A 114,499-nucleotide genomic window follows, 5' to 3' on the forward strand; every position below is an offset into this window, starting at 1 on the left:
TACTCCTACGACACTTACAAAGATAGTTCGTAAAGTGACATTGAGAATGGAAATGGGGAATGTATCAAAGCGACAGCAACCCGACCGAAGAGTAGACAACAGACGAAGGCAACCAATGGGTCTTGAATGTAGCGAGAAATTCCCACACCCGGAGGCGTCATTCAGCTGGCCCCTAAACACATTTGTATACTAGTTCAGTGAAAAAAGACGAACCCGTATCATGCCAACAACTGGTTTAAGAATAAATGCGTTTAATTCCAATGCAAAGACCCTATTAGTGAGTCAATATCAATGCCAAAATATGCAATCTTTAATGACCTCACAACAGTATCGTTACTATATCCCTTCTTAATAAGTCTGTTTAAAGGTTTTGGTTAACTCTTGGGTGAAAACTTACCTCTTTGTACTTTGTAAAGAATATTACCATAAAAGATTGGAAGTGAAATAACTGAACGTATAAGATGGCTGCATGTTTTTTTTATATTTACAAATTATTTCCTTAAAACGAGGATTATATCTAGTAAATGTTTTGACCAGTTTGTGATATCGAAAACCCTGGCGTAATACATATATTGTTTATAAATTCAAATGTTTAAAATATTGAGAAGCGTTAAAAATAGTTTTCAAAAACAGAAAACGAAAATTCAATTTTAGTACTTAGCTTCTTTATTATTCATAGCATCCCAAATTGTTTTATAAATTCTTGCACAACACAGTTTACATTTATAAAATATAAAGAAGGATGAAATGAATTACATCAGTTTAAAGTTGTCTGATTGGGAGTGAAAAAATGCTTGTATTGTGCTACCTTTATATTATCAACACGTGTAACCATATTGTTCGTTCGTTTGTATGTATGTATGTATGTATTTTTGTATGTATGTATGTATGTATGTATGTATGTATGTATGTATGTATGTATGTACCATTTTATTATGTATGTATGTATATGTGAATGCATGTATGTGTCTTTGTTTGTTGTAGATTCAAGGGATGATGGCACAGGCTCCGTCGCCAAATGCCGAGGATGATGGTAAGTGTAATATTTTAACAAAATTGTAAGAATTCACGAAATTTATCAGTTTATCGTATTTGTGTGAAAAAGTTATCAATGGTACCAGGATTATAACTTAGTACGCCAGACTCGACACTACGAAGGTTTTATGGTCATCATCACAACTTTGCTGACCTATACGCAATTCGGTGTCTCAACTGACTAACGGTATTTTCTTTTGGTTTGCTATCGTTAAATACTAGTTAAGACGTCTGATCAGATTATGGCATTTTAACTTAGTGAAAATTCTCAAAGCGAGTAATGCATGCATAGTTGGAGCTGGTTATCCTGTTCACGCACCCGTGTTTTTTAGTTCATGTAGTTCCTTCAGATTCTAGTTGTTGGTGTTATTGTCTCTTCTAATTGAGTTACGATACATTAGCATTGGTATACTACTACAACCTAGATTTGTAAGATGGTCTTTCAAATAAATCATCAAATATAAAAACAAAGTTTTGATACGACAAAATAAACCAAAATTGTTTTCACCTTTACAAATATTGAACAAATGCAGAGTTTTTGAGTGGTTACATAGTTACTGATGCTAATTAAGTGTGTACTAAAAATGACTTATCTCACATAATTGTTATTTCCATAAGGATTCTATTTGTTAATCAGCTTAGAATAAAAGTACATGATATCAATGAAAACCAAACTGACAATGACACTCGATTACATAGCAGATGATCATACCGTTGAAAATAAATAAAACCTAATAGAACGTTCTTTTGCAAAATTCCACATTACAGATATATAATGTGTCATAACCTTTTCAACACTCACAACAAAATATCGTCAATCAAAACTTCAGCAGTTTCAAGATTTCTGTTCTGGTTTTACAAATCTTATAAAAGGAATGTTAAGTTTTAAATAAAGCAAGTAATTTTAGCCACAATTGAAAAATAATAAATTTAATTACACCTTATTTAAGAATCCTGGGTTTTGATTGATTGATAGCTAGTGTATGTTCCACCAATTCAGTCATCAAACGAATACCGTTCATTTTGAACGCCGCCGGGGTATTTGCCAAAATGATTTGCCTTTTTACCCTCTCTGCCGTGGTATTTGCCAAAAAATACTCTATTTGACTGGACGCTTGTAACGCCACGATCATCAATTCGTTTAAGAACATTAAAATTCGGTGTAATTAATCATATATATTATGTTCTTGAGGGGTATTTGCGAAAAAAAAACAGTCTTTAAAATGATTTTTTCTCGCCTTACGCCTCGAGAAGTTTAACATTCTCTCGACTGGTATTTTTCGCAAATAACCCTCTTTAATATGATATATCTGTTTAAAATTTACTGCATTCAAACAGGAAGCATTATTGAGTGTTTACACTCATTATTTGTTATATTTTAAAATTCAATTAATTAATTTGAAGGAGTAAAAATATAACATTTGAATAAACCTTACTCTTATTAGGTAATACAAAAAATCGATTTAAAAAAAAAATTTGAGGTCGGTTGTTTTCCGACTCAGCCATTTTTCCTTTAATAATGTGTTTCATTTTTTATGAATTATACATTAACAGACACACTGTATCCTATTAATTCATGCCAGTATCGAAACGCTAGTAGTATACATGTTCACCATAAGCGATGCCGAAAGTGAAATCGATAACGATACCGAAATCAAAAATAGTAATGAGGTAAAACTTTTAAATGTTTAATTAACCCAATGTTTTTCTCTCCTTTATATTGAGAGACATTTGAATACAGTAGATGGAGAACAACTTCGATTTAACATCCATCAACAGTACATACTTTTAATGAAGTATGTTTGATACTCATAAGAGCACTAAGCAGAATAAGTCAAAGAAATGAAGAAATGGTACTGTTTTTGATGCGTTTTGTTATTTGATTTTGCCATGTGATTATGGACTTTCCGAATTGATTTTCCTCTAAGTTCAGTATTTTTGTGATTTTACTTTTTATGCATGTTAAGCTGGCAAAATAAACTTTTAACGGTTTTGATTTGTTAACACACATTTGAACAAATGGTTTTGATGTTTGATGTAAGAAATACTTTTGTTCACAAAGCTATCCATTACATTTGGTCAATTATTCATCCAGCTTTTACATCAATAAAATTGCATTCATCTGAGGAATTGAAATCTCGCGTTTTGTATACAAAAGACTCATCAGTGACGCCCGAATTCACAATAATTATAAAGGCCAAATAAAGTACGAAATTTAAGGGCATTGAGGACCGAAATTCCTAAAAGTTTTGCCAAATATAGCTAAGATATTCTATTCCGGAAGTAAAAAAGCCTTATTATTTAAAGAATTCTAAAGTTTTGTAAACAGTTAATTTATCAATATGCCCATATTAATGATATTCATGTCAGCAGAGAAGTTTACATGAGGACATGGAAAATTCCATAAGACGTTTGAAAATTTATGAAAAAAAGGTTCTTTTGATAACATAACTAGACAATATTGCGGCTTTTACACAACTATGTGCAGCTCTTTACCTAAGACGACACCTGCTTTATGATAAATGTAAACGATACATATATTGTTTAAAACATGCATTAGTGTATTTAATATTGTTTGATTAGCATTCAGCTTTTTATAGATTCGTGTGAATTGATGAATTGAAGTAATACTCCTATCTAGTGTATTCAAATTTCAAACAATATTATGGAGTAAATGGGTTGAGTTTATCAACATAACATTAACACTTAATATTTACTTCACTATTATTTTTGGTTGCGGTATCGGTTTCCGTATCGGCTTATGGTGAACATGTGTAATTGGACGAATGATACCTATGAAGACGGATGTTTAACTAGTAGAATTGTAAATGCCTCGCTGTGACACATAGTAGTATGAGATTTGTTTGAAAGAACATTGCAAATTTAACTTTATTGTTGTTGTCTTTAAAACTTTATTTTACAGATACAGTCATTTTAGAAACTCCCGAGCAGAAATGTTTCAAAATTTGCAACGCACATTTTCAAATAGAAGACGATACTTTCAAATGTGAAGAATTTGGGTGCGTATTTGAATAGTGTTACTATTGATAAATATAGTGCTTAAACCCATATTTATTGAAAAGGTCGTAAACGTTAGCTCGAAATTTAAGTTTTTTATCTAGTTCATTTTCGAAAAAAGGCTTTGTATGAGTTGTAGCAAATAAATTTGCAATGAGATTTATGAATTGGCCGTTTATAAATAATACATGATAAGAGACTTTAAATGATGATCTATTGATTACCCAATCTGATATAAGATAAGATTAAATTTATTTTATTATTAAAGTGTCACCATCCATTGCAGAATCTATCCTAGCCACAATTTCCAATAGGCTATATTGATAGAAAACTGTGTCCGATGACATTACCAACCATATCTTTGCATCACACCAAAACACAGGCTTGTATTGCAAAGCCCATATTGCAGAGGGGGATTTGTTTTGATGTGTGTGTAAAAAATTAAAATTCTCATTATTTCTCAATAAATAAATTACACTAACGCATACAAAGTGTACACAACAACATCAATAACAAAAAAGGAACCATAAATGTAATTATTGATAAATATTTCGGTTAGCAGATATCCTTCATCAATATGATTGTGAGGTTAAATGAAGGAATCATATACCAGTCTTGTTAGATTAAACAATTACAATTTTGAAATTATATAATAAAAACATTTAAAACGAACATCAAGTAAGACGTTTGCATAATTCCAAAAAATTGTTAAACACGACATAGGTTATATGCATATGGCTAATTACAAATAAAGTTCAAATATACGCGTTAAATAAAAATGATAATGTGCGATATGAAGTAACACAATTCTCAAACGATAATGGTAACGACAGTTATGATGTTACAAGAACGATTGCGTCAATAAGAATTCCAAATTTGACAACGGTAGAGTAGTGACAACAGAGTCTGCGTATTCAAGCATTGAAAACAAACGGCGGTTGATATATGATAATAGATTTTAAGTAAAGTCAATATATATAAAGAATAAAAACCTAACATTTAGTAATAGATTAACGACTTCTAAGACACTATCATTAAAACAAACATCTAAATAAACTTATTATAGATACCAGGGTTGAAAATTTAAAACATACGTAAAAGGAGAACTTTTTTACATTTAAAATGTATTTCGTAAACAAAACACAAATACAATTTTAGATGACATTTTTATGTAAAACATGAAATAAAGGAAACAATTTAACAGAGGAACCATATTCTCAGTACACATAAGAACCTGATTTTTTTCAATATCGCATAAATATTCAAAATCAACATTTACAAAAAACCCACTGACTTTGACATATAATTCATGTCTGATATCAGAGTAGAAACAACATTTGAAAAGAAAGCGTTTCATCTTCGATTTGGCAACTAACAAACAAAATACATAAACGGTCTTATAGAGATTCTGGGGGTCTAGCATATCGACTTGTTTCAACTTTAAGTTGTAATTAACCAGCTCTGAAAAGTGACGAAATACGTCGATGGCATCTTTTATTTACAACCTTTACATTAGGCTCTGTACCAATACAAGTTTTAAACAATGACATTATTTTTTTATCTTTCCATACTTCATGATGCCAAGATTCTCTTTCAAAGGTGTTTTATAGAATCTCATACATTACTCATGTTAATTTCATCTTCTACATTGTGAATTAAACTATATTTACGAGCTAGCTGTAAAACTTTAATCCCATGACGATTTTCTTCCAATCGCCAAGGTATGAACCTTTTCACATATAGTACTGGAATTGTAACATTTAAGATGATTGCATAGATTTAAAACTTCAACTTTTAGTAGTGTATCATCTGATAAAATAGAAATATTACCTTTAATAGCTTAATTACTGATTCTCTTTAGCCTAAGAAAAAATTACTAGCAAACTATTTATACAATAATGTATTTATTTGCCCCATACACTGGAAGTATATAAAAATGGTTTTGACTAAAGTGTCATATATATCGAAATTCATACCAACAGCTTTACAATTATGTATAATATAATGTTTTGATTTGTTTACTCTCTGTGGAATGCATTGCCTCGTCTCATTAAAACTTTACTTTTCTTTTCTTAATGAGACCATCGGCAACCACAAACTATATATACAAATGTTCATGGGAAGCCACTGGACAGGAACCTAGCCAGGTTTTGGTTAGGATCTATGGGAAAATCGTGGAAGAACCGTTTCCAACGTTTCTTATCAGGAACTTAGTGGTGTTCAACATTTTAGCTGAAAGAAATTTGGGACCGAAATGCTACGGATATAATCAAGAAAGCAGAATAGAAGAACTATATAAGGTAAATGAACTGCTTTGTTTTGCTATCTAGCTGTGTCTTTATCTTCAGTTTGTTTAGCATTCATTTCAAAGGATTTTAATTATTTTAAAATATCTGCTCGGTTACATTTGTCAAATCTTATATATTTTGAACAAATATTCTGCGTGTAAAGGTACAATATAATGAAGTAGATCGCTTGACCTTATAAATGTATAACTTGACAAAACTGTGCTCAATGTACCATCTGGTTTATTTATTTATATGATAAGCATAATTTTGTACGGCTTGAATAAGTTAACAACTTTTAAGCTCACCTGACCAGAATGGCCAAGTGAGCTTTTCTCATCACTTGGCGTCCGTCGTCCGTATACTTTTCAAAAATCTTCCTGTCTGAAACTAGTGGGCCAAATTTAACCAAACTTGGCCACAATCATCATTTGGGTATCTAAAATGTGTCCGATGACCTGGCCAACCAACTAAGATGACTGACTTTGCTGAAAATAGAACATAAGGGTAAAATATAGATTTTGGTTTATATCTCTGAAAACAAAGCATTTAGAGCAATTCTGACATGGGGGTTATTGTTTATTAAGTCAATATCTATCTGCCTGTACAAATGTAGACATATCAGGCAATCCGTTGCTGTGTTGCTGACCCTAAATTGGTAATTTTCTTAAAAGTTTGCAGTTTTTGGTTATTATATCCAATATTACCTTAATTAGAGATAAACTGTTAACAGAAATTATATAAAGCAAAGTAGGAAATACAAATAGGTCAACTTTACCAAAACGGTCAACTGACCCCTTATGGAGTTATTGCTCTTTATAGTACGTTTTTAACAATTTTCGTAAATTATACACTTTTTTGTAAACTTTTACAAAATGTTTTCATTTAAAGCTTCTGAGCCAAGGTCATTGTATATAGAGAAAATTGTTAATTGCAAGAGATTTCAGTAAAGTGAGATTGACAAACACATCGTCATCACAAAAACACAATTTTATCATGAATTCTATTCTCGTCTATAATTAATGTACTTTTTTTTATTTGTTGCTTGCACATATACCAAGGTGAGCGACACATGCTCTTTAGAGCCTTTAGTTCAGTTTTATGGGCAAATTATGACTCGTTCTTTATCTTCTATTAGGAAGAATTTTACAATTTTGCTTTATATGCATGATAAGGGCCAAATATTTGCTCTTATCGTACCAACCCTTGTGATAATTTGAATACATGTTCTGTGGTATTTTTACTAGAGACCATTTGCCATAGACGTTAGTGAAATAAATGATTCAACAATTTTCCCTCTATAAAAAAAAACATAAGCGTTAATGCGATTCCTGACGACGGGGTTAATATTATATCAAATTTAATATACCTTTCTTGAATGTCAGAATGTTCATAATACATGAATAAACAATTCAATATGATCTTTTTATACCCAAGATCAAAAGCTTGAGTATATTGCTTTTCGTCCATAAGTCAATCAAATACATTTTTGATCCAAATTTCCTAACTTTGATGAGCTGTTTATTCCAAATAGAGCCAACTTTGGAACTATTGTTTCAACATACTTTTTTAAACTTTAATTTTCTCTGAAGATAAACATGATACAAATTTCAAGCTCTGGAAGTTCAGTAATAATTGCAAAAAAATGTATTTAATAATTGACACAGATTCACAGATACGGGGAAAACGAACGCTTTGCGATAAATGCATACTGTACATCAAAAATGTAGGATATAAACTGTTGACCTCATCTATGTTATTAAATTCTACCTTAATGTTTTAGCTAACAGGCACTAAAGATTCTTTTTTTTTTTATCAGAGTTGAAATTAAAAACATAGTATTTCCATTTTCAATTGATACTGCAAAAAAAGAATTATTGACTGCTGCTAAAATGATTTCTGTTTTTTTTCCTTATGATTAAGTGTGTACATGTTGAAAGGGGTCAAAAGGAGTTGGGATTATATTTCGAATATATAGCGAGAAGATTAGCTGAAATACATACACAAGATATGCCATTGACGAAAGCACCTACTTTTCTGTTTGATTTTTGCACACCGTAAGTATCGTTTAATTGACAGTTTTTTTTTTATTTCCTGTTATATATGATTTGGGATTCCAGTGTCAATAAAGAGTATCATGTTAAAAAAACGCGTATCTGGTGTACCAAATGATTGACATATCACCTAGATGTGTTATAGTTTTATGATCAGTATTGTTTCCATGATATGAATTACAAGAATATATTATTCAGTTTTTTTCATTTCAAAAATTGATTTACTGCAGTACTGTTCTCGCATTAAAAGACACATCATTTTGAATCAATGTCTAGAAAACAATATAATAATGTATGATGTGTCCCGCTGAGTATTTAGTATTCAGATAAACGATCAGATATGGGTCGCATTACAGCCAAATAGTGCTACCTATTACGATTCCGTGTGGTTTTTTTAAGTTGTCACTCGATAACAATATTTTGCCACACATGGCTGATAATCTCTGCATGCATATTTGTTTTGAAATTATTTAAAAGCAGTTGTTATAGAACTGTATTTTTATTCTTTTGATTTTAGGAGAATTTCAAACATTCAAAAGTATGTATATATTTTATTTATTTATTTATTTATTTTCGATCCAAGATAACGTAAACTGTACTTAGACTGCATTTTAATAACCCTATCAATCACATATCTGATTCCATCTCGGCTAGATTGTATCCATAATATCACAGATTAGATTTTGTTCCTGCTTTTACTTGAAAGATATAAATGTAATTCTATGATTCAGTTATATTATACTAATCTGTGCATTATAACCTACAATAGCTTAAAATTAATTGAATAAAACTTAAAGAATCTTTTACTGGATAATTTTCTTTGATTTTTAAAGAATGTATAATAAAAGGAGTCTTGACCCGTTGAATTCTTGAATTCGTTTATTCGGGTGATGTCAACTTTGTAGTTTACTTATTTTTAGTTGGATCTTAACCGAAGGAATTTCTAAAGATGCTGTCATGAAAATTAATTCATTCTTTAAACAGAATCCGAGGGATGCAATGTAAGTTTAATCATGTGTAGGCGATCTATAAGAAATATAAAGAATGTACCACAATGAAAAAAATACATACAACCGATAAATAGGGTGACAAAGGATCTATATCATTATAGGAAAAAATTAACAAGCAATATATAGAATACTGCAAAGATGAAAGCGATCCAGCAACATTTAATTCACTCATTAGTGTTGTCAGTGTATTTTATATTTATGAGTTTGACAGTCCCTTTGGTATCTTTCGTCCCTCTTTTGTCAAGTTGAACATGGTTAAGTTAACTTACTTCCCCAAACGATCTATTTAAACGAGCAAACAAAAAGTAAATAAGATGGTTGATTCTGTATTGTAAGTCAAACACATCATTGACTTGTTGAATTCTTGCATTCATTAAATCGGATGATGTCAACTTTGTAGTTGTCTTATTTCTAGTTGCCCCTTAACCGCGGGAATATCTGAACTTGCTGAAGATGGTGTCATGGAAATTTATTCATTCTTTAAACAGAATCTGAATGATGTTATGTAAGTTTAATCATTGGTAGACTGTGTATAAGAAATATAAATAATGTACCACGATAAAAATATGTAAACAACAGATACAGAGGATGACAAAGGAGCTTTATCATCATGGGGAAAAAATAACAAGCAATTACATAGAATACTGCAAAGATGGAAACGATCCGGCAACATTTAATTCACTCAACATTGTACGTGCATCAAATCAGGTAATCCGGGAGAAAAAGCAGTTTGTCAACTGCCTATAGGTTAAAAACAATATACACGTCAAGCTTAGAAAAACATATATTTTCTTGTCTATTTTCTATTTACATTCAAAGCATAAATTTTAACAAAATCACTTATCCATGAATTCGAAAATATTGATTTTATTTGTGCATGATTTGTATCTGTACTTGTGTTTTTAATTTTTTTTTTAAGGACCAAAAATGGATATTGAAAACACAATCATAAAGTGTCTTATCAAGAGAAAAAACAGCACAGTATTCATTGTATTTAGTTTACACAAATCCCATACCGTATTTCATGCATTCAAAATTTATGACGACACACTCGACCTCGGATGAGTCGAACCTCGGATGAGTCGCATTCTTTGGTCCGGTCCCTTCGACTTCGACACAACGAGGTTCGCCTGTACGTCTATACTTCGCATTTTTTGTATGATGTTGTTGCTTGCAATTTAATAAAAGACCCCAAATAATAGTAAACAGAAAAACGTAAATAGCTGGGTGACATCTATAACATTGCTCAAATTTTAATTCTACATCTGAACCTAGCGCTCAAATGTATAGCATTCTAAATGAAAACTGGAACCCCCTCCTTTTTATAAACGTACGCAAAGAAATGTGCGGGTTAAAAAGATGCAGCAAATACGCTTGCCTGTATTATTTCCTATGCATTGTCTATATTCAACTCCACATGACGGAATTGAATGCAAGTTTTGCTTTTTGTTCGCTACTGACGACAACCCCGGACAGTTTGTTAAAAAGAACTGTTTATAATAGAACACAAAATATCACCAAACAACTTTCTCATGATCACAAGAATTTACAAACACATGATGAGACGGCTAGTGGAATAGATGCAAGGGCTGATACAGCAACCGCAAAACGGTCGGATACGATCTGTATTAAATTAATTAAACTAATCTTAAGTTTATTTTGAGTAACTTTATGGGGAATGAACAAAATGTGTACCACTTATAGTAAAAACACATATGGTTTCGTCAAACAAGTCAAAAACATTTCTCACCACCCCCGATTAAACTCTAGATCCGCGCCTGATACATCATGGTTTTTATCAAGTTTGTCATGGTTTAGATCCAAATAAATATAAAATGTGATTCAGCTCAATATTGATAGTTTGTTTCAAAACGCTTGTAATCAAACTATGTTAAACAGGATACCAACTGAATAAGAAGAAAATAAGCTTTAAAATTAAATTTGAAGGGTATGATCAACACACATTAAAAATTACTTTTCGTGACTTGTCTTTGTATGCAAAGATACCTCTACATGTATCAGAGTCTTGTCAAATAATTTGGAATATATGCACTCATTTAATCCCACATCCTAACAAATTATTTGACAAGGATAAGGTTTTGGTTCCATTAGTATATTTCGAATAACTAGCAATTAACGAAACAAAAAACACGGCTTCCTCTGTCTCATTTTTAAACTTTTACATTGAACTTTGCAGCAGCTGTCATCTTAGTATCAGAATGTATGACAAACGAGTTTTAAATTATCAATTTCTAGGTAGATTTTTGTAGTCTTGTCTTTTGTTTATACTGATGTCAGTTGCTTATTTGCCTTTTTGTTTTTTCTTTGACATATTGTTTTTTACAGCTGTATCCCTATTTTTGACATTTTTACCTTTTGCATAAGTATGTTTTGTTCACACATTGTTGTCAATGTAATGTAATTCATTGAACTATCATGCAAGTGAGAGGTTTAGCTGGCTATAAAACTAAGTTAAATCCACAATTCTCTACATACAAAAATGCCTGTACCAAGACAGGACTAAGGCAGATGCTTTCCATTCGTTTGATGTGTTTGAGCATTTGATGTTGCCGTTTGCTAAGGGACGTCTTGTTTAGATTTTTCTACGAGGTCGGTATTTTTGTTATTTTACTTTTTCCTGGAATATGTTGCTTTATTTTGAACCAGTCTATGAAAACACGTTTCACCCCGCCGCATTTTTGCGCCTGTCCAAAGTCAGGAGTCTCTGGTCTTTGTAAGTCTTGTATTCTTTTTTTAATTTTAGTTCATTTATATATTTCGGAGTTTAGTGTGACGTCCATTTTCAGTTCTATTACGGAACCATCTCCGGGTGCAGGATTTGTTCACTGCGTTGAAGATCCACCGGTTGCCTTCGGCTGTTGTCTCTGCTTTTTGTTCGGGCTGTCGTCTCCATGACATATTCCCCATTCCTATTTCTAAATGTGGGGTAATACGTCTATGATATAGTAACCAAATACAAAACTAACCAAAGGATATTGAATAGACATAATATGTCTACAAGCATCCATATAACAAGCTAAAATATTCATATACAAAAGGTCAAAATTACGAATTAGTATGAAGCCGAAATAGTGTCCATTTTGTAATTATAATTACGAACAAATAAAATGATTATTTTTTATTGAAGTATTGTATACGCGGGTTTTCTCATTTAAATGTGTTTACAAATACTTTTTTTTCGATGGCTCTTATAAACTGAGCAATTAAAGTTAACCAACACTTTTTTTTTTTTTTTTTTTTCGGTTGTTTCTGGAAAAGAAAATATTCAAACATAATTGATATAATCCTTAGTTTTATCTGAAATTTAAAACAGTCGTACTTTCTCCTGGTGATTGATTTCGCGCCATTTCAGCTTTGCACGTGTAATTGATTGTTTACCGTCTGTATCTGTACTTTTATAACGACATTAAAGAATTCTTTTTCACTAATGTTCAGAAACAAACCATTGGTAAGAAAAACACACACACATTTGACAAAAATGCATAGGGCGTCAACCTGGCATCTTCGAAAATGACCATCAGAAAGCTCTTAGAATTGTTGATGCCGAAATGAGTCTTGCTGACATCGTGGATCGATTTAATGTGCTTAAAGCAACAATTTAGAGACTAACAAACAGATATCGACAAATTGCAACTGCACAGGATAGATCGATATCTCGAAGACCAAACAAACTCTCGTTAAGAGAGGAACGCTACGATGACCTTCGCTTTTCGTCAACATGTGACAAGTTTTTTAAAGCCAAAAAAGTAGTGCACTGACTAAGGGAAGCTGCTGGTGTGCCTGCCAATCCTTCATTGATGCACTAAGGGCATGGATGAGACATTGATTTTGAATAATACTATACTCATTTTTACATTTTGACATTCCTGCGCTCCATACAAAGAAAATCCTAATGAATATGAGTGATAAACATACATGTTGCTTCTGACATGTCATTATTCCATTTTGGTATTATTAAAATTATATATATGTTGTTATGATTTTGTAATAAAATAAAATTTTACAATTTTGTCGCTAAACTTTTTTGGCTCAGTATAGTTGTTTATGTTTTTTTTTTAGATGTATGGGTTTTGCTCATCGTAGACGACCTTACGACGACGTATACGTCATTTTCGTCTCGGGTGGCTTATTATCTAATTGGCAATCAAACCGCAAAATACTACATTGTATGTGGGTTTATATGTCCTTTTTGAATTTCCAAAATAAAGCAATTTTATAAACACGTATATCAATAGTAGTAAAGTTTCTTGAGGTTTTTTTTTATTGTTTTAAGCCCATGTATTTCTTCATACACGAAATGAATCCCACAAATAAACCATGTGGAACATGAAATAAACCATGACACCAATGAACCAAACCATGGCACTGAATATTCTGTTATCCTAAATTTTTTGGAATAGGAGCTTTTTTCGGAATATTTGACGGCAGTTTTATATCAACAAAATATGTGATGTAACAGACATTAAGAAAACCACTTTTTTATGCATTAAAACGAATAACATTTTTTTTTGCATTTTTACATACGTAAGCATTATTCTGTGTCAAATTATTAAGTATATGATAAATGCGTTGATGTATTATCATATTAGCTACAAACAAAGATACTTACCAGGTGGAATTTATGGTCAGATATTCTGTTGACAAAATATTCGAATGTTCATATTTGTGCATAGTTTGTCATCCTAAACACTTAACACCGCCATGTCTAACTCAAACAAACTATGCTAAATAACTGTATTAAACACTCCTCGATATGACAGGGTTAATTCTTGTGATTACAATTATTAATATCCACAAGTCTATTTCGTACATGATTCAGGTCACAAGTTCCACACAAATTTATCATCATCTTTATCATAAAATCAAAAACTCTAACATTAATATAATAGTATGTTATATGCTTAAATTTAAAAAAAATGGCAAGGGTTCCGCGGACCCCAGTGTCTCGCCTACTCTTGCTGGTTAATCACACACTCAACAAAAATGATAAAAAAAATCATTAAAAATATTCCTCTCGATACTATCTGTTGATTGTGGATCAGAAGCTTCTGCCTAAGTTTGGTAACAATCCAGGCTAGTTTAAGAATCTTAAAAATGTATGCAGACTGTATATATGTAATGTTAACTGGAAGTCCATTTATAAGTAAAATATGGGGAAAATGAAATTTTAATTTTACTATTACTTCTGGATATTATCTTCTGAGCATAAACAAGCTTCTGAAAAGGTTTGGAAGAAATCCAGTGTAGTTCAATAAAGTTTCAAAAATTTCAAAAACTTTAACCACAAAGTGAATATTTGTGGACGCCGTCAACGACATCGACGCCGACAGAATGTAGGATCGCTTTGTCTCACTTTTTCGAATTAAGTCGAAGTCTCCACAAATTAATTTGCCACGAATATGGAAGGGGAAGGCAAAAAATCTAAAAACTAGATATGAGATGTGTATGAGATCACAAATTTATACATCAAATATTTTTGTATGCCACCAGAACAGTTAGCAAAAGTCCCCCTCTCGTGACATCTTCAATACGAGACAGACATAGATTTCTGAGATTCCGTCGTTTTGTCAACATGTGAAAACAAGCTTAAACAGACGTGAAGGTTGACGAATACGCGATTCGATCTACTCAGTATGCTCATTATGACATGGATCAGACTGTACGGCTTATGTCCACTCTTCTGATATCATGAATATCTATTATCTGCAATTGTTCCAATATATACAAAGAGAGAGCATTATATGTATACTACAAAATCACACACATTAATTATTTCTGTACAAAGAATATATCAGAATAGTCACAACAAATTCCTAAGTCTTAAATCTTTGATTGTTGAAATGGAACAGGAATAACCTTTACATTTTGGAATATGAATATGCAGTTTCGAATTTTACACGTTTAGTCTTAAATGTATATTAAATCAAGTTTTAGTGGTAGGTCATTTAATGTTGTGGCGAACGATTCATGTCGTGTGTAGATGATGTTTTTTTACTTTTGATTGTCATTTTAACTCCCTTAATCGTGTGTTCTCGTCTATAACGATATATTGTCAAGGTAAAACCTCCATTGAAATTCCGGATTGCATGAAGCGAATATTTTGAACAATGTTATCATTATCTTATTATCTGTTTTACATGTTCTGTATCCCATGGATTAAGTTTCTTTTATAGAAAAGCCACAGCTGATTTGAAATCAGAAGTTGTATTTTCACATAACGGTTTGACAAAAGGTAAGACATCTACTTTCTAAGTTTCTTTCTTATAACTTAAAATATAGTAATAAATCACATTTTGTATCTTAGCCAAAAGAGAGGGGCTATATTAAACAAAACTGGTAACAAATAAGTTTATACCCTCGGTTTGTAAACGGAGGGGTGCGATGGATGATAATTGATATATATTTGAAACTATAAAAAAAAAAAACAGAGTTTATCTATATATTGTTTGTTAATTTGTGTTAGCATAATTTGAATACCAAAATATTAATAACAAAACCTTGACCAACATATGAACGTTATTAAAATTGTTATAATCAGGATGACACTCTTTGTGTTATTCAGAAAAACAAACAACGTTAGGATTCACACTAATGCTTGGTATAATATATTTGTGAGACAGCATCAACGGCAAATAAAAAGTGGTACACAATATCGTTCAAAGCTTGCCCAGCATCAACGCATCCAATCTAGGTTTTAAATCATGGTTGTTTTTATAGGACCTAATCCACAATTATGCTGCGACTAAATTTATATTTTAGGAGATGTTCTGCAACTCACAGTTGGAACAGACCAACAGCCACCCATTGTGAAATTGATAGATTTTGAATATAGTTCCTACAACTACCGGTAATTATCAAATTAAGCAGAGTTTGTGTAGTTTATAAAACAAATTACCGGAATCGAACACAAAAGAATCATCTACTTATTTACCGTTTATATTTTAAACTGCTTTTAAGGAATATTGTGTCTTCATTATTTTAGTTTGGCATCATTTAATTTACACTCAACGTGTTAAAAATCATACAGAGTGTTAGTATATTTAAAGGCAACAGGAGTATACCGCTGTTCAAAACTCATAAATCCATGGACAAAAAACAAAAATCGGGGTAGCAAACTAAAACCGAGGGAAACTCATTAAATATAAGAGGAGAACAACGACACAACACCGAAACGCATTTGTTTGGGATTGATTGATTGATTGTTGGTTGCTTAACGTCCAGTGGCAAATATTTCATGCATATTCAGGACGAGAACAAGTTCACAATAAATACAATAGGTAGCTATATAGGTTGATACAAAAGAGGTCATCTGGGATGATGGTCAAGGAAATTTGGACTGCCACTAGAAAATGAGGGTATGTGGATAGGGACAGAAATTTTGCCTTGCAACAGGCCACCTACGGACCCCTCAAAGAGTTTTTGCAATGGTTCTTAACTTGCAAAGAGCGTGGCACTCTCTTTACACGAGGCGTCGGATTTAACGTCCCCTTTCTAACCGGACGTGACTGCGAACTTGAAACATCCCGCACAGCCAAACGGACGCCTTTCTTCGGCAAGCGTTTTACTGCCGGTCGGGAGAAGACCAAATGATCATATTTTTATACCCCAGTCACCCTTGGGGGTCGGTGGTGATGGTAGATTGATCATGGTTGTCCACATACCCCATTTATTTTTGAATATTTATTCCACTCATTCATGCATGTTTATGGACTTCACACTTAAACAATTTGGGGCTGTTGTCTCTTACCTAAATGTTATTGATGTCATTCATTTTGTCCGACAATAAACAAGTTATGTAGCAGCCGTATGAAAATATTTTTAAGATTTTTGAGACTATAATGTTGTGTCTATTCATGAAACAAAAGCAATGTATGTACAAAAAAAATGTTATCCTTGTGGTTCAATCTTTTATTATTATGATATTATTTATTTAATCCTAGTGCCTACGATTTAAGTATGCTGTTCATTGAATGTTGCATTGAATACCGGAAAAAAGATACTCCTCCAAATTTTGATTTCAACAGCAAGGACTATTTTGCACCAGAAGTACGAGTGAGTGATTCTGTCATAAATCATATCTTATAGTCCCCGATGATATCACCAGCGAGGTTGCAAGTACTTTGGTTTTGGCATAAAATTACGGATTTTATGATAAAAAACATTTGCTGTTACATAATTTTGGTATCTATTCAGAATTAGGGAATGTATCTCTATAATGCAAAGCTGTTTCATTGCCTGGCTGTGGTTATACTTTTTTGTCCTTTTTTTTATTACTCTTAACATTTTGAATAAGCTTTGAATTTTCATATATTTTGGCCTCGATCATCATTAAAGAAAAATTTATTGTCCAAATGCGCATCTGGTGCAATAAATGAACCATTCATGTTGTTAGTAATGAATAATTACGTTCTCTTAACTGTGCATTTATTTCATTATCGTTATTGATATAAAACAATGTGGTATATAAAGTAGTCAACAAAAGAAACGATACACGATTTTAGAACAAAATTTATCAAAAGTATTAAAACAAAATGAGAAACACTATTTTCAAAGGCTTTCATTGCAATTTATGCAGATATGATAATGAACCTTTCGGAAAGTAACTTAATTCCGGGTAAACGATCATAGGGTGCAAATTAAGATTTCAAATTTGTTTAAAAATATTTAATATGCTAATTAAGTTATTTTCATGGTGTAACTAATTGGTTGAAATATTGTTTTTTTTTTATTTTGGGTAAAAAAAATGTTTTTTGAAATATCAAAAAATGCAAAAGAAAGGAAAAATTGTTTTCGTCTCAAATGAATATATTAGATATAAAACAACACACTGTAAATTTTGAACCCTTCGGATTAGTTTTAAGATTGTTAACGTTGGTTTTTTTTAATTTCACTTTACACATACTGTCAATGGTAAATCAATTGATAATGTGTACATTTTAACGATTTCTTGTGGGGCCGAAATTTTCTTTACCCATAAACAAAGAAACTGTGCGATTTTTTAAAAAGAATTGATGGCAAACAGTGTCTTTATCTTTAAATGAGAGGTTGAAATCATTAGTTGGAACTTCTGTTGTTTTATGTAAATTTTGTCCAAAAATTTGAATTTCGCCAAATGACGTCATGAAAGCAAAAAAACAATTTCATTTTAAACGTATTTAAATTTTCATGGTCATTGAATATTACTACTGTCAATATTGGTCCTATAAATGGAAAACGTCATCTTTAATTTGAAAAAGTCGTCTATCGTTTCTTTGGTTGACTAGTATATGACAATGAGGCAACTACGGTATTGTATCTGTTGTATTTGATACAGCGCATCAATGGTGCCATTGAAATGTGTTGTTGGGTATATTCTAATTTGCTGATGAACTTCGTAGTTTTGTGTGATTTAAGTACATGTCTATTCGTTTTGAAGATGCTATGTTACTTATTATTTTAAGAAGAAGAATTTTTCTGTTTGTAATTAACTATGGTGGGAAAAAACTACGTGTGTATTTTAAACTCTCACTTTCACTCACGTGTAACTGTTCGTCAATTTACAGTCTTTGGTGTTTTTGGATAAGAAAAAGGGAATAAATTGATCGGTTATTGTGCTATGTTTTATCATCAATAAAATTACTTCTAATGATGGAAAATTAACACTCATGGGTTTTTACACATTCGAAAGAATCAATCTTCTGGTCTTTTGATACACCAATAACATTCCCTTTTATAAGATAGTTGCTCAATCTTCAGTTCTGTGTTCATAATTCTGAGAACTGAGACATTTTATGTGACTTTTAGGGCGTCAGTGTTTCTGAGATATGTTATTAATTATGTTTTGGGATTTTTTTTAATTTTCTATTCGTTAATGTCATCTCTATAAATACACATTGTTTAATGTGTTTACCGTGTCGTTTATCATGCCTTTTTGTGATAAAAGTAGACTATGCAAAATACAGCACTGATTTGAAATATTTCATCTACATTATGGTAATCAAACTTTATTGTCCTCTGAACAAATTAATCTTGCCTTGCAAGAGGCGACGTTCTTTTATTGAGAGTGCATACAGTAAATATATTATAAGACTGAACAAAGGATGTGCATTATACATTAAAAGCATGATAATGATAACTCTATCATATTAAGCTCACCGGGTCCCAAAGTCCCCATGTGAGCTTATGCCAGCATCTGTCCGTCGTCGTCGTCAGTCGTCGTAAACTATTTAAAAATCTTCTCCACTGAAATTACTGAGCCAAATACCTTCAAACTATATTTGAATGTTCCTTAGGGTATTTAATTTGTAAAATGTATCGGTAGTTTTGATCCATCGACAAACATGGCTGCCATGGCTAAAGGTTAGAACTTATGGGTCAAATGCAGTTTTTGGCTTAAATCTCAAAAATTAAAGCTTTAAGAGCAAATCTGACTGGGGTTTAAATTTTCAATTGGTGAAGATCTATCAGCTCTGGTATTTTCAGACAAATCGAACAACCCACTGTTGGGTTGCTGTCACTAAATTGGTAGTTTTAAGGATTATATTTGTTATTATCTTGAATATTATTATAGATAGATATAAACTGTTTAAAGCAAAACATTTTTTTTTATTAACAAAATTGTCAATTGATTCTTTAAGGAGTAATTGCTCTTTAAAGACAATTTGTAGATCAAGTTTGCTATTATTTGAAAATCTTCTCCTCTGAAACTGCTTGGTCTTATACTAGTAGATAGTTGCTCAATCTTGGTATTTTTATGTGATTTTTATGTCGTTTGCTTTTTAGCTAACCTGGCCCAAAGGACCAAGTGAGCTTTTCTCATCACTTGGCGTCCGTCGTCCGTCGTCCGTCGTCGTCTGTCGACTGTCGTCGTTAACTTTTACAAAAATATTCTCCTCTGAAACTACTGAGCCGAATAAAATCAAACTTGGCCATAATCATCATTAGGGAAGCTAGTTTAAAAATTGTGCCCGGTGACCCGGCCAACAAACCAAGATGGCCGCCATGGCTACATGGCTAAAACAAGAACATATGGGGTAAAATGCAGTTTTTGGCTTATATCTCAAAAACCAAACCATTTAGAGCAAATTTGATTGAGGGTTGATACTGTTCATCAGGTCATCTATCTGCTCTAAAATGTTCAGATAAATTGGACAACCGGTTGCCCCTGAATTGGTAATTTTAAGGAAATTTTGCCGTTTTTTGTTATTATCTTGAATATTATTATAGATAGAGATAAACTGTAAACAGCAATAATTTACAGCAAAGTAAGACCTAAAAATAAGTCATCTTGACCAAAATGGTAAATTGACCCTCTAAGGAGTAATTGCCCTTTATATTCAATTTTAACAATTTTCATTAAATTTGTAAATTTTTACTAACATTTTCCACTGAAACTACTGAGCCAATCATTATAGATATGGATATTTGTACGCAGCAAGAATGTTCAGTAAAGTAAGATCTGCAAACACAACACCATCACCAAAACACAATTTTGTCATGAATCCATCTGTGTCCTTTGTTGAACATTCACATAGACCAAGGTGAGCGACACAAGCTCTTTAGAGCCTCTAGTTTTTCACTTCAGTGTTTCTATTGTTTTGTTGTCGAATGTACTATATTGTATTGTGTATTTGTGTTATTATCTGACCTTAATGTTCTCTCATTTATTTACACTGTATTCCTGTTATGTAAAATGGTGTCATTTTAGCGTAATATTTAGCATTGCCATAAAAGTGCGAGGTTTGGTTAGCCGCAAAACTAGGTTCAACCCATCATTTTTTTCTTCAAATGTTCTGTACCAAGTTATGAACATGGCCATTGTTATATTATAGTTCGTTTCTGTGTGTGTTACTTTTTAGTGTCGTTGTTCTCCTCTTATATTAAATATGTTTCCTTCAGTTTTAGTTCGTAACCAGGATTTATTTATTTTTTCTCAATCGATTAATTTCGAACAGCGGTATATTATTGATCCATTGTCAAACATGGCTGCCATGGGTAAAAAAGAACATATGGGTCAAATGCAGATTTTGGCTTTTATCTCAGTGGCTAAAATGAAACATATGGGTAAAATGCATCGATTTGCCATTGAAGAAAATATGACAGATACAATGAACATTTAAATGGCATTTTTAAGCCACTCATTAAAATATATTGAAAACCAAAACTTATCATTGATGAAAGATTTAAGACAAAAATAGCAGGTTGGCGATTCCGGCTCTTCTGATCCTCTGGTCATAAAGTAAAGTAAATATTCACCTCCGTCGACAGCTTTTTTACCCTCTCTTCCTCCTGATAAAAACCATATTCTGGTTCAATGAAAGAGGCATTTTTGTGAATGCTGAACGTCGTTTTAAGGTGTCTCGGGCATTTTCGGAGTTTCTATCAGAAGTGCCGTATTTTGTTATTTTATTCTTTACAGAAATTAAATCAAATTGGTTGAAAAAAATAAGGGGTCGCGGACCATTTAAGATCAAAATTTTACTTTTAAGCAGGTATGTAAAGGGGAGCATTTTTCAATGGAATTATAGTGAAAATAGAAGTATTGACACATTATTATCGAAAAGTCAAAAAAACGTTCTATGACACTTGTTTTAAAGATTGAGCAAATAAAAAACATAGGTCACCGATAAGGAAAAAAAATAGTTTGCCTTAAGGAAGCTCGCGGGTATAAAAATTTCAGAAAAAAATCAAACTTTTATTTTTCATTACAAATTTTATTTATTACCTTTAGTAGTTGTTACTTTATCATAAAGTACAAAAATCATTCAAAAAAATCAATTCGTGTTTGGCCCCAGGTGACTTTTAAAATGTAGATATCATTAAAGAAAGCTCCAAATTATCTCCCTTTGGTGCAAAAATGTCATTTTTTGGCATTGAAATTAAAACATCTTTTTTAAATCATCGGTGACCCATATTTTTTATTGATGTTTTCGAAAAAGCTGTACATGAACTAAATATTTGTAAATTTAAGCGATTTCTGTAATTTAGTTCTTTTTTTATTTCGATATTACTGCTTTTTCTCCTATTAGTTCAACAGAAAAAAAGGACATTAACAAAAATGTATGCCTCTTTCAAAGGCTGATTGTGAGCGTAAATGAACGGTGACCCCATTTTTTAATTTCATTTTTCTATTAGGTATGAAATAAAGTTCATTTATAGAAAAATATAGCAAAATCCTATATTAAATAAAAAAAAATGATTTAAACCCGCAAGCCCGCTTAAGACCCAAATTACGGAGTGAAAATGGGTAAAAATGGATGAAATGTCATGTTGAACCTTTCACAGATACACATACTATCGATAATATACTTTAAGTGACATGTAACTACAATGATTTAACATTTCTAATCAATTAAAATGTTTAAAAATTAAAATAGAATTTTCGACATATACTTTCGTGTGCATTGTAATCCAGGCATGAAATTATGCGCAGTCGAATGGACCCGATCCACTTTAAATAGTACATATTGTTTGGTTTTATGTGTCTGATATATTTAAATATGTGTAGATAATGTTGGTTTTCTTTAATTTCTGTTTTAAAAATACATATTGACATATGCTTTGCGTTTCAGGCGAACGAGATAACTATTAGTTCTTTGTTTAAATTTCTAATCTCAGTACATGTTATATATATATATAAATATATAAGCCCAGGTGGTCGTGTGGTCTAGCGGGACGGCTACAGTGCAGGCGATTTGGTGTCACGATATCACAGTAGCATGGGTTCGAATCCCGGCGAGGGAAGAACCAAAAATTTGCGAAAGCAAATTTACAGATCTAACATTGTTGGGTTGATGTTTAGACGAGTTGTATATACATTATGTACACATCTATGTATCACCATCATTGATGGCGATCCGATGGATACATCTGTTGTAGAGTTGTCACTGACTCAGACGTACTTATGCATATAATTATTTTCTGTGACTGTATATCACATTAATTTGTAGGATCCTTTACTATAGATAATTTAGCTGATCTGTAACAATAACATCTTCATGCCTTATATATCATGTACTGTAGTACGCCGCTACATTCAAACTGACGTGGAAAGGTAACACATGCCCACCGTCAGCTCTTTTTTTGAGAGCCCAGGTGGTTGTGTGGTCTAGCGGGACGGCTGCAGTGCAGGCGATTTGGTGTCACGATATCACAGTAGCATGGGTTCCAATCCCGGCGAGGGAAGAACCAAAAATTTGCGAAAGCAAATTTACAGATCTAACATTGTTGGGTTGATGTTTAGACGAGTTGTATATACATTATGTACACATCCATGTATCACCATCATTGATGGCGATCCGATGGATACATCTGTTGTAGAGTTGTCACTGACTCAGACTTAATTATGAATATAATTATTTTCTGTGACTGTATATTACATTAATTTGTAGGATCCTTTACTATAGATAATTTAGCTGATCTGTAACAATAACATCTTCATGCCTTATATATCATGTGCTGTAGTACGCCGCTAGATTAAAACTGACGTGGAAAGGTAACACATGCCCACCGAGCGCTCTTTTTTTGAGAGCCCAGGTGGTCGTGTGGTCTAGCGGGACGGCTACAGTGCAGGCGATTTGGTGTCACGATATCACAGTAGCATGGGTTCGAATCCCGGCGAGGGAAGAACCAAAAATTTGCGAAAGCAAATTTACAGATCTAACATTATTGGGTTGATGTTTAGACGAGTTGTATATACATTATGTAAACATCCATGTATCACCATCATTGATGGCGATCCGATGGATACATCTGTTGTAGAGTTGTCACTGACTCAGACGTACTTATGAATATAATTATTTTCTCTGACTGTATATTACATTAATTTGTAGGATCCTTTGCTATAGATAATTTAGCTGATCTGTAACAATAACATCTTCATGCCTTATATATCATGTACTGTAGTACGCCGCTACATTCAAACTGACGTGGAAAGGTAACACATGCCCACCGACAGCTCTTTTTTTGAGAGCCCAGGTGGTCGTGTGGTCTAGCGGGACGGCTGCAGTGCAGGCGATTTGGTGTCACGATATCACAGTAGCATGGGTTCCAATCCCGGCGAGGGAAGAACCAAAAATTTGCGAAAGCAAATTTACAGATCTAACATTGTTGGGTTGATGTTTAGACGAGTTGTATATACATTATGTACACATCCATGTATCACCATCATTGATGGCGATCCGATGGATACATCTGTTGTAGAGTTGTCACTGACTCAGACTTAATTATGAATATAATTATTTTCTGTGACTGTATATTACATTAATTTGTAGGATCCTTTACTATAGATAATTTAGCTGATCTGTAACAATAACATCTTCATGCCTTATATATCATGTGCTGTAGTACGCCGCTAGATTAAAACTGACGTGGAAAGGTAACACATGCCCACCGAGCGCTCTTTTTTTGAGAGCCCAGGTGGTCGTGTGGTCTAGCGGGACGGCTACAGTGCAGGCGATTTGGTGTCACGATATCACAGTAGCATGGGTTCGAATCCCGGCGAGGGAAGAACCAAAAATTTGCGAAAGCAAATTTACAGATCTAACATTGTTGGGTTGATGTTTAGACGAGTTGTATATACATTATGTAAACATCCATGTATCACCATCATTGATGGCGATCCGATGGATACATCTGTTGTAGAGTTGTCACTGACTCAGACGTACTTATGAATATAATTATTTTCTCTGACTGTATATTACATTAATTTGTAGGATCCTTTGCTATAGATAATTTAGCTGATCTGTAACAATAACATCTTCATGCCTTATATATCATGTACTGTAGTACGCCGCTACATTCAAACTGACGTGGAAAGGTAACACATGCCCACCGACAGCTCTTTTTTTGAGAGCCCAGGTGGTCGTGTGGTCTAGCGGGACGGCTGCAGTGCAGGCGATTTGGTGTCACGATATCACAGTAGCATGGGTTCCAATCCCGGCGAGGGAAGAACCAAAAATTTGCGAAAGCAAATTTACAGATCTAACATTGTTGGGTTGATCTTTAGACGAGTTGTATATACATTATGTACACATCCATGTATCACCATCATTGATGGCGATCCGATGGATACATCTGTTGTAGAGTTGTCACTGACTCAGACGTACTTAGGAATATAATTATTTTCTGTGACTGTATATTACATTAATTTGTAGGATCCTTTACTATAGATAATTTAGCTGATCTGTAACAATAACATCTTCATGCCTTATATATCATGTACTGTAGTACGCCGTTAGATTCAAACTGACGTGGAAAGGTAACACATGCCCACCGTCAGCTCTTTTTTTGGAACCCAGGTGGTCGTGTGGTCTAGCGGGACGGTTGCAGTGCAGGCGATTTGGTGTCACGATATCACAGTAGCATGGGTTCGAATCCCGGCGAGAGAAGAACCAAAAATTTGCGAAAGCAAATTTACAGATCTAACATTGTTGGGTTGATATTTAGACGAGTTGTATATACATTATGTACACATCCATGTATCACCATCATTGATGGCGATCCGATGGATACATCTGTTGTAGAGTTGTCACTGACTCAGACGTACTTATGAATATAATTATTTTCTGTGGCTGTATATTACATTAATTTGTAGGATCCTTTACTATAGATAATTTAGCTGATCTGTAACAATAACATCTTCATGCCTTATATATCATGTACTGTAGTACGCCGCTAGATTAAAACTGACGTGGAAAGGTAACACATGCTCACCGACAGCTCTTTTTTGAGAGCCCAGGTGGTCGTGTGGTCTAGTGGGACGGTTGCAGTGCAGGCGATTTGGTGTCACGATATCACAGTAGCATGGGTTCGAATCCCGGCGAGGGAAGAACCAAAAATTTGCGAAAGCAAATTTACAGATCTAACATTGTTGGGTTGATGTTTAGACGAGTTGTATATACATTATGTACACATCTATGTATCACCATCATTGATGGCGATCCGATGGATACATCTGTTGTAGAGTTGTCACTGACTCAGACGTACTTATGAATATAATTATTTTCTCTGACTGTATATTACATTAATTTGTAGGATCCTTTACTATAGATAATTTAGCTGATCTGTAACAATAACATCTTCATGCCTTATATATCATGTACTGTAGTACGCCGCTAGATTAAAACTGACGTGGAAAGGTAACACATGCCCACCGTCAGCTCTTTTTTTGAGAGCCCAGGTGGTTGTGTGGTCTAGCGGGACGGCTGCAGTGCAGGCGATTTGGTGTCACGATATCACAGTAGCATGGGTTCCAATCCCGGCGAGGGAAGAACCAAAAATTTGCGAAAGCAAATTTACAGATCTAACATTGTTGGGTTGATGTTTAGACGAGTTGTATATACATTATGTACACATCCATGTATCACCATCATTGATGGCGATCCGATGGATACATCTGTTGTAGAGTTGTCACTGACTCAGACTTAATTATGAATATAATTATTTTCTGTGACTGTATATTACATTAATTTGTAGGATCCTTTACTATAGATAATTTAGCTGATCTGTAACAATAACATCTTCATGCCTTATATATCATGTGCTGTAGTACGCCGCTAGATTAAAACTGACGTGGAAAGGTAACACATGCCCACCGAGCGCTCTTTTTTTGAGAGCCCAGGTGGTCGTGTGGTCTAGCGGGACGGCTACAGTGCAGGCGATTTGGTGTCACGATATCACAGTAGCATGGGTTCGAATCCCGGCGAGGGAAGAACCAAAAATTTGCGAAAGCAAATTTACAGATCTAACATTGTTGGGTTGATGTTTAGACGAGTTGTATATACATTATGTAAACATCCATGTATCACCATCATTGATGGCGATCCGATGGTAACATCTGTTGTAGAGTTGTCACTGACTCAGACGTACTTATGAATATAATTATTTTCTGTGACTGTATATTACATTAATTTGTAGGATCCTTTACTATAGATAATTTAGCTGATCTGTAACAATAACATCTTCATGCCTTATATATCATGTACTGTAGTACGCCGCTAGATTCAAACTGACGTGGAAAGGTAACACATGCCCACCGACAGCTCTTTTTTTTTGAGAGCCTAGGTGGTCGTGTGGTCTTGCAGGACGGCTGCAGTGCAGGCGATTTGGTGTCACGATATCACAGTAGCATGGGTTCCAATCCCGGCGAGGGAAGAACCAAAAATTTGTGAAAGCAAATTTACAGATCCAACATTGTTGGGTTGATGTTTAGACGAGTTGTATATACATTATGTACACATCCATGTATCACCATCATTGATGGCGATCCGATGGATACATCTGTTGTAGAGTTGTCACTGACTCAGACGTACTTATGAATATAATTATTTTCTGTAAATGTATATTACATTAATTTGTAGGATCCTTTACTATAGATAATTTAGCTGATCTGTAACAATAACATCTTCATGCCTTATATATCATGTACTGTAGTACGCCGCTAGATTAAAACTGACGTGGAAAGGTAACACATGCCCACCGACAGCTCTTTTTTTGAGAGCCCAGGTGGTCGTGTGGTCTAGCGGGACGGCTGCAGTGCAGGCGATTTGGTGTCACGATATCACAGTAGCATGGGTTCGAATCCCGGCGAGGGAAGATCTAACATTGTTGGGTTGATGTTTAGACGAGTTGTATATATATATATATATTACGGATTACAAATGTGTCGAGGTTTGTGATTGGATAACAACACAGAGATGTCAGCATATATTCAGGAAACTGACGGGGTATATACGACGTTTTTATCCCTAATTGGAACCTCAAAAACGTCATCATAACACCGGTTATTTTTTTTTTTACTAAATTTTTGCCGTGAGATATCGTGACACCAAATCGCCTGCACTGCAGCCGTCCCGCTAGACCACACGACCACAAAAATAAAGCTTTTGGTGGCCATGTGTTACCTTTCCTCTTCAGTTTTAATCTAGAGTCGTACTACAGTACATGATATATAAGGCATGGAGATGTTATTGTTACAGATCAGTTCAATTATCTTTAGTAAAAAACTCATCATAGATACCAGGACTAAATTTAGTTTATACACCAGACGCGCGTTTCGTCTACAAAAGACTCATCAGTGACGCTCGAAACCAAAAAAGTTATAAATGCCAAATAAAGTATGAAGTTGAAGAGCATTGAGAACCAAAATTCCTAAATGTTTTGCCACATACAGCTACGGTAATCTATAATGTATAAGTACGTCTGAGTCAGTGAAAACTTTACAACAGATTTAGCCATGGGATCACCATCAATGATGCTGATAAATGGCTGTGTACATTATGTATATACAACTAGTCTAAACATCAACCCAACAAGGTTAGATCTGTAAATTGCTTTCACAAATTGTTTGTTCTTCCCTCGCCGGGATTCGAACCCATGCTACTGAGATATCGTGACACCAAATCGCCTGCACTGCAGCCGTCCCGCTAGACCACATGACCACCTGGGATTCACAAAAATAAATCTTTGGTGGTCATGTGTTACCTTTCCTCGACCGTTTTAATCTAGCGTCGTACTACAGTACATGATATATAAAGCATAGATATGTTATTGTTACAGATCAGCTCAGTTTCTATAGTAAAGGATCCTACAAATTAATGTAAGATACAGTCACAGAAAATAATTATATTTATAAATACGTCTGAGTCAGTATATATATAGTCAAATGCGTTTTGTTTAAAAATACTTTTTCACTTTTTTGGTCTTTTGGAAAATGTTGTTTGTTCTGTATTTAGACCCATCTACAACGAAATCTGTTTTACATGCACACGAATAAAAATTGCGGTTTTTATCCAACGCAATCATAAGTTTGAACGTAGTTTTCAATTTAGACTTGTATATATATAAATATATATTCTGTTTTACATAAAATAAAATAAAGAATAAGACACCACTCAACATCAATACATATTCATATAATAGTAGTGAAGCACTAAAAGTATTTTCCATTTTTGCTGCCTTAGGAAAACAAATAATTCTTTGCTGTTTTGGAATTTGTTGAATTGCCAAACAATGTCCACAAGACCATAAAATCTTAAATTATGTTAAACATTTATATTCGTGGTCTACCAATACATATTAAACCGACGAAACCCGGTAATTTACACACTATATATATATAAAAGTGAATCAACAATTTCTTTAAAACCTGCGTATATCTTTCGTCGTTGTAAATCTAAAAAAATCTTCCTTTCTATTGTAGAAACAGATTTGTAAAGCGTATTTAATAGCAAGATCAAATACGGAAGATCCAACAGATGGCGACGTAAACAGATTATTTCATGAAACTGAAATATGTGAGTTAGCTGTACATCTCGTTTGGGCAGTATGGGGTGTTGATCAGCATATTAGAGGAGAGAAAATTCTTTTTGGATATTTGGTGAGTAAAGCGTACTTTATTTGTGTATATGGTCTGAACCATATCAATCGTTTAACCATACGCGTATGGTAAAGATCACATACGTATAGACTCATATATTCCTACCATACACGTATGGTCCGTATGTTCTGGGAAATAAATACCTTGAACGTTGTCTTATTTTATTGAATGTTTATATTTGTGTCGTGACTTGAAATAAAGGAAATTTTGTTTAGAAAATAAAAGGATGGATAGTAAACGCATTTTGATTGGTAAATATCGAGTTTTTCTTACGAAAGTGGACTCGACTTTTATAAGTCTTTACACGTGATCTCTACATGAACCTTTTCACAAAAAGTCAGTTGTTTAACTCACAAATACTTGGCGCATTGTTTCTTTTTTCCCTCTTATATTGGCGTTTAAATGTGTTTTCAGACAAAAAAATATTATCAATTCAATTTAATGCGTGAATGCTTCTTTTTATACGATTGTACAATAGCAAATTTCTATTCATAGAAGAGTTAAGGGAAAACAAGACATCACAAGAATGTGTCCAAAACAAACGGATGCCCCACTCGCACTATCATTCTCCATGTTCAATGGACCGTGCAATTGGGTTAAAAATTTAATTTGGCATTAAAATTAGATAGACCATACCATAGAGAACATGTGTACTAAGTTTCCTGTTGATTGGACTTCAGATTCATAAAAAACTATCTTGACCAAAAACGTTAAGCAGGACAGACGGATGGGTGCACGGACGGACGCATAGACGGTACGACGCACAGACCGGAAAACATAATGGCCCTCTACTATTGTATGTTGGGCATAAAAAAAAACTTAGCTAATCACTGAGGAGGGGGAAAGGCTCATGTCCCAAACGCCTGTTGTTTGACTTCAAGTATAAAACATTCCACAGGATAACATTAAAGTGATTTTAATTGACTCTAGCAAAGACAAAGTAACATATTCACCCAGATTCGAACAATATGTCATAGACAAAGGGTTAAAACTGTGTTCATAATCACGCAATTACAATAAAACTATTTCGGAGAATACGCTGTGTGTTTCTTCGAAGTAATCCGAAAAAATATCTATATGGTCTAAATACTCGTTTGGTCCAGTCTGTTAATAAACATGAGTATACGGAAAGCGTCATGACCATACGTATATGTTATCCCTTTCAACAGTACAAGATTATCGTCATAAAGAATTTTGAAAAAAAGCAGTCTGGTTAAGATTAATTACAAAAGAAATTGAGCACATGTCAACGCATTGTTAGGAGAAATTTTCTATGTTATCACTTAAATACAATAAAAATTTCCTTTTATTTGGTGTAGTTAAAAAAAATAGGATTGTTTTAGTTTTTCAGTGTTCAGAAACCAAATCAGCACATGTTTTGTTAGTTTAACGATAGGATGTGTCATAATAGTAATGCGACAACTTTCCGTGCAAACTTCTTTCATCAATGAGCAACGAAAATGTTAATCTGTAAAAAGTCATAGCATAACAAAAAAAAGAAACAATGCAAATACAAAAACAGGAACAAAACGCAATTATTACTGACACTGTTATAAGGGATCATAAGGAACAAAAACAAATATAACAGACCTTAACAAAAACATCCACTGCTTTACAGAGAGCCCTTATATAGAACGTGTCCATACAAATTGGATTGGGTCAATATGTGTTTTGGCTTATAACCCTCCTCTACACTGGAACAGTGGTTTAAAACCAGTTAACATCCAAATTCTACATGTAGAAACTTAAAATGCAATGCTTAATTTCAACCACTTTATCATCCATGCTCTTTTAGACAATAGTGTCACTCGGTACACCTTCCACAAGTTGTGTAGCAGTATAACCATGTTATAATCAGTCATCAAGCATGACCTTGACAATAGACTATATTAACGCAAGTTGCATTTCTTTATAGGAATATGCCGTTGCTCATTTACGGGAATATATAAGGAAAAGGGAACTCAGATTACCAGACGGAGCAGGTGATTGAATTGCAATAACCTTGTCTGTGCTTCAGATTTGGATTTCACATTATTGAAGAAGAGATATAAACATATAAACTTGAATGGATGTGTACAATCATTTGCTATCATTGTCATCACATTTTGAAAGTTTTGTCTCGGCTATTTCATTTTTTAAACTTCAATACGTTGCACTACAAGCAATCGAAAACGCTATTTCATAAATGTCTTGGCATTAACATTCCGTTTCTTTTCAAATCACGATCCATACAAAACAATAAATGTGAAGATTTTATATGTTCCCTATTTTAAAGTATCAGAATCGCAATTGTTTCTTATTATCGTCAATGAAAATTATAACATCAAAGGCTATTATTTGGATTTTGTATTCTCTTTCATTTAATTTTTTTTGTATGCATTTTAACTTCTTATACTATTATCAAAGTGTACCCAATATTATTTTAATGTAAACTAACTCATATGTATAATATTCCAATTCATATGATTTTAATACCTGAAAGAGAATTCATTTAATTTCGTTTTGTGCTTGGTGAGTTAGGCCTTATTGAATTGCTAGCCTCACATTTAAATGACAGTTGTTTTTAAAAGTTCCATCATATTGTACAAATTGAGCAAGCAACTCCAACAAACAGGAAAAGGTTAATGTAATAATAATAAGAATCCAGCAACCAAAACTTTGTAAACATACATCATTACAGATAAATAATACATTGTCTAACACATTCAAACAAGAGTACAATCAAACAAGACGCCAACAAAACAAAAAAGTGTAATAGTCATATTCAACTATCCATTTTCATTATATATATTTATATTATGTATAAACTGTCAGTTAATAATGTAGTGCTGGAGATGCTACACTGTTTATCTAAATAGTATTTTGATCATATAGTTTTTTTAATTTATTTAGTTAAAGGATATTTGTTAACAATCTTATTTTTAATTGAGTACGCTGAATTGACGTGGAGCTAACTATTCTGACTTGTGTTTATGTAATATTGAAACATGTTTGGGATGCATTTGTTTGATGTTTCAGTCTTTTTGACATCTACTTCGGGAATTATTTTCAAAACATGTAAATAAGAGCAAAATATTATTGAATTTTTTAATTGTTGAAATCAAACTAATTTCTGTGAAAACATTTTTACCTACAATGAGAACTTTTTCTTAGATATGTATTTTTATATCATTAATAACAAAATAATTTACATGATATACTCTCGTTCTTAAAAAAAAGGGAGAGGGAGATAGAAAAAAAACACTGACAAAAGTTGACAGCACGGCCAATTTGACACGAAAAAGGAAAAAAGAAATCATAAAACTTTCTAATAATTATATATTAACACACAAAACTATATATTTTTGTTCACCTTATTCACATTGGTCCATGTCATCTTCAATGAAAGTTTGAAAAAAAAAACCTGAAACTGACCAAAAAAATAATAATAATGACCTAAACATAATTGCCAAAAATTAATGAAAAATGAAAAGAACATTAAAATTAGGATAATATAAAGTCATATAAATTGGCTCCTCAGAAATCATTAAGCATATCTTGATATTTTGCATTCCAAAACTCTATAGAGTGTGTTGAAGGGGCTCACGTTCCTTTGCATAGGAAATTGATTACATTGGAAATTTTATAAATTATAAAATGACTTCTTACAATGTATGGCATATAAATGTATACAGCTACAGATAACACTGTGATTTATCCAAGATATACCAATTAAGACTTATTATTATGTGTTTTGTAATGAATAAAAAATATATATATTTTATTTTTGTTATAGATCCTTTGCAATACAATCCTTTCAAATAAAACAAAATGTGTTTGTGTATGTTGCAAAACACATTATTATATGTTTTTGCATTATATTATCAAACAAGTAAGGAGGTGTGGTATCGATTTGGAATTTGAACCACAGATGAAGAACTGGGTCTTCCATCACTGTATTTGATACCTAAACTAAATAAGTGTCCTTAAAAACAATGGTATACTGCTGGGTCTTCCAAGGGTTCAACGAAACTTCTTTCTAAATCATTAAAATCTATTTTATTAGCAATCAAAGACGGGGTTCAAAGTTATTTTGAAACTACCTATTCTAGAGGTGGCGTCAATCAGATGTGGATACTAAAGAAATTCAAAGATCTTGCAGAGTACATGCAATATAAGACCCTCTCATCTTGCAATAGTATTAAAAATTTGACTTTTCTACACTTTACACATGTATTCCCCATTCCAAACTAAAAGACAAATTGAAAGAGTTTTTATAACTTTAATTTGTTTCATTAAAAAGTATGACGATACAAGTATATTGTCTTGGGGATAAATCCTGTTTTGTAAAGAATCACTCTGACTCAAACAAAAAGTTCTCTAAAACTGACATTATCAAGATGCTTGATTTCTTGATTGACAATATAATTGTCATGTTTTGAGGACGTGTTTTTCAACAGAGTGTCGGAATTGCAATTGGAACCAATTGTGCCCCTCTTCTTGTCTACTTGTTTATTTATCATTATCAGGCTGACTTCATACAGGATTTTTTGGGAATAAAGATAAGAAGTTAGCAACTTTGCATTCCGATATATAGATGATGTTCACTCATTAAATAATACAAATTTTGGTGACTATGTTAAACGAATCCATTCCATCGAACTAGAGATAAAGGATACTACAGATACAGATAAGTCTGCCTCATATCTTGACTTACGTCTAAAAATTGACAATGGGGGTCGGTTGAAAACAAAACTTTACGACAAAAGAGATGATTTCAGCCTCAAAATTTTCAACTTTCCATTTCTATGTAGCAACATTCCAGCAGCGCCTGCATACGGTATATATATCTCCCAATTGATACGATATTCCAAGACTTGCAATTCCTATCACAATTTCCTTGATAAAGGATTGCTGCTCACACACAATGAAGCTATTAAACCATGAGTTCCTAATGATGAAGTTGAAATCATTCCATCGTAAATTTTACGGACGCCATCTCGAGTTGGTTGACGGAATAACCGTTTCAAAGATGATATCGGATATGTTTCTTATGTCGTAACTACAATACCCTTCCCTTTTCACGATTTTGACCTACCGAATAAAACTTTAACTGGATATGTAATAACATAGGCAAGACGACGGGTGCCACATGTGGAGCAGGATCGGCCTAGCCTTCTGGGGATCACCCCCAGTTTTTGGTGGGTTTCGTTTTTAGTCTTAAATTTTCTATAGAATCATATTCGAAACAGTGTGGTCCTGGCCATTGATTGACAACCTAAATCATCCCATTGACTGGGACAGATTAGATGAACGTTTGTCGGTAACAATCACTGCTCACTGTGTACTTGTTAAAGACACTGAATCTGTGGGGTCACCAAAGGTTCTCAACACCTAAATAAAGCAATTCGAAAAACTAATTCGGAATAATTCGATGTGTTGATTTATATCAATAATATAAATCAAAACATAAAGGTTATTCCTGAATAATTTTTCGAATTATTTTATCATTAAAGGCGTTAAGAACCTTTGGTGACCCCACAGTTTAAATTCTATAATAAGTAAGAAGTGAGCAATAGTCGTTACCGACAAACGTTCATCTAATCTGTCCCAGTCAATGGGATAATTTAGGTTGTCAATCAATGGCCAGGACCACACTGTTTCGAATATGATTCTATTTTGTTTCCTGTACTATTTTTTGTCTGTTTTTATTTATTTTTCGCCAGGCTTTGTCAGTTTATTTTCAATCTATGAGTTTGACTGTCCCTCTTGTATCTTTCGTCACTCTTTTGCAAATAAGACGCATATCAACCAAAGACGTTTTTACATATGTGGTTAATTTTTTGAAATACGAAATGAGATTCATTTTTCCAATGTTACATTACGTTCATATTTTGGATTATAACAGTTCTTATTATGTGAAAAACGACAATGCATGATTCTCTCAAAAAATACACTAGGTTTTATATTATCAAAAGGCTGGACTTTTTTTTATCGATAATGTATTTGTTGAGTTTGGACATGTTGGAGGGTTTATATTTCAACAGATATGCAGTATTCTAATGGGTACTAATAGTACACCCCTACTGTCCGATTTGTTTTGTACTCGTATTGGTCAGAATTCTTTCAGAACCTTCTAAACATAAAACATAAAAAACAGAAACATAAAAAGAACCTTGTAAAATTGTTTAATTTTACTTTCAGATTTATTGATGATGTCCTAACACTGAATAACCTTCATTTCGGTTGGTACACCCCAGTGAACTGGAACTGGAGGATACTACCGAGGACTCCTTCGTAGCTTGTTCTGTGTCTTAATATTGAGACAGATAGACGACTTCACACTAAAATCTATGACAACAATCTATGATTACAACTTTCTAATAACCAATTCCAATTTACTCTTTTTGTATGTGCCAATTAAACAATAACATGGAAAGTGGAAACGGGGAATGTGTCAAAGAGACAACAACCCGACCATAGAACAGACAACATCAGAAGGTCACCAACAGGTTTTCAATACAGCGAGAAACTCCCGTACCCGGAGTCGTCCTTCAGTTGGCCTCTAAACTATTTGGTTTTTAGAAATTTATCTGTAATGATATAAACGTAAACACGTTACTTTTTGGGACGTTGATTCATTGAGGCGACGCGCAGTTTATACTTCGTGTGTTGTGTCCTGCAAGGTGTTGTAAATTCATTGGGGTTCATTGTTATTCTGCGGTTTACATGTTACTATGACATTATTTGTTGATGTGCTATTTGTGCTATGTGTTCTTGTGCATTTAGTACTGTATTCCTGTCATGTAGTGTTGTCATTTTAGCGGTATTTTGAAAATTAGTAGTATCAAAATTAGTTCCAATTGTCAACATATGTATTTAGAAAGAAAATTACATAAAAAAGCGATTGTTGTAAATATTATTTCACATTATGCTTTATTTAAACTGCTTAGCTACAGCTTCTTGTTTTTTTAATTTGCTGTATATTAATTTCGTTGTTAATAGGTCGGTATCGCTAACGGTGGATTGACAGTCACGGTGTACTAACCGGCCAGTAGCCAAGGCATAAAACTGAGAATGGAAATGGGGAATATGTCAAAAAAAAAACAACTGCATCATTTTAATCGTGTTAGTATCAATAATCTTACCACCAGACAGGGGGTTGGTAGTCTACCAGCGGTAATACCCAGCAAGTGTCTGTTACATAATTGCAGGGTTCCAAGTTCTGAATTGAATATTTCTTATATGTTTAAAAATAATGTTAAGCCAATAGAAGTGACTGCTAGATGTTTCGTGATGCAAATTTAAAGTAAAAACTTGTTAACATATCGTTTACCAGTATTTACGTTTTGGTCTTTACGTGTAATATCAGTTTAATATCTTGGACGTTGTAGAAATGAAAACGAAGTACTTGTAATAGTTTTTATGTATATTGATATGTGAAAAGAAATTGAACAGTTTTGTTGATTTCCCTATGATATCTCAAATCTCAAGACAGTATCCTCCAATAAGCCTTCCCTTTTTTTTACTTATATATATTTATTGAACATTTAAATTGTAATTGTAATAATAATTGTTTAAGAATACAGACATTAAACCCCAGGCCCTGAGTGTTGAAACAGTAACGGATTGCGATGTACTCATATTGGTAACAAATGCTAGAAGTTTACATATGTAGTTCTCCTCAGCACTTATGTAGAAAGTAACAAGAAATGGAATGAAATGAGTTAAAACTTAAGATAACCATATGTAGCTGCATTCGCTCTTTTCCATTTACTTCTTTAGGATGATTTGTAAACAACATATGATTAAGTAATAGAAGAAAAGAATCAATTGGATGATTCTGACAAATTAGGATTTAACTTCCAGTGACAAATAGCATGTGCATATGAGAACTACAACACGTTATATGTACCCTGTGCTGTATAAGAAAAACACTTTCAGTCGGATTAGAGAACGTGCTACTCTGAACAGAAAAAAGGCTGATTGAAAACGTTAGTGATAAATGCATGCATATTCTAGCAGCCAATCCATAGACACATCCTTCAATAAAATGCAAAGCAAGTCAAAATACAAATACTCTTACTAGAAGGATACTGTTGCACCGTATTCGGTGTCTTTTTTTTTTACTGAGGAACATCTCATTCTTAACTTTTTCAATGGGAAAATATAAAGGTAGCAAAACTATTGTCGTGGCTAAATAACTCTTAACAGACACAATTTCAATTGTCCAACCCATTAACAGACTTTATTCCCATAATTTTCTCTAAAATGTGGTATTATTCACGTTGTATTACAATTATGAAATATTTACTAATGTCAATTTATTTTTTAGAACCAAAGTACTATTTTGTGTTTTTAAATGATATCTAAAATTGTTTGTTTCGCCTTTTATTAAAAAAATTGCTATGCATATAAGCATAAATAAAAAAAAAATGAAAATGAAAATGGGGAATGTGTCAAAGAGACAACAACCCGACCATAGAAAAAACAACAGCAGAAGGTCACCAACAGGTCTTCAATGTAGCGAGAAATTCCCGCACCCGGAGGCGTCCTTCAGCTGGCCAATAATCAAATATATACTAGTTCAGTGATAATGAACGCCAAACTAATTTCCAAATTGTACACAAGACACTAAAATTAAAATAATACAAAACTAACAAAGGCAAGAGGCTCCTGACTTGGGACAGGCGCAAAAATGCGGCGGGGTTAAACATGTTTATGAGATCTCAACCCTCCCCCTATACCTGTAGCCAATGTAACGCATAACAATTCTAAACTTTTTCAATGGGAAAATATAAAGGTAGCAAAACTATTGTCGTGGAAAACATACTTGCGTGACGCCTTTTAGTTTTACTAAAAACTGCGCAGACTATGAAATGTTTTTACAGGTGGAAAATGTTCTTTGATAGATATCATTTTGTCAGGCACTTTTCCTTTTTTTATTTGGTTCTGATAACATGCCAAAAATATGTATATAAAATAGAGTTTAACATTAAATTGTGCGTTTTACTCTTAACAGATCTAGATGTATAGCCAACCCGAATAACAGACCAATCGCCCATATAGCCAGCCCACATACTCAATATAGATTAACCGACCAATCTCTCGGTAAGCCGAGTGTCGGCCGTGATATCAGTTGAAAGTATAGTATATTCAAAAGATATGATAAAAAAAAAATCTCGAAAATAATGCATGTATCTGTGCTCAGTGTTTGTGCTGCTTCCGTTTTACTTTTTTGGTCGATAATGGCAAAAAATCTAAGTTTAACTTTTACCTAATTAATAAAATATTTGCCTTTTAGTTCCATCAATACATCATTTTGAACAATATTATAATAATCAAAATCAATATAATTATAGAGAACTATTTTAAGCCGGTATGATTAATAAATCGACAAATTAGCTCCACTGAACTTTTGACCTACATTATGAGAAGTTGAACCGTGGCTTACATTATACTTCATAAAAATCTAAACTATTATTGCATTGCAATTTGGGTTAATATTTTGGGATCGTAAGGAAATATTGCATGTCCTACACTGTAATTTTATGCCTTTTTTTGAATAGTTGAATCCTTTTTTTTTCTTTTAGCACACGGAAAAAATCGATGACACACATAAAATATAGTTTCTTCTATTCTAGTTTTAACTGGTATTAATGTAAGGAATATGACTCCAGTTTAAACTAGAATACACGTGGAAATGCATTTTCGTATTGTGTATTTGTGCTTGACAATGTTTGGAATTTTGTTTCATCAAAATCGAGACAATTTTTGAACTATTTGATAACTTATAAAATACGTCTCTGGAACAGCGATATATTATTATACCTACTTCTAAAGTTCTTTATTATTTTGAAGAGAGATAGATTATTAAAGAAATCCAATAAGTTAAGTGCACAGCAGTTTGAATAAATCTATTGTCATTAAATTGAACTGTATATCAAGGAAACGAGTTTTGCGCAAAATAAAAACAAACAAAAAACGTGTATGTGGAAAGTATTGCCTAATATGCATAGAGGATTAATACAACACAAACACATGAAAGAAGATTTGTTTAGTAATTTCTATGTCTTACATAGGTAAGTTTAGAACCTGTAGTATGACCATGACACTGTTGAGGTATCAAAACATTATAAACTGCAATGTTCATAATGGAGATAGACACCAAAGCAAAAAAGGGGGGCTGAACACCGTCACATATTCATGTTCCTGTCAGGAACCTCATTGACGTTTGACTCACATATCTTATATTTTTCTGAGATTGGGTTGACTTTATATGCAATGCAAAATATTTATTTTGTATAATTTAGACATGTATAGGGTTTACAAAGATATGCTTGAAATCTTTCTTCGGAATATAAACAAACTTATTAATAGAAATTGATGAATTGTCTCCCCTGAAACAAAAACAATAAAGCGGTTACTTTTGTCAGCCGTTGTATACCCACTTTACTCTTATTAATTGTCTAAAAATTAAATAATGTAGCATGATGACTTTTAAAACCTCATTTACTGAAAAGTACTTTATTTTTTTCTACTTGTACATATTTTACATTGTCTTATCTGAGCCTTTTAAAGCTGACTATGCGGTATGGGCTTTGCTCATTGTTGAAGGCCGTACGGTGACCTCTAGTTGTTAATGTTTGTGTCATGTTGGTCTTTTGTAGATAGTTGTCTCATTGGCAATCATACCACATCTTCTTTTTTTATATTACATATTCACTTACTTCTTACGGAAAATAAGCATATTTCATATATTTAAAAGTTGATGACTCTTTCTTGATCTTTCTTGTAAATATCGCATAACAATTAAAATGTTGGACCTTTCAAAGCTCGATTGCAATGCAAAAACTTCGAAATGTTATCAACTTCAGAAATATATAATTCTACATAGTATATAAAACATAGCAAAAATAGTAACAATTGTTATTCTTTGACTAAATTGTTTTTAATGCTGAATAAAAAAAAAATAGACTTCAACTTACTGGTACAAATGGATTATTTCAGAGTATTGATATTAAAAAGAAACCACCAAAATGACAGTCGTAGCATGATGGGTTCAATACAACCAAGATGTGATACAAAAACTGAAAGGTATTTGATTGTAGTAATCAGTAAACCAGTATTTAAGACGTTTCGGCCAATGGCCTTCCTCAGCCATGTCAGTTTCGTTTTTAATAAAGAAAAATAAAGAAACTGAAGAAGACAAGTGGTCAAAACGATTTAGATAATGGTTTATTACAATGTAATATATGTTCCCTATTGGAATTTTTAAACATGAGATGAAAGGTATTCAATATCAATGTCTACTTACAAAAGTAGTAGTCGGTGCGTTGCCGCTAATAAGTGTCCTCTATAATGGCTTGTGGCATTGCTGCACCACTCGAACCAAAGTGCTTTGGCTAACAAAATCCACTATTGATCAATTCCCTACTATCTTACAAATTAATAATCGACCGCAATCTAAGCACAGGCTTCGAGACAGTACAAGCTGCACAACTAAATTAAACAGAACAGCTAAGTTTGGCAAGGCTTTTTACCGTCCAGTGAAAGAAGATCAAGGGATACATATATATTATATTCCCCAGTAAAACTGAAGGGGCTGATAAATGGACTCGGATGGCATATGACCATATGCATACCCAATTTCGAAGTGTGTACAGGAAAAAGTAAACAGCCAATTTGTGAAGAAATTTGCTGAACATTAAATGTTTTTGTTGTTCAATCATAAAATTTCCTCCCGTCAATGCATTAGTAATAATAGTTCTTTTTTAATAAAACAGCACCCCCTTTTTCTACATTACACTACAATCTCATATTCTATCGTATTGAAATCTACAGTGTACAGATTAGAACAAATTTTAATGTTAGATCAGTGGTCAACTTCACAAAATGAAAATATGATTGTTGTAACCAGGATACAGTAAGTGACGTTTAGTGTGAATACGGCCGTATATGACCACTATTGACCACTGTTTAAATCGCAAGTCTTGTATAACTATTTATAAATAGTTAACTTTACGTCACACTTAAGCTTACCGGAACCTCTATTTTAATACATGTACATGATACATAGTTTTCTATTAATAAAACATTTTGCTGTGTGGTTTAAAAGTTATAAAGTTAACTAAACTGCAATAGAGACAATACTCTATGGACAACAATCTCAATGGCACAACGCAAAGTTCTATCTAGTGTGGATAGAATGATATTCTGTCAACAACTTCGACAGGATTATGTTTTTGGTTATTCCTTGTATGGGTAAGTTAAAGACCTAAAACTGTACACCCGTGTAAAAGTTCTATAGTCAAAAGTCATTTTCGATATATTTAAATCCTATGTACTAGTGTTGCTGTGCAAGGCAATACAGTGTAGGATGCAGGTGAGGATCCATGAGTTCAATGTTAAAAGGGGTCCCCTAGCTAGCTAATGTTTAAACTGGTGCATGCTTGTAACTAACACCCAGACATAACATTATCAAATTCAACAAACTGTTTAATTAAAAAAAAACAAAGATACTAAGAAACCTCTGCAATTTCATAAGATGTATTAATAGTAAGCTCACTCCTTCTTAACAACCAATTTAATTTATTTACCATACTTATACTTATAGAAAGTATTTCTTTATACAATTTTAACTTTTACATTTGACTATATGGGCTATTTAAAAAAAAATGATGCCAAAGTGTGACAAACATGGTAAAAAATTAAGTCATTGCTAATCTTTTTTCTATCATTTTTCTTTAATCCAGAGACATTCAAGTTTACAAAACTACCAAGGGTTATTGCAAAATAATAAAAACAAAAATTTTAACAACATTTTACTCATAAGAATTCATCCACTTTTCAAAGGAAACAACATAATAATAATATCAACTGACAAACATAAATAAGAATATAAATATCAATGTAATTTTTTTGTTTGTTGCAATAAAGGTACTAAATGATTTCCTGCAATTTTTTTTTACTTATGAACAGTTTTTTTTTTTAAATATGTAAATTTCACCAATTTTTAGTGTATTCTTTAATATCTTATTTCAAAAGTTTTTATATCTCTTTGCAAAAGCTTTAATTTTATATAAACAGTATAAGGAAGCAAACATATATGTTCTTTTATATGTTATCTCATCCGAAATTTAGAATTTTATGCATGCATTTTTAATGCATTTTTATTTTTATGTATTTATTTTTTAACTTCTCTGTAACCTTTGTACTTGCATGGTTTTATGAGAATAAACTATTATATATCTAACTAAAAAGTATATGCATTGGACATATGTTTAGCTCCATAAAATGTTCTGGCCACCTACGCCCTCGAAATCCGACTCTGAATTGTAAGGTTTGTGACTATTAGAATGGTCTCTTGGTATTATGATTCCTATTTTTAAGAATAAAGGTTCAAAAGCAGACCCTGCAAATTATAGAGGTGTAACATTAAACTCTTGTTTAGGAAAGACTTTTTCATCAATAATAAATGAGAGATTAAATAGCTTCTCAGATGAAGTTGAACTTATATCAGAATCTCAGGCTGGATTTAGAAAAGGTTTTTCAACTACCGATAATATTTTTGTGCTGCATTCAATTTTATCTATATTTTTTTCAATGGGCAAAAAATTATTTTGCACATTTGTGGATTTTAAGAGAGCATTTGACACTATTTGGAGAACAGGGTTATGGCAAAAGTTACAAAAATCTCACATTACTGGGAAAATTTTTACAGTTATCTATAATATGTATCAAAATATTAAGACATGTGTTCGATATGGTAACCAAAGTTCAACTTTCTTCAACTGTGGTGTTGGTGTTAGGCAGGGTGAAAATTTATCACCGTTTTTGTTTTCAGTATTTTTGAATGATTTAGAAAACTTTTTTGTGGAAAATGATGTTAAAGATTTAGAATATATTTCTAAAAACTGTGAAGAGTTGTTACAAGTATTAGTTAAAATCTTTGTAATTTTGTACGCAGATGACACTGTTATTATGTCTGATAGTAAGGAAGAACTACAACATGCACTCGATGTTTTTAAACAATACTGTAACATATGGAAACTCCAAGTAAATATAGATAAAACAAAAATTATTGTGTTTAGTAAAAGAAAGGTACGAGACAACTTTGATTTTCATATATATGGTAATGCTATAGAAGTTGTAGATTCTTACAATTATTTAGGAATAACTTTTAATTATAACGGTAATTTTTGTACTGCTAGAAAAAGGATTTTTGATCAAGCTCAAAAAGCAATGTTTGCTCTCTTCAGGAAGATAAAACATATATCATTGCCTATTGATATTCAGTTACAACTCTTTGATGCTGTAATCGCACCTATATTATTATATTCATCAGAGGTTTGGGGGTTTGAAAATAAACAGAATATTGAGAAAATGCATTTGCAATTTTGTAAAAATATTCTTGGTGTTCGGAACAGTACACCAAATTTTATGGTTTACGGGGAATTAGGGCGGGTTCCGTTAGATATCACTATAAAACTTAGGATGGCATCATTCTGGTGTAGAACTATTAAAACAGAGAGCAAACTGTCAAATATCCTTTTAAGACTTATGATTAAGCTACATGAAAATAATCCTACCAAATTTAAATGGATTCAATATGTAAAATCTATATTTGATGATACAGGTCTAAGTTTTATATGGAACGATCAATTGGTTGTAAATATTGATTGGTTAAAAAGTATGGTTAAACAGCGATTAACAGATCAGTACTATCAGCATTGGTTCTCGCAGATACATAATGCATCTAGGGGTGAATTCTATTCTTTATTCAAACTCGAGTTTGGTTTGGAACCGTATCTATTGCGATTATTACCCAAGGACAGATATTACATATCTAAACTTCGATGCTCGAATTTGAAGTTACCTATTGAGACGGGTAGATGGGCGGGGATTGCTAGGGAAAATAGAATATGCACATTATGTAATGAGGGAATAGGGGATGAGTTTCATAAATTGTTTACCTGTAAAAATGCTGATGTTTCTGCTCTTAGATCAAAGTTTATACCAAATTACTATATGTAATGAATCCAAGCAAGAACAAGTTCACTGGCTTGTTGTCTATTTGTAACGTACAAGTTCAAAGGAATTTATCAATTTTTGTGAAGAAAATCATAAAATACTTTATTTAATTATACCAATTGTCTTTTAAAATATACTATGTATTTGTGTTCCGTTTGTCCTGTCTCGCTATGTATTATCTTAATATGTATGTATATAGTGTCCTCTTGTACACAAGTACGTGTCTGAGGTTATGAATAAAATCTTAAAAAAATCTTTAAAAAAAATCTTGTTTTTACATTAAATATGTTCACATCTATACACCTTGTTTAGCTACCTTTACATAAGTTTTTTTCACACTTGTAAATTAAATGTCATTTAAATGTTCATTACGTAGAACAGAATTCAAATTTTCGAACAACTTTTCTAGCAGTTAGGGAACGACCATTTGACTTTTAAAAAAGGGGGAGGGAGTGATTTTACCACAATTTGATTTAAAAAAAATCGGATCATACAGATGATTAGAATGAACAAATTTTCTGAATCCAAAGTTTGCCCATACATTTTAGTGTCAAATATTGAATTGGTACCATAGAAAAAAAAATATAAACTTTCGCCCGAGAATAAAATCTGACTTATGCCTCGTTCACACGTACATTTAATTCGAATTGAATTCGAATCGAATTCGCTAATAGCGTTCACACACTCTTCTTTTTTAATTCGAATTGATTCGAATTGGCTAATTCGAATTAATCAATTCGCATTAGAAATACGCTTTTCCTAATACGAAGTAAAAGTTAACGTCGTTTGGACAGTAAAGCGAATTTGACGCTCATTGTAATTCGAATTAGAATTGACGTTTGGACGTAAAACGTTTCTAATGCGAATAAAACTAATTCGAATTAGTTATTCTAATGCGATTTGGATGTAACAATTTTTTTCATTGGCTAAAAGTTGCCGTCAAATCCACAGTTGACCAGGCGTAACTAAGAAGGGACCCGCCATTTTGAATTGGTGAATCAACAAATGTTCGATTACTACTATATAATCGAAAATAAAACAACACCTACCTCGAATTTGCCGTTTTAATGTAATTTTATCCGAATTTGAAGCGTACAATGTACAAGTAACGTCATAACCTCCAGTTTGTAAGTTTTCATTTGTATGACGTCACGTTTAGCCATGACGTCTTTGTGCCAAAATCATTCATGAAGATTCGCGGATTTTTTTTTTATGTGACAAATTTAGACATTTTTTCAAGTTTTATCGTATTTTTTCTTTTTGTAATGCATTAGAATCGGAATAACAGTACTGTAGTTGAAGAGTTGGCACCGTCAATTAGGAGATAACTGTATTGTATTTTAAGCTCCGACGGCATCAATTGGGGATTTGATGGTCGCAAATTAAGTTTACTGGCGACGCGTTAGCGGAGACTGTAAACGGGTATTTGCGACCATCAAATCCCAAATTGATGCCGTCGGAGCTTAAAATACAATATTGTTATCTCCATTCTAATGAAACTGACAGAAAACAACGTTTAAACATGTATTTAAAATCTGTCATATGCCGTCTGCGCTTGCGCGTACGTCCCATAGCATCAATTGTCAATTGATGCCATGTAAGAAAGTGACGTTATCCAATCAAAATGAACGTTTCAAACGTTGTTGCATTAGAATTAAGGAATAACAGTACTGTAGTTGAAGAGTTGCCACCGTCAATTGTAGATTTGACGGTCGCAAATGCAGTTTTACTGGCGACGCGTAGCGGAGACAGTAAAACGGAGATTTGCGACCGTCAAATCAAAATTGACGGTGGCAACTCTTCAACTACAGTACTGTTATTCCGATTCTAATGCATTACAAAAAGAAAAAATCCGATAAAACTTGAAAAAATGTCTAAATATGTCAAATAAAAAAAATCCGCGAAACTTCTTGAATGATTTTGGCACAAAGACGTCATGGCTAAACGTGACGTCATACAAATGAAAACTTGCAAACTGGACGTTATTACGTTACCCGTACGCTTCAAATTCGGATAAAATTACATTAAAACGGCGAATTCGAGGTAGGTGTTGTTTTATTTTCGATTATATAGTAGTAATCGAACATTTGTTGATTCACCAATTCAAAATGGCTGGTCCCTCCTTAGTTACGCCTACTCAACTGTGGATTTGACGGCAACTTTTAGCCAATGAAAAAAATTGTTACATCCAAATTGCATTAGAATTTTGATTTGACGGTCGCAAATCTCCGTTTTACTGTCTCCGCTACGCGTCGCCAGTAAAACTGCATTTGCGACCGTCAAATCTACAATTGACGGTGCCAACTCTTCAACTACAGTACTGTTATTCCTTAAATGCGAATCGAATTCGAATTACGTGTGAACTCAGCATCAGATGTCTCCATTACGCATTAAAAACGTAGGCTGCATCAGCTTGCTTACAGACCAGACGAAGACATAGAATCACTACATTTCTATCTTTTCTGTTTGTTACAAATGGTATTTTTTCTCCAAGGAGTATTTAGCAAAAGGAGGGGGTTATGGTTTTTTTTCTAACTGTATTTTAACGAACTTGAGAAACTGCACAAACAGACAATTAGCCTCACCCTTTTTCAGTAATGCATTTATGAGTGAATCGTTGTTTGGGTCAAGACCAGTGGCAAATATTTCTGTCAGTGTGTACGTCCAGTCGATTCGGGAAGACCTTTTCAAATGAATTATGTGTAACTGTTCGGCAATGATGATGGATGAGTCTTGTTTGTCTTGATAACAAATAAATATATCAATTTAAGACAAATATTTCTGCAATGAACTTTATTAATAAGTGTTATAAGTATCAATTTTATATAAAAATCGCTTCTTTTGTAAATATACATGGGAAAATTAAAGTTCTGAATGCCTAGTTTTGTGTACACTTAACCTACACAAGGCCTACATCGACTACCGACTGCATGTAGACAAAACATGATTTACACTACATGTAAACATTAAGTTTTATCAATGAGAACGTAATGTCAGATGTTTAGTTTATGTGTGAGTTACACTAACACAACACCGAGTTTAGGTCAATGTGAACACGGCCTTAAATACTCTGCATTAATTTACAGCGAAGGTAAAAATTCTACTATACATTTTCTTCGGATGAAATATTCTTTTGAATAACAAGTTTTATTTCAAAAACATCCATTTAAGTTACTTACCATTTTTAATTTGGATCTGTTTTCTGTATTTTAACTTTTTTAGCGGTTTACACATACAAACATATAACATTCGAATTGTCTTCTCTATTAAATGTCACAAAACATATCCGTCGGTGGCACCCTAAACAATATTATAATTGAATGACTCTTTACGCGGTGGCACCCCAAGCAATATTATAATTGAATGACTCTTTATGCGGTGGTACCTTATATATCTAATATCAATCCAATGACGATTGAAATACTAGCGAGGCTTTTGAAATGTAAATATGGAAGTCGGGCAGTTCATGTTAAATGTTAGTTTAAAGTTCCTATACAAAGTGGTTTTAAGATTATGCTTTGGCATGTTAAGTTGATGTTGTTTATAGAGTCCGTAAATTGAAATAAGATCCATGAAATTTTAATGAGTAAAATCTCCATATTCTTTATGGACCAGTTGCATGCCTCATAATGAAGTTGGTTCCCTCCTTTGAATTGTCTTACGTGTTTTTAAGCGGAGGCTATTTGTATATGTCATTCGGTAAAAAAAATGTTGTGCATTATTGAAGGTCGTTTGGTGGCTTACGTTTGTTCACATTTGTTTCTAGTTAATAAGTGTCTCATTTGTTATCATACCAAATTTTCCTATTAAAATCAGAATAATACTATGTAATGTCATATAATATATTTCAGGATGGTTATAAGAAGAAAACACAAACACAGTTATCAAAGTAGAGCCCATACTCCGCCGATACAACAACTTAGTATGACAAGATATCAGAGGTATTCATAAAATTGATATTTATTTAACGCTTGGCTATCGAAGATGCAGAAGATATATAGCCCAAAACAGTACACGGTCATCAATAATAAACAATTAAACTGAAGTGTATACCGTATTTGGTGACTTTTAAATTAAAACTATTCCAGTTCGGGTGCTAAATTTGGAAGTAATTTTTTTTTTTTCATAAAGAAAGACGATTTTTGATCAACGTATCAATATTTCAAATCTTACTGATATTTTGCATCTTAAGGTTATTCGAGATTCCGTTGACGTTTAACCCACGTATCTATCACAATACAAAATAGTGTGAATAAGCAATCGTTATTTAATGGAAATTATAACCATTTTCAACCGTTGATTCATATGGAGAACGTTTATTTACCAGTCCTTGCATTTTTGTTTTGCCATACATGCAATAGCTTGAAAGAAATAGTAATGTATGATACGTCAACTATAAAGACCCTTGAATCATAGTGAAAAAATTCCGAAAATTATTATTATTTTGATAACACCCTTCAGAAGACATACTTTATAGTTATTTATGCTTAATATTTTATATTTTTGAATTCTGTCTGATATAATTAATCAATTCCGATAAGTTTTTTTAGAGACCTCAAATAATATTGCTACACAATAAAGGTACAGATCATTTAATAAAGAATTTTTTCTCAATGTTGTTTTTTTACATTTAAGGCGATTTCAAGGTGAAAATACTGATTCTTATCCTACCTCTTCCCTAAAGCATTTTTACCACCCCGACAATAAATTGATTTTGATTAACATGTTTGTTGTTAGTTGTTTGTTGGATAAAAAATGAAGGTTTATATGCTGAACATTATTACTTTTGATTATATTGGCATTGTAGTTTCGGTGGAGTTGACCAAGCTGTCAAAACTAAACAGGCGACGGAAGACGGACGCCAGATGATGACAATAGGTCAACTGGACATTTGGACCAGGTGAGATTAAGACAGAATCTATATACCACTCGAGCTCTGTGTAGCTGTGGCAGGTGCCAAACAGTGTCCGTTCATTAACATGAAAAGGCTTTGATGATTTTTTTCAAATTAAGATAAGCTGCCTCCTGTCACTTAATGGAAGTCAAGTCTAATTTTCACGATTTTAGCTGTTCTCGTAGTTGGGTTGTAGACTTTTCCAGTAGCGGAAGGGATTTTGATTATATGATTTTGAGTTATTTCCCTTTGAACAGAAATGGTGGAATTTATAAGTGATTTCTATGTCATTTGGTCTCTTGTTTTAGTTATTTCCCTTTGAACAGTAATGGTGTAAATTATAATTCTATCTGTTCAATTGATTTTAGTCAGGAGTTGTCAAACTTCCCATTTTAACTGGAAAAAAATGTGTTTTGAAGGTTGCTTTGTGGTATTTTCTTTTTGTTGTGCGAGTTTTATATTTTTAAGTTTTACTTGATCCTACTTGGTTGGGGTCAAGATTTGCAAATATAATTTTCATTGGATTAAAACAAAATTTAAATTTGTCGAAAAACTAAGGATTTTCTTATCCCAGGCATAGATTACCTTAGCCGTATTTGGCAAAACTTTTTGGAATTTTGGATCCTCATTCCTCAATGCTCTTCAACTTTGTACTTGTTTTGCTTTGTGGATGTTTTGATATGAGCGTCACTTATGAGTCTTATGTAGACGAAACGCGAGTCTGGCGTACTAAACTGAACTATAATCCTGGTACCTTTGATAAATATTCTTTCAAATGCAAAATCTGTATTTAAGTTTTGGATTTTGGACCCAGTATTCAAGTTGGTCCAAAATCAGGGTCCAAAATTAAACTTTGTTTGATTTCAACAAAAAATGAATTCATGGGGTTTCTTGAAATGCTGAAGCTAACCATATATTACTTGTAAGTGATTTTGGGCTCTTTCATCAAATCAGGGTACAATAATTATTCGCAATCCTTTACATAACCTTACAAAGGATTGCTAATAATTATTGTCAAATCTGCATTAAAGTTCCTCTCTTATAAGCATGAAGTTTGCCAGATCACCCTCTTCTTTCCTTGTTGTAGAAAAATTCTTCTAGAAATACATGTGCATATCAAACCACTATCTAATGAAAAAAATCTCTTAAAGTTAGTTTTGTCCCAATGGTAACCTTTATAATCAGGTTTGACTGTATTGCCATTGTAAACATGGTAAATGCCGTATCACTATTGTTCAATGCTAATTTAGGGCAGTTACGAAAATACATCATTGTGTTCATGAAATATATATTTGTGGTGCATTGGGTCGTTGAACTACATTATTATGAAATGGTTTTCAAATAAAAAATGACATGCAGAAATACATGGACTGAAACTTAGACGTACAGAAATCTAGAACTAATAGATATTATGTTGGAAAGAACGTTGTTGTACCGATTTACTTCCAATTATTAGACAAAATTTCAATGTAAATACATACGTTCAAACTGTATGTATACTAGACTATTGCTGTTTCTTTTTGTTATTGCCTTATTTATGTCTAGATATTGTACTGGTTACAAGAGCGCAATTATTCGTAATGCATTTTCCATAGGGTACCACTAGTGTTCCGTATTTTTTTCTCGAAGACTACACAAACTAGGGAAAACGGGTAGCAGTTCCTGTTACTAGAAATGCCAGTGTTGCATTACAACTAAAAAAAATATATAGGGTCATGCGGCTCAAATTGACATAAAATGCAGTTGAAAAAAATCTGGTCTACTTTTTTCGCTTAATGAAAAAAAACATATTTTTAATGGGTCCGACGTACTGAAATGGAAGATTTTTTCTATATTCAGCAATGTTTTTTCCAACTTAAAGAAATATTACGATATTTGTTCATTGCGTAATAATGGGTATTGAGGAGTCTTTTCAAAAAGAGATAGATATAATATATATATATATAGCATTATTATCAGGAAGTTTCTTTTATTACATTTGTACAAGGTTCAATACTGAAACAGGTCAGGTTTTCTTTTCATAGGGAGAACACTCTTCTCAAGCGCCGCTATAGCAATCGGAAAATATGGATATTTCCTTTTGATTGAAATTTGCTATTTTGAAATAATTTTTAATTCAGGAATATGTTATATATATTATATATCCCTCACGCCAAGCTTTGATTCCTTATTCTTACCCTGGGAAATATTCGATCCCCAATCTACTTCACTTATATAGGCAGCAACCATTCATCTTATGTAAAAAGATATTTATAGCTTTCTGCTCGGTGTGAGCCAAAGCTCCGTGTTGTGTAGGCCGTACGTTGACCCATAATGGTTTACTTTTATAAATTGTTACTTGGGTGGAGATCTCGAGTTGTCTCAAATACCACATCTTCCTATATCTGTATATCATGTTATTCTTGGGACAAATACTTTTTAACTCAACTGGCCCGAAGGGCAAAGTGAGCTTTTCTCATCACTTTGCGTCCGGCGTCCGGTGTCGTCCTGCGTCCGTCGTCCTTAACTTTTACAAAATCTTCTCCTCTGAAACTACTGGACTACTGGGCCAAATTAAACCTAACTTAGCCACAATCGTCCTTGGAGTATCTAGTTTGAAAAATATGTCCGATGACCCGGGCAACCAATCAAGATGACCGCCATGGTTAAAAATAGAACATAGGGGTATATGCAGTTGTTTGCTTATATAACTCAAAAACCAAAGCATTTAGACCAAGGTGAGCGACACCTTCTGTTTTTATTTGATTAAAACAAAACTTTTTTCTATACCAAACAGTAACAGTTGCCTTTTTTAGTTGTTCTCATTCGGGACTATTAAAATGGAATAAAAGCTTTTTTTTCTTCTGTTCTTTAATACTAAATCATCATCATATAAAAGAGTGTTATATTGCCGGATATAGGATCACAATCTCAGGTCACAAGAGGTAGCAAAAGGTCACAGGTATTTGGGGAATGGACCCCCCTTTTTTTTGGACCTCACTAAAATAAAATTTTGGCGTTTTTTTTATTCATTTACAATTTTCTACAATGTATAAACATATATCAAGTCTCAACAATCCATTGCTAGTCGATTACAATATTTTTTTTACTATCCATACGAGCCCCAAGTGAAAAAAGCTTCTTTTTTCACTTGGGGCTCGTATGGATAGTTATATGTTTATACATTGTAGAAAAATTGTAAATGAATAAAAAAAACGCCAAAATTTTATTTTAGTGAGGTCCAAAAAAAAAGGGGGGTCCATTCCCCAAATACCTGTGCAAAAGGTGATGGAAATCACAAACATATTATCAGATGTCAATTAAATATAAATTTGAACCGTGAGCTCTCACTCCCATCGGGTTTTTTTTCTTTTGTTTTTCAGTTAGTTTTATTTTATTTGGTGTCAGACATACAAAATTAAGCCTTTTTAATCACATTACAATTTTAAAAAGCTTTGTAGACAGATTTTAAGCGTTCTCAACTAAACCAGATTTGACCGGTAACGGCAGGGGATTGCTGGTTCCTTGGCACTTTATGTCATTAAGTTCAAAATACCATTTTAGTAAGCTCATACATGAAAGTGACAGGATCCAGATGAAAGGGAAACCAGACAGTCTATTTTTATAACATACACAGTATAAAATCTCTGTGCGCACACTTGTAAACAAACTTGACATAGATTTCGAGAGCAAAACAACCACACAACGTTATCGAGTTTAGCGATTCAACCGATATAAAAATGAACCTTCAAGTAAAGATATCCAAGTCCACTTATCTTAATGCTATGTCTATCTACAGATATGGTCCACAAATATTGACTAAGTTCATGGATAAAGTCCAACGTGTCATATATATCGTTTGTGAACTTTGGCGTGGTGGAATGTGTGAAAAAATGAACGTAGAAGAACATTTAGAGAGAGAAAATAAAGAATTGATTTTATATCAGACTCATAAAGACCAAGGCTACCAATGGTGTCGTGAATTTCTTGGTGGATCGTGGTCAACTATCAAAAAAGAAGATTTTATATTCACCACATTAGGGTAAGATATTTATATCGTACGATGTTTATAAATTTCCGCTTGAATGACTCATTTTTAACGTGTTTACATCATACATCGGCTTCTTTAGCGATCAGGTGAGATGACATCATAATTAAATAGGTTAATTTATTACAATGTGTGATAAACAATATGCCACAATAATTACAATGTGTTAAAAGATGTGTAAATAAATAAAACAAATGTTGAATTGAATTGAAATGCAATGCCCCCCCCCCCCCCCCCCCCACCACCAACCCCCCTTTCCTAATTTTCTCTGGTCATGGACAACGTTATACTGCAATTAAAATTTTAGAACTAACAACATGTCATACATTTACATGTATATGTCATACATTTACATGTATATGTCATACATTTACATGTATATGTCATACATTTACATGTATGCAATGAATTTTGCTTAAAAATTTATGTTTAGAAGTTTATTATCATGATTATAGACTGCTTGTCAAGTTGATAGAAGTCAATGATATTCAAATGATCCATGAATGCTTTCATGTATATTGTAATATTGTAGAAGTGAACCCTCCTATCAGGTACATTGACTATCTGTATCCAAAATCAGATTAGTACATTGAAGTAAACATTGTTGATCTATAACATGAAACACCTGTCACAAAGATATCACCATTGTATTTAAAAGATATACAAATCAATATACATGATAAAGGTGGAAATATCATTACTTAATTCAATTTGGTTCTTCTGTATTTAATATTTTTTAAATCAATAAATTTTCAAAAAAGACTTTTTCAGTGGCGGATCCAGGAATTTTCATATTAAGTGGGCTGACCTAAGAGGGGGCCCACTTCAGTCACGCTTCAGTGATTCCCTATATAAGCAACCAAATTTTTTCCCAAAAAGGGGGGGCCCGCCATCCCCCCCCCTAAATCCGCCTCTGTATTTTCTTTTCATATCTCTGGTTTTCCTGGTTGTTTTTTGTTTTTGGGAAAAAAACGTTCAACATCAACATACCACAGTTATAGATTTTCTGAACAAAGATAAAAAGATGAATTCTTGTTTGAGTGCTCAGGACTTTATTTTTAGATCTGTGCATTAACAAGAGGAGATGATGACTCTTAATATATTTCTTGCAAGACAGTTAGCACTTAATATTAATGAGTACAGTACACACTTGATGATATTGATAAAAAACCTTTATCAACATACATGTGTACATGTACATGTTAAACAATTACAAGTGATAGGTGCATGATATCTTCAGAAACAGAGTACGCTATAGTAAACTTAAACAGACCATGCCACCTCTAAGTTATCTAAGTATCTCTAATATTGGTTGCTGTAAAGTTCACTTAAACAGATCATGCCACCTCTAAGTTATCTAAGTAACAGATCATGCCACCTCTAAGTTATCTAAGTAACACTAATATTGGTTGCTGTAAAGTTCACTTAAACAGATCATGCCACCTCTAAGTTATCTAAGTAACAGATCATGCCACCTCTAAGTTATCTAAGTAACACTAATATTGTTGGCTGTAAAGTTAACTTAAACAGATCATGCCACATCTAAGTTATCTAAGTAACAGATCATGCCACCTCTAAGTTATCTAAGTAACACTAATATTGCTGGTTGTAAAGTTCACTTAAACAGATCATGCCACCTTTAAATTTGATTGAGTATCTCTAAAATCGGTGGCTGTAAAGTTCACTTAACATGATCATGCCACCTTTAAGTAATCTGAGTTACAGATGAGTATATTTCAGATAGAATTTCAACATCAAGAAAAGACATAAACTTATTAATAAATTTTTTACTGATATTAGTGGTTTTACAAATTCACTAGCTAGTGTATAACATCTGTATTGATCACTAAGTATAAACCCAAACTTGAACATTTAATCTCAGATATGTTATTTTTATATAAACTTAATTACAAGGAAGTATATAAAATAACATTTTCTTCCTTATGTTTGAGTTTGAGAAAAGGTCATTCCATGAGTGAAACTCATCTTTCAACTTAGAAAACACAAAATGTGTTGAAGATAAAGTACCTATGCAGATGTAGTTGCCTCAAAATTAGTTAATTTAGGTAAAAATATGTAAATTGTGTAGGTCTATAATGTAAGTAAAACTATTTGCAAGCTAGTTGTTGACAATAGCAATAATGTTGAATGATCACTGACGTTTCTTGATTTTTTCCTTTTTTTTTAATTGTTAATCAATTTACATGGATAAGTTAAAATAAAATTATATCTACAATGTATTACCATATGATATTGTGTAATTTATTGATTTGCTTTTGTGTATTTTATTTCAGAGGTGGATTAACAAATCTTCTGTACACGTGTGAATTATCTGATAATATACAAACTCAAAACAATGAACCAAGAACTGTTTTGTTGCGAGTGTATGGAGATATTGCTAAAGACTTGAAATTTCTTGTTCAGAACTCAGTGGTGTTTTGTTTACTGTCAGAGAAACAATTGGGACCAAAATGTTATGGATTGTATCCAAATGGAAGAATAGAAGAATATATTCCAGTAAGACTTCGTTTTTATTATCACACAAATTAAGCACAGACACATGAAATATGAGGATAAACAGATAGATTGATGAAAACGAATCCTTATCAATTCCTAAGATTAATTAAGGAAGATGGGAGTTAGCGATATATAGAATCAAATTAATACTTTATTAAAGTTAAATGAGTTATCTCCCCTTATATAGAAACGCTAGATTTTTTTATGAAATCAAACAAAGAATATTCTGTCATTGTATAAAGGTTGTGTTGAAATTCTGATGCAGGAAATAATTTGGGTACTTATTTCAAAATCTCCAGCATTTTTTTTAATCAAATGAAACTTTAAATTTTTTTTCTGTGCATAGCAAATTTATATATTTTTAATCACATGCAATAATCTGCTTATTGTAGACAAAGAGTTTGACAAGGAAAGATTTACACAAACCAGAGATATCCAGCATGATAGCAAGAAAATTGGCTGTCATTCATAATCTGCATATGCCTTTATGTAAAGAACCAAGATTTCTTGGAGAACTCACTAGACAGTAAGTACTTTCATATATAAACTGGCCATTGGTGGGAGGAACCCCCCTTAGTTATAATAGATGATTATATGAAACATTGTCTTGTATGTATGTATATATTGCTTACTTTAAATATAAATTGATTGATTGTTGGTAAGTTGTAAAACCTGTTATGATTTGTTATTTAGTTTGTTAGTGGAAGCTAAAATTATTTGTTTTTTGTAAACACTGTTATTTGTTAATAAGAAGTTGGTTAGCCAAAGCTATGATAGTTAATTATTTGTAAACCGTGTTATGATTTGTTATTTAGTTGGTTAGCTGAAGCTATGATAGTTGATTATTTGTAAACCGTGTTATGATTTGTTATTAAGTTGGTTAGCCAAAGCTATGATAGTTGATTATTTGTAAACCAACTGTGTTATGATTGTTATTTAGTTGGTAAGCCAAAGCAATGATAGTTGATTATTTGTAAACCGTGTTATGATTTGTTATTTAGTTGGTTAGCCGAAGCTATGATAGTTGAATATTTGTAAATCGTGTTATGATTTGTTATTTAGTTGGTTAGCCGAAGCTATGATCATGATGATAGTTGATTATTTGTAAACCGTGTTATGATTTGTTATTTAGTTGGTTAGCGGAAGCTATGATCATGATGATAGTTGATTATTTGTAAACCGTGTTATGATTTGTTATTTAGTTGGTTAGCCGAAGCTATGATCATGATGATAGTTGATTATTTGTAAACCGTGTTATGATTTGTTATTTAGTTGGTTAGCCGAAGCTATGATCATGATGATAGTTGATTATTTGTGAACCGTGTTATGATTTGTTATTTAGTTGGTTAGCCGAAGCTATGATCATGATGATAGTTGATTATTTGTAAACCGTGTTATGATTTGTTATTTAGTTGGTTAGCCGAAGCTATGATAGTTGAATATTTGTAAACCGTGTTATGATTTGTTATTTAGTTGGTTAGCCGAAGCTATGATCATGATGATAGTTGATTATTTGTAAACCGTGTTATGATTTGTTATTTAGTTGGTTAGCGGAAGCTATGATCATGATGATAGTTGATTATTTGTAAACCGTGTTATGATTTGTTATTTAGTTGGTTAGCTGAAGCTATGATCATGATGATAGTTGATTATTTGTAAACCGTGTTATGATTTGTTATTTAGTTGGTTAGCCGAAGCTATGATCATGATGATAGTTGATTATTTGTAAACCGTGTTATGATTTGTTATTTAGTTGGTTAGCGGAAGCTATGATCATGATGATAGTTGATTATTTGTAAACCGTGTTATGATTTGTTATTTAGTTGGTTAGCCGAAGCTATGATCATGATGATAGTTGATTATTTGTAAACCGTGTTATGATTTGTTATTTAGTTGGTTAGCCAAAGCTATGATCATGATGATAGTTGATTATTTGTAAACCGTGTTATGATTTGTTATTTAGTTGGTTAGCCGAAGCTATGATAGTTGAATATTTGTAAACCGTGTTATGATTTGTTATTTAGTTGGTTAGCCGAAGCTATGATCATGATGATAGTTGATTATTTGTAAACCGTGTTATGATTTGTTATTTAGTTGGTTAGCGGAAGCTATGATCATGATGATAGTTGATTATTTGTAAACCGTGTTATGATTTGTTATTAGCTTACCTGTCCCGAAGGGACAAGTGAGCTTATGCCATCACTTGGCGTCCGTCGTCGTCTGTGGTCTGTCGTCTGTCGTCCGTTGTCTGTCGTCGTAAACTATTTCAAGAATCTTCTCCTCTGAAACTACTGGGCCAAATACTTTCAAACTTTAACTGAATGTTCCTTAGGGTATCTAGTTTGTAAATTGTATCCGAAGTTATGATCTATCAACAAACATGGTCGCCATTGCTAAAAATAGAACATAGGGATCAAATGCAGTTTTTGGCTTATAACTCAATAACAAAAGCATTTAGAGCAAATCTGACATGGGGTAATATTGTTTATCAGGTCAAGATTTATCTGCCCTGAAATTTTCAGATGAATCAGACAACCCGTTGTTGGGTTGCTGCCCCTGAATTGGTAATTTTAAGGAAATTTTGCTGTTTTTGGTTATTATCCTGAATATTATTATAGATGGAGATAAACTGTAAACAGGAATAATGTTCAGCAAAGTAAGATTTACAAATAAGTCAACATGACGGAAATGGTCAGTTGACCCCTTTAGGAGTTATTGCCCTTTATAGTCAATTTTTAACCATTTTTCGTAAATCTTAGTAATCTTTTACAAAAATCTTCTTCTCTGAAACTACTGGGCCAAATACTTCCAAATTTTAATTGAATGTTCCTTAGGGTATCTAGTTTGTAAATTGTATCCGAAGTTGTGATCTATCAACAAACATGGTCGCCATTGCTAAAAATAGAACATAGGGGTCAAATGCAGTTTTTGGCTTATAACTCAAAAACCAAAGCATTTAGAGCAAATCTGACATGGGATAATATTGTTTATCAGGTCAAGATTTATCTGCCCTGAAATTTTCAGATGAATCAGACAACCTGTTGTTGGGTTACTGCCCCTGAATTGGTAATTTAAAAGAAATTTTGCTGTTTTTGGTTATTATCTTGAATATTATTATAGATAGAGATAAACTGTAAACAGCAATAATGTTCAGCAAAGTAAGATTTACAAATAAGTCAACATGACGGAAATGGTCAGTTGACCCCTTTAGGAGTTATTGCCCTTTATAGTCAATTTTTAACCATTTTTCGTAAATCTTAGTAATCTTTTACAAAAATCTTCTCCTCTGAAACTACTGGGCCAAATACTTCCAAACTTTAACTGAATGTTCCTTAGGGTATCTAGTTTGTAAATTGTATCTGAAGTTATGATCTATCAACAAACATGGTCGCCATTGCTAAAAATAGAACAAAGGGGTCAAATGCAGTTTTTGGCTTTTAACTCAAAAACCAAAGCATTAAGAGCAAATCTGATGTTGGGTAATATTGTTTATCAGGTCAAGATCTATCTGCCCTGAAATTTTCAGATGAATCAGACAACCTGTTGTTGGGTTGCTGCCCCTGAATTGATAATTTTAAGGAAATTTTGCTGTTTTTGTTTATTATCTTGAATATAATTATAGATAGAAATAAACTGTAAACAGCAATAATGTTCAGCAAAGTAAGATCTTCAATTAAGTCAATTTGACCAAAATTGTCAATTGACCCCTTAAGGAGTTATTGCCCTTTAAAGACTTTTTTCACAATTTGTTCATCATGTTGACTTACTTTAAAAAATCTTCTCCTTTGAAACTGCTGTATCAATTTCAGCCAAACTTAGGCTAAATGAGTTTCAGAGTATCTAGTATAAATTTTATATTTTATTTCCTTGTATATCAAGAAACAGCTCCTATGGCTAAAATAGAACATAGGAGAAAATGATTATTTTTTTTGGCTTTTGAAGAAAATAGGACGATCCAAAAAACATTTAAATAGATTGAAAAGCCAAAATAATCATTGATGAGAGATTTAACCAAAAGAATTAAGGTGAGCGATTCAGGCTCTTGAGAGCCTCTTGTTTAGTTGGTTAGCAGAAGCTATGATCATGATGATAGTTGATTATTTGTAAACCGTGTTATGATTTGTTATTTAGTTGGTTAGCTGAAGCTATGATCATGATGATAGTTGATTATTTGTAAACCGTGTTATGATTTGTTATTTAGTTGGTTAGCCGAAGCTATGATCATGATGATAGTTGATTATTTGTAAACCGTGTTATGATTTGTTATTTAGTTGGTTAGCGGAAGCTATGATCATGATGATAGTTGATTATTTGTAAACCGTGTTATGATTTGTTATTTAGTTGGTTAGCCCCAGCTATGATCATGATGATAGTTGATTATTTGTAAACCGTGTTATGATTTGTTATTTAGTTGGTTAGCCGAAGCTATGATCATGATGATAGTTGATTATTTGTAAACCGTGTTATGACTTGTTATTTAGTTGGTTAGCTGAAGCTAAGAACAACACCCGACCAGATGATACTGATCCTAACATACAAAAGATAACATCCTATGATTTAGACGCAGAGTTATCATGGTTATTGTAAGTATTCTTAAAAAAAAACATTATAATTTGAACTGAATCTGAAGCACTCTAGGTAATATTTCTCCTTATTTTGGTTTTGCCTCAACCAAATATTTTGAAACATAGATTGCTTATTACCACAAAATACAGATCAAGTTTGAATTTGGATGGGATCACTTTTATCATTTTAGAGTTATGCCCCTTTACAAATTGAAAAATTGATATTTTTTTTCCCTTCTGTTCTTTGACTTAAGTTTCTCTCAATTAAATGTTATGAAATTTACACAGAATGCTAATTACCACAAAACACAAATCATTATCAAGTATGAATTTCAGTGGCATCACGTTTACCGTTCTAGAGTTATGCCCCTTGACAAAATGAAACATTACAGAATTTTTTGTTTCCTTTCATTCCAAACCTTGATAATCTATAATTATCTTATTTTCTTTCAAAAAGTAATATTTTACTGTTCACTGATCATGCTGATTGTGTCTCTATTTCCCCAATCCTTTGGCTATAACAAGGCACACTTAATTATCTTGGAGTATTCATTTAATGGTATAATAAAGTAAGCAATCAGCACAAATATAGGAATAATCAGTTTTACAATGGATAAATATTAAAGTAATAAAACAAAATGTATAGTGGAAAAACTAAAAGAAGTTTACGAAAGTAAAAACGTTACAATGATCCATCAAAGTGACATAAACATATAAATGTCTATTTGAATTGTATAGTGTCAACGAACTTTTATCATGAAAGAATTGTATTTAAAGGGCATTGTTGTATGTTGTTATGCAACCTAGATAGAAGGTATACTGTAAGCTCTTGACCTGACCAACTTTAAATGTGTACATTAAAAGTAAGGTTGGCCCTATTTTAAGATTTGACCCATTTTAATAAATTGTAAACAACAAAATATTATGAAAACAAGGTGATGGAGTACAGTGTCCATTTAAAATTCACACTTTTTTCTTTTAATATGATATATTACTTTAGTAGACAATTTGTTAGGAAATACTGTCGTTCCAGGCACAGGGATACATGTACCAAAAGATTGGTTTACTGCCAATAGAGTTGCAGTTTGAATCCTTCATCAAATAAGAGGGCCACCAGTGTGCTGTATTTCACGGACATTGGACCAGTAGCTGTCCTTTGTTTATCTATTCAGTAAATGATCAAAATTTTCACTTAATCAGAGTTTTAATTAAAGTGTAACAAGAAAAGCAGAAAATGTCACACACAAAAACAAAAAAAAAACACAGATAGCTTGCTGTACTGTATGAGTTTTGCTCATTGTTGAAGTCTGTAACAGAGTAATATCTTTGTCCTTTATTCTTTGGAGAATAGTTGTCTCATTTGTCCTGATTTGTTTGTTAATCATATCACATCTCTTTATTTTTGGTTAAAATATCAAGTGATTTTGCACTTAAATTCTATCAATTTTCTTCACTAAACCCGAATTTATTTGAGACTGTACATCACTTACAATTAACTATATGAACTGTGCTAAAATGCAAGAACCGTAAAAATAATGACCAAATGTTACCTTAAACATGATCAATTTAGGAACAAAAGGAAAGAAGATTATAGTAAAAATCTTTTCATTTAGTACAATTACCATGAATACTTTAAAACTTCATATGAGATTTATTGTGTTACTTTTGATGCCATGGTTTTGAGTGAAATTAAACATTTTCAGAAACGTACATTTTTATTTTATTTCAAAGTTGATTAGTTTTTGTTTCTTAGTCATGTTAATAGTAGGATGAGTTAAAATTGCACATTTTAATCCATAACACCATCAAAACAAATTAGACTACCTAATTTCTACCATTGCAATTCATAATATAACCCTTATTATATTTATTTTCTGCAGGAAGAAGATTGAAGATTTGAAATCACCAGTTGTATTTTCACACAATGATTTACAAGAAGGTGAGAGCTTATACAGTAATTATAACTGATTGTTGGATACCAATTTTCATGGACTTTTTGTATATAGGGCTCTTATTCAAATATTCAACTAATAGCAAGTTTCTGTATGATTATATGCATACTTTTGGAAAACCATGAAATCAAATATCCACAAAAGTTTTTCATCAATCCACCAAAATTGGTACCCACGAAAATCATGAATCCGCAATATATGTGTAGGGCTCAAATCTATGGTGGGTTCCAAATCTATGGCAGATTCCTAATTTATGGCAAATGTGACGTCATGCCATTCCAAATCTATGGCAGATTTTTTACAATCCTAATCTATGGCATGTTTTGTAATTTCCTAATCTTGGCGGATTTTTAGTGTGTCCAAGTCTATGCCGGGAAAATGAATTTCAAATGGAAAATAATGCAGTAAACATGCGACTATCAACTTGCATTATTTAAACAAGAGAACATGTACGACAAAGGAAGCATGTCTATAAACATTTGTGAAATAAACAGTAAAAAAACGTAAATGATGAATTCATAACATAAATACAGACTTCAAGATTTAAATGATCATGATGTGCCTCGTACAAATGAACATTTTCTAATCTGTGCATTCATTTAACCAACTAGTAATTAACGTTAAGTCCATTAACAAATAAGAAGGTGGATTTTTTTTTAAATTAAAAAAAGGGGGATAAATAAAAATGAACAGTTTGAATATTCAAATAATATGTTATTCGTCGTTACGGCATCTTTTTTTTTATTTTATGACGATCTAAATAAAATTGGTATCCGTTAATTTCATGTTTCATTTTATAAGCTTTGCCAACCGTAAACAGTAAAATGTTTACTATAATAACTCCTTTTCTGAAATATCCGTTACTGAAAAAAGCAGTGTCCTTGTTCATCGCGGACTTCGACCGTCCGGTACAGCACATTGTGTCCCTTTTCTGGATAATGGGTCATATTTTTATGTCAACAATCGTCAAATTGTTGTCATCTAGAAAGATGTTCAAATCTATGGGTTCCGCCATCGTTTGCAGCGGCGACGATGTAATATGGCGTTATTGAATTGGGACGTTATATATGTTAGATCTGCCATAGATTTGGAGAAAACAAAATCTGCCATAGATTTGAGTTGTTTGGTGTTTGTAACGTCACATTTGCCATAGATTAGGAATCTGCCATAGATTTGGAACCCGCCATATATTTGAGTCCTACATATGTGACCTATGTTTAAAGTGAAATATTTTTTGCAACAGGTTGACACTCATTTCTATATAAATGAACAGGAAGATTTGTTATATGACTTAATAACATTACATGACCCTCATTCATTTCATTGATTGTTATGGTGTAACATGTGTCATGTTCATGATGTTATTGGTATATAATGAAAAATTATATACATTCATATATTGATCTGATTTTCGCTTGTAATAAAACAGATGACAACAGCCACAGAAAATCATTAAATTATAGATTGTTGTAGATTGTTTTGGATGAGCCAAGCTTTTAATATTGAATTACCTAACTCCTGCTAGTTCTATGAATATAGAAAAACATGAAGTTAAATTCGTCTTAGCTAGTCAAAGTACAAGTAATAAGATAGACTTGCTGTTAGAAAAAAAACAGAAAATACATGTTAAAATAAAAACTAATTAAGGAATTTCGAGTTTATAATTATGATACTGTGTTCTGTTTCACCATTTGTACAACAGTGGCAGATCCAGAGGGGGTATTCCCAGGGTTCGAACCCCCTTTGTTTTGACGATCAATACATTTGAATGGGGACACTTAGTTTTACCCCCTCTCTTTATCCTGGGTTGGGACAGCACATCTCCTCACTCCCTTAAAAAAAAATTCATATAGTCATTTTGTGTGGAAGAATTGGAGAAAACGACAGAAGTGTGATAAGCAAATTTTTATTTTTTCAGGGAACCTTTTATATATGAAAGATTGTAAAGACCCAGAAAAGCAGCTGACTGTCATAGATCTTGAGTATTGCAGTTATAACTATAGGTATGTTATCAGAGAAAACTATTTAAAATTTCTTGATTAAAGAAGGTAAGCTTTAGCTTAAAGGGAAGCAACTCTTAAAAGTCACTGCTGCATGTATGTTTGTACAGGCATATTCATTCTAAGCTTCATGCTACCACTGAGTATTTTCATAATGTTTCATATGAATGCATAAGCAGCTATGATGAAACTGCCTATCACAAATATAGTAGTAATTTAAAGTTTTAATCTTACTTCACCAAGGTCTACTTTCTTTAATCATTGAATGCAGCATTATTTTTGTTGTTGATTATGATATTGGATTCATTATTAATTGTGGGATACCTATTTTCATGGATTTCATTGTTACTGGAGGGTAGTAATAGCTATCTTCATGTCAAATAACTGTAAAAAAATCTTGTCAAATATTGTAAATGTTAATTTTTGGTGCATGACGATAAAATGTACACTTTCTTCAAGACGATTAAAAAAATTGATTGATATTACTACCCTTTTACAGGTGAACCATGAAATTTATTAATGGTTCACTGAATTACAAACCTTTTGACTTTTATGCGCAGACTTTGACAAAACCACAAAATCAAATATCCACAAAAAATGTAAGTTTTCCTCATTCCATGAAAATTTGTACCCAAGAAAATTAATGAATCCACAGTAGGTTTAGTCATATATAGAGAATTATAGCGTAGTGCACATTGTGTTGATATGTAGATACTTATATTCAGAAATTATTGAAATGTTTTTGGTATAATTGCAAAAATTGTAGAAAAAATAATTTTGATAGCATTAATTGTATGCATCTTTCCTGAAATTGCAACATTTAGTCTCCAATTTGTGTCTTTTGTTCAAAAATTGCAATAATAAATGCACCCTATAATTTCTGAATTTACAGTTCTTAGCTAGTACTGTAATAGGGGCTTATGTGCCTGATTGGTCTAAGTAGTTTATTTAATTTTATCTCAAGCTTGTCAAAAAAAGACGTCTATGTTCTAAAGTCTTTTGCTTAAAATTGTAGCTTGTTCTTCTATGCAATGCTTTACTAATAACTATACTAATGTTACACTCAGCACGTCTTCACAAAGTCTAACAACATTCATGTCCAGCCTCCATCAAATTTAGTGTAGTTAAAATATATATGCAACCAAACCAGACAATTATTTTTCTGGGGTTTGGGTTTGGGGAAGAAGGGTTTTAATATAAGGCTAAGGTTCTTAATTCTGACAATGCAAAAATGATTGACCTCATTTAGTTAAAATGGTTTCATTTTTAACACACAAAAAATCTGAATCTTGTTTGGCAAGGCCTAAATATGTTGTTTGTTACCCCAATCCTTACCCTGCCAAGCCAGGTGTTGGTAGGTAAGTAGGGAAATAAATTAAAAAAAAATCCTAAAAGCTGGAACAATGCCGGTTGATCTGGTAAGCATGAAAATCGGAAATGAATAAAATAATATTTGACTAAGTTTTGACAATAAAATTTTATGAGTAGGACTGTTTTTGCAGGATCAGTTCGGATTGGGGAAACAAACAATATTTTATTTTAGGCCCTTGAACTACTAAAACTCTTATTTGGCAACTACACCATTTGGAATCGGTTTGTTTAAAATTCCACTTGATTTTGGTTTAAATATAATTTATGTTGATCACCAACATTTGGTCAGCATAAAAAGTGCTAGATACTCATTCCAGTGACTGTAACAAGGCATCTCTGCTTAGACTCAATTGTTAATGGTATATCTTTATTTATTGTTTTCAGAGGGTTCGATTTTGGTAATCACTTTTGTGAGTGGTGCTTAGACTATCAAAGCGAACAAGAAATGCCTTATTATTCTTACCATGAAGAATCTTACCCGTCTAAACAACAACAAGTGAGTATCAGTAATGTTTTCAGGAGACCGTCAGAGATATCCCTACCCCCCAGATAGTCTCTAACACAGTGGTTTATCATTCATCAAAGTACAATGTTGGCCAGTCTATATTAGTATAGATTAATAAATTTCTGATATTTAATCAATAAAAAGCAGGCATATAGTTCCAGGATTTAATATTAGGGAGCAGTTCTCTTGAGAATTAGGAATTTGAGGACCTTATTTTGTTACACAATTTGATATAACTTTATCTTTATTACATATTTTGATAACTTTTTTAAAGGGTACATGCTCTTGCCTGCATCCATGCCTGTGAAAGATGATCAAATTAGATAGATACCCTTATACATAAATCTCTGAAATAGTATAGGTAATTTGTATGTCTGTATGACCTATTGGTATATCCTTGCTTATGATAATATGGAAATCCTCTAAATGTTGGGAACTCTAAATTAAACTATTTCTCTTTTGACTGAATTACCTCTCGTATGCTGATAATTAGTCTGAATGGCCTTAAAGTTTGGCCATCTATAAAAGAAAGATATAAGTTTTGATTTGAAAATAAACTATCAATCAAATGTGGAGATCAATGCCATATTTTTGCTAATTATTGATTATTCAGCCATGATTTATCTATTCTATGGTCAACATTGTCCTTCTTATAAAATCTATTGATTTATTGACCTGTACATTAATGAAAAAAGTGGAAGATTAAAACAACCATTTCTGTGATTAAATCAAAAGAAAAATTTAAGTTATGATGCAGAGGCTTCATCCATTCTTGCATTGTTTCAAAGTATGCTTTTATATATCATACTGGTACATGTTACTTAGAGTAAATAGATTTGAACTTTCTAACTAGTAAAATCATTATGGCCGATCCAGGCCCCCCCCCCCTTTTGTCTGAAAAATTTGGTTTATAATATAGGGAATCACTGGAGCGGATCATCGACCCCTTATGAAAACTTCTGGTCCGCCACTGACAAGAATGATAAACCACTGTAGATATGTTGAGACATTATAATCACATATATAGCCTAGAAATTTTATATTATTTATTATATTTTGAATTTTCTTTTTTCAGTTCCATTTCTTCAGGGCCTACTTAGATGCTAAGAATGAGGCATGTACAGATGAAGTACTAGAGACGCTATACAGAGAGGCTAATACATGTGCCTTAGCTTCACATCTTATGTGGTTAGTCTGGTCAATTGTCCAGAGAGACAAGTCAGATATTCAGTTTGGTTATTTGGTGAGTTTAATGTTGAAATCATGCAACTTGCTAATTGTGTATTGGCCTAAAAATTTGGACTGGTAGTCACTGATAGTCTATGATGAGGAACTAATCCTATTTGCCAGACAATTCCATATATAAAATGACAATAATTTGACCAAAATGGTGATCATAGACAAATTACAAATAACCATGATAAAAGTACAGAAAAACACATTAAGATAAGGCTTTACAATTGTCCTTTTTGCACAAATTTTTGTTTGCTATTCTTTTGCGGTTATGAAAATGCCAATCTACATTGTATGATAAACTAACAGGAAAAGAAGTATTGATATTAAAGTTCAGATGGGTTATTTATTATTTGATAAACTTTTCAATAAATGCTACTAAAATTTGTTTGAAAAATATGCCTGATTCATGTTTTAGTCATACCATTGATTTATATAATTGTTGCGATATCAATATTTGTTGATTAGACTAGTTTAGGTCAGTAATATGGTGTTAGAACATTCTAACATATTAAATATAAAAAAAGATGATGTGGTATGAATGCCAATAAAACAACTCACCATGATCAATTATGTGTTGAAGGCTGATGCCTTCAACAATGAAATAAACTTATGCCACTCAGCATCAAGCTACAAAAGACCCTGAAATAACAAATGTAAATCAATTTGAATGAGAAAACTAACAAATTCTGTTAATTTGATAACATGCAAAATTGTAATATGAAGATATCATTCTTTTGTAGGAATATGCTGTTTGTCGATTAGAGGCCTACTTCAGATTGAAAAAGGAATTGTTTCCTGATGAGACAGAAAAGGTGTAATGTGTCTTCACAGTTGTAATAATCCATGTTGAATTCCTGTCTATATCAGTCCCAGCAGAATGGAGAGTGGTGTAGGGGAGATAACCTGTGAAAAAATACCAGACGATTTTGATTTGCTCAAGGTGCTATTGTCATTGTCATGCCTTTTCTCTTATTTGCTGTGATGATGCTAAAATTCATATCGTAATACCATTATGATTTGTTTTATTAGGAATACATTACAGTAATAAGTTATAGGCTATTATGGAAGTGAAGAACTATGTGTTCAGTTGTATGTTATTTTAAATTCAGTCATTTTAATTTGATGTGTTTGTTTAGTTAAAACTAAGTTGAGTTGTTTTGAATTTATTTTCTCATTTTGTATTCAATTTTGAAAAGATTTTTTTTTTAACTGTAGGTTCTCAATATCAAGAAAGTATTTTTTGTTATCTGTCAGTAAGGAAGACTGATGCCTCTTTAAGGCAGTCATACTGGTTATGACAACTTGCTTTAAGTATGTCAGTATTACCCATACAAATAGGTCAATGTCTCTAGTCTTTTATTCCCAGAAATTTAAAAGATAAATAAATAAAACGTGCCAAAGAAGTTACCAATTTCTATCTAATGATTTTGTATTCTACTCTGATGTTAAAACAGTATCATGGTTAAAACACCTATTTGTTATAAATTAAGTTTGTTGCTAGAAAATTATTGAATAGATTTAGAATGAATATACATTTAATTTTCTACAAATTGGAATGTTAGAAAATTCAATTTTTTTCACATAAGCAGCTATTATCTGTCTGATTCTGAGTTTGTTGTAACATATTACTTATATAATGTACATTGTATTGTTTATACAGAGAATTTTCTGAGTTTGTTGTAACATGTTACTTATATAATGTACATTGTATTGTTTAAACAGAGTATTTATCATTGGTAATAGGGTATATATTACATTTTGACTGCTTGCTATTATATGTGACTGTCATGAGTCCCAGTAAAAATGGTTGAGAATAAGTAAAAACTGTTTTCAATGTATTTTACATAATACAAATCTTGTGTCTTAGCTTTTGCCTGCAAGGATATATGACTAGCTACTTTTTGTTCTGGTAATTATAAAATCAGCCAATGAAACTTCTTCTTAAATGTTTTTGAAGATGTGCATTATAACAGCAAACGAGAGGATCTCAAAAGGTCTTTAAAATAGAACGTCAAACTGGTTGTTTTCATATCCTTGTAAACTTAGCATGGACCTGTATTCCAATCTGATTGTATTGTTTGAAAAATAGATGAAAAATTGAAAATTGTACATATATGTACTATAACTTTTTGAAAATTTGTTATACCAAATCAAATATGATGTAAATTGTCTTAATTAATTTGCCAATATTTTATTCATATCATAAACATTTGATACATTTGAATTTGCTTTAAAGTCATTTTGTTAAGTATTAAAAAGTCCCTTCATTTTCTAACATTTTATTTATTTGTAGAGTATTAAAATGTTGATACATGTTTCAAAATTGACTGCTTTAATATGATTTGTATTATTGCTACAAAGTCCCAGATATACGTTAAGCTTTAATTAATTACTATTTATATCTGTTGTGTAGCATGTGCTTTATTGCGTTTATTTTTACACTGCCAGAATCATGTATAATAATTGACCAAAGACATTACACTGGAATACAATTCTCATTTATTTATATTGTATTTATGGAAAGTTTTTTGCATTATTCTTTGAGAAAAAGATATGTATTATATGTATATGTGTAAGTTAAAGACATCAGGAAATAATTTCAGTGACTGAGAACATTGTTTCTGCATTACTACTTCAAAAAATTTTAAGAGATTTTTCAAATATGAATTCAACAGCATTATGTTCCTAAGTATTATTTTAAGCTTACATAGTGATATTGTGTGTGTATATATATCTTTATGTTAATCATGTGTAAACAATTGTTGTAGATTTTAATTTTAATATCTATTTTTATGTTTTTTTTGTGTTAATTTTTTTTAGCTTTATACACATTGATATGCCCAACACAATAGTTAAATGAATAGAAACTGAATAGTGGGAAAGGGGAGTATAGGTATAAAATTATCCATATATATATTTTTTTTAATACCTTAGATCTTATGCATAATTTAGCCTGATCTGACTTAGGGTAATGTTTATGTTCGGAAGAAAACAGAAGTTGAAATCTTTAATTTTGTTATCCTTCCTGTTTGAAAAAAGTGCCTCAATGGAGAAAAATATTTTTTGTATTTTATGTTGAATACATACATCAATGTAGCATTCAATAAGTCAAAATGAATTTACATTTTTTTTGTTTTTAAACCTTTTGATAGGGACCAACTCACATCTTACATATACATTTTGTTTTTATTTTTCACAAACAAATGTTAGGTAAAAGTGGGTTTTTTTTGCCCAGCCTTTGGTTGCAGTTTTATAAAACATTAATGGTAAAATGGGTAAAATAACTATATAAGAATAAATGAATTTGATACTCTATTTTATATCTTATATGCATAATATTCCTTCATAGTGAGTATACATACATCATGTATTATGTCATTTTAAAAAGGTAAAGGGGGTTTCGTCCTGATTTTCCAAAAAATATAATATCAATGAAATTTTAAGTAAGTTCCAGCAACATGATATAATAAAATCCCTAATTCCTAAATTACTGATTATTTTATGGGCTATTCCTGAATTTATCACACAAATTATACAGCTTGATCTTGAGTTCCAAAAAAAGTTCTTTAGCCCCTCCAATCAGATGAGATAGTTTGTTGACCTACCTTGAGCATCCATATTTATGTCTGTCCATTTGTTGGATGTTGAATGTACATGATAATTAAATGATTAATGAGTCCTAAAATACATTAGTGGAAAAGTCCTTTGCACTTTTTATAATAAACCTTTATTGAATACTAGTCGAAGGAATAACATTTGCGTTCCTGTAAATTATATTGCTTCTTTTGTGACCATTATTTTCATTATTTTGTAAGCAATCATTGATGATTTATTTTGGTGTGTTGTCATGTTTATAGTATTCAAGTTTATCCATTTGTATGAAGTAACACAACATAATCTAGGGTGTCATGAATTTATTTGTATAACCTTTTGCAATTGATATTTTTTTTGTTATTTGTTTTACATGATTTTAATATATTGTTTTCGAGTCCTTTGTTTATTATTATATTTTGTATTGCATCATTGAATTAATATGTATCATTTTATGCAGAAAAATAATTGATGATTTATGTACATTCTTATTGTTAATGTTAATATTTATTAAAATATGGAAAAAATTACCTTGTCTTTGAATTTAAGGATGATTAAGTTTGTAGTATAAAACAAGGAGATGTGGTATGATTGCAAATTCAGTGAGACAAAAGAGGGATTAAAGATACCAGAGGGATATTCAAATTCATATGTCAGAAATAAACAGACAATGGCATGGCTAAAAACGAAAAATACCAATAAACAAACAAAGGTACTCAGAACACAACATAGAAAACTAGACTGAGCAACACGAAACCCACCAAAAACTTGATTTAGGTGCTCCGGTAGGGTAAGCAGATCCTGCTCCTCATGTGGCACCAGTCATGTTGCTCATGTTATTACAAACCCTGTAAATAATCTTGGTTCCTATAGATCATTTTGGAAAAGGGTACATGATTATAGTTACGACATTAGGAACATATCCGTTATCATCTGTGAAATGCATTTTCCATAATGGTCAATCAATTAATTATGGGGTCCGTAAAACTTATGAAGGATTTCAACTTCACCACTTGCATCTCTTGGTTTACTAGCTTCCTTTTGAGCAGCAACCCTCTTTCGATGAATCCATGATAGGAAATTCAAGCCCTGGAATATCATTGCAACTGAGAAATATATATCCTAGACAGGACATAAACCATAGCGCAAGGAATCTCTCAGCATCTGTCACATTCCACGACAGCAGTCAAAGCTTGAATGGGGAGGAGCACTTTACACAACAAAGGCAGAGACAACATCAGAAAGGATTACATGGCCAAAGATGAACCACGAAGCCCAATGGAGAGGTCTGAACGATGATTTAGGGGTAATTCTAGAAATATCACTCCAAGGGTGTGTTGAGATGAGGATAGAAACACTGACTACTCTCGTATATAACATCAGGAAGGAGAGATGTGGTGTTGAGGAGAGGAAAGAAAGGAGTAATACCAAGCAGACGCCAAACAGGATAGAACAGAAGATTAAACAGATAAGGAAGGAGCTCAAAGACCTAAACAGAAGGTACAAGAAAAGCAATGAGATAGAGAAGTTGGGAATAGCTTGCATTACAGACAGTGTTAGAGAGGAATTGAGAATAACTAGAAGGGCAGAATAACTCAAGAATAGTAATAAGAAGAAAGCGAAAAATAGAGCAAACTTTATTAAGAATCCATACAACTACACAAAAACACTGTTGGGTTCAGAAAGAACAGGGCATCTGCATGGTAGTAAGGAAGACGAGAGAATTCGAAGTATCTGTATGAAACACACTCAGACAAAGAAAGAGAGACACCTTTGGGATATTGCCCAACAGTTGGAGAAGAAGAAGAACCAACAATAGAATTTGAAATAAAGGAACCAACATGGAAGGAAGATTGTGAGGTGGTAAAAAAGGCAAGAACAGGATCAGCACCGTGGTACAGTGGTGTACCATACAAAGTCTACAAGAAATGCCCAAAGATACTAAGAAAACTGTGGCAGCTATTCCAAACACTATGGAAAAAGGGAACCATTTCTGAAAGCTGGCAGAAAGCAGAAGGATGCTTTGTACCAAAAGAAAAGGATTCAAAAGACTAGTTTAGTACAATTTCATTGTTGAGCGTTGAGGGAAAATCTACCTCTCTGTATTGGCTAAACAGGATGACAAAGTATAGGGTAGAGAACAGCTACATTGATATATCTATGCAGAAAAGAGCCCTTGCAGGTTTTCTGGATGTATAAAACATATAAGTGTTCTTAGCCAACTCATACATGGGGCAAAGACAGGAAAGAAGAGTGGGGCAGTAGTGTGTTTAGACCTGGCAAATGCATATGGATCAGTACCACACAAATTGATAGAGATGCCACATTCCAGATCACATCAAGAAGATAGTCTCAAAGTATCTCGATGGAATACAGCATGGCAGAAGTTAGAGAAAGGAATAGTTACGGGTTGTACCATCTCGGCAATACTATTCATTATGAGGATGAATATCATCATGAAGGCAGCAGAAAGAAAAACAAGAGGTCCAAAGACATATTCAGGGATTTTTCTACCAGCAACAAGAGGGTTCATGGATGACTATACAGTAACATCGTCATCCCATATTCAAGCAAGATGGATACTGTCAGCACTGGAAGAAGTAGTCACTTGGGCAAGGATGAGATTTACGCCAAGGAAATCAAGATCAATTATACTGAAAAAGGGTCAAATAACTACAAAGTTCCAGCTTAAGATCAAAGGGGACGAAATACCAACAATAGTAGACAACCCTATAATGTGCCTTGGAAAATGGTTTGATGATACCTTAAAGACAATACCAGTGTGAATAGTTATCAAAGGTACCAGGATTATAATTTAGAAGACAGTACAAACTCAGGTTGTAGAATGGCTTAAGAAGGTAGATAAGAGTGGATTGCATGGGGAGTTAGGCTTGGATATACCAACATGGGCTGTTCCCATGACTGACATTGCTTCTCATGATCTATGAAATGACATCAACAACAGTCGAATCTATAGAAAGAAAGATAAACAGTCACCTAGGAAGATGGCTAGGAGTACCACCAAGTTTTACAGCCATCGGCCTTTACAGTAGATCATCACAACTACAGCTACCTTTAACATAAACTTTGGAGGAATACAAGGTATCAAAGAGCAGACTTGTTATGACTCTCAGAGACTCGAAGGATAGCAAGATCAGTAAGGCACGAACTGGGCGGAAATGGTCAGCGAGAACTCTAGTAGATCAAGCAGAAAGTATTATTCACCACAAAGACATAGTTGGCAACACCTGTACTGGTAGACAAGTCTCAGGAATGGCACGTTTCCAACAGTGCTCAAAGGCAACACCGAAAATGAAAAGTAGCATGGTACAGTCAGAAATAAGAACAGTAGAAGAAGAACAAAGAAGGGCAAAAGTAGTAGAGCTTAGCCGTCAAGGAGCATGGATGAAGTAAAACTTGCCAGAAAGAAAGATCACATGGGCAGAGTTGTGAGGGATGGAACTATTCAATATCTCATTCATGCTTAGATCAGTATACAATACACTTCCTTTCCCCTCAAACTTACACCAGTGGGGACTGATAGAAGACCCAAGCTGCAAGTTATGTGGTGAAAGAGGTACTATGGCACATATACTTTCAGACTGCAAGGTTGCTCTGACACAGGGAATTATCGATGGCGGCACGAAAAGGTCCTAAAACATCAAGCAGAGATCCTTGATATTGAGAGAAGAAAGAAGAGACCATCAAAAACAGAGGCAAAGCAGATCAGATTCGTAAGAGAGGGAGATACGGGACACAGCACAGTCACAACAGCACTTCATCTTGGACAAGGGCAGTGAATGGAACATGAGAGCTGACATTGGAAAGAAGCTTGTGTTTTCGGAATGCGTACATACAACCCTACGCCCCGGCATTGTAGTTATGTCACAGTCGTTAAAGATGATACTAAAGTGCTAGTAGTTGCAATAGAACTGACAGTTCCTTGGGAAGAGAGATGTGAAGAGGCATACCAGCGGGAAAAGGAAAAATTCACAGAGCTGATGACAACATGTAGAGAGAGAGAGGTTGGAAAGCGTGGCTGTTCTCAGTAGAAGTAGGCTGCAGAGGTTTTCCTGCACAGTCAGTATGGAGGTTGCTACAGGCAAAGGGAATAGTTGGAAAGGCAAGAAAGACAGCAGTAAGACAGCTAGGGGAAACAGAAGAGCGTTCATCTTGCTGGTTATGACATCGCCGAGATGATCTGAGCTGGAAGCCGAGTGCTGATGAATAGAGGTTTGGCCACCTCTACTGACCCGCCAACCGGATGATGTAATAGTACAGGGTTGTAACATCTGGTGAAAGTTGAGACCATCTGAAGACATCAGAGCACCGACAGAGAACGACAGGGATCCAGAGATGAGGGAAGATGAGCAGTCAAGCGAATATGACAGCAGAAAAGCAGAATACCACCATCTGTAAGTATTAATCCGTATGTCGCTTAAAGCTTTGCTCGAATCTTGTTTCATATAAGTAAGAGTTCACAATTCGGAAGCTGAAATCATCTCATGTCCTAAAGTTTTATGTTTCAGTTTACCGTCATTGTCAATTTATAGATGTATGTCTATTCAATGGAATCCTCGATAGTACAATGTAATCAATTTGAAGAAACAGACTAAATTTAATAACTAAAGACTCTCAAACTGACAGCATACCAGAATTTTCCTTCCTATTATTCAGTCCTTTCTCCTTAATCAAACTATTGCTGATACTTATCAATAAAACAGTATTGTGACATCTTGAAAACTTGTGTACCTGGAGCCTGATAAAGTAAAAGTTGTTAGTATTTCAGTTTCTATTACTGTTTTCCTCAATATATTCCAGACCTACAACAAACTTTCAGACTACAGAATGATAATTATTTGAAAGCCACACTTGCACATGTATAATATTTTATAAAGCTATGTATTTCTTATGGTTGAAGAGCTTGGTATAGTTCAAATATTTTAACCTTATAAATGTGTCTTTTTATTTTGATTACATATTGTTGTCAATATTTTAATGGAATTTTATGTGAAGATAGATGTTAAGCTAGCAAAAACGCCGGGTTAACTTTTTTCTGCATGAGGAATGTACTTTAACCTATAATTATAATGGTTTACTTTTACAAATTGTGACTAGCTAGGATGGAAAGTTGTCTCATTCACACTCATACCACATCTTCTCATATATATGTTACCGACATTTGACAGGCACAGAAAAATATGGTCCGCGGCTAGATGTGTAACATAGCATAACTATTGACCGGAGATTAGATATTCTCGTTCAAAAATCGTTGTTAGATAGTACTACATCGGTATAGTAGAGAGAAAAAAATGAAGGCCGAAAATTTCGTTAGAAACATGGAAAAAAGTCAAATTATAAAGAACGCACTGGGGTCACCAAATTGCCAACCATATGTGTCGATCATAGTTCGTTATGGCTAGGGATTAGAGATTTTAATTCAACAAATAGCTACCGGTATTAGATAGTAATACATCGGGATACTGAAGAATGTCTAAGGTAAGCATTCTTAAAGGCCGAAAATTTCGTTCGAAACATCAATAAAATTCGCACTGAGATCACCCAATTCCCAACCAATTGTATCGGTAGCTCTAAATGGGTAGTAGTCATAGACTCTAGTACAATGAATAGCTATAATACAGTACTTCATTTTTGGATAGTAAAGAATTTCTGGGTTAAGTCTTATTAAATGCCAAAATTTCGTTCGAAACAAGGAAAAAACTTTTAAAAAAGCCATGAAATTAGGTGAAATTTGCACTAGGTCACCCATTAACCAACCAATTGTCACGGTAGTTTTTTGTGGTTATGGATTTGAGACTCTCCTTAAATGACGAATAGCTATTAGATATAACTACTGAGATAGTAAAGAATTTTATGGATTAGCCTTATTAAAAGCCGAAAATTTCATCCGAAACATGAAAATAAAAATTGTAAAAAAGACGCACTGGGCTCACCCATTTCCAAACCAGTTGTCTTGGTAGTTCAATATTAACCGGAAATCATAGACTCTGCTTCCATGAATAGATATTAGATAGTACTACATCGGGATGGAAAGAATTTCTTGAGTAAGCCAGGCAGAAAATTAATTTCGCTCGACACAAAAAAATCAAAAAAGACATCAAGTTGAATGAAATTTCGGACTGGATCACCCACTTACCAACAAATTATCTCGTTAGCTTGATGGCTAAGGATTTTAGACTCTGTTTAAATGATGAATAACAATTAGATAGTACTACAACGGGATAGTAAAGAATTTATGGGGTAAGCCTTATTAGAGGCCAAAAATTTCGTTCAAAACATGAAAAAAAAATCATGCATTGGGGTTACCCATTTCCAACTCAAATTTCGCGGTAGTGCGTTGTGACAAGGGATTCGAGACTCTAGTTCAAGAAAAAGTTATTAGGTAATACTACATCGGGATAGAAAAATAATATCTGGGTTGAGCCTTCTTAAAGGCCGAACATTTCGTTAGAAAGATGGAAAAAAAAACAATTTTATAAAATACGCACTTCCCAAACCATTGCCTCGGTAATTCGACCTTAATCGCAAGGGATTAAAAAAAATTGTTAAAAGAATAACTATTACACAGTTATACATTGGGATAGTAACGAATATCAGGTGTGAGCTTATTTAGGAACAACAATTTTGTTCGAAAATGGAAAAAAGCCAAATTGTATTAAATATGCACTGGGGTCACCCATTTCCCAGCCAATTGTGTCGGTAGTTCTTTATTGCTAGGGATTAGATATTTTCGTTAAAAGAAAAAAGCTATAAGTTAGTCCTACATATGGATAGTTAAAAAATGTCTGTCATGAGCCTTCTTCAAGAACAAAAATTTCGTGCGAAACATGTAAAAAAGTCAAATTGTACAAAGGACACACTTGGGTCACCCACTTCCCAACCCATTGTATCGGTATTTTGAGGTTAGCCATCTGCAAGGTCGAACATTTCGTTCGAAACATGGGAAAAAAGCAAAAATTGTATAAAATAATTTCTGGGCTAACTATTCTTAAAGGCCGAAACGTTCGTCCGAATTATGGAAATAAAATCAAACTCGATCGAAAATACGCAAAGGAGACTTATCCCACTTTCCGACCTATTATCTTAGTAATTCTATTTGACAAGGGATTATAGACGTTGTCTTGATGAATAGCTAACAGAAAGTTCCACAACTGAAGGGTAAACAATGTCAGGGGTTAGCATTCTTAAAGGCCGAAAATTTCGTCCGTAACGCAGAAATAAAAGTCAAATTTTAGTGATAAACGCAATGGGGTAACCAATACCCAAACACATTGCCTCTGTAGTTCTGTATGACTAGAGATTACAGACACTGCTCTTATATATATTAATTGAATAGTACTACAAAGGGAGGTAAAGAATATCTGAGGTAAGCTTTCTTAAAGACCGAAATTTTCGTCCGACACATGGAAAAAAATCCAATTTGATAAAATACGCTTCGGTGTCACCCACTTTTCAACCCATTGTCTCTGTTGTTGTTTTTTAATAAAGATTATTGACGCTGACCTAATGCATATCTGTTTGATAGTACTATAACGGGAGGGTTTTAGAATTGTCAACAAATGTCAAATATGATAAGATACGCATTGGGAACACCTACTTTGCGAAACCATTGTCTTGGTAGCTCTTTATGGTGAGGGAATAACAATAAATATAGAGGACCGTATTTCGTGTGCTACAAAAACACTGGTACCGGTTTTCATGGAACTAATGGCTTACCACCAACCACATGCATGAAACTGTTTATAACTTATGTTCTTCCAAGACTTCTGTATGGCTTAGAAACATTTGTTTTAAAGCAATATCACCTTAATGCTCTAGAAAAATTTTACATTCATTTCCTGCGTAAAATCCAGTGTTTACCAAATAGATCAGTTAAAGGCATTACTTATCTGCTTATTGGTGTTAGACCTGCCACGGCTGAGCTTCATATTAGACAATTGAACCTTTTGGGATGTATTAGTCGAAGTGAAAACTTAACTTTAAACAAAATTCTTAGAAGACAGATTTCAACAAAATCAGAAACTTCAGACAGTTGGTTTACCTACATAGATAAACTTCTAGCGCAATATGATCTTCCCAGTGCGGCTAAAATGGTTATTAACCCACCGTGTAAATTATTATGGAAAAAGAATGTAAAACTAGCAATTGATAAATTTTGGACTCAAAAATTACTACTAGTACTTGATTGTCAAAACAAATCTACCCTGTCGTACTGTGATCTGTCAAGTTTGAAAATTGGAACTATTCATAAACTCTGGTCTTCAATTGAAAGCAATTTTAAAGATGTCCGCCGTGGTGGTATAAAAGCTCGTCTAATTACAGGAACTTACGTTCTCCAGTCCAACACAAGTAAATTTAATCAACATGAAGTTAGCTTTGTTTTTCCACTTTGTCAATATGAAGATGAGGATAGTTCATTTCATTTTAAAGTGCATCGCTCTATTTAAATACAGAAAATCATATATAGAAGAATTGGAAGTGATCATAAACAGCATAAGTAATCCAAATACGTGTTCATGGAATAGTCTGGTTGGAGATTTTGGTCTATTAACACAGTTGATTCTTGACCCTAGTTTTTTGATAAAACAGAAAATATTATCATGTAGTGAAAAGACTCTCACTAAAATAGAGGATTGCTCACGAAAAATGTGCTTCTCCCTCCATTGTGGGAGATCATTGATCATAAACTCTGAACATTAAATTTTTAGAATTAAAATTTAGTTTTGTAAATTGAATACTCACCTTCAAAAATTTAGATATCAGTCCACTCGCTGCATTATTCAACCGGAAACCAGCCAGAAAAAGAACCATGACCCCGTGACAACCTCTCCCACCTGACACCTGTGTGTCCTAAATAAAGGCAACAGTAGTATACCGCTGTTCAAAACTCATAAATCCATGGACAAAAAACAAAATCGGGGTAACAAACTATAACCGAGGGAAACGCACTAAATATAAGAGGAGAACAACGACACAACACCGAAACGGACCATGCAACAGAGTAAACACCACGAGAATAACAAATATAACATCAAAACCAAATACATAAATTTGGGATAGACAAGTACCGTGCCACGTCTTATCTCAATATCTCAAAAATAATAGAAAACACAAACGGCTCAACGTTAAAATGCAACACAGACAGAAACGAACAATATTATAACAATGGCCATCTTCCTGACTTGGTACAGGCCACTTTTAAAGGGGAATAAAAGTGGTGGGTTGAACCTGGTGTTATGGCATGCCAAACCTCGCACTTTAATGACAAAGTTAAATATAACATTGAAATGACAATATAATATTACAGGACTACAATACAAATAAAAAGGAGAACATATTAGACAAAAAAAAGAAAAAAAGAAAAAAAGCATGATTAATAGATAACAAAAAGCATCAGGTTTAAAATCCAATACGCCAAAAACGCGTCGTGTCCACACAAGACTCACCAGTGACGCCCAGATATAATAGATCGAAAGTGAAAAAAAGTACAAAGTTGTACAGCACTGAAGATCAAAAGTTGAAAAGGTTTTGCCAAATACGGCATTGTTAGTATGCCCGGGATAAGAACATTCTTATTATATAGAACCATTCATGTTATTGCAAACAGTAAATTTTATCAAATGAATGTGAAACAGATATACATAATGAAACTGAAGTATTAACTAATTACAGAAAACTAAACCTTCATCATGTATTCCTTAAAATGCTAGGCACTAAACGGGGATGAAGGGGAGGAGGGAGGGACCTCTGATTTATGAAGGTGAGTATTTAATTTACAAAACTAAATTTTAATTCTAAAAATTTAATTTTTATTACATTAAATACCTCACCTTCATAAATTTAGATAACAGAATTTAACGAAGGGCTGAATCCCCATCACTAGGAGGAGGAAAAACAACCTGTTGAGCAGCAACAAAAGGCCCTAAAGAATAGAGGTTGTCACAATGAAGAGGCATGGACCGTAAATAATGGTTATAAAAGGCACTATCAGACCTCCAAAAACCAGATGACATGATTTCCGACATAGAGGAGGAATTAAAAATGTTCCAAGAAGAGGCTAAGGCTCTTACTTCACGTGCTTTAACTTGATAATTAACTAAAACTTCAGAAGAAGCAGACTTATAGGCCAAAATGACAGTATTGCAAATATAAGTAGAAATGGTTTTGGCAGAAATGTCAGAAATTCCTTTTTTAATAGGAATAAACAACCTAGAAGAACCATCAGATCTTAATTTCGCTGAAGAAGCTAGGTAAACAAGCAAGGCTCTCACTAGACACAAAACCTGATTATCCGCCGTGGGAGGTAAAGCAGGAATAGTAATAACACCAGAACCTTTATCAGGTAACTGGTTCTTTGCTAAAAAAGATGGATCAGTGAGAAGAGTAACTGAAGACTTATCAGCCGCAAAGCGGAGACAAGACTCAGAAATTGACAGGGCATGAATCTCACTCCTTCTGCGACCTGTAGCCAAAGCTATCAGAAAACAACATTTATAAGATAAAAATTTGAAGGAGGCTGAATGTAAAGGTTCAAAAGGTGAAAACTGAAGAACCTTCAAAACTAAACCTAAGTCCCAAGAAGGAACCAAACGCCTTTGACGAGGTCTATTAAGGCAAAGCTTTGGTTTTTTTTTATCAATAATGACAAAAACTCATTATCCCCAAAATCAGAGCCTCCTGAAAGTGATATTGTTCTGGCTATGGCAGATCTATATCCCTTTATAGTAGAAGGAGAATAACCTTTCTCCTCAAAAAGGTAAAGGAAGAAATCCGCTAACTGTTGTACAGTGACAGAGAGTGGATTAATCTGCTTCGACAGACACCAAGTACAGAAGATAGACCATTTGGAGTCATAAAAGTGGGACGAAAGATACCAAAGGGACAGTCAAACATAAACTGCTCCTGTAGATTGTCTGACTGATCCTGAGATACGCTTGGTTGCTCTCTCAGAAAAGCCTCCCTTTCTGAGGGAATCCCTGACAACAACCAAGCGTGCAGATGGAGATTCTCCAGACCTTGATGCAGTTTTCTTCCTTTAAATTGAGGCAGTAGATCCTCTCTTAAAGGCAAACAAAGGGGCTTCGCACAACACAGAAGTAGTAGTTCTGGGAACCAAGACTGTCTTGGCCAAGCCGGAGCAATAAGAATGGTCTTGCAAAGATCCCTCTGAATCTTGTGCAAGATCTTTAGAAGAAGACGAAAAGGAGGGAACATGTAACTGAACATTCCCTTCCAAGATAGGGTCATAGCATCTACTGCCCAAGCTTTCTCGTCTGGAATGGGAGAAACGTAAGTCTCCAATTTGTGATTCAGACTGGTGGCAAAAAGATCTATATGAGGACGATCCCAACGAAGAATTATCTCCTGCAAACACTGATGGATGAATTTCCAATTCTGTGTTCACTGGAACACGGGAACGGGAGAGAGCATCCGCCAGAAGATTTTGACTGCCTGGAACATGTCTCACTGACAGAAAAATATTGAGACTGAGACACAGAAGAAGAATTTCCTTGCTCAGATGATACAGAGAAAAGGAATGGGTCCCTCCTTGATTCTGAAGATAAGCCACTACTGTGGAGTTGTCCGTGGCAACCAGTAGTGACTGACCCTGAATCACAGCCTGAAACTGACGGAGAGAAAGAAACACAGCTCTCATCTCTAGAAGATTGATGTGTTCCTCCAACTGAGCACCTGACCAAAGGCTTGATGCTGTCCTGCCATCCAGATAAGCTCCCCAACCCATCAGACTCGCATCTGTGAACAAAGTTAGGCTGGGGTCTGGAGGATTCAACAAAACTCCCTTCCGAAGATGTTTTTCCTGAAGCCACCATTGAAGATGAGGCAACAACCGAGGAAGGATGGGAACAGGTGCCTCCCACAACTGAGAAATTGGGTGCCAAAACTCCAACAGATTCCACTGGATTGGACCAATGTGTAGACGTCCTAGTGGAATGACGTCCATGATCGAAATCAAGAAACCCACCAGCTGAAGCAATTGACGAGCTGGGACAGATGAAAACTGAGTCAGAGCATTGACTAACTGACATACCTTGACTACCTTCTCTTCAGGAGGAAGCACTAGACCCAAATCTGTCCGAAAATGTTCTCCCAGGAAATAGAAACTCTGACTGGAAATTATCTCTGATTTTTCCCATGAAATCAAAAAAACCCAGTCTCAGGAGTAACAGGATAGACAAATTGGTGTGTTCCTCCAAAAGAGATCGGCAATGATTCTTGATGAGAGAATCGTCTAGGTAGGAGTGAATGAGAACTGCCTAAGTATGAAGATACGACACCACCGTCTGAAAAATCCTGGTAAAAACTAGGGGTGCAATAGCCAGGCCAAAAGGCATAGCCTTGAAACTGTAAACCATGTCTGCCCACACCAGTCTCAGGAAATGACGAAACTTGTGAGAAATAGGGATGTGAAAATAGGCGTCTATCAAATCTAGAGAGGTTGCCCAAGTTCCTAAATGAATTGTCGACCTGATAGACCTGTTGGTCTCCATTTTGAAATGTGGGACCACCAGATACTGATTGAGAACAGAAAGATCTAGAACCGGTCTTATTTTCCCGTTCTTCTTGGGTACCAAGAACAGCCGGGAATAAAACCCTAGATGAAAAGGAGGATTTACCTCCTCCAATACTTCCTTCTGAATCAGAATGTTCATTTCATCTTGTAACAACTGATTCTTTTGAGAATCCTTTGTCAGACAGATTGATTGGAACAGGAGAAAGAGGAGGCTGTTCCAGAAACTGAAGTTCCAATCCCCTCCGTAAAATCGAAAGTACCCACTTGTCTGAAGTTATCAGAATCCATTGATCTAGAAAGTGGGACAGCCTGCCCCCCACTGGAAGATGAGGAAGAGGAGAAGTATAATTTTCCTCTTCCAGTGGGGAACGATTCAACGGAGGGGACAACACATCACTTACCCTGCTTCTTTCCCTTAACCACTTTAGCTTTCTTCCCACTTGAATAGTTGGGACGAGAAAAAGCTGGTCTCTTCGTAGACTGTGGAGAGGAAGAGGTAGAAGCCTTGGGTTGATGAGAAGAAGAAGAAGAAGAAGAAGAAGAAGAAGAAGAAGAAGAAGAAGAAGAAGGATTGTTAACCTGAGTAGTTTTGACAAATCTTTTCCCATCAGTGACCTTCACATCCATCTTGACTACAGGAGGGGCCTTATTCACCTCCTCCTGTACCTGCTCTAAGGAAACAGAGAACAACTTGTCCTTAGACAAAGGAGAACTGACAAGTCTCTGCTAAAGAGCTTCAGAGACAGTTGATTTTTCAAGAATCTCCTGTCTCTTAGCAAGAGTAAAGTTGGCCACAGTACCAAGAAGAAGGAATTGAGACATTCCAAGACTCTTGTCTACCTGAAGCAGCATAGACCTCAAATCTGAAAATTTCTCCCCTTTGTCCTTTAACAGAGACCCAGCTGCTGACAAAAAGTTATCAGCTGTCGCAAGAACAAAAGTCAAACACCTCAGATTATTCTCTGACTTGACATAAGAAGATTGAGAAAGTCTGAGGCCATCCAAAGGTTTCGAACCAAGCAAACTAGAAAAAGCCCGGTCACAAGCAGGAGCCGACATACCTTAGGAAGATCCATGGATCTCAAAGTCCTTAGATCTACATCTCCCTGGGTAAGAGGCAGGTCCGAAACCAGAGAACTTACTACCACCAGTTTTGCTAGTGTTAGCAAGATTCTCAGCCAGAGAAGAGTTTACAAAAGACAAAGCAGTTGTAAAGTGCCCAGACTCTGGAAAAGAATAATACCCCTTAGACTCTGGCTTGGCTATACCTGAGCAAGCCATGAAATCTGAAGGAGTAGAAGAAACCCTAGGCGGAGACGACATGGGCATATCCAACATATTCCTACGAATAGAAAAGACCAGACTCCTAAGGCATTCTGGGTTGCCTGAAGCAGGATCCTTAGGAGCGAAAGCATCTCCCTCTGTGCTTACTACACTATCAACATCAGAAATACCATCTTGGTCCTCCAAAAAGTTACCTTCCTGACTTCTAGGGGCCAAAGAAACTGAGTCGTCTTCCAACAACTGTCTAGGAGGTCTGGGAGGATTCTGTGCAGGATCCTGAGACAGACCCCTAGACTCCATAAGATCAAGCCTGTTACCAAATTCCAAGAACTTAGCATTAACAGTAGCTTGTATCTTGTGAATGGAGGTGGTAAGACTCCTCATCTCATCCTTAAAGGAGGATGACTCTGAAGAGGATCTACCACCAAACCCCTGATCAGACCGAACTGATTGAGCCGAATAAGGATCAAAGGGCTGGGGATAAGGCGACAAGTTGGGCATTCCCATAGGCATGGGAGGGTATGCAAAATTCATGGGCCACCTAGTCCGAGAAAAGGGGTCACTCCTGATGCCAGCTGGTAGTGTCTCCTGCCTGCTTGTCGTGCAAGCCACAGGAGACGTTGGTATCTCTGCAGGCCTAGTTACGGTATGTGATACCCTGCTAGGCCTTGATAACCTCAACTGACTAGCACCAGGAGTGAAAGGCAAAGTCCTGACAGGAACAGGTTCCGAGTCCTGTTACATACCGACACCAGAAACACCTGGAATAAACTCCAAACTTCTATCCCAAAATTCATCTGAATGGGTGGCCGAACGCCAAGGGGACAACAAATTACCATTGGATGTTTGAATTTGACTGTCACTTACCTCTTGGGTACCTGAAGCTGGAATTTTATCCATAATATTCAGATTAAATTAATATAAAATTATCCAAATACACTATAATTATAAACAAAAAAATCAATATAAATTACTAAATATATAAATTATCAACTTGTTAAACTGTTTGTGAAAAAATAAACTTTTTCCTCCTCCACAAAAAAACGTGCAGCATGCGTTGTAGAACCGGAAAAATGATGAAGGTTTGGGACACATGTAAAGCAAAATGATATCCGGGTAAAATTTGATCCGGTGGAAAAAATGTCACAGTAGTTGTTGTTATTTTTTATCCGGAGGAAAATATTTCCCTGGGATATTTTCTCCTTTGCCGTGAAATTCTATCTGGGTAGTTAACTTATTGAATAGTTATTAGGAAAAACTTATCCTTTAAAAATAATATGAAATAATAATAGTGTATTTGAAAAAAAGCGAAATTGTTAAAAAAATGTATTTTAATGGAAAATAATTTCCCAAATTATCCTTGAAAAAATTTCCTGAAATATTCAAGTCAATATCATCCTTTTAAAAAGAAAATTGACATTCTTGAAACATAGGGAAGAAAACCAGAAGTAATTTCAAAGATCGTTATTGTGAAAACAATAACATGATTAAATAAGGTTAGTGAAATACTCGTAAAAGTGAGTTGTTTTCAGATCTCAGTACAAATATAAATTTTATAGTAAGGTAGAAATATAGTTGGATTACAGCTACTGTTAACAGTAATAGAAGAATTTGATTATGATGATATTTCAACTATATAAATAGAGATGTAGTTATTGATTATATGGAAATCAGATAAATCATAGCACAACAATATATTGGAACAAAAGCATGTTTAACAGCTGGATAGTTATAACCTGTGAAATGTTATCTGTCTTATTTAATCAAGTTGTAAGTCATCTTTTTATATAAATGAATATATAAAAAATAAGATTTAAGGAAAAATTTCACTATTAAATAGATTCTGAAATATATTATATTAATATCTTTAAAATATAAATTGGTCATAATTACCTCCCTTTGATAAATTATGCAAATTAGGTCTACCTTTGTGAAACATTTTATAATTATAGTCAGGTATATATTGATTGTGAGTAACTTACAAAGTAGTTAATGGGACTCTATTTCACACGGTTCTGTGAAATATAGTACGGCAAATATATACCAGTACATACTATCCACATAACACAGATAGATGTTCACTCCTCTGGAAAAAATCAACCTGTGAAATACCATGCCTGGAAAAAAATTTCCGGGACAAATTATCCTCAGGATAAAATATCACAGAGGAAGAAATAAACCGTTACACACACAGGTGTCAGGTGGGAGAGGTTGTCACAGGGTCATGGTTCTTTTTCTGGCTGGTTTCCGGTTGAATAATGCAGCGAGTGGACTGATATCTAAATTTATGAAGGTGAGGTATTTAATGTAATAAAAATTGATTGTTAAACTTAGAACTGTGATAATAAACTCAGAATAGTGATTATAAACTCAGAACATTGACTTTAAACTCAGAGAGATCAAGGGTGTACATATTCTAAGGCTCTTAATTCAAATGTTTATATTGAATTTTCTATGTAAGTAGTATTGATAAGATAATCCCTTTAATGTGACTATACATATCATTAATGAACATTTACCCATTTATGGGGTGCACCAATATAGTGGTGGATAATACATACCAAAGATTCTGAAGAAGAATGCCCTTATGAATAACAACGTAAGTGTAAATAATTTCTGGGGTATACATTCTAAAATACCGAAAATTTCGCACGTAACACGGAATTAAAGCCAAATTCGATAAAATGATCAACAGCTAGTGAATACTATAGAACTACATCATGAGGGTAAAGAATTTCTGGGGTAAACATTCTTGAAGGCCGAAAATTTCGTCCGTAACACTCACGGAAAAAAGTTATATTTGATCAAATACTCATTGGGGTCACGCTCTTTCCAACCCATTGCAGTCAGGATCCTACTTCGTCAAAATTGTCTCCCCATTACGCCAGTTCATTTTCACAATCGTAGAAATAGAAGCCATTGTAGGGATGACGCGCTACCAGTTTTGCTCTTGGAAACCGATAAATTTATCCACATTGCACCAATACGATCCTTATATGTCAGTTATATTTTAAAAGACAAAATTATCATCTAGCTAATGAGCATCAGTTAATGATCTTGTCTGCATTGATTCAAATTAAAACTATTGTCTGATCGGTTGTCAGGTGGAATTTTCGAAAAATCATAAACATTTAAACAAATTCTAATTAAATATTTCGTGGAAGGGCAGACTAAATTTTTTTTAGTGGTTGAAGACTATAATAGTTATCAAAGGTACCAGGATTATAATTTATTACGCCAGACGCGCGTTTCGTCTACATAAGACTCATCAGTGACGCTTATATCAAAATATTTATAAAGCCAAACATGAACAAAGTTGAAGAGCATTGAGGATCCAAAATTCCAAAAAGTTGTGCCAAATACGGCTAAGGAAATCTATGCCTGGAATAAGAAATTCCTTAGATTTTCGAAAAATTCAAAGTTTTGTTAACAGAAAATTTATAAAAATGACCACATTATTGATATTCATGTCAACACCGAAGTGATATAACCATAGTTATCAGTTATCACACACAAAAAATTAGAATTTTTCGAAGATATGCATTTTCATCATCCAACTTGTAAGACTGTCGTCAAGTTCTTTCAGTAAAAAAATAGCTATTCGAACACACCTTCTCTGTTTTTGTGACTCATTAGATAGGTATTTCACTTGACCCATATATTTCATCTTTTAGTACTGTTATTTTTTTGTGTTTTAAAGTCAACCTGTAGCTTTAATATATAAAAATTATAGAATCTGAAGCGAGACGATGTATGAAACATTCTTACTTTGTACGATACCAAGACAAAATACTCAACTCAAACACGCCCTAACATAAAAAGGTGCACTCGATTTTCTCTTTTCAATACAATTGTAACCTATTTTTTGGATTTTTTTCTTCAGTCACATAATGGAAGGGCAGACACGAAAATTACTGAACTAATAAATTGATATGTTTTCCGTCCGAGGTAAAAAAAACAAATTAAATCGGAAATTATGCATTTTCGTCATCCAACTTGAAAGATACCCATGTCGTCCACTTGATATCTAATTGTTCTGCTTAATTATGAACTAGAAAAATTTTCAACTTTTTTTTAAATAAAACACCTCGTTATTGAGAAGAAAATTGCAGTTTTGTTTGTTTCTATTAACTTTTTATAAATTTTGTCACTCTAGTAAACAATACAGTAAACATTTATCGCCTTCTCTAATAAAGAGCTTCGATTCTTTTGTTCTATTTCAACCTGGTTTCCGACTGATTGCCTAAGCAGTGTTCTGTATGGCTAGGGATTGTAGACTATACTATTTTAAATAGATACTGGATAGTACCACAACGGGAGAGTAAAGATAACGGATTAACTCAAAGTTGTCTATTTATTCCGGATTACAATTCCGGAATTTGTTCATTATTTAGAAATTCAAAATGTCTGCGCCCATGACCGAAAACAATTTTGTTAGAAAGAAGACTATTTTTATATACACTGTGTAGTCTTTAAATCTTTGATAATCAAAGTCCAAATGATGTCTTGCAGAAATTTGCAACACATTTGCAAAAATATTTTAAACATTCATATAACTTCATTGAACAGGAATATTTGTAAAAGAAGCAAATGTGTAAACTTTGTTCGTATGGGATCGACCTTCTCTGAAAGCTTCAAAAAATTGTTTAGAAAATCAAAAGAAAAGGATTCGATTTCGACTAGAATTGGTGAACTAAATCTAAGATATGTATTTGTACGTACTTGTGTAGATTTCTGGATGGATATTCCTGTTGGTGTGATGTTTGACACTGCATATTTAGATACACATCCTGGGATCAGCATCAATCCTGATACACCAGTGATAGTAGCGCTTCATGACACTCCTGGTTCACTACATGATATGATTCCTATACTTCAACCATTTTGTAATCTTGGCTATAGAGTTGTTGCACCTAATTTCCCAGGTGAGACTAAATTAGAAATTTACTTTGACATGTTTGAAGCAATACCCAACAACTTCAATTTGAAATGTTCGCTCAAAAATTGTTTTTATGTATGATAATTAATAAATGTGTCTATAAGTAAAAACCTCACTATATTTTCATGTGTTCATAATCTGATAATAAATGATCCATGTGCTCTTGGTCATGTTGTTGACCACAACAAAATCATTTTGTAAATTTAAATGTGTAAACATAAAAGGGTGACACTCTCACACTTTAAAAAAATGCATTAAATTACATGTAAATAAAACATCCATCATAATGTACAATTCAAGAAAAGTATTCTACAAGCAAACTAATGTCATTCAACATGTTCAAAATTTAAAAAATGTTTGTGAATGTGTCTGTTGAGGCTAGTTACATGTACATTGTATGCTGGGGTACACATATTAAATGTCAGAGAATTCCCAAATACTCAATTACTTTCGAAATCATGAAAATACATGTATCATAAAAACATTTTATTAGGCTAATGATATGGTATCACACAACACAATTATAGTTCAAATAAAGAAACAATTACAACAATTATCAAGGTATAAATTCTAAAAATGTAATTGCATACAATTAACCCTAAACTAGTATATAAAAAATCATCATATAACACTCTTATATTTAGGGTATGGGAGGGCGGGTTAATATTTTTCTCTTAAATCTATCGAAATCGTTGATCGACGCTTCAACTCGAAAATAGATACAATTTATATATATAAAAGAACTAAGTGTTTACCGTGTGAAAACCAATCTTGAAGTGAAAATTGCAGGTATGTAATTTAACAGGTCAATGCATGTGAGTAGATTTCAACTGATTTTTAAATCATAAAATATATAACTGAACTTTGGTAAACAATTTCGAAACAGCGAAGTAGAATAAATCTTGTAAGAAATTAAATTCTTTCTCAGTAATTAATCATTTTTATTAAAATAAAAATTTCCAAATTACTTTCGAAATCATGAAAATACATGTATCATAAAAACATTTTATTAGGCTAATGATATGGTATCACACAACACAATTATAGTTCAAATAAAGAAACAATTACAAGAATTATCAAGGTATAAATTCTAAAAATGTAATTGCATACAATTAACCCGCCAAACCGAAGGTCCGCAGCCAAAAAAAAGGTGTAAAAATAGTATTGAGAAGGCACACTCAATAAATGGTTTATATAAACAGAGTCAGCTAACAAACAAGCCTCCCTGGTGTCCATAAAGGATACAATCAAGGATCTGCTGAAGTCAACCCTCTGGAAAACCAAAAGAGAAATCTGCCACAAAACTCTCCCCCTGCTATTAAAAGAGGTCAGAGTTTAAAAAGCCTTTCTCGTAAAAGTTGCCTCACAACCTAGATCTACTGAACACGATTTAAGTTACTCGAGGGGGATATAATGGTCAACAAAAAACTGTGAAGTAACGCAAAGCACTAAGCGTTTATAATTTTAAAAAAAATACTGTTCTAGGTAAAATAAATGATAATTTAAAACAATACTATTATAGGAACAGTTAAAAAAATAATTTCTAAACATAAAACGATTACAAGATAATTAAAATAATCACTATAAATAAAAGTTCACATACACCTTGCTCAGGTCTCTAACTTTTTGTTCTGTTTCTGTATATTTCCTGTGTACAATGTAACTGCTCTCTGGAAATAGACTCCGACAGCACCTGTACTTCCTCTTGCTGTTTATGCGCTCTCTGAGATTGTGTTTTCTTAACGCATCTCTCTTATTCTCAAAGAACTTCACATTTAACTCCCCCTCGAGCTCAATATCAAAAGACTGGGTAGGACTAACGACAGCAGGACGCAATTCGTCACCAATATCTACTTGTTCCTCTGGTGTTAATAATGAATACAACCATGAGATTGCTGTCTCGTCCATACTTGCTGAAATGATAACTAAACAACAGAATTCGTTGTATCTAAATTTGGTATTTAAAATCACTTCACGGAAGAGGAAAATATTAGAAAGTTATCAAAAATTTCAACTGAAAATTACAAATCTATATATATTCAAAACTAATGAAATAGTTGATCGACGCTTCAACTATATATATAACTGCAAAAGTTCAAATCTCTAAAAAAAATCCTTAAAACTATCGAAATCGTTGATCGACGCATCAACTCTAGCTCCAAAAATTCAAATCTATAAATATTTTTCTCTTAAATCTATCGAAATCGTTGATCGACGCTTCAACTCGAAAATAGATACAATTTATATATATAAAAGAACTAAGTGTTTACCGTGTGAAAACCAATCTTGAAGTGAAAATTGCAGGTATGTAATTTAACAGGTCAATGCATGTGAGTAGATTTCAACTGATTTTTAAATCATAAAATATATAACTGAACTTTGGTAAACAATTTCGAAACAGCGAAGTAGAATAAATCTTGTAAGAAATTAAATTCTTTCTCAGTAATTAATCATTTTTATTAAAATAAAAATTTCCAAATATTGATTTTTATTTGATTATCATTTGCTAGTATAGTCATGATAGTAATTATAGCTTGCTTTCTATGCCATGGTTTGTATAATTTAATAAAACATGAAACTGATGAGTTTTCAGTTTTACCTACATGTACATTTGTATCATGCTTATGACAAATATTTAGTTTTCATTTCTTTCCTGTATTTTTGTTAAAATAACTAAGTGTTGAGACTAGTATATACTTAGTATAGAAAGTCCTTGCTACAACAAATGGGAGTGATTGTGTTTACCTGGCTTAAAGTGAGGCATTGACCATAATGTTCTCGTAGAATCGGGAGACTTTAAAAAAAACAAAAAAAAACGATCCTACAGCTGATTCAGTCGACGGTAACCAATTTCCAATATCTCAAAAGATTCACAATACAAAGGGAACTTCCTCTGCTTAAATTATTGAGCCCCCAAATAAATGTGAATACTTTAGTTTTTATTCAAAATTATCGAAAGCAAAGTCTCATACGAATACTGATCAACACTGACCCCCTCAATACTGAATAACAAATTGACAGCCACACGAAAAAAAAATATACTGAAACGGTTTACTTTCGATAAAAAATCCGAAAAATGACAGACATATCACGTATAATGATATATAACACTCTTGATATTTTGTCATACATAATATATATTTATTTATGTGATGTAATATCATGTTAATGTGGGGGAAGACATCATTATACTTGTATTGATTTTCCTGATTTAATAAAAACTTGAAAAACTTGAAAACTTGTTAAAACTGTAAACTTGTGTTGTTTATGCTATAAATTCAAGTTCTTTGTGTTCATATTGTCAATATTTTATTCTATTACTTCAAAAATAAATTTTGGTGTAGAAAATTCTGGGGAGGCAGTTGCCTCCCCTGCCTCATAGGTAGTTACGGCCCTGTATTCAATTCCTCTGCATTCTCAAAACAGCATGGAATACATTGTAGACAAAATTCAGATTCCAATATTGAAACTTAGATACATGCAAAATGAATAGATAGATAATTTATTAACCAATCATGGTGCCCAAAATTTGAGCTATATAGATACAATCAAATACATTACAAAATAAAGCACAGTAGATGATTAGAATGATTAAAGTACATTTTTGTGACCTGTAAAATGTGTATATACATGTAGTTGTATACAAAAACTAGACAAAAAGTGTTGATTCTGATTAAACATGTTAAAGATGTATTACTATATTTTTCAGATAAAATCCATACAAGAGGAATGAATAGATATGATGATACGACGTTTTCTGGTAAAACAGATGAAAGAGTTACATTTATTCATGATTTCCTCCAAACTATTGGTATAGAAAGGTACAAAAATGTATTAAACTATACAATTTCATTATATGTACATTTTGAATTACTCTATAAAAATGTACATGTATGCTAAATTATAATATCAACCATGTCAACACACATGACTCACCTATGTTAAATTTGCAACTTTTCAATTTTTTTTTTCTTCCCTTGCTGGGATTGGAACTGATGCTATTGAGATATCAAGACAACACTACCTGCACTGTGTCCAGACCACTCCACCAACTAGACTGAACTACAATAATTCAGCATTAAGTGGCCTAGTGTCAACGTTCCTTGTCAGTAGAATCTAGAATTTTAAAACAGTCTGTTATTAAATGAGAGTCAACATCTTCCTAGGTTTATATCTTTAATAATAAGGATGAATGATACCTGAAATGAATATATACACAGTACATTAGTAAATGATTAGATATATCCTCCTCTAGGGACAAGTTTTTTTTGTATACAAAACAACAAACTTAAACAATTAAAGTCAAGTCTATTAGAAAATAGATCTTCAGGAATGTTCTGTTAAAGTCTTCTGGACGCGAACAAGATTAAACGTATGGTGTCCTTTCACAATTTTAAACATATGGTGTCCTTTCACAATTTTAAACATATGATGTCCTATCACAATTTTAAACTTACATGACGTATGGTGTCCTATCACAATTTTAAACGTACATGACGTATGGTGTCCTATCACAATTTAAAACGTACATGACGTTTGGTGTCCTATCACACAATTTTAAACGTACATGACGTATGGTGTCCTATCACAATTTTAAACGTACATGACGTTTGGTGTCCTATCACAATTTTAAACGTACATGACGTATGGTGACCTATCACAATTTTAAACGTACATGAGGTATGGTGTCCTATCACAATTTTAAATGTACATGACGTATGGTGTCCTATCACAATTTTAAATGTACATGACGTATGATGTCCTATCACAATTTTAAACGTACATGACGTATAGTGTCCTATCACAATTTTAAACGTATAGACGTATGGTGTCCTATCACAATTTAAAACGTACATGACGTTTGGTGTCCTATCACACAATTTTAAACGTACATGACGTTTGGTGTCCTATCACAATTTTAAACGTACATGACGTATGGTGTCCTATCACAATTTTAAACGTACATGACGTTTGGTGTCCTATCACAATTTAAATGTACATGACGTATGGTGTCCTATCACAATTTTAAATGTACATGACGTATGGTGACCTATTACAATTTTAAACGTACATGACGTATGGTGTCCTATCACAATTTTAAACGTACATGACGCATGGTGTCCTATCACAATTTTAAACGTACATGACGTTTGGTGTCCTATCACAATTTTAAACGTACATGACGTATAGTGTCCTATCACAATTTTAAACGTACATGACGTATGGTGTCCTTTCACAATTTTAAAAGCAAAGTCTCTAGATTCACTTACAATGTTATGTTCTGTTGTGTTTCGGCGGCTCAGACAGCACATGATATATTAGACATTAAGATGGAATTGATTGCAGATTAGCCATGTTAGCTAAATTATCAGTCACAGAAATAATTATTTTGATAAGTATACATGTTTAAACAAGTGACAACTCTTTAGTATTAATAACTTTTATATACATTTATATCTATACATGTTAATTTATATAGATAATCATGATAATCTGACATATTGATGAATTTTATGTTTTCATGTTTAAAAAAGAAGGGCATTTAAACACATAAAATGACAGATTATGGTGTTTGTCAATCAAGGGGCCCTGAATGGGTAGAATAATCCCAATCATAATTTTCAGACTGTACAGTAGGTTTTTTTGCTGAAGTTTAGATAACAGGTTGAACTCACAATACAAAAATTATTAACAAACCCAATACAAATTCAATGTTAAGGCATGTTTTGACCTCCAACATGTCCAAAAACATGAAAATTCAAGGAGTTGTAAAATAAGATTACATGTTAAGGTAAATTTTTGGTGAAAATTAAGGGGAGATAATTCAATCCTTTGAAGGTAATTAAAATCAAAATGAATTTACTCAACAAGTAAAATTGAGAATGGAAATGGAAGAGATCCAGCCTGGACATAGAGGTGAGGTGAAAATTTCTTTGGTCTTCAATTCAATAGTCATGACTTCTACAAATATTACCCCTGATTGAATGTAAAAATTTATTTTGATTTCTAAGCTTTGATGAATATTATGTGTATCAGCTATTAACATTTTCCTCCTTTTGATTGCAGAATTGATATGCTTATTGGTCAAGGGAGTGGATGTAATACAGTCATTAGTTATACAGCTAATTTATTAAATAAACATAAAGTCAGATCTATTGCCCTGATCAGTCCTATAGGTCACAAGCCTGGCAAGTAAGTAATATGCAATTCTCATTCGTTCCTAGTTGGAAAGTATTATATGAGTTGTAGTTCGCAAGTAAATTGATAACCTTGCTAGTTTGAAGTGAAGTGACATAGTACCTCATGGAAGCAACACACATACATTGCATTGGAGGCAGGTCTAAAAGACAACATACTTGTGCATATATCTATATTACATGTTAACAGCACAGACATTTATGTGTGGCCACTCTTGTGATCACCTTTTTTAGTGCAGATTTTGAAAGAGGTAGTCAGTATAGAAAAACCTTAAATTGCTCATCAACTTTGTACCTGTTTGGCTTTATAAATATTTTGAAATGAGCGTCACTAATGAGTCTTATGAAGACAAAACGCGCGTCTGGCGTACTAAATTATAATCCTGGTACCTTTGATAACTACCGGTAATTAAAGAATTGAAAATAACATGTTTAATAATCTCATGCGTTCAAAGCGCTTTTCTGGATTTACCTTCATCAGGAACACTCAAAGCCAAACATTTGAAATCCGAGAATGTATAAGTACTGCAATTGTTGAAGAGCTATTATTATATGTCAAAAATAACTAAAATAAATAGCCAAATTCTTCTAAAGCCAACTAAAGGGAGGTAATATATTATAAAAAAAATATGATTGATACATGTATATGTAAAAAAGGAAGACAATAAGTGGCTTGTGCAATGTGCAGTCTACTGCAATGTACAATATATGAATTGATTACTAGTTGGAAATTACTTTTTGTGAATCTTGCAAACTGACAAAAATAACAAAAATTTGTTGAAACCAAGAAATCAAATTCATCTAATTTGTCTTCACTCTTCAAAAATAGATTAATCCTCAGTAATACTTATTGTTATGCTTGACCATCCTTCTGTCTGTCAGTCTTTCTATGTCTGTTTTTTTTGTCACATATTATAAGCAAGCTTGACCAGGGTCATTTGTGTCCTCAGATACAGCTTTGTTTTATATAAAATTGATTATAGGCATTGTCATACACAAAATGGTAGATAGATATGTGAATATATTTTAGGGCATTAAAAGAGTATCCAGCTGTATTGGAGTTTGAAATGTTATGGAATAAGAGTACTTTATTTAAATATCCACTCAGAGTATCACTAGAGATTTCTGCATTTCATAAATTTCCAGTTCTTAGAAAATATCGTCAATCAGACAGATTAAAAGTTATGCTTCATTTTGCTGGATTTCAGTATGAATGGGTAGGTATATAAGATATTTACTATAGTTTACATTTAATGTGAAATATCTGTTCTTCTCAAAACAGTAAAAATGGCTAATTTATCTGCAGTAAGTTCAGAAATTAATGCATGCAATTATTAAAGCAAATTCCTAACCACCAGCAAGAATGTGAAATCTAATAAATGCAATTGCAAACATTTTATAATTTGTAAAAGCATTTTTGTAAGTCTCAGTTCAAACCTAACTGTGAAAATGATTATTTTATGGTCCTCACCTAGTTAAGTTACTTAGGAACTGCTATTCAATGTAAATTGGTACTAACCATGCATGAATGGTGAACTTTTAAATCTTTTTTACATTGACATCTGGCTAATTTGACTAAATTCTATATGCCAAAATTAATTCCTGTTATTTACAGTAAAAGTGTTGTTATATTGGTGAGTTGCAAAACAAGGAGTGCAAACAATTAACATTGTAAAACAATTTTGTCCAGCCTGCCACTTTTGTTGCAATAGCAAGACATTGCAATCCTGCATTCAATGGTTGGCATCGTCAACAAATATTCAATCTGGTTAATTTTTTAGAAATTTTAATAACTTTCTTTAACTATCTTGGATTTAGTCAAGACACTGGGTTCCACAGAACCTTTACAAATTTTGTTAGAATTGAATCATAAAGTAAACCTTCTGCTTTTAAACCCTTTAAAAAATTGTAACTATGTATCACAGGATGGTTCAAAGTTCTACAAATGCTTAATTTGATTGATATTTTAAAAACAATGCAGACACTGAGAAGATTGCAAATTTATTTTATTTTGAAACCATTTGTAAAGATGACTATATGTTAACAGTTCAATTAACACTCAGTTTCATATTGAACACATATCTAGGAATCATTTCCAAATTTTTGCTAATTGACTATGCTTAAACTTACAAAACTTTAAGTCTGTGTTACTGAAACTTTTAACATGTTTTAATTGCAATCAGGGTGAGATAACTCTTTTAAATAAAATTGTGACTTTAATGTTTAAAAATAGAATATTTCTTACTTTGACAAGATATATTTAAACCTAAATCAAAATTGTTTCAACTTAGAAAAAAAATCTTTAGTTTTATTCAAGCATGTTATATCTAGATTTTGTTTTCAGCTAGAGTGGGCGCTCATATTCAACGAGGACACAATTATGCTGTTTTATGATTTTGAGGTGTAAAAACTTCTAAGGATGGTTGAAATGGAAGAAATATGCTGTTAAATTCTATTTTTATAACAAATATTATTATTTTTGAAAATGAGACTAAATTTCGACACTTACGGCAAAGGACAGAAAAATGGACAACAATTTCAAAAAATTTCCTGAATGACAAAAACGATTTCAAAGAAGTATTCCTTAGTAATTCTTTGACTGATTGCCCTAAATTTCATTTTTTTACACCTTTCAAATGTCTGCTATTCGTCTTTAATGAAATTTATTTGATAAATATGGTTTAAAGCTGCAGTTATTTGGTTTTAAATATGTAAAAACGGCAAATATGTGTCCCGTGTGACAAAAAATTAAGAAATTTCAAACACCCTTTAATCCAACTTTTCAGATGATTTTACTCAAAACAAACACATTTTCAAGCTAAGAATATTTTTGCATTTGAAGTTATCTTCATCTAGAAATATCAGTATACTTCAAAATCATAAAGACCTGAACATAAACTGAAGAAAACATGGAAAAATGTGGCGAAAATGAGCACCACACTCTAAACCGTGATTCATTTGGTATTGGGAGTTCTTGTATACCCAGATTGATGACATGCAATTATATCTAGATTGTATTTTCAACTAAACAGTGATTCCTTTGGTATTGGGAGTTCTAGTATACCCAGATTGATGACATGCAATTATACCTAGATTGTATTTTCAGCTAAACAGTGATTCCTTTGGTATAGGGAGTTCTAGTATACCAAGATTGATGACATATAATTTTAATAATAAACTGGTAGATAAAGATCTAATGGAAGAATATACTGACCTCCTGGGTATACCAGAGACAAACGTCTGTCATATTGGGACAGGGGAACAAATTAAATCTCCAGAAAAAAGTATGTATTAATATTCCAATTATTAGATTAAAAGTAAATTTTCCACATAATTTTTTAGAAAAAAAAGAAGAAAAATTAAGATAATAAATTTAACAAACTTCCAATTTTAATAAAAATATAGAATTGATATTGTCCGTCCTTCTTTGAGATCTGATTTTGAATTGTCCCTGTTGGCACACGAATCTTCTTTTTACTATTTTTAGTCACCTACCAACGAAGTCGAAGGGGTCTTTAGGTTTGCACTCGTCTGTCTTGTCTGTCCATCTGTCAGTCTGGCAAATCAGTTTTCCACTTTTTAGCTCACCTGGCCCAAAGGGCCAAGTGAGCTTTTCTCATCACTTTGCGTCCGTCGTCGTCGTCGTCCGTCGTCGTCGTCCTGCGTTAACTTTTACAAAAATCTTCTCCTCTGAAACTACTGGGCCAAATTAAACCAAACTTGGCCACAATCATCATTAATGTATCTAGTTTAAAATTTGTGTTTTTTTACCCGGCCAACCAACCAAGATGGCCGCCATGGCTATAAATAGAACATAGGGGTAAAATGCAGTTTTTGGCTTATAACTCAAAAACCAAAGCATTTAGAGCAAATCTGACTTGGGGTAAAATTGTTTATCAGGTGAAGATCTATCTGCCATGAAATTTTCAGATGAATCAGACAACCCGTTGTTGGGTTGCTGCCCCTGAATTGGTAATTTTAAGGAAATTTTACTGTTTTTGGTCATTATCTTGAATATTATTATAGATGGAGATAAACTGTAAACAGCAATAATGTTCAGCAAAGTAAGATTTACAAATATGTCAACATGACCAAATTGGTCAGTTGACCCCTTTAGGAGTTATTGCCCTTTATAGTCAATTTTTAACCTTTTTTCGTAAATTTCCATATCTTTTACAAAAATCTTCTCCTCTGAAACTACTGGGCCAAATTAAACCAAAATTAGCAACAATCAACATTGATGTATCTAGTTTAAAATTTGTGTTTTTTTACCCGGCCAACCAACCAAGATGGCCGCCATGGCTAAAAATAGAACATAGGGGTAAAATGCAGTTTTTGGCTTATATCTCAAAAACCAAAGCATTTAGAGCAAATCTGACAAGGGGCAAAATTGTTTATCTGGTCAAAATCTATCTGCCCTGAAATTTTAAGATGAATGGGTCAACTGGTTGTAAGGTTGCTGCCCCTAAATTGGTAATTTTAAGGAAATTTTTCTGTTTTGGGTTATTATCTTGAATATTATTATAGATAGAGATAAACTGTAAACAGCAATAATATACAGCAATTTAAGACTAAAAAATAGGTCAAAATGACCAAAATGGTCAATTGACCCCCTATGAAGTTATCGTTTTTATAATCAATTTTTAACAATTTTCATAAAATTTGTGAATTTTTACTAACATTTTCCACTGAAACTACACGGACAAGTTCATTATAGATAGAGATGATTGTAAGCAGCAAGAATGTTTAGTAAAGTAAGATGTACAAACACATCAAAATCACCTAAACACAATTTTGTCATGAACTGTCTGCTTCCTTTGTTTAATTCACATATACCAAGGTGAGCGACACAGGCTCTTTAGAGCCTCTAGTTTCTTCATCCTTTTAGATATTGATTTAAAATTTGGTGTATTGATTTATCATGACAAATTACAGATCAAGTTCAAATTTTGTTCCTGTCTGATGATTTTGTGCAGAGTTATGGTCCTTTGACCTACAAAATTCACTCAAATAATCAGTTTTCTGAATATTTTCTTTTTGTCATTCTTGAAGATATTGATTTAATAATTGGTATATAGTTTAATCATGACAAGTTACAGTTCAAGCTTAAATTATGTTCTTGTCTAATGATTTTGTGCAAAGTTATGACTCTTGGACTTTGAAAATTCACACAAATAATCAGTTTTCCACACTTTTTTTTTGTCATTCTTGAAGATATTGATTTTATAATTGGTATATAGTTGTATCATGGCAAGTCACAGATAGAGTCCAAATTTTGTCCCAGTCAAATGATTTTGTGCAGAGTTATAGTCCTTGGGCTTAGAAAATTTACTAAAATAATAATTTGTCAACACTTTTTTTCGTCATGCTGAAAGATTTTGACTTGATATTTGTTATATAGTTTACACCATGACAAGTTATAGATCAAGTGGGAATTTTGTTCCAACAAAAATGAATTTTTAACCGGTAGGGGAGTATGTATTGCCATGCAATATGCACAGAATGCTTGTTACTTTTATAAATAAGAGTTCTTCTTACATGAACAAATATCAAAAAGAAAGAGTACATGATAAAGAAAAACACAAAAGTAACAAACTGAAAAAACAGAGATATATAGATTCCACAACTGCAACAAGTGTGTTATGATATTTCTCCACTCGAGAGTTAAATTGTAATATTTAAAGCATGCATATGAGGCTTGTCGAGCTTTTTTAAATACTTAAAATTTAACTGATGCGGGTGGAGAAATATCATAATACACAAGTAAAAGTGGTGGAATCTGTTTTTCTAATGATTTTTATCCTTCCTTTTCAAAGATTTGAAGAAAGTTGTGTACTTTTTATGTGACATCATCAGGCATTGTTGCCTGTTTTCATGGCATGGCAATAGAAAAATCCAAAAGAAACCAAGAAAATTTATTGTCACAATTAAACTTCGATCAATGAGAAATAGTTTTCTCACACGGATCAAGAAATGTGAAAATAGCACAAAAATTAGAAAATTCTTTTTTCCCACTAAAATCTCATAATACTGATTTGAATTTTATGGTATATCATGCATCACATGACAAAATATGAGAAATTTGAAACATGGACATTATATGGTCATTATTCTAAATTGACTGTTAACAAAACTTTGATTTTTTTGAAAAGTAAGGATTATGTTACCCAGGAATAGGTTACCTTAGACATGTTAGCTGTATGAGACAAAAAGAAATGCATCCATAGGGGTAGGGGGTCACCTTATGATGGCATTAAATCATTCACATTTTCACTCTTTTCCTGATTTTTATAAATAACTATATTAGACATTTTTAGACAGAAATCTTTCATACATCTTTGATATAAATATCTTGTTTGTATTTTTCAGACATTACAGCATTAAAGTGTGTTGCCTTTGAAGACAAAGATTATACATTGAACAAATATTCAGGACAATTAACTTTACTGTTGCAAGATTTATTGAAAAATGTTATTAAAAAAAAATGGTGATTCTGTTCTTAGTTTTATTTGGTTTAAAATTAGTTTTATTTCCGCCATTTATGTCTATAAAATTGGACCCATCAACTCCTTTACTCAACATGAAACAGCTCCAAATATATTTTATACAGTGTTGATCAGTGTCGGTTTGAACACTCTTGCATTTAAATAACTTTTGTAGTTTCTGATTAGTTTATAGTATATATATAGCATTTATTATTTCATTAAATGCAATAAAGATTTTATTTTTTAATTGAGAAATACATTCACCAACATTCCAACTGACTTTATTTTCAGAAAACGAAATCTGTAACAAACAAACTTTTAGCCACCGCTTTACAAGCAGAGCCAAATACAATGAAAGTCCCAACTATGTATTGGCTTCCGAAGCTACACAAAACCCCTTACAAATATAGGTTTATTTCGTCTTCAAGCCATTGTTCAACTACTAAATTGTCTATTATTCTTACCAGCACACTTGGTACAATTAAAAACCTTATAATAAATTGTTCAAATAAGGCCTTCGAAAATAGTGGAATAAATTACTTTTGGAGTGTCAAGAACTCGTTGGAAGTACTTGATAAATTGCATGCTTATATTGGTGATTTTGAATCTGTTCAAAGTTTTGATTTTTCTACCCTGTATACCACATTGCCTCACATTCTCATTAAGAAAAAATTCACGCACCTAATTAAATGGGCATTCAAAAAATCAGAATGTGAATATATATGTTCAAACTCTTTTAGGTCATTTTTTAGTAGCAATAAACAAAAAAACTATGTTAATTGGACATGCTTTGATACTATATATGCCCTTGAATTTTTACTAGATAACATTTTTGTTCGCTTTGGGGATTCCGTATATCGTCAGATTATCGGAATTCCAATGGGGACTAACTGTGCACCACTTATTGCGGACCTCTTTTTGTATTGTTACGAGTTACAATTTATGACAAAAATAAGCAAAGACCCATCAAAACAACATCTGATAAACAAATTTAATAATACTTTTAGATATTTGGATGATATTTTGGCTCTCAATAATGACGACTTCAGTATGTATATTAATGAAATTTATCCTGGTGAACTTACTTTAAATAAAGCTAATACTAACAATGACCACTGCCCTTTCCTCGATCTTGATATTTATATCACTAACGGAAAGCTGAATACTAAAATTTATGATAAAAGGGATGATTTTTCATTTCCTATCGTTAATTATCTGTTTTTAGATGGTGACGTTCCCTTGTCACCATCTTACGGTGTTTATATATCTCAACTTGTACGATTCGCTCGTGTTTGTAACAATGTTTGAGATTTTAACGAGAGAAATTTATGTATTACTGAAAAATTATTACACCAGGGTTTTCGATATCACAAACTAGTCAAAACATTTACTAAATTTTATCATCGGTATAAAGACATCATTCGTAAATATAGCTCAACATGCAGACTTTTTATACGTTCAGGTATTTCACATCCAATTTTTTATGGAAATATTCTTTATAAAGCACAAAGGTGTCAGTATTCACCTCATAAACTTACAAAACCTTTGAATAGACTTATTAAGAAGGGATATAATTACGATACTGTTGTCAAGTCATTAAAGATTGCATATTTTGGCGTTAATATTGAGTCACTGATAAGGTCTTTGCGTCGGAACTAAACACATTTATTCTAAAAACAGTTGTTGGCATGACACGGGTTATGTTCTTCTCATATATGTTATGATGGTATAATACTAAACCCCTTACGGGAAGGATTGTGCCTGATGTTCATATGATGAAATCATAATCCTTTAGTCAGTTTAATTGAAGTCTGGAGCTGGCATGTCAGTTAACTGCTAGTAGTCTGTTGTTATTTATGTATTATTGTCATTTTGTTTATTTTCTTTGGTTACATCTTCTGACATCAGACTCGGACTTCTCTTGAACTGAATTTTAATGTGCGTATTGTTATGCTTTTACTTTTCTACACTGGTTAGAGGTATAGGGGGAGGGTTGAGATCTCACAAACATGTTTAACCCCGCCGCATTTTTGCGCCTGTCCCAAGTCAGGAGCCTCTGGCCTTTGTTAGTCTTGTATTATTTAAAATTTTAGTTTCTTGTGTACAATTTGGAAATTAGTATGGCGTTCATTATCACTGAACTAGTATATATTTGTTTAGGGGCCAGCTGAAGGACGCCTCCGGGTGCGGGAATTTCTCGCTACATTGAAGACCTGTTGGTGACCTTCTGCTGTTGTATTTTTTTATTTTGGTCGGGTTATTGTCTCTTTGACACATTCCCCATTTCCATTCTCAATTTTATTGTAGTACTCAAAGTACAATAAATTTATTATTTGCAAGAAAGTCAGGGAAGATGGCATATTATCATTTTTTATCATACATCTGGCAGCTGAAATGTTTTAAGAATAAAAATGTGCCTTATGTTTAATAAATGTCATGTAGAACAAGTCTATGTTTTTATCACTCAATATTGATTAACATATGTTTCTTAAGAATAGCTACAATTTAACATGCTTAAGATTCAGATAAATTTAAATATGCACATGATAAAGAGTTTATGTACTAATGAAGAAATTAACAAATGTTTACAAGTATACCAATATTTTATATGTTAAAATCAGAAAATTTAAACCTGTTTCCTTACATACATATCCACCACCTAAACTGTTAATAGACTTTGTGGTTTGACGGTAGTGTGCTAATTATAACTTTGTTTCATCCTTAATTTGTTATATTAGCCACTGGACATTAAGCAGTCATAAATCAATCATTGTGATTTTTAGGGAGCTACCATTTGATTTTTATGGGGGGGCTAGGATGAAATTTGAAAAAAATAGGCAGGACAGGAGTTTTGAGTAAAAAAAAAAGGCAGGATGAGACACTTGCAAAAAAAAAAAGTCAGGATGACAATTTATGTAAAAAAAGTCAGGATAAACTAAAAAAAAAAAGCAGGACCGGATAGAGTGAAAAATAAAAAGGCAGGACAGAGATTACAGTTAAAAAAAAAGGCAGGACAAAATTTTTCATACTAGCCCTCCCATAAAAATCAAATGGTAGCTTAACCGGATTTTTGTGACAAAAATGTCGGTTATTGATTTAGGGATGCTCGGCGGGCGTGCTGCAATCAAATGTTGTCCGTGCATAAACTCATGAACCGTTCAACCAAAGCTTTTAAAATTTTAATATGTTGTTACTGATAATTAAATGAAGGTCAAGTTCAATAATGGCGATTTTAACTTTTACTGTTCAGGAGTTATGGTTCTTGAAAGATTGAAAAATGGCGTTTCCAGTCGTGTCCGTGCATTCACGCATGAACTGTTCTACCAAAGCTTCCCAAATTTTAATATGTTGTTACTGGTGACAAAATCACGGGATGTCAAGTTCAATAATGACGATTTTGACTTTTACCGTTCAGGAGTTATGGTTCTTGAAAGATTGAAAAATGGTGTTTCCAGTCGTGTCCGTGCATTTTCTCATGAATCATGCAACCAAAGCTTTTCAAATTCTAATATGTTGTTACTGATGACAAAATAGAGGTCAAGTTAAATAATGATGATTTTGACTTTTACTGCTCAGTAGTTATGGTTCTTGAAAGATCGTAAAATGGCGTTTCAAGTCGTGTCCGTGCATTTACGCATGAACTGTTCTACCAAAGCTTCCCAATTTTTAATATGTTGTTACTGATGACTAAATGGAGGTCAAGTTCAATAATGACGATTTTGACTTTTACGTTCAGGAGTTATGGTTCTTGAAATTGAAAAATGGTGTTTCCAGTCGTGTCCGTGCATTTTCTCATGAACCATTCTACCAAAGCTTTTCAAATTTTAATATGTTGTTACTGATGACAAAATAGAGGTCAAGTTCAAAAATGACGATTTTGACTTTTACCGTTCAGGAGTAATGGTTCTTGAAAGATCGTGAAATGGTGTTTCCATTCACGTTGTTGCATTTACTCACGAACCATTCAATCTAAGCTTTTCAAATTTTAATATGTTGATACTGATGACAAAATGGAGGTCAAATTTGATATTGACAATTTTAACTTTCACCAATCATCAGTAATGGTTCTTGTGATATTGCCAGGACACAAATAAATGCTAATAAATCTGGTTTGATGTCGTTGTGACAGCCTCTTGTTTTTCTGTCCATTCATACTGTACATTCATCACACTGTTATATTTGTACTATAAAGTAATCTGTGACTGTTTAAATGCTGGAATAAAACAAACTAAAAATCATTATGGATATTTATGACTACAGCTGAGCTTAAGAGTTCAATCATATTTACCTGTATATAAAATATTCTTTGCATTGAACCATCATTGCTTTTATTAAAGACTATTTATAAATCAATCATGTAAATGAAATTTTACTGCCAGTCTATAAAATTTTCAAAAAAATTCAATAGGTTGATGTAAAGGGAGACAACACTAGTATTATTAAGTATTGAAAAGCTACCAAATATGTTAATATTAGTAATGATAAATTACACTAAATACAAAAGGATATATTGATGTGGATTGCAGACTAAAAAATTATACAACTCAGTTGGATCTTCACCTCAGTACCTAGTATCAATATTTGTGAGGTCATTTATTATTGAAATTCTTTTTCTAGGTGACTTTCATAAAGAATGAACTTTCAAATAAACACAGAAAAGGTTTTGTTTATGTAGAAGATGTAAGCTTGTCATTTCTAGTGGCTTTTGTCTGGCAATATAAATCACTGTACTATCGTGTCTTTTTGGTTTAATTGCTGTAACCTGCTGATAAATAAGATAACACTTGTATTAAAAAATGCTAACGTGAGCACAACCTGCACAATCTAAACTCAGTCTATACCTGTTTGAGCCATGTGTTTCCTGAAAGGTCAACAAAGTTGTTCTTTTCGTGGTAGAGATTTGTTATACATATCACAATTTAATGTCCTAAATATTTCAATGGACTTTTACTATATGTGGTGGAAATCTTGTACACTGTAAAAAGACCCAAAAAAGGAGATATTTACTATCCACCAGTGACCAAAGGGAGAGAAACTTAACAATTCAAGGTCACAGTTTGTCCTTAAACAATGAGCATATCTACTACCATTGGTTAGCTATAAAAAGTCCAGGCATTACCAATTGTAAAAGATTGAAAGAGAAAACCAACAGCTGATTCATGCTCAATAATAATATAATAAACAAGCATTAAATGTGAACCAGAGACAGCAAAGACAACCCAACGAATAATAGGCTCCTCATGCTCCTGGGGGGCATACAGAACGTGGCTTGGCTAAACATTTTTCAAAAGAACCTTTTAAAAGGTTAGGTGTAACAAAATTCAAGTACCAGTGTGATAATGAAGTATATTTTAGCTTCCTTTTGATTTTATATTTTCATCAATATTTTCCCCAAACTGAATTTTATCGGAATTTTCAACTGTTTGCACCTGTCCTTGGTCATGAATCTGATGTTCAGTAGTTGTAGTTTGTTGATGTGGCTCATAATTGTTTCTCGTTTCTTGTTTTTATGCCCCACCTACGATAGTAGAGGAGCATTATGTTTTCTGGTCTGTGCCTCCGTTGTTCGTTCATCTGCTTCAGGTTAAAGTTTTCGGTCAAGGTTGTTTTCGATGAAGTTGAAGTCCAATCAACTTGAAACTTATTACCAATGTTCCCGATGATATGATCTTTCTAATTTTAATGCCAAATTCTAGTTTTCACACCAATGTCATGGTCCATTGAACATAGAAAATGATAGTGCGAAGTTCAGGTTAAAGTTTTTGGTCAAGGTAGTTTTTGATGAAGTTAGTCACATCAACTTGAAACTTAGTACATATGTTCCCTATGATATGATCTTTTTAATTTTAATTCCAAATTACTGTTTTTACCCCATTTTCACTGTTCACTGAACATTGAAAATTGTAGTGCGAGTGGGGCATTAGTGTACTATGGACACATTCTTGTTCTTATATCTATGAACAATTAACAACTGTTATGAAATATGTAAAGCTCTACAACTATGTCAAAAGATAAAACGGACTCAATTAAAGACATGTCCAAGTGGTCTTAGTAGTTCAACTACTGAATCTACATCTACATCTATATCGTTGAAATGCAAAGGGTCTAAGACCCATCACGCAAGTACTAATTTGGTCATTCAATATGGTGCTCATTAAAAACATATTTACATGTGAAATTAAAATCAAATGTTTGTTGCGTGACTACTCTGTTAAATAAGATGTGAGGCTGTTCTTAAATGCCTCTGCATCTTCTATATTTAACAGTCTTATTGGTAGAGTATTCCAGTCTTTGATGGTACGTGGAAAGAAGCTGTATTTGTAGGTGTTTGTTGAAGTTTGAAGGTTTCTAAATTTGCTTCGGTGGTATTGCCGTGTTGTCCTGCCTTGTTGTTCTACATAATCTGGAATATTTATGGCTATCTTTTTATGTAAAGCTTTGTGAAACAAGCAAAGCCTTTTATTTTCCGTCTTATGTCTAATGATGGTAGTTTTAGCTCCTTCAGTAGACTAGAAACTGACCCAGGTTCTCTGCTGTATTGATGTTTGATGAAACGTGCTGATCTTCTTTGCACCATTTCTATCTGTTTGATGCGGTTTTCTTGGTATGGATCCCATGCACTGCTTGCATATTCAACGTTTGGTCTGACAATGGCTTGATATGCTCTTTTCTTAATTTCTTCTGGGAATTTGCTGATGTTTCTCCTCAGAAAGCCTAATGATTTATTTGCTTTTGCCGTGATGTTATTGATGTGTATATCCCATTTCAGATTGTTGGTAAACTGAACTCCTAAATATGGGTTTTGGCTTACATTTTCTAAAACTTGGCCATGCATATGATAGTCATGTAATATAGGTTTTTTCTTGTTGGTTATTCGTTGAACATAACATTTTGAAGCATTAAATTTCATCTGCCATTTAGATGCCCAGTCAATCAATTTATCTATATCTTTTTGTAGTTGGTTAGGGAGCTACCATTTGATTTTTATGGGGGGGGGCTAGGATGAAGTTTGAAAAAATAGGCAGGACAGGAGTTTTGAGTAAAAAAAAAAGGCAGGATGAGCAACTTGGTAAAATAAAAAGGCAGGATGACAATTTGTGTAAAAAAAATCAGGATAAACTAGTAAAAAAAAAGGCAGGACCAATTAGAGTAAAAAATAAAAAGGCAGGACAGAGATTTCAACCCCCCAAAAAAAGCAGGACAAAATGTTTCATCCTAGCCCCCCATAAAAATCAAATGGTAGCTCCCTTACAGTCATCTTTGCAGTCTATTGCTAGGTATAATAGGCTGTCATCTGCAAAGAGACGCAACTTTGACTTGATGTCATCTACAATATCATTGATGTACAAAGGAAACATCAATGGACCTAAAACTGTACCTTGGGGTACTCCAGATTTAACAAAGGCATATAGTAGATGTTTCGCCTTCAACTGCTACACACTGCTGTCGTTGTGTGAGCCAGGCCTTTACCCATTCTATTATTTTGCCATTTATTCCATAGTGCCCTAGCTTCCGCAGAAGCCGTATGTGAGGCACTACATCAAATGCTTTGCTGAAATCTAATATTAGCATATCCACTTGCTCTTTTTTATCTAGATGTTTTGCGATATCTTCAATTGTTGTTACTAATTGAGATTCGCATGATCTTTTCTGTCTGAAGCCGTGTTGGTAATCGACTAATATGTCATATTTTTCAAGATGTTGCATTATGTGTTTGAAAATTATGTGTTCCATGATTTTGCATGTAACTGACGTCAATGAAACAGGTCTATAATTTACTGGCAAGCTTTTGTCTCCCTTTTTAAAAAGTGCTATGAATCAATAGCCTGTCAAAACAAGTTATGAGTTCGAAACAAGAGCTTGGCAGGCCTTCAGACTCCAAACTAGAAAAAATGCCACACGTGTGTCATGTATGTACATTTAGGTTAAAGTACGGCCTTCAACACGGAGCCTTGGCTCACACCGAACAACAAGCTATAAAGGGCCCCAAAATTACTAGTGTAAAACCTTTCAAACGGGAAAACCAACGGTCTAATAGTCTGTTTTACCTCCGGAGGGTCGATGGTCCTTTCCAGGCATTCTGGCTTCCTCTACCAATAAACACCAACTACCCCTCAACGTCACGAATAAGTCAATAGAGCTGGAAGTGTCGCTCACTCACCAAAATCAATCAAATCAAATTCTTGTAATCAGTACAAAATTCTTCAAATGAAACAAACGAAACTGAAACAAAGACAACCAGTTCCGAGGACTCGTACATGCATAAGTGACGTGGTCAACTAAAATACAACGACTTTGTATTATACATACAGTCAAATATGGTATGACTTTAATATTTCAGAGGCTAAAATAGTTCAAGATCATCTTGCAACGAGCAATGGATTATGCCATTGACATGTAAATCCATTAATCTCCTAATATAAATGACCGCGCTATTCAATATTCTGAGTCTTCTCCCAAATGTTAATGTTTTCAACAGTTTAACGTCTTACATAGGCTCCAGACATTTAACAAAGTGCATTAAGTTTGAATAACAAACGCGAAGAGTCATTTTTGTTGGTGCCAATATTGTAGTCTTTGTGGCATTTGTAACTGTATATATTAAATAATTGACCACCTGTGGTGTTATTGTAGACACTTGGAGACCTTCCGACCATGTAATAGTTTAATCTCCTTACAACTGCATATATCTGACCGGTCTTTTAACTGCAATTAACTGGGTCTTCTCAAAATATAATACCACCATCGGTTAATCCTATGACCTTAGATTCGACTCCAATTATCGGATTTTGTACCTGATAAGTTGTAATTTTCTTACACCTGGGTGTTCTTTTAGATTCAAGTATTAACGTATTGCTTTTACTTTTAATAATCAAATCAAATGTCGAAATAACTGTAAACGCCCAATGTCTTGTAAATACGAAATTAACAAAAGACAATATTAACTACAATATCATTTATAATAAATCAAACTCATCCCGAAACAAGTCGATATGTCGACTAAGTAAAAATGTTAGGCAGCTTTCTCGTAGAAGAAAACAGACAAAAACACAAAAACCGACCACTGAGCAATGGACCGTGAAAATGAGTCAATGTCAAATAAAACCTGCGCGACTGACATATAAACATAAAATATTTCCATACACCAAACATAGCAAAAAGGACCAAAACTCAAACACCTATCTTTGACCACTGAACCATGAAAATGAGGTCAAGGTCATATGACACCTGTCAGCTAGACATATGGTATGATATATAAATATATTTAATTTTTCGATGTTTTTAAAAACATGCCAAACACACAAAAATATAACTATATAACCACTGAATCATGAAAATGAGGTCAAGGTCAGATGACACCTGCCAGTTGGTCATGTACACCTTACAGTCCTGTCATACACCTAACATTCTAGACCTAATGCTTATAGTATCTGAGATATGGGCTTGACCACCAAAACTTAACCTTAAAAAAAGAAGATGAGGTATGATTGCTAATGAGACAACTATCTACAAAAGACTAAAATGACACAAACATTAACAAGTATAGGTCACCGTACGGCCTTCAACAATGAGCAAAGCCCATACCGCATAGTCAGCTTGTTCACTGATCCATAAAATGAGATCGAGGTCAAGTGAAAACTGTCTGACGGGTATGAGGACCTTGCAAGGTACGCACATACCAAATATAATCATATTACTAATAATAAGAAAGAATTTAACATTACAAATATATCTTAACTTTTTTTCAAGTAGTCACTGAACATGAAAATGAGGTCAAGGACATGTGACATGTGACTTTCGGAAACTTCGTAACATGAGGTATCCATATGTATACAAAGTATGAAGCATCCAGGTCATCCACCTTTTAAAATATAAAGCTTTTAAGAAGTAAGCTAACTCCGCCGCCGCCGCCGCGGATCACTATCCCTATGTCGAGCTTTCTATGACAAAAGTCTTAAGCTCGAGAAAAAACTGTAAACGTGGTTAAAATCAGTTGCACTGGCTTTACTTTATAGATTATATATAGTACTATAGTATACATTAGTTTTTGAACTTTTGATATTATCCTTTATATGAATGATTAAAGGAGAAAGTCGTAGTTAATCCAAACGAACCTTTAAGCTTTAAATAAATAAACAATTCAAAATTGACCTTGAATACGTCGACAACAAGACGACATATTGCATATTGCAGACAGGCCAGGTGAATAGACTCGTAGGCACGCCATGTTAAAATTCCCTCAGTCCACCGCACCTAACTCTAACAAATACTTATTAAAGGAATGGTTACATGCAGGACTATATATATAACTCGTCTAAACATCAACCAACAATGTTAGATCTGTAAATTTGCTTTCGCAATTTTTTTGTTCTTCCCTCGCCGGGATTCGAACCCATGCTACAGAGATATCGTGACACCAAATCGCCTGCACTGCAGCCGTCCCGCTAGACCACACGACCACCTGGGCTTCACAAAAATAAAGCTTACGGTGGCCATGTGTTACCTTTCTCGTCAGTTTTAATCTAGCAGCGTACTACAATACATGATATATAAGGCATGGAGGTGTTATTGTTACAGATCAGCTCAATTATCTATATTAAATGATCCTACAAATAATATATATTACTAAAATTGCTTTCAATCATTCAAACCTTATAACCAACAAGACGAAACCGTTACATTGGTTCTTTGAGCATACAAATCTTACGACTTCAACTAATTGCAAATTTTGATGACTTGCGAGTATTCTTAGCTTTTTGACGCAGCTTTATTACGCTTTATATGTGTAACTATGTAGGTATAAAAGGAGGCAGCAACCCAAGTACAAAAATAACCAAAAGATATCTAACAGTAAAGATAAACATGAGAAGCAATATATGATGTGGATTTATGTATTTTCGTGGGTACCATTTTTTTTGTGAATTTAGGAAAACTTGCATGTACATGGATATTTGAATTTGTGGTTTTGCCGAATTTTGCATAAAACCTATAGACAATTTCATAAATTTTGTTATTTGTTGAAAATTTAATTTCGTGGTTCATCTTTAGCCATAAAATCAACGAAAATTGGTATCCAACGAAAAGTAAGGAATTCACAGTTACAGGTTCTAAATCTGACAGGGTCTACAGAAATGAAGTGAAACAGAAACAATTAAAGATTTGCCATCAACATTATATTGTTCAAATAAATAAAGTCAAAAAGGGGGGGGGGTGTAGAAAAACATGACATGACATAAGACAAACGTCGACGAGGATATCACTGATTGAAAGTAAAGTCTTCAATATTAAAAATAATAAGATTTATCATTCGCTTTCGATGATATATACTGCCGATATTTTCGATTTTCCAATAAACGGTCAATCTTTGATTATTAATAAGCCAACTAGATCTAGTGAAACATCTTGTTGTACTGAAAACACTTCCATTGTTTTATGTTAACGCTATATCAGAAGTTTGAATACAAAGCTACTTAGGTACTTCATTTTTTACAAAAGATGGGATTGACTGAAATTCAAGTTTTAAATGTCATTGTGTAATCTGAGCTGTTTAAAGTCACACGAATTATTATCGTCGAAACTTTGTCTGAATAC

The 114,499-nt window shown here is 33.1% G+C and overlaps 3 protein-coding genes and 1 long non-coding RNA gene across 5 annotated transcripts; all 4 read left to right on the forward strand.

The window, feature by feature from the left end:
* The first annotated feature begins 220 nt into the window (after positions 1 to 220).
* On the forward strand, positions 221 to 10,340 carry LOC134683662 (choline kinase alpha-like). Its single transcript, XM_063542974.1, has 9 exons — positions 221 to 277; positions 985 to 1,033; positions 3,959 to 4,055; positions 6,134 to 6,353; positions 8,262 to 8,395; positions 8,910 to 8,930; positions 9,313 to 9,393; positions 9,818 to 9,907; positions 10,322 to 10,340. Exons 1-9 carry the CDS (start codon positions 221 to 223, stop codon positions 10,338 to 10,340), a joined length of 768 nt encoding a protein of 255 aa, XP_063399044.1.
* A 5,159-nt stretch (positions 10,341 to 15,499) lies between these two features.
* LOC134683528 (uncharacterized) lies at positions 15,500 to 32,292 on the forward strand. The gene is made up of 5 exons (XR_010101042.1): positions 15,500 to 15,655; positions 16,183 to 16,270; positions 17,364 to 17,475; positions 29,603 to 29,779; positions 31,695 to 32,292. It is a non-coding gene; the product is annotated as an uncharacterized LOC134683528 (long non-coding RNA).
* Positions 32,293 to 40,799: 8,507 nt separating this feature from the next.
* LOC134685034 (choline/ethanolamine kinase-like) lies at positions 40,800 to 71,979 on the forward strand. Of its 2 annotated transcripts, none has more exons than XM_063544396.1 (12): positions 40,800 to 40,855; positions 48,643 to 48,732; positions 49,599 to 49,691; positions 53,464 to 53,706; positions 56,007 to 56,229; positions 56,622 to 56,755; positions 60,711 to 60,812; positions 62,675 to 62,733; positions 64,665 to 64,749; positions 66,502 to 66,613; positions 67,698 to 67,865; positions 68,599 to 71,979. In XM_063544396.1, exons 1-12 carry the CDS (start codon positions 40,812 to 40,814, stop codon positions 68,674 to 68,676), a joined length of 1,431 nt encoding a protein of 476 aa, XP_063400466.1. In that variant the 5' UTR covers positions 40,800 to 40,811; the 3' UTR covers positions 68,677 to 71,979. The 2 variants fall into 2 exon arrangements, with proteins under 2 accessions (XP_063400466.1, XP_063400465.1); XM_063544395.1 differs by lacking the exon at positions 40,800 to 40,855 and adding an exon at positions 41,804 to 42,022.
* Positions 71,980 to 89,691: 17,712 nt separating this feature from the next.
* Positions 89,692 to 102,920, forward strand: LOC134685035 (uncharacterized). The gene is made up of 6 exons (XM_063544397.1): positions 89,692 to 90,211; positions 93,935 to 94,046; positions 96,292 to 96,417; positions 97,453 to 97,639; positions 99,529 to 99,706; positions 102,792 to 102,920. The coding sequence occupies exons 1-6, from the start codon at positions 89,785 to 89,787 to the stop codon at positions 102,911 to 102,913; spliced, it is 1,152 nt and encodes a 383-aa protein (XP_063400467.1). The 5' UTR covers positions 89,692 to 89,784; the 3' UTR covers positions 102,914 to 102,920.
* The last annotated feature ends 11,579 nt before the right edge of the window (positions 102,921 to 114,499 follow it).

This window comes from Mytilus trossulus, chromosome 9 (genome assembly GCF_036588685.1).
Source record: "Mytilus trossulus isolate FHL-02 chromosome 9, PNRI_Mtr1.1.1.hap1, whole genome shotgun sequence".
Lineage (NCBI taxonomy): Eukaryota > Metazoa > Mollusca > Bivalvia > Mytilida > Mytilidae > Mytilus > Mytilus trossulus.

Bases quoted from the DNA above. Each gene is read 5' to 3' on its own strand.
- LOC134683662 (XM_063542974.1), top strand. From the start codon at position 221: ATGCCAACAACTGGTTTAAGAATAAATGCGTTTAATTCCAATGCAAAG. The intron at 278-984 runs GTGAGTCAATAT...TGTTTGTTGTAG, and splicing joins CCAATGCAAAGACCCTATTA to ATTCAAGGGATGATGGCACA. The intron at 4,056-6,133 runs GTGCGTATTTGA...TTTCTTAATGAG, and splicing joins TTCAAATGTGAAGAATTTGG to ACCATCGGCAACCACAAACT.
- LOC134685034 (XM_063544395.1), top strand. From the start codon at position 41,931: ATGGCACAACGCAAAGTTCTATCTAGTGTGGATAGAATGATATTCTGT. The intron at 56,230-56,621 runs GTAAGACTTCGT...TGCTTATTGTAG, and splicing joins GAATAGAAGAATATATTCCA to ACAAAGAGTTTGACAAGGAA. The intron at 64,750-66,501 runs GTATGTTATCAG...TATTGTTTTCAG, and splicing joins TATTGCAGTTATAACTATAG to AGGGTTCGATTTTGGTAATC.
- LOC134685035 (XM_063544397.1), top strand. From the start codon at position 89,785: ATGATGTCTTGCAGAAATTTGCAACACATTTGCAAAAATATTTTAAAC. The intron at 90,212-93,934 runs GTGAGACTAAAT...TATATTTTTCAG, and splicing joins TGTTGCACCTAATTTCCCAG to ATAAAATCCATACAAGAGGA. The intron at 97,640-99,528 runs GTAGGTATATAA...TTGTATTTTCAG, and splicing joins CTGGATTTCAGTATGAATGG to CTAAACAGTGATTCCTTTGG.